The sequence below is a fragment of the Oncorhynchus masou genome, chromosome 18 (genome assembly GCF_036934945.1).
Source record: "Oncorhynchus masou masou isolate Uvic2021 chromosome 18, UVic_Omas_1.1, whole genome shotgun sequence".
In the NCBI taxonomy this organism is placed as follows: domain Eukaryota; kingdom Metazoa; phylum Chordata; class Actinopteri; order Salmoniformes; family Salmonidae; genus Oncorhynchus; species Oncorhynchus masou.
This window is the reverse complement of record NC_088229.1, coordinates 50944789-51075307: the sequence shown is the minus strand read 5'-3', so window position 1 is coordinate 51075307 and position 130519 is coordinate 50944789. Positions and strand designations below refer to the sequence as shown.

Below are 130519 nucleotides of genomic sequence, written 5' to 3'. Positions count from 1 at the left end.
AACAATTAATGAACATGCACCTGGGGAATGGTCGTTAATTTCCTACCGTCTGCAAGCTGTTAGTGTCTTAAGGTCACAGTATTGAAAAGAGGCCTTTCTACTGATTCTGGAAAAACACCAACAGAAAGATGCCCAGGGTCCCAGCTCATCTGCATGAACGTGCCTTAGGTATGCTGCAAGGAGGCATGAGGACTGCACATGTGGCCAGGGCAATAAATTGCAATGTCCGTACTGTGAGACACCTAAGACAGGGCGACAGGACGGACAGCTGATCGTCCTAGCAGTGCAGACCACGTGTAACAACACCTGCACAGGATCGGTACATCCCAACATCGCACCTGCGGGACAGGTACAGGATGGCAACAACTGCTTGAGTTACAACAGGAATACACAATCCCTCCATCAGTGCTCAGACTGTCCGCAATAGGCTGAGAGAGGCTGGAAGGCCTGTTGTAAGGCAGGTCCTCACCAGACATCACCGGCAACAACGTCGTCTATCGTCTATTCTCATTTTGTCTGTCATAGTTGAAGTGTACCTATGATGAAAATTACAGGCCTCTCTCATATTTTTATTTTTTATTTCACCTTTATTTAACCAGGTAGGCTAGTTGAGAACAAGTTCTCATTTGTAACTGCGACCTGGCCAAGATAAAGCATAGCAGTGTGAACAGACAACAACACAGAGTTACACATGAGAGTTACACAGAGTTACACATTAACAAGTCAATAACACAGTAGAAAAAAAAGAGTCTATATACATTGTGTGCAAAAGGCATGAGGTAGGCGAATAATTACAATTTTGCAGATTAACACTGGAGTGTTAAATGATCAGATGGTCATGTACAGGTAGAGATATTGGTGTGCAAAAGAGCAGAAAAGTAAATAAATATAAACAGTATGGGGAAGAGGTAGGTAAAATTGGGTGGGCTATTTACCGATAGACTATGTACAGCTGCAGCGATCGGTTAGCTGCTCAGATAGCAGATGTTTGAAGTTGGTGAGGGAGATAAAAGTCTCCAACTTCAGCGATTTTTGCAATTCGTTCCAGTCACAGGCAGCAGAGAACTGGAACGAAAGGCGGCCAAATGAGGTGTTGGCTTTAGGGATGATCAGTGAGATACACCTGCTGGAGCGCGTGCTACGGGTGGGTGTTGCCATCGTGACCAGTGAACTGAGATAAGGCGGAGCTTTACCTAGCATGGACTTGTAGATGACCTGGAGCCAGTGGGTCTGGCGACGAATATGTAGCGAGGGCCAGCCGACTAGAGCATACAGGTCGCAGTGGTGGGTGGTATAAGGTGCTTTAATAACAAAATGGATGGCACTGTGATAAACTGCATCCAGTTTGCTGAGTAGAGTGTTGGAAGCTATTTTGTAGATGACATCGCCGAAGTCGAGGATCGGTAGGATAGTCAGTTTTACTAGGGTAAGTTTGGCGGCGTGAGTGAAGGAGGCTTTGTTGCGGAATAGAAAGCCGACTCTAGATTGCACGCCCAATTTTTCAGTTTTTGATTTGTTAAAAAAGTTTAAAATATCCAATAAATGTTGTTCCACTTCATGATTGTGTCCCACTTGTTGTTGATTCTTCACAAAAAAATACAGTTTTATATCTTTATGTTTGAAGCCTGAAATGTGGCAAAAGGTTGCAAAGTTCAAGGGGGCCGAATACTTTCGCAAGGCACTGTACTTCCAAAGTTGTGGCAAAATGGCTTAAGGACAACAAAGTCAAGGTATTGGAGTGGCCATCACAAAACCCTGACCTCAATCCTATAGAAAATTTGTGGGCAGAACTGAAAAGGCGTGTGCGAGCAAGGATGCCTACAAACCTGACTCAGTTACACCAGCTCTATCAGGAGGAATGGGCTACAATTCACCCAAGTTATTGTGGGAAGCGTGTGGAAGGCTACCTGAAACATTTGACCCAAGTTAAACAATTGAAAGGCAATGCTACCAAATACTAATTGAGTGTATGTAAACTTCTGAAAACTTTACATTTTTACTAGGATTAAATGTTAGGAATTGTGAGAAACTGATTTTAAATGTATTTGACTAAGGTGTTTCACAATTCCTGACATTTAATCCCAGTAAAAATTCCCTGTTTTAGGTCTGTTAGGATCACCACTTTATTTTAAGATTGTGAAATGTCAGAATAATAGTTGAGAGAATGATTTATTTCAGCTTTTATTTCTTTCATGACATTCCCAGTTGGACAGATGCTTACATACACTCAATGAGTATTTGGTAGCATTGCCTTTAAATTGTTTAACTTGGGTCAAACCCACAGTTTGAGCTTCCCTGAGGCGGTTTATGACAGTTTGTGCAGAAATTCTTCAGTTGTGCAAACTAACAGTTTCAATTAACATTTTAGTGGCCTTTTATTGTCCCCAGCACAAGATCAACCTGTTTAATGATCATGCTGTTTAATCAGCTTCTTGATATGTCACACCTGTCAGGTGGATGGAATATCTTGCCAAAGGAGGAATGCTCACTAACAGAAATGTAAACACATTTGTGCCATTAGCTTTTTGTGGGTATGGAACATTTCTGGGATTTCAGATCCTGAAAATGGGACCAACACTATAAAAGTTGCATTTATATTTTTGTTCAGTGTGTGGGTACATATATATACACAGTGCAAATGAGAGTTTTGTACATCCGACCATTTGGACCGCTGCTGGTCAGGGCTTGACTTCCCTGACCCTAATTGTTTGTTTTTGTGGGGAAGCGAGAGAGGAGTTAAAGGCTATGTATGGCGCTAGGTGAAACATCCCCTCTATGCTGATGTACAAACTATAATATTCAGTTTGTTTTGGCATGATGTGCTAGTCCTCTATCACCACTGTAACACATTGACGTGGTTAGGTCATGTGTAACGCGATGTCAGTCATGAACCTTTTTTCCCATCTTTACAACGAAAGCTCAACTTGCACCCCTCTTTAACTTGGTCCATAAACAGTTTTTATGTAAACCATTAGTGACTGAATAATCTCATGCTTGGAGCGAATCTCATTGACTTAATGCTGTCTTTTGCCCCACAAGTCCTCAGTCACTCTTTCTCTTGCTTTTGGCAGAGAGGGTCACTGGGGGGGGGGGTCTAACCAAAGTGATCAGCCTGCACTGTGCAGAAACGCCACTGTGTGAAATTACTACTGGGGGATCCGGTGATTGGCAGGACATGATGTTGCCCTAGGATGTGATATGAAAGGGCCAGGGTAATCCATGGGAAAGATGCGTAGACTGAAGTAGGTACAAGGCAACTTTTTACTGGCCACATGGTTGAGCCATGTCTGATCAGTGAAGTAGGCTCCTGTGTTAACACACTCCTAGCTTTTCTTGTATGAAATACCCATTGAGATTGCTCAGGACATAAGAATGTACATAATGTCTCTCCCATTTTGGTGTGTGTGTGTGTGTTACACCTACAGACGGTCTAGATCAATTCCAAAGTTGGCAGACAGAGACAATATTGTCCCATTGTCTGGAAATGAGTTGGAATGTGGGACCAGGGGACAAACTGTGTGGGTATCTGTGTGGAATGTTTAAATTGAACAGATGGGAGAAACTGGAATGGTGGGGGATAGGCAGGTACAGCAGAGAGGCAATGAACATTTCAAGGTATCACATTTTTGATATTCTCTTAATCCCTGCTGTGCCATGATTGAAAGGTATTGTGTGTTTGCTGTTGTCCCGATTTCTCTTGTAGATGCACAAAGTCTCCTCTGACAGTTATCATGGGAACAAATTGTGTTAATACCAACTGTTTGACAGATGTATAGCGTGAGGGTTGAGGTGCTAGTGTTTGACACGTTCACAAACACAAGTTGCTCTGGTTTAGAGAATTTGCCATTTACATTTTTGTCATTTAGCATTTGACACTTATCTAAAGTTACTCAGTGACTTCATCATAAGGTAGCAAGATGAGACAACCACATTTAGCATCTGAATGGTTCAAATGGTTCAAATGTCATATGTACAGTATGCTTGGCCTTCATGGCATTACGGTCACTGGTCTTTGATGTGAGAATTTCCCTATCAATCTATCGTATTTATTGACCAGAGCTGTCAATCATGGCTGCTCTCACCCCTGGATCTCTGTGTTTAGCTAGCTATCCCAGCATCTCACACCACCCTGTCTGGACGATCCTATAGGATTGTTTGTTCATGGAGGCCCTCTGGCCCCAAATATGACCCTTCACTGAAGAGGGCACTCTGGGTGAGTGACAATGGCTGGCGGTTTTGTGGCCATCCAGACAAATAGTTGTGCCTATATCACCAACTTGAAATGACTATAATGTGACATGACTGTACTGTAATGGATGGATCGAGATACCCAAGCTCTGGTCTTTTTTTAAGCAAGGTTTAGACAAAATTAACAAATGTCTTTTAAAATATGATATGCGAATCTGCATAAGGGACGATGAAATGTAAAGTTTGTACAAGAAAAAGGATTCCATTACATGATTTGTTGAGCAAGTAAGTACAGGGATAACATGATCTGGACTTCTTTTGTACTTCTCAAAGCACGTCCGCAGACCATCTTCCGTGCAACTGAACTTAAAGGTACAGTGCCTTGCGAAAGTATTCGGCCCCCTTAAGTTAATACTTTGTAGCGCTACCTTTTGCTGCGATTACAGCTGTAAGTCGCTTGGGGTATGTCTCTATCAGTTTTGCACATCGAGAAACTGAAAATCTTTCCCATTCCTCCTTGCAAAACAGCTCGAGCTCAGTGAGGTTGGATGGAGAGCATTTGTGAACAGCAGTTTTCAGTTCTTTCCACAGATTCTCGATTGGATTCAGGTCTGGACTTTGACTTGGCCATTCTAACACCTGGATATGTTTATTTTTGAACCATTCCATTGTAGATTTTGCTTTATGTTTTGGATCATTGTCTTGTTGGAAGACAAATCTCCGTCCCAGTCTCAGGTCTTTTGCAGACTCCATCAGGTTTTCTTCCAGAATGGTCCTGTATTTGGCTCCATCCATCTTCCCATCAATTTTAACCATCTTCCCTGTCCCTGCTGAAGAAAAGCAGGCCCAAACCATGATGCTGCCACCACCATGTTTGACAGTGGGTATGGTGTGTTCAGGGTGATGAGCTGTGTTGCTTTTACGCCAAACATAACGTTTTGCATTGTTGCCAAAAAGTTCAATTTTGGTTTCATCTGACCAGAGCACCTTCTTCCACATGTTTGGTGTGTCTCCCAGGTGGCTTGTGGCAAACTTTAAACAACACTTTTTATGGATATCTTTAAGAAATGGCTTTCTTCTTGCTACTCTTCCATAAAGGCCAGATTTGTGCAATATACGACTGATTGTTGTCCTATGGACAGAATCTCCCACCTCAGCTGTAGATCTCTGCAGTTCATCCAGAGTGATCATGGGCCTCTTGGCTGCATCTCTGATCAGTCTTCTCCTTGTGTGAGCTGAAAGTTTAGAGGGACGGCCAGGTCTTGGTAGATTTGCAGTGGTCTGATACTCCTTCCATTTCAATATTATCGCTTGCACAGTGCTCCCCTTGGATGTTTAAAGCTTGGGAAATCTTTTTGTATCCAAATCCGGCTTTAAACTTCTTCACAACAGTATCTCGGACCTGCCTGGTGTGTTCCTTGTTCTTCATGATGCTCTCTGCGCTTTTAACGGACCTCTGAGACTATCACAGTGCAGGTGCATTTATACGGAGACTTGATTACACACAGGTGGATTGTATTTATCATCATTAGTCATTTAGGTCAACATTGGATCATTCAGAGATCCTCACTGAACTTCTGGAGAGAGTTTGCTGCACTGAAAGTAAAGGGGCTGAATAATTTTGCACGCCCAAATTTTCAGTTTTTGATTTGTTAAAAAAGTTTGAAATATCCAATAAATGTCGTTGCACTTCATGATTGTGTTCCACTTGTTGTTTATTCTTCACAAAAAAATACAGTTTTATATCTTTATGTTTGAAGCCTGAAATGTGGCAAAAGGTCGCAAAGTTCAAGGGGGCCGAATACTTTCGCAAGGCACTGTATAGTCAGTGATGCATAAACAACAATATTGGGCTGACTTCTGCAACAACTAAAAATGAATCGCTAGGCTAAACCTGTCTGCTGTTTTTGGGCCTGCAGCTATCATATTGTGGCTGCATGCACATGCAGTGATATTTGTTTGCGATTGCAACGTCTTGCATTGTGCTCATCTGCAATATCTGCTGTTCATCCTGCTGCTTTGGCCAATGTCATAACGCTGAGTCGTTTGTCTATTGACGCACCCATTCTACAATTGAAGTAACGTAATGAAATAATCCCCATCAAAATCTGTCAGTTAAATATGTAAACTAGAAATGTTTTTTTTTTGCATGGGCCTGCGTCTCCATCCACTGCATCCCTCTATGTCAGCCTCCCTACATCTGCGGTGGAAAGGTGGCCGAGCTACAGCAGTGTTTGTTAGGCCATGACACATCCCGAAAATCGGTCATCTCACGAAAATGTCTGTACGGTTTGGCCAAAAAACTAATACCACGCTATGGAATGATGAGATTCTTGCGAACATGATGGTGTTCTCCGATTTGCTCTATGACCTTTACAAGCCCCATGGACTCGTCTGAAGTCGGTAACACAGATGTGCCAACTTCTGTCTGTAGCTTCCAAACCGTTTGAGCTATAAACTAATATGACCTCATTGTGGAAAGGGGAGACTCTCACGAACACGATAGTATTCTCCATTGCTCTAGGACCCCCACAAGTATTACGGAACATGTCTGAAGGTAACCCATAAAAATTAATGGACACATGGAGGTAGTTTTGTGCTAACAAAAATACGGGGTTAAATGTGTCAAAATATTTATAATCCTGAGCTTTCTTATACAGCATCTCCTGGCTATAGGACAGACACTTCAAAACATTATTCCTTATAATTAACTTGTTTGACTTTTTTTTGCCATTTATGAATGTGTTGTTTCTATGGACTAAGTATTAAAGGCCAAATTCAATATTTTATCCCCTATTTTTTTAATTAAAAATAAAATAATGTATACCTAAGTAAACCCTTTGGTTCTGGACTGGCCCAGAACAAAAGGGTTCTGGGATCAGGGCTTTATTGGCAGCCCCACCACCAGTGCCATACAAGCCCTACACCTGGCTATATATACAGAGCGAAGAGACCGGAGTGGAGAGTTGGAGAATCCCTTTCCAAACTATGGTAACATTGTGTTCTCTGGAACAATTTTTTTGTACGATACACAGAGCGGTACATTAACATCCCACAGCCTAAACCCACCACACACTGTACTTCAGTGCAGAGAGGGTATGTCAGGGAGAAGGAATTTGGCTATGATTATTTGTCTTTACTGTGCCTGAAAAGTTTCCATACTGACAACACGTGTCTGTCTGTGTCTGAGGTCTGCATAAATGTTCATGATATGTTTATGTATATGCATACCTTATTGGAGATGTATGTATGCAACCTGTATTCAGTGGTAGACGTAACATAGTAACGGTAAATCCGGGATACTCCAATTAGTATGATATGCTACGTTTCGTTATGGTGTGTTCATTTTTTTGTATGATATGTTACGAATTGCAATTGTCAAAAGGAGATAATTCAGGTAGGATTTCACGCCGTCAATGGAAGAATGAAGTTCAGACAATTTCTTGTCAATTTTCAATGAAAGACCTTTTTACATCTTGAATTTCTAGGAGGAGAGTAACAAGCATGCCGGAAGACTCAAAAGGGGCTGCTAAGAGGAACTGTTATCTGAGTTATCAGGGCTAATGCTAATCTTGCTAGCTGTGGTGTAATCCTTATCTTGGGATTCAACAAAGTTTTGGTCATCCTTCTTGCCTCTCGGCCGGAGGTCCATGGCTCTTTGGGAAGGTAAGTACTTAACAGTTTATCATCCGATGTTAGAATATTGTTTCAATGTTGTTATTTAGGATAATATATATATACTGTACCAGTCAAATGTTTGGACACACCTACTCATGCAATAGTTTTTCTTTATTTTTTACACTGTAGAATAATAGTGAAGACATTGAAACTATGAAATAACACATGGAATCATGTAGTAAGCTGAAAAGTGTTAAACAAATAAAAATATATTTTATATTTGAGATTCTTAAAAGTAGCCACCCTTTGCCTTGATGACAGCTTTGCACACTCTTGGCATTCTCTCAACCAGCTTCATGAGGTAGACACCTGGAATGCATTTCAATGAACAGGTGTGCCTTATTGAAAGTTAACTTGTGGAATTTCTTTCCTTCTTAAAGTGTTTGAGCCAATCAGTTGTGTTGTGATAAAGTAGGGGTGGTATACAGAAGATAGCCTTATTTGGTAAAATACCAAGTCCATATTATGGCAAGAACAGCTCAAATAAGCAAAGAGAAATGACAGTCCATCATTACTTTAAGACATGAAGGTCAGTCAATCCAGAAAATTTCAATAACTTTGAAAGTTTCTTCAAGTGCAGTCGCAAAAACCATCAAGAGCTATGATGAAACTGGCTCTCTTGAGGACCAACACAGGAAAGGAAGACCCAGAGTTACCTCTGCTGCAGTGGATAAGTTCATTAGAGTTAACTGCACTTCAGATTGCAGCCCAAATACTTCACAGAGTTCAAGTAACAGACACATCTCAACATCAACTGTTCAGAGGGTTTTGCGTGAATCAGGTCTTCATGGTGGAATTGCTGCAAAGAAACCACTACTAAAGGACACCAATAATAAGAAGACTTGATGGGACAAGAAACACGAGCAATGGACATTAGACCAGTGGAAATCTGTCCTTTGGTCTGATGAGTACAAATTTGAGAGTTTTGGTTCCAACCGCCGTGTCTGTGAGACGCAGAATACGTGAACGGATGATCTCAGCATGTGTGGTTCCCACCATGAAGCATGAAGGAGGAGGTGTGATGGTGTGGGGGTGCTTTGCTGGTGACACTGTCTGTGATTCATTTAGAATTCAAGGCACACTTTTAAACAGCATGGCTACCACAGCATTCTGCAGCGATACGCCATCCCATCTGGTTTGCGCTTAGTGGGACTATCACACCTCCAGGCTGTGTAAGGGCTATTTGACCAAGAAGGAGAGTGATGGAGTGCTGCATCAGATGACCTGGCCTCCACAATCACCCGACCTCAACCCAATTCCAAATCAAATTTTATTTGTCACATGCGCCGAATACAACAACAAATAACAAATAATTAAAGATCAGCAGTAAAATAACAATAGAGAGGCTATATACAGGGGGTACCTGTACAGAGTTGAGGTAATTGTTATGAAAGTGACTATGCATAGATAATAACAGAGTAGTAGCAGCGTAAAAGGGGTAGCCCTTTGATTAGATGTTCAGGAGTGGGGGTAGAAGCCTTTAGAAGCCTCTTGGACCTAGACTTAGACTTGGCACTCCGGTACTGCCTGCCATGAGGTAAAAGAGAGAACAGTCTATGGCTAGTGTGGCTGGAGTCTTTGGCAATATTTAGGGCCTTCCTCTGACACCGCCTGGTATAGAGGTCCTGGATCGCAGGAAGCGTGTGTTGGGAATTCCAATGTGACTAACATTAGCTAGGTGGCTAAAGCTAAAATTTGCTTGGTGGCTAACATTAGCTGGGCTAGGGTTAGGGAATTAAGTTAAAGGGTTAAAGTAGTTGCAAAGTTGTTCATTAGCTGAAATGCTAAAGTTGTCCATGATGAGATTCAACTCATGTAACCATACCAAACGTAACAGACTAATTTAAGTGTCCCGGATTAACATTTACTATGAGGGGCACCCGAGTGGAGCAGTGGTCTAAGAAACTGCATCTCAGAGCAAGAGGCATCACTACAGTCTGTGGTTCGAATCCAGGCTGAATCACATCCGGCTGTGATTGTGAGTCCCATTGGAGGGTGCACAATTGGCCCAGCGTCGTCCAGGTTTGGCTGGGGTAGGCCGTCATTGTAAATAAGAATTTGTTCTTAACTGACTTGCCTAGTTAAATAATGGTTAAATATAATAATAATGTTACGTCTAGTCTATGAGACCAGGCTGATATATGAACATGTGAATGGCTCTTAGTTTGAAGGACAATGTTTTTTCAAACCCTCAACATTTTGGAATATATTGACTTGACCAAACTGTCATTGTAGGATTACTTTGTCTAAAAATCCTATTTGTTATGTGATTCTTTAATTGAACTGTACATAGGATTAACGTTAATGTCTTCAAGGTGAAAATGGTATTAGATACACAGTACAGTAGTCTTAAGAGTGGGGCTGTGAAAGACAAGATTGTCAGATACAGAGCCAGGGAAAGCCAGACAGGCCTTTTCCAGGACACCAATAAAAAGGACCGACACTCCCAGCAGCAGGTATGTGACACCCAGCAGCAGGTATGTGACAGACTTGGTTTTGTCGGACATACAGTATTTCGAGAGTCGAGTGGAGACCAACTGATTCAGTTCAGTCAGTCGTCCTGATGAGCACTTCCCAGCTAACTTGTTTATGCTTGTGGCTAGAAACGTTATTGAGAATTTTAAACTTGTCTGCCGAAGCTGGGACATGGGAGATACATTTGTACCACTGTGTCTTGAATAACAACAGTGTGAGCAACAATAGTTGAATCGGCAGTTCACCTTCAAAATAAAAGTCCCCCATTTGAAACCGATTCAAAAGGATAGAAATGGTCTAATCATACCACAATTGGACTATATAATGCTAAACAAGTTTGGAATGTTCAACAGAAGACACTTTAGTTAATTTGACAAAAACAAAGCTGAAATCACACTGTGGATGTATTAGACTTCAGAATTGCATTGGGGGCATACCTGTATTCACTGTACCGCCTTACCTATGGATCTTGGGTCCACAAAATGGGCTATAAGCCTACTTTGTGACACCCCCTGATTACAATTCTGAAGAGTTTACACAAATATTAGCGTCGTAGCTCTTATTGAATGACTTCAACTGTGGGAAATCGCCTAACTATTCAGATAAAATTGAAAATGAATTTGGCAGTCAGCCTTACCCCATTTCATGGACCCAAGATCCATAGGTATCAGCCTACTAAGTGACACCCACATTTCATGGACCCAATATCCATTGGTATGGCTGTTCAGTATGTCCCCAATGCAATTCTGAAGTCTAGTACATCCACAGTGCGATTTCAGCTGATTTGTCCCCTTTTGTGTCAAATTAACTAATTATTGTATTTCGTTGAATTTATATCGCATTCTAAACTTGTTTAGCATTATATATTCCAATTGTAACATGATTGCACAATTTCTTTTATCCGTTTGCATGTTTCAATTTGAGACTTTTATTTTGAAGGCATACCGCCGTTTCCACATACATCAAATTGGCCACGTTGGCTACAGCCCGCGACGTGATAGCCTCCAGCCGCGCAGTGGGAAGCGAGACACAACATCAGCAAGCACCTCGCACCGGCTTGTTATGTTAGCTAAAATTGGCATGTCACGGTGACATCCAGATGGTGACCAATACTAAGTTATTTCTCCCACGCCCGTCAAAATATGAACATTACTTTCTTTTAAAAGTTTTAACTAGCGCTATGCTGTTGTTGTTGATGCGTTTCCCAAACTAGCTAGCTTGGAAGGGCTCATCAGTATGGGATCAGCGTCATGCCAAATGTATTCGCAAATGTAAATCACCAATCCACAAATGTAAATCACTTTCCACAAATGTAAATCACTTTTCACAAATGTAAATCGCTATCCACAAATGCAATTCCCTATCCACAAACAAACACCCTTTGATTTGTATTTGTAAATCGATATATTGCATTACATATTTTTTTATAAGTGCAGATATGCAGGTAATTTCCAAGAGCCTTAAGTAAAATGACTGCCATAAAGATTTGCACATAGGAGAGATATGGCAAACCTGCAACTCCATATTTGGAAGCGCTTAGGTCACCTGACTTTTGGCAGTGATTTGATGACAAGAAAAATACAAGACCTGTGTTCGAATACCCACACTAACATACTGTATACTGCATACTTAATGAGTACATACTACATACTATATACTATTAGTTAATTTTAGTATACAGGCATGGACAAAAGTTTTGAGAATGACACAAATATTAATTTTCACAAAGTCTGCTGCCTCAGTTTGTATGATGGTAATTTTCATATACTCCAGAATGTTATGAAGAGTGATCAGATGAATTGCAATTAATTGCAAAGTCCTTCTTTGCCATGCAAATGAACTGAATCCCCCAACAACATTTCTACTGCATTTCAGTCCTGCCACAAAAGAACCAGCTGACATCATGTCAGTGATTCTCTCATTAACACAGGTGTGAGTGTTGATGAGGACAAGGCTGGAGATCACTCTGTCATGCTGATTGAGTTTGAATAACAGACTGGAAGCTTCAAAAGGAGGGTGATGCTTGGAATCATTGTTCTTCCTCTGTCAACCATGGTTACCTGCAAGGAAACACGTGCCATCATTGTTGCTTTGCACAAAAAAAGGCTTCAAAGGCAAGGATATTGCTGCCAGTAAGATTGCATCTAAATGAACCATTTATCGGATCACCAAGGACTTCAAGGAGAGTGATTTAATTGTTGTGAAGAAGGCTTCAGGGCGCCCAAAAAAGCGCCAGGACCGTCTCCTAAAGTTGATTCAGCTGCGTGATCGGGGCACCACCAGTACAGAGCTTGCTCAGGAATGGCAGCAGGCAGGTGTGAGTGCATCTGCACGCACAGTGAGGTGAAGACTTTTGGAGGATGGCCTGGTGTCAAGAACGGCAGCAAAGAAGCGACTTCTCTCCAGGAAAAACATCAGGGACAGACTGATATTCTGCAAAAGGTACAGGGATTGGACTGCTGATGACTGGGGTAAAGTCATTTTCTCTGATGAATCCCCTTTCCGATTTGTTTGGGGCATCCAGAAAAAAGCTTGTCTGGAGAAGACAAGATGAGCGCTACCATCAGTCCTGTGTCATGCCAACAGTAAAGCATCCTGAGACCATTCATGTGTGGGGTTGCTTCTCAGCCAAGGGAGTGAGCTCACTCACAATTTGGCCTAACACCACAGCCATGAATAAAGAATGGTACCAACACATCCTCTGAGATCAACTTCTCCCAACCATCCAGGAACAGTTTGGTGATGAACAATGCCTTTTCCAGCATGATGGAGCACCTTGCCATAAGGCAAAAGTGATAACTAAGTGGCTCGGGGAACAAAACATCGATATTTTGGGTCCATGGCTAGGAAACTCTCTAGACCTTAATCCCATTGAGAACTTGTGGTCAATTCTCAAGAGGCGGATGGACAAACAAAACCCCACAAATTCTGACACTCCAAGCATTGATTATGCAAGAATGGGCTGCCATCAGTCAGGATGTGGCCCAGAAGTTAATTGGCAGCATGCCAGGGCGGATTGCAGAGGTCTTGAAAAAGAAGGGTCAACACTGGAAATATTGACTCTTTGCATCAACTTCATGTAATTGTCAATAAAAGCCTTTGACACTTATGAAATGCTTGTAATTATACTTCAGTATTCCATAGTAACATCTGACAAAAATATCTAAAGACACTGAGGCAGCAAACTTTGTGGATATTCAAATTTGTGTCATTCTCAAAACTGTTGGCCACGACTGTACTGTAAATGGAACAGTATCCTTTCAGTTGAGCATGCTAGCTCTTCGCCGGTCTACCGGAAGTTAATGCTGTTGCTATTTTTTATTTTTTTATTTCACCTTTATTTAACCAGGTAGACCAGTTGAGAACAAGTTCTCATTTACAACTGCGACCTGGCCAAGATAAAGCAAAGCAGTGCGACAAAAACAACAATACAGAGTTACACATGGATAATGTGAATAATGAATAATTTTGATTTTGCACGCCCAATTTTTCAGTTTTTGATTTGTTAAAAAAGTTTGAAATATCCAATAAATGTCATTCCACTTCATGATTGTGTCCCACTTGTTGTTGATTCTTCACAAAAAATACAGTTTTATATCTTTATGTTTGAAGCCTGAAATGTGGCAAAAGGTCGCAAAGTTCAAGGGGGCCGAATACTTTCGCAAGGACAGTGTAGCTAACAAATTGTCAGCCAACAACGTGTAAGGTAACTTATTTGAAAAGTATTTACTTTATTACATTGCTCAACATTTTGTTAACATTTGTCATAATTAGTTAAAGCAATTAATTTGTATCCACTATCATTGCACTTGGGCTGCATATTTTCCAGCATTTTCTTTAAATCTGAAAATGATGTGAAGCCACACACGTTTCCTGAAGAATTTCATTATGGGCCCTAAAGTACGGAAATAGTGTCCTCTGCGTGTATACTTAATATTTTGGAGAATTTAGTAAGACATCCGGGAACTTTTGGCATACTAACTATATCCATAATATGACCAAAAAGCATACTATATACTCAATTCATGTCACAAATAGTACGGTGCGTGTGGGTAGTATGATAAGAAGTTAAGAAGTTCTCAAGCATAGAAAAAAAGTTCTCACAAACAGAAAAAAAGTTCTCACTGGTAGAAAGTGATATCTCTACTATGTGCAAATCTTTATGGCAGTCATTTTACTTAAGGCCCTTGGAAATGACCTGCATATCTGCAGTTATATATTTTTTTACAATGCAATATATCAATTTACAAATACAAATCAAAAGATGTTTGTTTGTGGATAGTGAATTGCCTTTGTGGAATACCGATTTACATTTGTGGAAAGTGATTTACATTTGTGGAAAGTGATTTACATTTGTAGATTGGGGATTTACATTTGTGGAAAGTGATTTACATGTGTGGATTGATGATTTACATTTGTGGAAAGTTATTTACATGTGTGTATTCGTGATTTACATTTGTGGATTGGTGATTTACATTTGTGAATACATTTGACATGATATTTATCCCGTACGTCAGGATGACTGACTGAAGTCAACCAAATCCATTCATCTCCACACTCGACTCTCAGCTGCGCCACATACATCATCAATTTAGGCACTAAGCGTGTCCATATAGCCTCTCCTGTCTCAGTAACCAGGTCTCCATCCAATCGTAATTCATGCGGCTGAATTACCTGATGCAGTGGCGGATTTAGGTATAGGCGATATAGGCAGCCGCCCAGGGCTGCATCTGGTTGGGGGCGGCACGGGCCGCCTCAAAAAAAAAAAAAGTTTTTCTATCGCTCATTTGCACGTCACATCAATGATATCATGTTACCGTGTTGGACTGTGGGTCAATTAACCTTGTCGGAGTGGGCGCACTGATTCTAGTCTGTGAGCTAGGCAGGCTACTGCCTGGGAAGGTCTCCCACTCAGAAGTACGAGATGGGGCGGGGGTAGGTTGACCTCAGGTCTCCCCACTGGAAGCCCGAGGAAGGGGAGCAGGGGAATCTATCAAATAGCGCACCTCTTACTATGTACAGTACTAATGCTTACTATGTACAGTAAAATCAGTCACACTATGAAATGCTACCAAATAAACAATTAATTACATTCATAATACTGTGAATATATAGTTTCACAGACATATTGTTGCATTTTTTCTGGTTTGTGCGAAATCCATCCATCAGTACTCAGACTGACCGCAATAGCCTGAGAGAGGCTGGACTGAGGGCTTGTAGGCCTGTTGTAAGGCAGGGCCTCACCAGACATCACCGGCAACAACGTCGCCTATGGGCACAAACCCACCGTCGCTGGACCAGACAGGACTGGCAAAAAGTGCTCTTCACTGATGAATCGCGGTTTTGTCTCACCAGGGTGATGGTCGGATTTGCGCTTAACGTCGAAGGAATGAGCGTTACACAAGGCCTGTACTCTAGAGCGGGATCGATTTGGAGGTGGAGGGTCCGTCATGGTCTGGGGCGGTGTGTCACAGCATCATCGGACTGAGCTTGTTGCCATTGCTGGCAATCTCAATGGTGCGCATTACAGGGAAGACATCCTCCTCCCTCATGTGGTACCCTTCCTGCAGGCTCATCCTGACATGACCCTCCAGCATGACAATGCCAGCAGCCATACTGCTCGTTCTGTGCGTGATTTCCTGCAAGACAGGAATGTCAGTGTTCTGCCATGGCCAGCTAAGAGCCCGGATCTCAATCCCATTGAGCACATCTGGGACCTGTTGGATTGGAGGGTGAGAGCTCAGCCATTCCCCCCAGAAATGTCCGGGAACTTGCAGGTACCTTGGTGGAAGAGTGGGGTAACATCTCACAGCAAGAATGGGCAAATCTGGTGCAGTCCACGAGGAGGAGATGCACTGCAGTACTTAATGCAACTGGTGGCCACACCAGATACTGACTGTTATATTTGATTTTGAATCCCCCTTTGTTCAGAAACACAATATTCCATTTATTATTCCATTTATGTTAGTCACATGTCTTTGAAACTTGTTCAGTTTGTTGAATCTTGTTATGTTCATAAAAAATATTTACACATGTTAAGTTTTCTGAAAATAAATGCAGTTGACAGTGAGAGGATGTTTTTTTTGGTGAGTTTAAAACCAGTCTGCACACCACCAAGGTGAATTGGTTTAGTCTTGACTCTTGGTTGACAGTGTTGGGGGATGGGTAATGTATTGATGCTGGAGTGCCAAATCAACACAAATTTGTTTCTATTTGTCTTTGTTATTTCTTTTTTATATTTATTAGTCTTATTTTTGTATATATTTTTTTACATTTAGATAGTTTTAAATGTTATGATTTTTTTTGTGTTGCTCCAAATGCCTGAATAAAAATTACAGTTAGGGCAGACTGGCGCTGAAGGGGGGGTTTGCCCAGGGAACCATACTAGAACCGCCACTGACCTGATGCATGAACAAAGTCACAGCCCGGGCTCACGGAAACAGGGAATGTATGTACAATTTCCTACATTCCGACAAGCAATTTGTTCCTTCGACTTGGTGGGATCTTTTTGTGTCAGTAAAATTAATATTATGCGAGAAATGGTGGTGGAAATAGCTTTATGTGCAAATATTGATATAATAACCATTAAATCAAAGTAAACTTGGAGCCACTCTGATACTGTATGTTGTGTTGTCCTCCCGGAGAGCATGCAGTTTATTAGGCTACAGATTAAATAAATTCTGATGAACTTCACAGCGTCATTAAAGTGCACGTTGATGAGCTTGATGCTCCTTTACAATAAATATCAGGGTTCTTATTCTGGTGACATGGCGATCAATGCCTGGCTGCCCTTTGATAGATAGAAATAATCCTGCTCTTATCCATAATAATCTCATCATGTAGGCTAGCCTAGCTGCATTGTATTTGCAAGCTTTGGCTAGAGTGCACGTGCCCAGACCAGAGTGGGCACATTTGCTATATAATGCAACAGTTTTTGTGACAAAACCGTTAGTAGAGTTGAAATGGCTTTTTATTTAGTATATGGCAATTTAACCACAAATTCGTTCTATGTACTATGTCTTCAACCACAGCGTTTTATCCGCAACAAGTCAGTTTGATGGAAACGAAAATGCACATTGTTTTTATGCAGATTTTATAATAGTCACATGAAAATCTGTCGCCAATTGGATGGAAATCTAGCTTCTGCAACCAACACATCTCGTCTTTGACGACTTTGTTTTACTTTGGCTGTGTAAGTGTCACTTTTCTTCCTTCTTAACGAGCATACTAAAATTGGGCACAAACAAACCAAATGCCCACCTTAAACACAACACCTCTGACTTTAAATTCAGCCGTAAATATTTGTTGTCGTCATTCTAGTGCTCGGCCAAACACCACTTCACAGCTCACACTCTGTGCTGCTGCATCCTCGACAGACAGGCCGTTTCTGCAATATTCAATAAAACTATAATTTATGATTTTTGGAAATAGCATAAGACACTGCTTTTAGTTTGTGCTATTTTAAGCAATAAGGCCTGAGGAGGTGTGGTACATGACCAATATACCACGGCTAAGGGCTGTTCTTAGGCACAATGCAATGCCTTAGCCGCGGCTTATTGGCCATATATCACAAACCCCCGAAGAGCCTTATTGATATTAGAAACTGGTTACCAATGTAATTAGAGCAGTAAAATGAAATGTTTTGTCATGCCCGTGGTATACGTTCTGATATATCATGTCTTTCAGCCAATCAGAATTCAGGGCTCAAACCACCCAGTTTATAATGGACCATATGTACTTGACTGACATGTTTTTAAATTGCTGGATGTATTTATGATGGTTGATTAACTTCTGGCAATAGATATAGTAAAAATGTTTACACGATTACAAAAATATAAAAAATCTTTAAAATCATGACCATGTCCTGGCATTCTCATATGTGCCCTGTAATAAAAATGAACATGAAATAATTTCTCATATTGTTACCAGTTGAAACCACAGAGCCCAGATGACATCAATCCAGAGCCAAGAGCAACCACTGACTGTTTGCAGTTATTCCATTGGTTTGGAGGAATGAGACTGTGGGAAGGCAAAGAAGCAGGGTGGAATCCACAAATCCAACCTTAACTGGTCCTTACCAAGATATTGTTGAGTTTTTGTACCATCTTGGGGTGTGTAGAGGTGAGCACTGGGCTTGGTGGGAAGCCAAGCGGGTGAGAGGTCTGGGTTGGGGGTTAAGAAGTCAAACATTAACTTTCCCTTGACCCCATAAGATGCGGATCTGGGCAGGCAGTGTGGAATGTAAGTTGAAGGTGAGATATCTTTCTTTTTGCGCCCCTTTTTTTGGAAGCATACAAAGAGTCACTCATCCTCTGTCTGTGTATGTGTATATAAACTGAGATCATGGAAATTCTTTCACATGTGAAATGAGCTAAGAAAGCAGAGGACAGAGGAGTTAATCTAATTTTATATTGCTGTCATGTTGTATGATCTACCAATTTGTCACAAGTTGTCATTTCCTCCCTAGTAATCAATGAGATGCACAGCTCAGAAAAGTATTAATGGAGTATCTCAAAGAATAGTCTGGACTGGATTATATAGTACTTGATGTGTACGACTTGGTATGCAACTCCAGTTCTATGAGTGGAGCGGAGCCCCATAGGGGGTTTCACTCCTATTGGTTTATCCCGCTGCCTAAGCAGCACAGCCTGAAAATATAATTATGCACGCGCTTCAGCCAATGGGAGCCCAGCTGGCCCAACACATCAGCCTCCCAAAAGTCTTCAGCGAGACGCTGGGGGTCGGTCAGGGCCTGAAGCCCAATGGGGCTCCGCTCCACTCATCGAACTGGAGTTACTTACCCAGTAACCCAGTAGGGCTTTGCTCCTATTGGTTTAGGGCAGAGCAAGCACACTTCCCTGCCGGTCCCAACACTTCCCACATAATGAAAAGTTAGGCCCATGTTCAACAGAAATGTAACACAAAGTGCTACAGCTTACTGTGTCCTCATTCAGTCCGCCACACAAAAAAGTTAATGAACTGGAACTGAACCTTGCAGACAGTAATCATGAACCCCCCCACATGTCCCTCACAAAAAGGGGGGTGACCGGAAAAACACTTGACAGCCCACCACATAGACCCAGCAGCAACGCCAAGTGCAGACTGTGTAAGAGAGCTCGAGGACATATCCAAAAGGGAAAGTGGCCGTCGAAGCGCCGCAGCGCCATAGCACACAAACAGCCGAGGCGATGACCTAATCGTTGCCCTGCATTCCACATAATGGGCCTCTCTCTCCTCCCCATGTGAAGGAGGGGAGAAAGCCCATAGCTCAATGATCTGCGATCTGTACGAACTCTTGATAATGTTAGGCATAAAGGCCGGATTAGGACGCAACACCGCCCTGTTCAGATCGCCATTGAGGCGAGACAGTCGGGTCGCGTGGACAGAGTGCATAAGTCACTGACAAACTTAACAGAGATCAGGGAAAGTAACAATGCCATCTTCAAGGACTGCATGTTTAGAGGAATCTCTGTACAGCCACCTGGTTTCTTTACGCATCGCGCGACAGAAACAAACATCTCTCTTGTAAGAAGAAGTTTGTATGCCTTATGATTAATGAGTCGTGGTGTGATCATAACAATATACAGGAACTCAAGTCCTTTTGTTCACCTGACCTAGAATTCCTTACAATCAAATGCCAACCGCATTATCTTCCAAGAGAATTATCTTCGATTGTAATCACAGTCGTGTACATCCCTCCCCAAGCAGACACCTCAACGGCCCTGAAAGAACTTCACTGGACTCTATGTAAACTGGAAACCACATATCCTGAGCCTGCATTTATTGTAGCTGGGGATTTTAACAAGGATCCCTAAATTTTATCAGCATATTGAATGCGCGACCCGGACTGGAAAAATTCTGGATCATTGTTACCCTAACTTCCGCGACACATACAAAGCCTTCCCTCACGCTCCTTTCGGCAAATCTGACCACGACTCCATTTTGTTGTTCCAAGTGTAATGCGTCTGTGTGTAGCTGGTGTAGAAGAATCAGGCAGAGTACAGCAGATATGAGTAATATCGCAATTTTACTCAATTATAAATACAATACACGTCAATAATACCAAGGCCACAAATACGGACCGCAATAAAATAAACAATCACTCACAAACAAACATGGGGGAACAGAGGGTTAAATAATGAACAAGTAATTGGGGGATTGAAACCAGGTGTGTAAGACAAAGACAAAACAAATGAAAAGTGGATTGGCGATGGCTAGAAGGCGGGTGACATTGACCGCCGAATGCCGTCCGAACAAGGAGAGGGACCGACTTCGGCGGAATTCGTGACACCCAGCCTATAGACAGAAACTAAAATGGGAAACGCCCGTGCTCAGGTCTGTTCAACTCTGGTCCGACCAATCTGATTCCATGCTTCAAGATTGCTTCGATCACATGGACTGGGATATGTTCCGGATAGTGTCGAACAACAACATTGGTGTTTACGCTGATTCAGTGAGCGAGTTTATTAGCAAGTGCATCGGTGATGTTGTACCCACAGCAACAATAAAAACCTTCCCCAACCAGAAAACGAGGATTGATGGCAGCATTCGCGCAAAACTGAAAGTGCGAACCACTGCTTTTATTCAGGGTGATGCGACCAGAAACATGACCGAATACAAACAGTGTAGCTATTCCCTCCGCAAGGCAATCAAACAAGCTAAGCATCAGTATAAAGACAAAGTAAAGTCGCAATTCAACGGCTCAACCACGAGAAGTATGTGGCAGGGTCTACAGTCAATCACGGACTACAAAAAGAATACCATCCCTGTCGCGGACGATGATGTCTTGCTCCCAGACAAACTAAACAACTTCTTTGCTTGCTTTGAGGACAATACAGTGCCACTAACACAGCCCGCTACCAAAACCTGCAGACTCTCCTTCAACGCAGCCAACGTGAGTAAAACATTTAAATGTGTTAACCCTTGCAAGGCTGCTGGCCCAGATGGCATCCCTAGCCGCGTCCTCAGAGCATGCTCAGACCAGCTGGCCGGTGTGTTTATGGACATATTCAATCAATCCCTATCCCAGTCTGCTGTTCCCACATGCTTCAAGAGGGCCACCATTGTTCCCATTCCCAAGAAAGCTAAGGTAACTGAGCTAAACGACTACTGCCCCTTAGTACTCACTTCCGTCATCATGAAGTGCTTTGAGAGAATAGTCAAGGATCATATAACCACCACCCTACCTCACTCAATGTTAGTGATGGCTGTTTAACAGTCTGATGGCCTTGAGATAGAAGCTGTTTTTCAGTCTCTCAGTCCCAGCTTTGATGCACCTGTACTGACCTCACCGTCTGGATGATAGAGGGGTGAACAGGCAGTGGTGGTTGTTGTTCTTGATGATCTTTTTGGCCTTACTGTGACATCAGGTGGTGTAGGTGTCCTGGAGGGCAGGTAGTTTGCGGTTGCGGGCAGTGCAGTTGCCATACAAGGAGTTGATACAGCCCAACAGGATGCTCTCAATTGTGCATCTGTAAATGTTTGTGAGGGTTTTTTGGTGCCAAGTCAAATGTCTGTTGTTCCTTCTTCTCCACACTGTCTGTGTGGGTGGACCATTTCAGTTTGTCAGTGATGTGTACACCAAGGTACTTGAAGCTTTCCACCTTCTCCACTGCGGTCCTGTCGATGTGGATAGGGGGTGCTTACTCTGCTGTTTCCTGAAATCCACGATCAGCTCCTTTGTTTTGTTGAGTGAGAGGTTGTTTTTCTGTCACCACACTCCCAAGGCCCTCACCTCCTCCCTGTAGGCTGTCTCGTCATTGTTGGTAATCAGGCCTACTACTGTTGTGTCGTATGCAAACTTGATGATTGAATTGGAGGTTATACTCCAGGTTGAGTTGTACTCCACTACCTGAAAGGCAAAGCGAAGAAACCTTGTGTGACGTGGCAGCACCTGCACATGGAAGTACGCATCCTTCAGGTCAGCCTCCAGTATCCAGAGATGTCGACTCGAGTCACATGACTTGGACTCAAGTCAGACTCAAGTCACAAATATTATGACTTGCAACTCGACTTTGACTTTAGCACCAATGACTCGTGACTTAACTTGGACTTGAGCCTTTTGACTCGACCTGCCTTGATACCCTCCCCAAGCCCACATATTAAAAATTATGCTATTAAAAAAGGTGTGCAAGAGCATCAACTCTTCATTTTATGGATTACAGTTTGAATCGGAAAGCAACCAATTAAATTGTGCCAGGTCAGAAAAAGTTGTGCGTGGCAGTGCAGAGGAACGTCAGCGGGTGAATTCAGATGGAGCCCTTGGAAAGATGATAGCGAAAATTATTATTTTAGGATATAAAGATGACGTTGTATCATCAAAAAATGGATTGCAACTTGCAAAACATGCGGGAAGAACTTTGTTCAACATTTTAAGCTGCACAAAGAACAGTAAGTCGTGGCTAATATACTCGACAGCTATATCATTTATACCTTTGCTAGTGTAGCATGTAGGCTAACGTAACGCTAAATCAATGAGCCTCCACACAGTCAGTCAGTGCGGGAACGTGATCATTGCACCCATCTGTTTTTCCATTTATATTTTGAGGTTGCACATTAGCACGCGGGGTGCACCAATTGGTGTCAGTATGTCAGTATGTGTTACACCTGTGCAGACTTGTCATCTCGTTAGTCAGAAGGTGTTTCACCTGTGCTAGCCCAGGTGATATTTAAGAGCGGCTGGCCCAGTGCTCCAGTTGTCTTGAGAGATTTGGAGGGTTAACACCTTTAGTTGGCGATCCCTATTTGATTTTTAGAAAAACAATCCATTATCTGATCTTCCCTGTTTTAGTTTTGCTCCACTTTTTGGTTTTCTTCCTGTCTTTATGTTTGGTGTGGGTTTTTCTTTTGTTTGCCTGTTTTTGGGCAAATTTAGTGGGTACTCATGGTGGGTGTCTTTTAGGTCCCAGTTGTTGTTGCTAGTTAACTTTCAGTGGACACCACCTAAAACTCCACCTGTTTTGTTTTGGTTGTTGCCAGTGAGTCTTTATTAGTCACCCCCCCCCCCCCCTTCTGCTTGAGTGACAGTTTTTGGTTCTCTTGCTGGGGAATGTTACATTTGGCACAAAGAAACAAGCCGAGTAAATACCCTTGTTTCTCTCCTCTACTGTGACCGACTCTTTCGCCAGGAGTTCTGCAATATCTGTGTTTAAAGCAGCGACCTTCTCTGGTGATGTCATCTCCACGACCCCCAAAAAAGTGGTCCAGTGAAATTGTGTAGTTTAACCCTTCCTAAGCGTCTGGTCTAGCCAGGCGGAAAGAGTACAGCTTCCCATGAAAGGGAGAGGCAAGTGTGTCAGGCCTTTACAGTTCTTCGGTAATTTGATAGTTGTCTTTCCATGTTTTTCTTTCTCCCGCCATGCGTCTTATATAAAATGTATCATCATGCTATCAGATGCTGTCTTTTTCAAGTCCTCAATGGGCGATTCTGCCTGTGTACTGTGAAATAACACCTGTTTCATATTTGTGTTTTCCTAAAATGTGGGTGCAGTTTTCTGAGTCATTGATGTGTGTTATTTGCTTATATTTACCTTGTCTGTGACTTATGTCTTCATAGTTGATTGATTTACCTGACTGTGTTTATACTATATTTTAAGATGTATATTTTATTTACTTGAGTGTAAGTTTTGTCTTGTCTGAACGTTTTGTTTCAGTCGATTTGAAATTATTTAAAGTGTAAACTGTTTGGAAGTTTGTCTTTCACTGGGTTACGTTAAGAGGTGAAAATAATGTCTTCACCTTAAGGTTCCTACCTGTAGACGAGAGTCTTGAAAATGTTGAAAATATTTTTTTAAAAGTGGTGTATAGTCAACCCTTTGTCTGTGATATATGAATTACTAAACTTTGTTGTAGAGTGTGTAGTTGGGAGATATTGCTCCTTATTGTAAAAAAGTTATATTCCCTGTAGTTGTACTGAAGGGATGCAAGTCTTTCATTGGTGCAAGACTGCATATCATTTTTTAGAAAGGTACAGTTGACCAATTTAGCTTGCATGTCTTGTCCAATTGCAAACATTGTTAAGACAAGCTTACTAAGGCTGATTGCCCACAAGTCAGTGCTAAGCAACTGCTTTGGTTTAAGTGCACTCTGTTGGCTTCTTTTTCCCATGTATCCAACCTTGGTGATGCACCATGTGGAGCCCATCAGTCACTGTCCTATTTGGTGAACCCCCTTCTCTTAGTCTAAGTGTTAATGTACTTTAACTGTCCAAGTGTGTGTACACCATGGCCAATGATTTGGGTTGTGGGGCTGTCGTGTTTCCTAGAAAAGGGAGGAGCATCTCCAAAATGGGAACGTCCAAAGCCAGAGAGCTGGTGAGAGGAGGGGCACCTGAAACAAGAGTGTATATGAAGCCCTCACATGCACAGAAAATGCCAACAGTAGAGCAGCTGCATTCCCTTTTCTGCTGGTGTCTCTCTCTCTTTTGGCTTTTTTATTCTGTTGTGTCTCCACCATGTTGGGATGGCTACTTCTCCGGACTTTGCTGGTCCTTTGGCTGGCACATAGTGCGCACCTGAAGAACAATGGTAAGTGGAAGAGTTGTGGAAAGAGAGAAAGGCTCTGTCACATATTTCTCAAAAGTATCAGTGGTTTTGATGGCTAAGTAGATTGGAGTATAGTGCTGGTAACACCAGGGTTGTGGGCTCAATTCCTGGAGGGGCCACATACAGTATGTGACACTGATAATGTTGCCAGTTCTGTAAGTTGCTTTGGATAAAAGTATCTACATGATGCCAACCTACTGGCGGCAGTGTAGCCGAGTGGTTAGAGCGTTGGACTAGTAACTAGAATGTTGCAAGTTCAAACCCCCGAGCTGACAAGGTGCAAATCTGTCGTTCTGCCCCTGAACAGGCAGTTAACCCACTGTTCCTAGGCCGTCATTGAAAATAAGAATTTGTTCTTAACTGACTTGCCTAGTTAAATTAAGGTAAAATAAAAAAACTGACAATCCTCGGAGAGATACTCACAGATGGCAATCTGACCTTAAGGAAATGTAATTGGTTACAAATCCTTCTACAGAATTTTTATTTATTTATTGAACATTCTTGCACAGAGGCTTTTCTTTGAGTCTTGAATTGCACCTTCATTTGCAAATATTGTATTGGGCTTAATAATTTATTTATTACCTTGGATGTCAGTATGCAAGGAAAATGGTGTAGTTAGTCTACACTAGTCTTACATTTTTATGGTGGCATTTTGATCATTTAGATTAGTATACAATTGCTGATAGATTTTATTACAGTAAATGTGTACAATTTAACTTTCTTTGAAAAATTTCATGAAGTCAGTAGTTTGTCACGGGCATGTCTGTTATGAGAAGGTGCAACGCTCCATGACTCCATGAGTTATGAGCGTCGAGACATGTGGCCAGCAGGTTATGATGCTGTGGCTCAGTAGCAGTTGGCGCTGAGGTGATTGTCTCTGTTTTATGTTTGTGTAAGTCCCACATAACTACCTTTTGGCTATTTGCAGTGTGGGTATACTTGTGTCACTCAATTAAAATTCTTAAGATGTGGACATGTTCGTTTCTGTGGTTCAGTTCAAGTAAACAGCTGTAAAGTAAATGACCTGTTGCTACACATGGCTCATTCAAAAGGCATTATACTGTGCATATTTATGCAACATTACACTTGGTATACAGTACCACTTGTATAAAACCTCACACATCAACTTTTAAAAAGCACATAAAAAAAAAACATCTTTCTATGAGGCAGTTTTCCAGCAGACTAAATGGTTGATAATAAAACTCAGGCTCATTAGAGGATCAAGATGATGATAACACAAGGAGTTTATAGATGCTTGACAAGTCTTATTATGTGTTGTGACCATGTTATAAGGCATTACACGTGTTATCTAGGTCGAAATACGATCTTCAACCGAGCCTGTTGTAAAGGACTTTTTCATTTGTTTGAAGGCAAACATGTCAGTTTCACTTGGAGCAGTTAATTATATTTGTACCATAAAAAAAAACAACAACCCTGGATTGGTTTTTAGGAGCCAGACACCTACAGTACATGTATAAACAAATTCTGGATGTGTGCCCTCTGAGACCTGATGTGAGATGCACCGCTATTTAGATTATCATACAAAAGGGGTGTGGTAACATGGGTATGAAACACTTGGAGATGGGTGGTAAATGCTGCATGACGATTCAAATACGGCTTGAGTCTGCAAACAATGTCAAATCAAATCACATGCGCCGAATACAACAGATGTAGACCTTACAGTGAAATGCTTAGTTACGAGCCCCTATTCAAAAATGCAGTTTTAAAAAATACGGATAAGAATAAGAAATAAAAGTAACAAGTAATTAAAGAGCAGCCGTAAAATAACAATAGCGAGACTATATATAGGGAGGTACCGGTACAGAGTCAATGTACGGGGGCACCGGTTAGTTGAGAGAATATGTACATGTAGGTAGAGTTATTAAAGTGACTATGCATAGATGATAACAGAGTAGCAGTGGTGTAAAAGAGGGGGGGGGGGTCTGGGTAGCCATTAGTCTGGGTAGCCATTTGAGTAGGTGTTCAGGAGACTTATGGCTTGGGGTTAGAAGCTGTTTAGAAGCCTCTTGGACCTAGACTTGGTGCTCCGGTACCACTTGCTGGGCGGTAGCAGAGAGAATGACTAGGGTGGCTAGAGTCTTTGACAATTTTAAAGGCCTTCCTCTGACACCGCCTGGTATAGAGATCCTGGATGGCAGGAAGCTTGGCTCCAGTGATGTACTGGGCCGTTCGGACTACCCTCTGTAGTGTCTTGCGGTCGGAGGCCGAGCAGTTGCCATACCAGGCAGTGATGCAACAGTCAGGATGCTCTCGATGGTGCAGCTGGGGGAATAGGTTTTATCGTGCCGTCTTCACGACTTGGTGTGCTTGGACCATGTTAGTTTGTTGGTGATGTGCACACCAAGGAACTTGAAGCTCTCAACCTGCTCCACTGCAGCCCCGTCGATGAGAATGGGGGCGTGCTCGGTCCTCTTTTTCCTGTAGTCCACAATCATCTCCTTTGTCTTGATCAAGTTGAGGGAGAGGTTGTTGTCCTGGCACCACACGGCCAGGTCTCTAACCTCCTCCCTATAGGCTGTCTCGTCATTGTCGGTGATCAGGCCAACCATTGTTGAGGCATTGGCAAAGTTAATGATGGTGTTGGAGTCGTACCTAGCCGTGCAGTCGTGAGTGAACAGGGAGTGCAGGAGGGGACTGAGCACGTACCCCTGAGTGGCCCCTGTGTTGAGGATCAGCGTGGCGGATGTGTTGTTACCTACCCTTACCATCTGGGGGCGGATGTTTAGTCCCAGGGTCCTTAGCTTATTGATGAGCTTTGAGGGCACTATGGTGTTTAACGCTGAGCTCTAGTCAATGAATAGCATTCTCACATAGGTGTTCTTTTGGTGCTGGAGATTCATTTAAAAAATATTATGCTGGGCACATGCAGTGTATGTTTCTATGCAATATATTATTCTGAAAGTCAAGACAACATTCAATGTAAGTTTTTTTTTAATGATGCCAGATACTGTAGATCTGTTCAAAAGTATGAATTAAGTTTAAGATGGTGGCGTTTGCATAGGCCTTATTACTTTTGTTCATTATTTCCTATGATTGCAAGAAGGGTGTTAAATGGGCAAAGTCTGTCTTCTTTTAAATCTATTTTCAAACTTTTAATAGATGGCTTTTAATTGATTGGCATGTACACAGTGAATATAGTATACAGTATTGATTACTTGGTGTGGGTTTTATCTAACCTTTTATCTTTATATTTTACTCGTTGATAGTTTCACTGTATGTTGTCTTCACCTGTTTGTTTATATAATGGGTATATATATATATATATATATATATATATATATATATATATATATATATATATATATATATATATATATATACCCATTGATTCTTGAAGAATATAACTTATAATTGCCTCATGAGCTTAGTTCAACTGTCATTCCCCATCAGAACTCAAAATATGAGCTTGTTTTACTCCTTTGTTTGTGAACATTGTGAACGTAAACAAACACTGTAAAGCCTTAAAACATGGTTAAAACTATATGGATGGTTAGACCCTATATCCAAAGCTCTGGCCATGAGTTTGAGAGTGGTTCAATTTCTCCAGCCCAATCCCTCAGCTATTTACCAAATCAGTGGCAGGGTGACGCTATTTTAATTTTATTTTACCTTTATTTAACTAAGCTAGTCAGTTAAGAACAAATTCTTATTTTCAATGACGGCCTAGGAACAGTGTTCAGGGGCAGAACAACAGATTTGTACCTTGTCAGCTCGGGGATTTGAATTTGCAACCTTTCGGTTACTAGTCCAACGCTCTAGCCACTAGGCTACCCTGCCGCCCCAATCTCTAGTTATTGTTTGACAGATTGCCCATTTAAGTGTTTATTGTAGGTTTACAAATTGTAATATTTTATTTTTGTGTGTGTGTGCAAAGCACTTTGAACTGCTGTGTGCAAAGTGGTATCGAAATAGTAATTACAATTAGTATTACTAAAAATATTTTCTACACAATTACGTGTCATTTTGTTGAAAGATGGAGCTAGTACTACTTCATGAAACGGTCCAGTCCACATGCCTGAATGAAGAAGACAGAGAAGGCAAAGAAGAGAGAAATCTCTAGCAAATGCTGGTGTTTACCTGTCACATTTCAAACGATCATGTCAAACTGTAGAAAGACAAACATCTGAGTGATGCTTGCTATGAAACTCTTAAGTGCATTGCTGTGTCCCTCAAGTCCTCTTGTGATTGTGCGGAAAAAAACACGTATTCCTTTTCCACTGGTTCTCTTTCTTGAAATCAAAGGCAGCTAAGCTTTGGTGACAGCGACAGTCTAAATTTGACATCTCACTGTGAAAAAATAGATTTGACTACTTGTACACAGTCCCTGTATTGAGGGATTTTCCCCTAGTGTCAATGGATCTCATTTCCCTTAAATGATCTGCAAAATCCAGACTCACACAGGAATGTCACAGTTTTTATATTTGACATTAGAAAGTAGCCAATCAGTTTCTCCAAATGTCATGTTGATTAGTTGATGTGAGATTACATCACTGTCAAAATGTGACACCTTTTACATTTTTGCTGATGTCATTTGTGATTCCCAATTGTAGGATATAGACTGGCACCGGCAGCTGTTGTGCCCAATGGACGTAGCCCTCGACCCAACTCAATTCAACTTAGGCTATTTGAGATCGTTACGCTTTATCTTAAAACCTTTTCTTTTCCCATTTCAGGAAATGGTGGGGGTGTTGGAAGGATGTTGATGCCATCCAATGGATATGGATACAAGGGAAATGGTAAGTTGTGTGAAGAGGTTGCTGTGGGCTGCTTGGTCTGTACATTATGTGCATTAGGGTAAATGTGTGATAACTGGTATGGTAGTCTGACCTAGGTCAAATCATTTCAAATACTTTTAAAATTTTCTTGAGTCTGCCTGGAGTGCAGGGTGTGCAATTTTTTGACATTTCTATTGTTGCATTAATAATATAATAATATATCCCATTTAGCAGACGCTTTTGTCCAAAGCGACTTACAAGTCGGCTGGGGCCACTACTTTTACATATGGGTGGCCCTAGCGGGAAGCGAACCCACGACGCTTGGCGTTGCAAGCGCCATGCTCTACCGACTGAGCCACACAGGACCTAAGCCAGACAAGCTCAAACCAAGTGTTAGAAACAATTTTCAAGTATTTGAAACCGAGGTCTAATGGTAATAACAGTTGTAGGATATTTAACTAGGCAAGTCAGTTAAGAACAAATTCTTATTTACAACAATGGCCTACCCCGGCCAATCCCTAACCCGGACGACGCTGGGCCAATTGTGTGCCACCCTATGAGACTTTCAATCACGGCCGGTTGTGATACAGCCTGGAATCGAACCTGTAGTGACACTTCTAGCACTGAGATGCAGTGCCTTCGACCACTGCCTCACTCGGGAGCCCAGTGGTGCAACAAATGATCAGGGGGCTAAACCTAATGGTATATGCTTTTTTTTCATTGTGAATCTGCTTTATTTTATCGGAGAGGGTCGAGTTTGTGAAACGACGTTGTATAATCATGTTTGGTATAACACTGTATGATCCCAATGGTGCTTGAGGTGGACTGCCCAATGGACAGGGAGCTAAACCCAATGGTAAATCCACCCTATTTTGTGTGTGTTTTTAAGGCACACATTTATGATATTTCTTTGCTACTAATTGCTCTTTTGACCAATCAGATCAGCGTTTTGCCAATAATTGGGCAAAATATCAGAATGGGCTGCTTGTGTAAACGCAGCCTAAGAGTTTACATCCTATTGTATATCAACAACTTGAATGCTTGACTAATGACCAGTAGGTGTCATGTCCTAATCATTGTCTTGTAAACGTTGTCAAATCAGCATAAGGGTCATTCCAACAAATGAATACCTTTTGAGTCCCTTTGAAATTTTAAGTATTGAATATATTGAATATTAAATATTAAAGGAAGTGCCCTTTAATATACTGTATACCACATGGAAACTTTAAATAAATCAGATTTTGCATATGAATGAAGACTAGCTAAAGTGTCAAAATTCTGCATTTTGACATGTTCCACTGTGTACACTGTTATTTCTCTGAAGATTTGAACCCACAACCCCAAAATTTCTCCCAATTCTCATCATTGTAAAGCCCTCGTTATTTTGTTGCTTTGACAGTCCTTTCTGAAGATAATTATTTATTTAATGTGATTAGTGATTCATCTAATCACATGAAATGTCTGTCCCTCATTTTAAGTGCCTAAAAACACCAACGTAACCTATCTGAATGACTACCGTCCCGCAGCACTCACAATTGTAGCCATGAAGTGCTTTGAAAGGCTGCCCATGGCTCACATTAACACCATCATCCTAGACAACCTGGACCCCCTCCAATTCACATACCTCCCCAACAGATCCATAGATAACTCACTCCACACTGGAGTGAGTCACCTGTGCACTCCACACTGCTCTTTCCCACCTGGACAAAAGTAACACCTATGTGAGAATATTGTTCATTGACTACAGCTCCACGTTCAACACCATAGTGCCCATTCAAGGTCATCACTAAGCTAAGGACTCTGGGACCGAACACCTCCCGCTGCAACTGTATCCTGGACATCCTGACGAGCCGCCCTCAGGTGGTGAGAGTAGGCAATAACACATCTGTCATGCTGATCCTCAACACGTGGGGCGTCTCAGGGGTGCGTGCTCAGTCCCCTCTTGTACTTCCTGTTCACCCACGAATGCGTGGCCGCACACGACTACAACACCATCATTAAGTTTGCCGACAACTCGGCGGTGGTTGGGCTGATCACCGACGACGACGAGACAGCCTATAGGGAGGAGGTCAGAGATCTGGCAGTGGTGCCAGGACAACAACCTCTCCCTCAATATGGGCGATACAAAGGAGCTTATCTTGGACTACAGGAAACGGAGTGCTGAACAACCCATATTGACATCTACGGGGCTGTAGTGTAGCGGGTCAAGAGCGTCAAGTTCCTCAGTGTCTACATCAGTAAGGATCTATCATGGTCCAATCACACCAACACAGTTGTGAAGAGGGCACGACAATGCCCTCAGGATACGGTGACACGATTCCTTTAAAAAAAAAAATATATCAAATAAACATTGAATCATAGTGTAAAAGCAGATCAGCTGGTTCTACTCTTTTGGGCCATTTTTTTCATGTTTTGTGGTGGAAAACTGAGCGGGTCGAGCATAAGATGTTAACCATATACATTATAGGCTAGAAATGTTTTATAATGATTTCTTTTTTGTGAAGCTTGCATTCAATTGCCCCTCCTTGTTGCACCCAACAAGCTTTCATTCCCCCTGTCACAAGGGGATTTATGGCTGATTTTAAGATGAAATCGTCAACCCTGTTACGGTCAACCCTGTTACTTTATTTGGCACTTAATAGACACTTACAATAGTCATGTTTTCATTTAACCTCTTGAAATGGGACAACGTATTTTTTATTAAGTTGTACATGTGCTCTTTATGATCATGTTAAAATTAGGTGAAATAAAACCTTTTTTAGGGTACTCTACGCCAATAATACTCATTTGGTGGAACGAACCATAACGCGATGTATAACCTTTTATACCTGCAATGCCAATGCTAACCTTTTATGTGTTCATAATTTTCATATGTCATACAGTATATGTTGGTAACACCTGGGTGTTTAGGTTACAGTGCTGGAGCCGGAGTGCCCAATGGAAACGGTGCCAAACCCAATGGTAAATACTCACTTTGCACTGTGTTTTGCTGTTTACATTATGTTTCTTGCACAATACTACAGTCGGAAAACATGTTTTGGTTGGTGTTGAATTGATGACACCTCATCAGTGTCTGTCCAGCAGGGTTGGTGGGGTGTTACACGTTGTTCCATGAGAGTTGAGTTTATTCAATAGCTAAATGACATATGGAGGGTTTACACCTGTGGAGTGCAGCGATTTAATTTACATGCAATGTTTGTTTGATTTCTATAGGTTATGGTGCTCCTGCAGCTATGTCCAATGGAAATGGTGCTAAACTCAATGGTTAATCTCCCTTTTTTCTTTCATGCTGATTTTTGTTGTTGTGCTTAAGCAAGTAGTCTGCATTAGTACTTTTTCAGAGATTCAGTAAGTGATACAACTTTGACTATTTGGTTTTAACCTGTCTGATCTCTAGGTTATTATGGTGCTCCTGCAGCTGTGCCTAATGGAAATGGTGCTAAACCCAATGGTAAATTACCCACTTATCTGCACTGTCATATCAGATTTATTTGTTGAGATCTGGTACAATCATGCATTTTCTGTAACACTTTGGCATCCCTGTTGAAGGATATGGTGCTCCAGCTGCTGTACCCTATGGTCAAAGGTCAAAAGGTAAATCACATATTTTTTTCCTTTGAGTGTCAATTGTGTGTTTTAGTAATTATATAGGTATTAGGTTTTCAGAGGTTCAGTAAGTGACACAACTACCATGTGGTTCGAGTTAACAGCTGTTGTTAACTGCTGTTAACAGTTTGCGTTAACAGCTGTCTGATCTCTAGGTTATGCTAAACATAATGGTAAAATGATCCCCTTATCTGTACTACTACCATATCAGATGTATTTGTTTATCTGGTACAATCATGCTTTCTCTGTAACACTGACGTCCCTGTTGCAGGCTATAGTGCTCCAGCTGCTGTACCCAATGGAAATGGTCAAAAATCAAAAGGTAAATCATTTTTTCCCCTTGAGTATCACTTTAGTGTTTTAGTAATTATATTGGTATTCAGAGGTTCAGTAAGTGGCACAAGTACCATTTGGTTTATTTGAATTAACATTTGCCTTATCTCTAGGTTATGGTGCTCCTGCAGCTGTGCCTAATGGAAATGGTGCTAAGGCCAATGGTAAACCTCCTTGGCTTTGTTTCTGTCCATATATAGATCATTCATGGTGAATTTGCAGTATATAATCATTGTTTTGTTGTGACAACTGTGTTATTTCCAGGTTATGGTGCCGCTGTGCCTAATGGCAATGGACAAGGAGCTAAACACAATGGTATAGTAAACTCTTATATTGATGCCGCAATCAAAGCTCATAATGATGCCTTTGCCAAGTAAATTTTCATTGAGACTGAAAATGATTACTTGTTCCCAAACCGTCTGTGAACGATTGTTTCGGGTTCCGTTACTTTTAATAATTTATTTATAGGTTACGGTGCTACTCCAGCTGCTGTGACCAACGGACAAGGAGCTAAGCACAATGGTACGCCTAAATTAATTTTCTAAAGTGTGTTTAAATATCAATAGAATTTTATAATATTGTTTAAATATCAATTTATAAGAATAAGTTGTGTGGTGTCATTTACCTGAAACCTCTAGGTCAAGGAGCTGGAGCTGGTGCACCTAATGGACATGGAGCTCCGAATCCAAATGGTGTGTGTGTTGTACTTCAGAGTCTGTACAACTAAAATTGGCATATAGACAGACGGGTTGGTTGTTTAGCATCAAAAACCGATACTTGCGCAACTATGTGGCAAAACAGACTGGGTTGGCTTAGATTGTTGACAGCAGGTCAGCTATATTTTGTCCCCAATGTTTAATGGAAAGCATAAATACATTTGCACAATGTTTCTCAAATACATTGTTAGTTGTCGGTTAGCTAGCGAATTTAAGTAATATTAGCATGGACATGAAATGAGTCAAAACACCTCAAAACAAGACATGGTATCACGCACAATGTTAAACTATCTGAAACGAGCCACTTACGATTCCCCACATGGCAGTTTCTTGTCATTGTTGCTAACTATCTGGCCATCAGAATCACAACACACGGCCTTTTTCCCCATTGAAGCGAGTGTTATCGTTTTCGTGACGTTGTCAACCCGCCTATATATTGCCAATATTCATTCAGCATGACTAAATTAATGAGTTTACACTAGCACTGGATGCTAGTCTTGTTAGCTTGTAGCTTGTAGCTTTCCTCATCTTTTCCGAGGTGACTTCTGCATGTCCGTGTGCGTTCAATGGTGGAGGAGTTTGAGATAAGTCACAGCATGTGTTTTTTTTGTGTTCACATTGTGTGTATTGCGTTTTCATATTCTTCATATTTTACAAGCTTACTGTTGTAACACCATGTATATGTGTGCTAAATGGTGGAGGAGTTTGAGTTGGGTCACATCATGTTGTTTTGTGTATTGTATGTGTTTCACAGCTGGCATGAAAGGACCCATGAAAGGATACGGCAGACCACCTTTTGGTGCAGGTAAAGTACTGTGTTCTCTAACCACCCACCATTTCTTTATAGCATAATAATCTATAATTTATCACAATGATCACATATTTGCTACTTTGTTCTTGTTTTGATACCAGGTGCTTCTCTTGGAGTGGGGACTCGAAAGGGTCTGGGGGTACCTCAACTAGCTACAAACAGGAGGGGAGGTAAGTGAGAAACTGAAAATTGTGTATGGGTATATGAAGTCACTTTTTATAGATGCTTGTTTTAACTAACTATTAATGTTCTCATTTGTGTTTCCAGTGTATGGCAGTAATGGATATGGCTCACAGCCAATGAATGGTGAGTCAATACAAAACTATCTGAGCTATTTACTTTATTTATTTTAAACTAATCATTTGGAATATTATAGTATATCCTTGTATACTTTTGACCCTTGTCCATTGTCTAACCAGGCTACAGGCCAAATGGTGCCTATGCCAGGGCTGGTCTTGGCCTGGGTGGTGGCCTCTCGGCTGGATACTCTAATGGAGGAGGCCAAAAAAGACCCACGCAGGGTAAGCTTAGCATTGTATTTGAATAAGTCTTTCTCAGCTGTTGATATGAAAAGTGTTTTGTTTATTTACACCATTTGTGATTCTCTCTGTAGGTTACGGCGGTCCCAATGGACAAGGTGTTAAACCCAATGGTAAATCTCCCTTTTTCTTTGTGTACATTTAGTGTTTTACCAAGTTAGTATGTTTTAAGATATTCAGTAAGGCTATACACATAATTTTTGACTATTTGAAGGATCACATTTCTCACTTTGCCACAGTATGGAAGTTTGGGTTTGGATCAATCACGATACATCGTATCATGGGAATCAAAATTATAATTTGTCAATCTGTCAATGATTAGCTGTTGCCTTTCATTTGAATTATGTCTCTGCAACACATGTATTGTACATACTTAAACTTGATCTGGACATTACATTCATGGGACATTGCAACTCAATAGATGCTAGTCAGCCTGCAAAGTAAACACTTCTAAGGTGAGTTAAATACATTACATGACCAAAAGTATATGGACACCTGCTCGTCAAACATCTTATTCCAGAATCGTGGGCATTAATATGAAGTTGGTCCCCTTTTGCTGCTATAACAGCCTCTACTCTTCTGTGAAGGTTTTCTACTAGATGTTGGAACAGTACTCTGGGGACTTGCTTCCATTCAGCCAAAAGAGCATTAGTGAGGTCAGGCACTGATGTTGGGCTATAAGGCCTGGCTCGTAGTCGGTGGTCCAATTAATCCCAAAGGTGTTTGATGGGGTTGAGGTCAGGGCTCTGTGCAGGCCATTCACGTTCTTCCATGTCGATCTCAACCAACCATTTCTGTATGGACCTCGATTTGTGCACGGCGGCATTGTCTTGCTGAAACAGGAAAGTGTCTTTCCCAAACTGTTGCCACAAAAGTTGGAAGATCAGAATAGTCTAGAATGTCATTGTATGCTGTAGCGTTTATATTTCCCTTCACTGGAACTAAGGGGCCTAGCTCGAACCATGAAAAACAGCCCCAAACCATTGTTCTTCCTCCACCAAACTTTATAGTTTGCACTAGGTAGCATTCTCCTGGAATCCACCAAACCCAGATTTGTCCGATGGATCGAGTTTTGACTGCTCCAAAGTCCAATGGTGGTGAGCTTTACACCACTCCAGCCGACCCTTGGCATTGCACATGGTGATCTTAGGCTTGTTTGCGGCTGCTTGGCCATGGAAACCCATTTCACGAAGCTCCCGACAGGTTGAGAGAATGCCAAGAGTGTGCAAAGCTGAAAAGAGTGGCTACTTTTTTTTGATTTGTTTAACACTTTTTTGGTTACTACATTATTTCATAGTTTTGATGTCTTCACTATTAGAAAATAGTAAAAAAACAACAACAAAAAAACCCTTGAATGAGTAGGTGTGTCCAAACTTTTGACTGTTACTATATACACTGCTCAAAAAAATAAAGGGGACACTAAAATAACAAAATTAAAGTGGAAAACCACACTACAGGCTGATCCAACTTTGATGTAATTTCTTTAAAACAAGTCAAAATGAGGCTCAGTAGTGTGTGTGGCCTCCACGTGCCTGTATGACCTCCCTACAACGCCTGGGCATGCTCCTGATGAGGTGGCGGATGGTCTCCTGAGGGATCTCCTCCCAGACCTGGACTAAAGCATCCGGCAACTCCTGGACAGTCTGTGGTGCAATGTGGCGTTGGTGGATGGAGCGAGACATGATGTCCCAGATGTGCTCAATTGGATTCAGGTCTGGCGGGCCAGTCCATAGCATCAATGCCTTCCTCTTGCAGGAACTGCTGACACACTCCAACCACATGAGGTCGAGCATTGTCTTGCATTAGGAGGAACCCAGGGCAAACCACACCAGCATATGGTCTCACAAGGGGCCTGAGGATCTCATCTTGGTACCTAATGGCAGTCAGGCTACCTCTGGCGAGCACATGGAGGGCTGTGCGGCCCCCCAAAGAAATGCCACCCCACACCATGACTGACCCAACGCCAAACCGGTCATGCTGGAGGATGTTGCAGGCAGCAGAACATTCTCCACGGGGTCTCCAGACTCTGTCACGTCTGTCACATGCTCAGTGTGAACCTGCTTTCATCTCTGAAGAGCACAGGGCGCCAGTAGCTGTATGCACAGCCCCCACCTGTGGACGTCGGGCCCTCATACCACCCTCATGGAGTCTGTTTCTGACCGTTTGAGCAGACACATGCACATTTGTGGCCTGCTGGAGGTCATTTTGCAGGGCTCTGGCAGTGGTCCTCCTGCTTCTCCTTGCGCAAAGATGGAGGTAGTGGTCCTGCTGCTGGGTTGTTGCTCTCCTACGGCCTCCTCCACATCTCCTGATGTACTGGCCTGTCTCCTGGTAGCGCCTCCATGCTCTGGACACTACGCTGACAGACACAGCAAACCTTCTTGCCACAGCTCGCATTGATGTGCCATCCTGGATGAGCTGCACTACCTGAGCCACTTGTGTGGGTTGTAGACTCCGTCTCATGCTACCACTAGAGTGAAAGCACCGCCAGCATTCAAATGTGACCAAAGCATCAGCCAGGAAGCATAGGAACTGAGAAGTGGTCTGTGGTCACCACCTGCAGAACCACTCCGTTATTGGGGGTGTCTTGCTAATTGCCTATAATTTCCACCTGTTGTCTATTCCATTTGCACAACAGCATGTGAAATTAATTGTCAATCAGTGTTGCTTCCGAAGTGGACAGTTTGATTTCACAGAAGTGTGATTGACTTGGAGTTACATTGTGTTGTTTAATTGTTCCCTTTATTTTTTTGAGCAGTGTATATATAGTGCATTTGGAAAGTATTCAGACCGCATAACTTTTTCCACATTACAGCCTTATTCGAAAATTGTTGAAATAGTTTTTCCCCCTCATCAATCTACACACAATACCCCATATAGACAAAGCAAAAACATGTTTTCAGACTTTTTTTGTAAAATGTGTGTAAAAAAAACATTTCACATTTACATAAGTATTCAGACTTATGTACTTTGTACTCAGTACTTTGTTGAAGCAACTTTGGCAGCGTTTACTGCCTCGAGTCTTCTTGGGTATGACGCTACAAGCTTGGCACACCTGCATTTGTGGAGTTTCTCCCATTCTTCTCTGCAGATCCTCTCAAGCTCTGTCAGGTTGGATGGGCTTCACCCCAGTCTGAGGTGCTGAGCGTTCTGGAGCAGGTTTTCATCAAGGATCTCTGTACTTTGCGAAGTTCATCTTTCCCTTGACCCTGACTAGCCTCCACCATGCTGCCACCACCATGCTTCACCATAGGGATGGTACCACGTGAAATGTTACTGATTTCTTCAGTAAGGCCATTCTACTGCCAATGTTTGTCTATGGAGATTGCATGGTGGTGTGCTCGATTTTATACATCTGTTAGCATCGGGTATTGCTGAAGTAGCCGAATCCACTAATTTAAAGGGGTGTTCCCATACTTTTGTATATATGTGATGGGATGTATAGACATTAGGACAGAATGTGGATAGAATATGTACTATATATGTAGTATATGTGGATAGAATAGTATATGTGCAGCAATATTTTAATAGGATGGCCTTGACTAAAATACAGTAGATACATACAGTTCCAGTTAAGTTTGGACACACCTACTCATTCCAGGGTTTTTCTTTATTTGTACTATTTTCTATCTTTTAGAATAATAGTGGAGACATCAAAACTATGCATCATACAGGGATCATTTCTGTAGAGAGAGAACTTTGCCTTTTTAAAGCTTAAATTACAGTGCATTTATGTATGTTTTTGGTGAGTACAAGAAGTGTTGTTAAAGTTACAATTGGTGGAGTACTGTGGATGCCAATATCCCTGTGATTCTCCCAGACCCATGTTGCCCCAGGTTAAGAACATAAATTGTAGATTAATAATATGACATTGTATTACACCTTCTAAACGTATTCCAAGGACCCCTGTGACAAAATTAGTTTAATATGTTCTTAGTAATATTCATAAAAAAATTAAATGTAAAAATTATACACTGAGTGTACAAAACATTAAGGACACCTGCTCTTTCCATTCCATGACATAGACTGACCAGGTGAAAGCTATGATCCCTTATTGATGTCCCTTGTTAAATCCACTTCAATCAATGTAGATGAAGGGGTGGAGACAGGATTAAAGACATGTTTTTAAGCCTTGAGACAATTGAGACATGGATTATATGCGTCTGCCATTCACAGGGTGGATGGGCAAAACCAAAGATTTAAGTGCCTTTGAACGTGGTATGGTAGTAGGTGCCATGTGTCAAGAACTGCAACGCTGCTGGGTTTTCACGCTCAACAGTTTCCCGTGTGTATACAAAATGGTCCACCACCCAAAGGACATCCAGCCAACTTGACACAACTGTGGGACGCATTGGAGTCAACATGGGCCAGCATCCCTGTGGGCTGTTCTGAGGGCACTTTGAGATCCCCTGGCCTAAGTAGTACAACCATGAACATTGGGTTTGAATCTGTCTGAACTCTAGGTTATGGTGCACCTGCAGCTGTGCCAAATGGAAATGGTGCGAAAAAAAACAAAGGTAAATCTCCCTTTTTTTCTTGGTATGCTAATTTTGGGTTAAACCAAGTATTTTGGGATTATTTTATGCTTGGAGGTTCAGTCAGGGAAACATGGTGCTGCTGTGCTCAATGGAAATGGTGCTAAGCCAATGGTAAACCGCCTTGGCTCTGTTTCTGTTCATTCTAGATTATTCATGTTGAATTAGCAGTATATTATAATTAGGTGTGCTTGCTGAAAGCAAGAACAGCTGTAATCTGACATTTATTATTCACCTTCCGCTGCTACCTGTAGCACCAAAACCATCAAAGCTACTAATACCAAAACAACTATAAAATGTACAAGCTGATTGTCTTCAGGTTGCTAGAAATAAACTTCTTCATACTAATTATACTTTTCACACTACAACCACATTTGCAGAAATCCCAATGCATTTCAATGGCCATAGACCTGAATGGTAAACAATTTTTTTACAAAAATGGAGACACATCTACTATTGAACTGTTTAAGCTATCAACATCAAACCAATGTTGAAATGTGCAGACTGACTAAACATAGATTGCTTATATACAGCTTTTTGTTACTATTTATAATTTCAACTATAACAATTTTACATTTGCATAAAAGGTCTATAGGCTTTAATGGGAAGTATTTGGATTCGCCACTGCTCAACCGTTTATTCTACAAACACCAAACTAATGTTGAAATGTGTAGAGTAACTCAGCTAACATTGGTTTTAAAAAAGCTTTTTGAATATGTTTATACTAAACATTCTACATTTACATAAAAGCTCCATAGGCTATGATTGGCACATTTTGCTTTTCCTCACTGCTCTTGAACCGTTAAAGTTACAAACACCGAACGTTGACATGTACAGATTGACTGAAATTAGATTGCTTGTAAAAAAAATATTGTTGATACTATTTGTACTTTTAACCTGAACCATTTTATATTTTCAATAAATGCTCCATAGACTTCAATGGTCAAATTGGATCCAAACACCTTTCTTGAACCATTTATGTTACAAACACCAAACCAATGCTGACGTGCTGACTGACTCAACTACTTGTCAAAAGATTGTTGATACTATTTGTACTTTTTGTACTAGAACTATTTTAAATTTCCACTGTTTTAAATGTGCATCCATAGTCTACAAAAAGGCACATTTTGGATTTGCCACTGCTCTTGATCCGTTTAAGCTACAAACACCAAACCAGCGTTGAAATATGCAGACTGACCCAACTTAGATTGCTTTAACACATCTTTTTGCTACCATTCATAATTTATCATCTATAAAGCTTGTTGTATTCCCACTTCAATGGCAGAATGCAGGCTTCAACGTTCTAAACTGAGATCACTGCTACAGATCAAAATGTTGAAAAATCAACAGTCCTACTCCTTGGCCAGATTGTCCCTCTGTGCTCTATAAATGCTCTGAGAGCGGAACGCTCTGAATTTACGGACAATCTGACAAGGCTCTGAATTTATGAATGCCCAGAGCGCACTCTGAGCACACTCTGGCACTCCAGAGTGAATTTACGAACACACCCATAGTACTCCCTCTAACCTACTATACTAACTCACTATAGTAACTCCACATTACAGCTCACCACACAACTAACCCATAAGCCTATAACAGCCCTATTACTACCATTGCTAATACTAACATTACTACTGCAGTAACTACTACTATTTCACAACAATGCAAGCACACAATTTTTTTTTTTTTTTTAGGAAATGTCATTTTCTAGTTGTTTTTGTTGTGACAACTGTGTTATTTATAGGCTATGGTGCTGGAGCTGATTTGCCAAATGGACAAGGTGCCAAACCCAATGGTAAGTCCAACCAAAACAACTCTGTGTTTGTCAATTTATCGTTAGTGTTTTAGCATATTATATCAGTATTATGTTTTCAGAGGTCACGTGACACAACTACCGTTTGGTTTGAGTTAACATTTGTCTGGTTTCTAGGTTATAGTGCTGGAGCTGGTGTACCCAATGGACAAGGAGCTAAACCCAATGGTAATGTAAACCCCTACATTGGTGCTACAATCACAGCTATTAAGTGACATTTCTATTGAGACTGTTCACTATGAGAACTGGTTTTATAAAACTGCATGTAGTCCAGGGATTCTTGAAAGATGGGACAATCACAATAAATAAATACAAATCTTAATATTAACAACATTGCAAATATACTCCATCAGACACCATAAAAGCATTTACAAAAAAAGTGTTTAAAGACCTTGATTGTTTCATTCTAACATTAGATTATTCAAATATGTAATACAAGTCTCCAAACCCAATAGTATGTCCCCCCTAGAATTTTGTTTGCGGAGTTTCCTAAATCTTATGATTTGTTGTTGTTGAACCATGTCATTCAAGGACCCAATTTTGTTTGAAATCTGTCACAATCATCTTTAAGTAAAAAGTTTTGAATTTATTCTTCCTGTGGGGATAACTTCAGGTTATGGTGGTGTACCCAATGGATATGGTCTCAGACCCAGTGGTAAGACTGCAAAGTTACTCAGTTGTATTAATTCCTTTTTTGTTCTATAGTTATGGTCATTTGATATCAAACCAGTTGTAATGACCGTCTAAAAACATAAGCATTTGCCTGTTTCTGATGCCTAGGGTATGGATATCCCAATGGTGGGGCAAAGGCACCCAAACCAGGTAAATATCAACAACACGTCCCAACCAGTGTACGACCTGACTGATTTCAGATAGAAATGCGAGTTATAGACCTGTCATGCTCATTTAATGCAAGTCTGATAAGTGGTAGATCCTTTTTATGAGCGATACTTCTATGCTTCCCTTTCCGGTAAGTTTTTTAAATTTATTTTTACTTTCTGTTTTGTACATCAGCTTCAAACTGCTGAAAATATGATATTTTTGGTTATTGAAAAGATATTTCACAGAGTTTTAGATGGAACAATCTTGAGCCAACCATAAGAAAATATATGCACACATTACTGTAAATCACTTTGGATAAAAGTGTCTGCTTAGTGGCATATAATATAAAATTGTATTATATATTATTATATACACTACTGTTCAAAAGTTTGGGGTTACTTATGCTAACAGAGGCCATTATCAGCCACCATCACTCCTGTGTTAGCTAATCCAAGTTTATCATTTTAAAAGGCTAATTTATCATTAGAAAAGCCTTTTGCAATTATGTTAGCACAGCTGAAAACTGTTGTCCTGATTAAAGAAGCAATAAAACTGGCCACCTTCAGACTAGTTGAGTATCTGGAGCATCAGCATTTGTTGGTTTGATTATAGGCTTAAAATGAACAGAACCAAAGAACTTTCTTCTTAAACTCGTCAGTTTATTCTTGTTCTGAGAAATGAAGGCTATTCCATGCGATAAATTGCCAAGAAACTGAAGATCTTGTACAACGCTGTGTACTACTCCCTTCACAGAACAGCGCAAGCTGGCCCTAAACAGAATAGAAAGAGTGGGAGGCCCCGGTGCACAACTGAGCAAGAGGACACATACATTAGAGTGTCTAGTTTGAGAAACAGACGCCTTACAAGTCCTCAACTGGCAGCTTCATTAAATAGTACCCACAAAACACCAGTCTCAATGTCAATAGTGAAGATGCGACTCAGGGATGCTGGCCTTGAGCCATATCTCAGACTGGCCAATAAAGAAAAGATTAAGATGGGCAAAATAACACAGACATTGGATAGAGGAACTCTGCCTAGAAAGCCAGCATCCCGGAGTCGCCTCTAAACTGTTGACATATTAATGCTATATTAATGCTATATTTGATCTCAAGGTTATGGTGCAGGAGCTGGTGTACCCAAGAGATATGGAGCTAAACCTAATGGTAAATTCCTGCTAAAGTGTTTGAAAGTCCTGAAAAGTGTATCCAATATTTATTTTTTCTACACATAAATACCAAAAAAAAAATATATATTAAAATAATACAGATATATCTAATTTACCTAAGTATTCACACCCCTGAATCAATACTTTGTAGAAGCACCTTTGGCAGCGATTACAGCTGTGAGTCTTTCTGGTTCAGTCTCAGAGCTTTCCACACCCAGATTGTGCAACAATTTAAAAAATTCTTCCAGCTTTGTGAAATTGGTTGTTGATCATTGCTAGATAACCATTTAAGTCTTGCCATAGATTTTCAAGCAGATTTAAGTCAGACTGTAACTCGGCCACTCAGGAACATTCACTGTTTTCTTGATAAGCATTTCCAGTGTCGATTTGTGTTTTAGGTTATTGTCCTGCTGAAAGGTGAATTCATCTCCCAGTGTCTGGTGGAAAGCAGACTGAACCTGGTTTTCCTCTAGGATTTTGCCTGTGCTTAGCTTCATTTTGCTTATTTTTTTATCCTGAAACTGCCCGGTCCTTAACGATTACAAGCATAGCCATAACATGATGCAGCCACCACTATGCTTGAAAATGTAGGGAGTGGTACTCCATAATGTGTTGTAATTAGATTTGCCCCGAATTACAACACATTAGGACAAAAAGTTAATTTTTGTGCAACATTTTTTAATCTGTTTAAAAATCCGGTTGTGTAAAAATGTGTAATAAAGTAAACGGGTGTGAATACTTTCTGAAGGCACTATCTGATCTGTTGAATAGGAAGTGTCGACACTAAAACTACTATGGTGATTTTGCAGTAGGTCGATTAGGAATTTTCAGTAGGTCTCAATCGTAATTGTTTGTTGTTGTTATTTCCAGGTTATGGTGCTGGTGCTGGTGTGTCCAATGGACAAGGAGCTAATGGTGAGTCTACCCTGGAAGTAGATTCCATCCCAGGTAATACATGTCTCTTCTTGATTGTGCTGTGGCAAATTGATATGTTACTGGGATATGTTGTAGGTTATGGAAATGGATCACCTAAAAATACTAAAGGTGTCGGAGCAGGTGCACCCATTGGAGGAACTGAAGCGTCAAATGGAGGAGCTAAAGCACCAAATGGTGGTAAGCATTCACTGTCAAAAGCTGAGATTGTGTACATCTGCGCCCCTATGCACTATGTTTGAACATTTGTATTATTTAAAATAAAACATTTGCTCCCTCTATCCGATGTCTGTCATTTTCCAATGTCTATCAATTGCCACTTTGATCTTAACTTGTAAGCAATGAATATTGTAAATGCGCACTTGATTTGTGAGCCAGTATTTTTAACTCTTGTGGTTCTTAGGGTATGGTGTTCCTTCTGGTGTACCCAATGGACATTTGGCTAAAGTAGTCAATACTGGTAAATGCTCCATGTTGTCTGATTGTGGCCTCAGCTTTTCTGTCTTAACCAGTTTGATGAGTCCATTTTTGTTCTGTATGGTTGAGTTTATCTTGTATGTGGTTTGTCTCAGCATGTCCTACAATATGTGTCTTCTGATCTAATATGGGGGAAACTAGTAGTATGGTGTTTAAAGCATGTTTTCATGTTCTTCTTGCATGTTGTAATTTGTGTCAATCGGTCTGTACTGTACAGCTTGTCTCAGAGTAACTGTACTAAGGTATTATGGTGCATGTGTTTTATTTTATAAGCAATAATTGAGCTGTATTGCATTTCAGACTTCAAGCATGTCTTCCTGTTCTACTTATGCATGTGCTGTATGTCTGTCGTGGTTTGTGTTAATCGGTAAGGCATCCCTTGTTTGTTTTTATCTCCTAAATGATCATGTCAAGATACTGTCATACTGCATGTTTCACTGTTGCACTTTTTCACTGATTAGTTATCTTTTAGTTGGTACAAAGTTACTGTGTTTTGGTTCCCAGGTTACGGCATGCCAAATGGATACAGCATGTCAAATGGTCAGGGTACTAAAGGTGTTGGTGCACCGAATGGAAAGGGCCCCAAAGGTGAAGTTCTTACTCCTGAAGCACTAAGCCTTGCACCAGCACCTGAGCCAGGTCTTGTAGTACCTGAGCCAACAAAGGGTGTAGCTCTAATCTTTCCACAAGGGAAGACATACCCTAAGCCAGCACTTGTTCCACAAGGGAAGCTTTTCACTAAGCCAGTACCTATAGTACCACAGGCAAAGAGTCCAAAGACAGCGCCAGAGCCAGCACCGGTTCCACATGGAAAGACATACTCTAAGCCCGCACTAGAGCCAGCAATGGTTCCACAAGGAAAGACATACGCTAAGCCAGCACCAAAGCTAGCACCTGTCGTTCCACAAGGAAAGCCGTGCCCTAACAAAGCACCAGAGGCAGCACCAGTTCCACAAGGGAAGACATACCCGAAGCCAGCCCCAAAGCCAGCAGCTGTAGTACCACAGGCAAAGAGTCTGAAGCCAGCGCCAGTTCCACAAGGGATGCCGTACCCTGAGCCTGCACCTGTCGTTTCACAAGGGAAGCCGTACCCTGAGCCAGCACCTGTCGTTTCACAATGGAAGCCGTACCCTGAGCCAGCACCTGTCATTTCACAAGGGAAGCCTTACCCTGAGCCAGCACCTGTCGTTTCACAATGGAAGCCGTACCCTGAGCCAGCACCTGTCGTTTCACAATGGAAGCCGTACCCTATGCCAGCACCTGTGGTTCCACAAGGAAAGATGTACCCTAAACTAGCACCAGAACCAGCCTCACAGGCAAAAAGTCCAAAGCCAGTGGCACCAGCCGTGCCTCAAGGAAAGAGTCTCAAAGTACCAGACATGGGTAAAACTCTACTATTCTCTGCATGTCCATGAAGTGGCGTGCCATGTTAATGGCATGCTTCGTATCTAGTTAGAATTTGTATCACACTGGGAAAGGGGTGTAAGAGCATCAGATTTTCTTATAGCATGTGAGTAGCTAGCTATGGAAATAACCTGTATTGAAATGGAATATCCTCACATAAACAGGATAATGGTTTGGGATGTTCAATCCATGGGGGAATATTTTTAAACCAACCTTTACATGGCAATTCTTCCTTCTCGACTTGGAAGGAACCGTTGTCTTCTGAATTCCTATGGCTAGTTGCAGGTGCATTTGGAATTTAGGAAATGCTCTGTTAAATAAAATACATGTTTGTGCCATGAAGTAATTCAACAATGGACAGTGGGGTTCGCAATTAATGACACCCTTGATAAAGATTATCAAAACTTACTATAAAATAAATAATTCAAATACTGAGCGATATTGTATGCAAAAAAATAGGGAAACTATATTATTGTATACTCATACAATTGCTCATTGTGTACTCATACAAAATATAGGGGCACCCCCTGACACCCCTGTTTTCAATAACTTTCAATACCACACCTTGCAAGGATAACGACACTGAGACTTTTTCTAAAATGTTTTATGGTTTAGAGAACACATTGGGAGGGATCTTAGACCATTCCTCCATACAGAGTCCTTCCAGATCCTTGATATCCTTCGCCTGCGCTTATGAACTACACTCTTCAATTCAAACCACAGGATTTCAATGGATTTCAAGTCTGGAGACTGAGATGGCCATTGCAAAATGTAGATTTTGTGGCCAATTAACCATTTCTTTGTTGATTTTGATGTGTGCTTGGGGATGTTGTCTTGCTGGAAGACCCACTTGCAGCCACGTTTCAGTCTCCTGGCAGAGGCAACCAGGTTTTTGGTTGAAATATCCTGGTACTGGGTAAAGTTCATAATGCCATTGACCTTAACAAGGACCCCAGGATCAGTGGAAGCAAAATAGCCCCATAACATCAAAGATCCACCACCATATTTTACAGTAGGTACAGTGGTTCTTCCTTTAAAAGTTTTGAGCTTATGCCGTTACCATTTGTGGTAGATGGTGACAGATTGTGGTAAATTTTGTCATTCTGGCACCAATGGCTGACACTTAAATAACATGCCATAGAATTCTGCGGCACCCCGCAAGCTGTGCTGCAGTATGCCGCAACTTTTAAAGGAAGAACCACAATGTACTTATTTTCTGCTCATGTATTCTAATTTAGACGCCAAACCCACCACTGGTGTGCGTGGCCAAAGAGCTCTATTTTCATGTCATCTGACCAAAGCCCCAGTTCCAATCCATGTATGGTGGTGGATCTTTGATGTTGTTGGGCTATTTTGCTTCCAAGTGGCTCTTGCAGCAAGACAACCCCAAGCACACATCAAAATCCACAAATAAATGGTTAATTGGCCATAAAAATCAACATTTGGCAATGGCCATCTCGGTCTCCAGACTTAAAACCCATTGAATTGAAGAGGGCAGTCCATAAGCGCAGATGAAATATATCAAGGATATGGAAGGATTCTGTATGGTGAAATGGCCTAAGAACCTCCCTAATGTGTTGTCCAAGTCATGAAACGTTCTAGAAAAAGGCTCCATGCCATCATCCTCGCAGTTGAGCTATTGAGAACAGCGGTGTCAATCATTTTTACCTCTCCCTTTTCTCTGAGCAATTGTATTAGTATACAATATAGGTTAGTATTTTAATGTGTTATTTTATTCAGTCATTTTTTTGCTAATCTTTAATCAAGAGTTTCAATCATTTCAGACCCCACTGTGAATGTATGCCACCGTCTTTTCGGAAGCACAAATGTGCCTTCCAAGTCGAGAATTAAGGAAGTATCGCCAAGTTCAGGTTGGTTGAAAAATGATCTCCCTTGGAATAAACATCCCAAACCATAACGGCTGGTCATGGGAGGATAATCCATTGCGTTACTGGTCATTTCCATAGCTAGTGAGTAGCTTCACCACTCAAATCTGGTATACTGTAAGTAGCATCATATATGGGTGAAAAAAAGCTGACACATTGTAGATTCCCAAATATAATCTTCTATCAGGAAAGGTCTAGCCAGTGATAATTCTCTGTACTAGGGACTAGATATCTATGGTCCTTCTCCTTTTAGAAAGCACTGACTGGTCAGCAATATCCTGTGGACAGGTACCCCGGCAACAGTCAAGCCCTCTGGTCTGAAGTTTTTTTTACACCCCTTTCCCGTGATCGGATAATAGTCTACTACTATGGTACTCATGTTTTAATGCGCTCTTAACGTGCTGTGTCATACTACATGTATGGTCAATCTGCATCACTTGTTTCTAATTTGCTATAGTCTAGAAATTGGCACTGTTTGAACATGTCAGTCTATATTGAGTTATTTAAGTAACATTCAACGGATTACTGTATTCACCTTTCTTATTCTAGGATCTGCTGTTTTTCTTATGAAATGTCATTTCAAATGTCCCCCCCCCCCCCTGTTTACAGTGGCTTCAGAAGGTATTCTTAACCCTGGACTTATTTCACATTTTGTTATGTTACAGTCTGAATTAACTACACCATCATGAAAACATGGCTTGAGAAATGTTTGCACATTTATTGAAAATCAATACAGAATTATCTCATTTACTTAAGTATTCACACCCCTGAGTTAAAAGTTGCGGCATACTGCAGCACAGCTTGTGGGGAGCCGCATGTTAGAAACCACGTTGGCAGCGATTAGAACTGAGTTTTTATGAGTATGTCTTTATTAAGAGCTTTGCACAATATTTGCACCTTATTATTTTTATTCTTCAAGCTCTGTCAAGTTGGTTGTTGATCATTGCTACACAGCCATTTAACTTGCCATAGATTTTCAAGCAGATGTAAGTCAGACTGTAATTCGGCCATTCAGGAACATTCACTGTCTTCTTGATTAGCAATTCCAGTGTAGATTTGGCCTTGTGTTTTACGTTATTGTCCTGCTGAAAGGTGAATTAATCTCCCAGCGTCTGGTGGAAAGCAGACTGAACCTGGTTTTCCTCTAGGATTTTGCCTGTGCTTAGCTTCATTCGGCTTCTTTTTTTTATCCTGAAACTGCCCAGTCCTGCCCAGAACTGCCCAGAACAGTTAAAACTGGAGCAGCAGCACGGCCAGGTGGACTGGGGACAACAAGGAGTCATCATGCCAGGTAGTCCTGAGGCATGGTCCTAGGGCTTAGGTCCTGAAAGAAAGTGATAGAGAATTAGAGGGAGCATACTTAAATTCACACAGAACACCGGATAAGACACAAGAAATACTCCAGATATAACAGACTGACCCTAGCCCCCCGACACAAACTATTGCAGCATAAATACTGGAGGCTGAGACAGGAGAGGTCGGGAGACACAGTGGCCCCGTCCAACAATACCCCCGGGCAGGGCCAAACAGGCAGGATATAACCCCACCCACTTTGCCAAAGCACAGCCCCCACACCACTAGATATCTTCAACCACCAACTTACCATCCTGACTCAAGGCCGAGTATAGGCCACGAAGATCTCCCCCACGGCACAAACCCAAGGGGGGGCGCCAACCTGGACAGGAAGATCATGTCAGTGACTCAACCCACTCAAGTGACGCACCCCTCCTAGGGCCGGCATGGAAGAGCACCAGCAAGCCAGTGACTCATCCCCTGTAATAGGGTTAGAGGCAGAGAATCCCAGTTGAGAGAGGGGAACTGGCCAGGCAGAGACATCAAGGGCGGTTCGTTGCTCCAGTGCCTTTCCGTTCACCTTCACACTCCTGGGCCAGACTACATTCAATCATAGGACCTACTGAAGAGATGAATCTTCAATAAAGACTTAAAGGTCGAGACCGAGTCTGCATCTCTCACATGGATAGGCAAACCATTCCATAAAAATGGAGCTCTATAGGAAAAAGCCCTGCCTCCAGCTGTTTGCTTAGAAATTCTAGGGACAGTAAGGAGGCCTGCGTCTTGTGACTGCAGCATACGGTCACAAGGTATGTACGGCAGGACCAAACCGGAAAGATAGGTAGGAGCAAGCCCATATAATGCTTTATAGGTTGGCATTAAAAGCTTGAAATCAACCCTAGCCTTAACATGATGCCAGTGTAGAGAGACTAGCACTGGATTAATGTGATCAAATGTTCTGGTTCCAGTCAAGAATCTAGCAGCTTTGTTTTGCACTAACTGAAGTGTATTTAGTGCTTTATCCAGGTAGCCGGAAAGTAGAGCATTGTAGTAGTCTAATCTAGAAGTGACAAAAGCATGGATCAATTTTTCTGCCACATTTTTGGACAAAGTACCTGATTTTTGCAATGTTACATAGATGGAAACAAGCTAACAATAATTATATGTATGGGGTACAGAGATGAGGTAGTCATTCAAAAATGATGTTAAACAGTATTATAGTGCACAGTGTGAATCCATGCAACTTATTATGGGTCTTATTAAGCACATGTTTACTCCTGAATTAATTTAGGCTTGCCATAACAAAGGGGTTGAATACTTACTGACTCAAGACATTTCAGTTTCACATTTTTTATAATTTAATATTTTGAAAAATGTCCCACTTTGAGATTATTGGGTATTGTGTGTAGGCCATTGACAAACAAATATCAATTTAATATATTTTAAATTCAGGCTGTAACAAAACAAAATGTATGTCTAAATCTGTTTACATGTTTTTTTTTTTACAGTGTTTAACAGTCTGCTTTAGTTTGTGGTGTTTGCTGTAGTTTAGACAATGAAGGCTTTGACAGTGCCTGTATTTACACATTTTGGGCTGAATCCTAACTTGAGATCCATGCAACCAAGTCAGATCTTCGCATAGATCATGCATTGAAATTATATCAATGAGAAATGTATAAAAAGTTTCAAGATAGGGGTATGGATTTCATGTTGGGTTTCCACCCTGTGTGTTTTCAGTGTTTACAATGCACAATTTGTTTGCACACCATGGTTGTTGTTCGCTATGGGACTATCTGTCATAGTTTGTGTCCACCAAAATGAAAAATCAGCCGTGGAACATGGGGTGCTGGAATCTAAAGTTGGGAGTCCACCTGGTAAACTAACACTTGATATTGTTTGTGTCTTTGGATGTGTAAGTGCTGTCATATAAACACAGTGTATGTTTGTCACACTGGCCCTTGCATATGTCTACACCTGTCCCGCACCTGTGCGATGTGTAGTGCATGTGTATGTACATGTCAAGTCCTCTGTTTTGTCTTGTCAACAAGTTCATCACATGTTGCTGGCATCCATATGGTATCATTTATGGCACTGTCAGGTCTGTTTGAGTGTGCCACATTATTTATTTTGAATTGTTTTAGTGTGTTGGTTGTCATATTAATTTTATGTTTTTGTTGCATGCTTTCTTGTGGTGTTGGCCTGTTGCCAAATAATTTAAGAAAATGTAGGTTTATTGATGTCATGATGTTTTTTTCTTATTGCACTTCTCATGTGTTGGTCTGTTGGAACTTCCACTGGCGCACTGCTCCATCCAATGTTATTGGACATGAATAACCTGAATGATACCATATAGATTGTAGGTTCAAGTATTTGTTTGATGTTGAGTGTGAAGCCTGTGGTCTGTCTATGAAGTCATTGGTTGTTACAAGACATCTTTTTGTGTTGCCCTAGTTTGAGATCAGTTTCAATCAACGTTTTAAGTATGATGACTGGATTACTGGCAGTTATTTGTCTTGATAAGTCTGTGGTGTAGCCTGACATTTCTCTGCGAGTAAGTTGAGGGATGTACGTTGAGGTCGGCCTTGCCAGTCTTCTTTTATTGATACCGTTGTGACCCCTAGTAGATGGTGAAGGAGCTGGGAACCCCAATGGCAATGGGCAGGGAGCTAAACCAGCCAAACCTGGTAAACATCAGTTACTAGTAAAATATACAGAATAAATACACCCATAGATAAATAAAAAGTATAACTAATGTAGAAATATTTTGCTACCCCAGCACCACATTTGTATTGTGCTATTAGTATAATTCTTGTTAGGTTTTGTCATTTTATTCATTTGTTTACTTGAATACATGGCATTCTATTTATATTGCATTTTTCTGACATGGGTATTCTAGACTGTGGACCATTAGGAGTGCCAAATGGACAATGCGTGAAAATACCCAGTAATGGTAAACCAAGAGTACTATGTGATATTCACATGTGATCTGAATGGCATTTATTTAACAATGTGCCATAATCACCTCAACCTAAATGGTTTAAAGTGCATGCTGTTTTTGCCTATTTGTGCAGTTAATGTTTTTGCATGGATATTGTTTGTCCTGGCATGGTAACAACTGCTGGAATGTCTTTGCTATTGTACGGTGAATGTTGAGTCTCACTCTGAGTGCATGACCTTTGACTCATGCTGCTTGTGACCCCTCTTCCCTAGATTGTTCACGTTGAGCACCTGCGATATGTCCCACTTGGTTGACCTGTGCTGGTGGAGGAATTGTTCATTTATAGTGCTGAACCTAACTTGAACACAATAATAACATATGACATGTATAGGAGTTACACAGTTGTAGAACAGCTAACTCGTACCTGATTTCACTTCACACCATGTTATTTAAGGTTATGGTCCAGGAGCTGGTGTCCCCATTGGCTTGGGTGCTAAACCCAATGGTAAATCTGCCCTAATATCATACATTCTTGCCTAATATCATACATTCTTGTGCATGCCATCAATGAGGTCTTCCACACACTCAGCTTTCTGTGTATGATGATTAGGTTACGGAGGAGGAACTGGTGTAAACGGAGGTGGTGCCCCCAATGGCTATGGTGCGAAACCCAATGGTAAATTGTTACTGGCTAATTGAAGCAGTCATAGTAGCTATTTATTATAGATGATTTAAAGATGAATGTTACCACATAGGCCCACAGCATAACAGTCACTCTATTCAACTCCTTCCCTTTTTCCAAATGTTGTTACATTACAGCCTTATTCTAAAACGGATTAAATAGTTTTCCTCATCAAGCTACACACAATATGTCCAAGTGTGTGTGTGTGTAATGTATTTATTTCTAACCCACTTATCGACTGTGTGCAATGCACTCAGTGGCTCTGTTTTGGAAATGCCTTTACGGATTGTCTTTTTAGAGGCTTCATTTCAAGTAAATCTGTGTGCCCTGACCGAAAAAATGCATTTTACTAGTGTCATTGGCCACAATTAATCTCCATATGCATCTCCGATTTTGCTCAATTTCATGTAAATGCTTGTCCAGGGTTCAAGCACCATTTTCTATTGCACTCAGTAACTAAGTTCTGCTGTTTCAGATATTAAGTAAAATATATTCAGACTTTGTGATATATTTGTTATAGGATATGGTGTTGGGGTATGTCCAAATGGAGGGGGAGCTAAAGCACCCAAACCAGATAAACGCCTTGTTTTTAAATAAGTTATGAGCCTTGCAACCTTTCTAACACCTGGCAGTGTTTTCTCTCTATAGTGTGTCGTAAATGTTGTCTTGTGATCCATAGGTGATGGTGCTGTTGCAGGAGGCTATAATCCTGTTGCTGCTGGCTATGGATATGGACCTGGAGCAGGTAATGCCAATACTAACTACAATGAGTGTGAACCATTTCCATTTTTGTACTGAAGAAAACATGTTCAATATAGGCTATTAAAATTTCCTAATATAAATTCCTTGATGGATTGTCTTTGTGCAGGTGAAAATCCTTTCGCAGGGAAACCCAAACAACATAGTGGTGAGTACCCAGCTAGCACACAACATTCTAAGAGAGCATGCCCAAGCGAAAAACAATTAATTGTATTATATTACAAGTATACTTAAATATACAAAACATTAAAATAATATACTTCAAATATGAGATGTACTTCTAGTATATCTTATGTATACTATACATATAATATAATTACACATCAACACACTTTAAAGTTTACTTTAAATTCATTGTCTTTTCTGTTTTTGTATACTATAAATATACAATTATCCACCTTCAAAACACTTATTGAAAGTGTACTTCAAATTCATTGTTTTTCAGTCTTAAAGTATACTATATGTTCCCTATCATTAAACGTACACTCATTAAAACTGTACTAAAATTTCAAACGCTTTAAATTGTAATTTAGTACATCGATTCTAAATACACTTGGAGTTGAAGCATAGATTTATTTTTAAAGGAAACTCTGCTTGTGAGTGATCAAGTACACAGTGCCTTGCAAAAGTGTTCATAATCCTTGTATTTCTTCACATTTTTTGTGTGTTACAAAGTGGGATTAAAATTGATTTGTCATTTGTTGTCAACAATGAACTCAAAATACTCATGTCAAAGTGGAAGGGAAAAAAAGTTTGATTAATAAAAATGTGATAAGTAGAGTCGTTGCATAAGTATTCAGACCCTTTGTTTAAGCAAGCCTAAATTATGCTGAACAAAAATATAACATGCAACCATTTCAAAGATTTTGCTGAGTTACAGTTCATATAAAGAAATCAGTCAACTGAAATCAATTCATTAGGCCCTAATCTCTGGATTTCACATGACTGGGAACAAAGATATGCATCTGTTGGTCACAGATAAATTGCAACAAAAAGGTAGGGGTGTGGATCAGAAAACCAGTCAGTATCTGGTGTGACCACCATTTGCTTCATGCAGCGCAACACTTCTCCTTCACAGAGTTGATCAGGATGATGGTTGTGGCCTGTGGAATGTTGTCCCACTCCTCGCTGCCAAAGGTGTTTCTAGCATGTATTGTCTCAAGGAGCTGAATACTTTCATTTTACCAAATTGTTCAGAGAACTTTAAGAAACATAATTTCATACAAGTTCTCATATTGTTCTATTTAAAAAAAATGGTTTTACTATTGTAGGTTATGGTCAAGGTGTCTACCATGGAGCTGGTTATGGATATGGCGCAGCTGCAAATGGAAATGGCTACGGTGCACCTGTAATTGGTAAGTTTAGCATCACACATTGTGTGACCAAACAAAGATATACACACATGCAAGAGGCATATCTCATCGGATACAAATCAAAGATTTAATATATTTCAGAATTTTCTATGATTTTTTGGAACGCCACCAGGCTACCTTTTTCACATAATCGAGAACTAAGAAAGTATTGCCAAGAAGAGGTTCGTTGAAAAATCTATAGTGGCGGTTTATATGGGGCTTTCCTGTAATGGACACCAAAAATCTTTGCTTATATCACATTATCTGGCCTACAATCTGTAGCTACATAAATGCTACCTCGTTAGAGCACAAGATGTTGAACAGACGTCTTGTGCTCAGTCAGATTGTTCAAAATCACGCTATTTGGTCTATCTTGTATCTGTACCAATTCAAGTTATTTGAGTAGTCTATGCTGATGGAGAGTTGCCTGTTTTAGACTCACTGGCTAGGACTGCTGCACCTACATGTGAGAAGCCTGGTTTCTAAAATGGTCTTTCTTAACATATGGACCTTTCAGGCAAACCAGGACACTGTTTTAGCCATGTCTTTTTTATAATAACAGTTTCAGACTCTGTAACTTGAGGAATACAACATTTACAGATCTGATTGAAAAAGGAAGAGGTGAAGGTATTCATTTCCACCTCTGTCCCTAGTCAGTTTGAATGCCAAGCCCTAAACGTATGCTCAGGAAATGGCACCCGATTTACGGTGGAAGGGGTATGCCCTCATTTGCTTTATTACTCCAGTGCTTTTAAAGGGCTAGTTCACCCAAATTACAAATATGTTGGTTTCCTTACCCTGTAAGTAGTCTATGAACAAGGTATGGCAGCAGTTCTTGCCTTGATCTTGTGTATCTGGCCACTATTTCTAGAATTTGTGGCACAAATGCAAGTCAATGGTACCGATATTATAATTTTTCATTATTACAGCTGTCATAGCTTGACCTCCTGGGTGAGGATCAAAGAGACCCCCCTCTCTCCCACCGGAAAGTCGTAAACTTCCTCTCTTGTGCACTGCAATATGGAGAAGTCAAAAATCCCACAGAGAGACTCTGCCCCAAAACTTTATGGAGATTTCACAATGTATATGTCAGAGTTACATCTAAATGTTGTAAAACTTATATAATTAAATATGAAACTATTTGTAAAAACATATCAATGTGATTTTAACTTTCTAAATGAGATTGTATTTGATATAAAGTTTTATCAAGTCATGAACCATGCCCAGATGAGAACAGACATTGTGCCAGCGTGATGGAACGCCCCCTTTGACCAGAGCGCTTTTTAAAGTACTCGTAACAACATTTTACATTAGACCAAGCAGACGGACAGTGTAAGCCTAATGTCACGAATGGTTAAACTCTACTAGACCAGACAGTGTGGAGCGGTGGCTATACGGCTGACAAATAGTTTAAAACTACTAGACCAGTATACAGTACGTGCAGCGTGAGCTGAATACGTGACAAATGGTCTAAAAATCAAGACCCTCTGAAACTACATAGAGAAGACTAGACATACACCGCCTGCAGCTTTGCATGTAAAGTAGTCTAGAACTTTGACCATAGGCACGAGGAAGATCTTATCAAACGATCATTGGAACGTCTGATGTATCCATTCTAACGGACACTTCCAGAACAAAGAGAGTTACTACTACAACTACTAAGGACATTGTGATCTCTGGTGGACCACCAGAGACTTACACAACCAGAGACTTTCTGTTGAACTATTCATCACAGATGAAATCGGGCAATTTCAACAGAGAGAGACAAAGACATACAAGCGAAATATTTACATTGCATTGCATTTCTAAATCCAAATGAGAGGTTGTTAGGGTGCTAAATATCCATATTTACAATGAGCGTATTATTCAACTGTATGTACGATAGTTGAATAACTTTGTCTCTCCTTCTCCTGCTATTTCTTTCCCCACCCCTTTCATTGTGTAACCAGCTGTCATATCGAGTTAGTCCACTAGGGACTTTTGATTGTTAGTAATCAATGTGTAATCTATCCGGTGTGTGTTTGTAATTGTGTGATTATTTGGTAGTTAGTAAATAAATGATTTAGCCAATTTGTGCATCACTGAGTCATGTTGACTAGGGTTTATGCAGATTTATAGAATATTAGGACGTTCAGAATGAGACTGATATGAGGTAATAATAATTCATGCATGACTAATATGATAACGATATATTCTGATATTCTTGAGTTAATTCGGTAAAGGGTAATTTATTACATTTTTTTTGTGGTGCCCATGATTGCTTTGAGTTAATTGTTATGTGATTAATTTAATTGATTTGATAAGATGACAGTCATTGCATTAATGATAGTCACGACACAGCACATTCGCAAAGTATTCAGACCCCTTCCCTTTTTCCACATTTTGTTACGTTACAACCGTATTCTAAAATTGATTAAATAAATAAAAAATCCTCAATCTACACAAAATACCCCATAATGACAAAGTGAAAACAGTTTTTTGGGGGGGCCAAATGTATTAAAAACAAAAAAACAGTTCATTTATTTACATAAGTATTCAGACCCTGCTATGAGACTTGAAATTGAGCTCAGGTGCATCCGTTGATCATCCTTGAGATGTTTCTACAACTTGATTGTAGTCCACCTGTGGTAAATTAAATTGATTGGACATGCTTTTGAAAGGTCTATGTAAGGTCCAACAGTTGACAGTGCATGTAGAGCAAATACCAAGCCATGAGATTGGCGGAATTGTCCGTAGAGCTCCGAAACAGGATTGTGTTGAAGCACAGATCTGAGGAAGGGTACCAAAAATGTCTGGAGCATTGAAGGTCCCCAAGAACACAGTGGTTTCATCATTCTTAAAATGGAAGAAGTTTGGAACCACCAAGACTCTTCCTAGAGCTGTCCGCCTGGCCAAACTGAAGCTTGGCCCTGGTGATGCACTGGGCTGTACGCACTACCCCCTGTGTGTCTTGCGGTCAGAGGCCGAGCAGTTGCCATACCAGGCAGTGATGCAACCTGTCAGGATGCTCTCGATGGTGCAGCTGTACAGCCTTTTGAGGTTCTGAGGACCCATGCCAAATTTCTTCAGTCTGAGCTTGTTGTCACTGCAGGCAATCTCAACGCTGTGCATTACAGGGAAGACATCCTCCTCATGCGGTACCCTTCCTGCAGGCTCATCCTGGGAGAATAGGTTTTGTCGTGCCCTCTTCATGACTGTCTTGGTGTGCTTGGACCATGTTTGTTTGTTGGTGATGTGTACGCCAATGGACTTGAAGCTCTCAACCTGCTCCACTACAGCCCTGTCGATGAGAATGGGGGTGTGCTCGGTCCTCCTTTACTTGTAGTCCACAATCATCTCCTTTGTCTTGATCACGTTGAGGGAGAGGTTGTTGTCCTTGCACCACACTGTCAGGTCTCTCTTCTGACCTTCTCCCTATTGGTTGTCTCGTCGTTGATCAGGCCTACCACTGTTGTGTTTTCGGAAAACTTATTGATGGTGTTGGAGTCTTGCCTGGCCGTGCAGTCATGAGTGAATAGGGAGTACAGTTGGGGACTGAGCACGCACCCGAGGGGCCCCTGTGTTGAGGATCAGCATGGCGGATGTGTTGTTACCTACCATTATCACCTAGGCTCGTGTCACTGGGAAGCTCATCTGTGCTTCCCTCTGTAGTCTGTAATAGTTTGCAAGCCCTGCCACATCCGACGAGCATCGGAGCCGGTGTCGTACGATTCGATCTTAGTCCTGTATTGACACTTTGCCTGTTTTATGGTTTGTCGGAGTGCATAGCAGGATTTCTTCGAGTCCCACTCCTTGAAAGCGTAAGCCGTACTGTTTAGCTCAGTGCAGATGTTGCCTGTAATCCATGGCTTCTGGTTGGGGTATGTACGTACAGTCACTGTGGGGACGATGTCATCGACGCAATTATTGATGAAGCCAGTGACTTATTTGGTGTACTCCTCAATGCCATCAGAATAATCCTTGAACATATTCTAGTCTGTGCTAGCAAAACAGTCCTGTAGTTTAGCATCTGCTTCATCTGATCACTTTTTTATTGACCGAGTCGCTGGTGCTTCCTGTTTAATTTTTTGCTATACCCCATAATGACAAAGCAAAAACGGGTGTTAACTTTTGTCCTCGGAAAGTATTCCATCTTCTAAACATTTTTTTTATACACCATCAATCTACACACAATACCCCATAATGACAAAGCAAAGGTTAAATCTGTTTTTGCTTTGTCATTATGGGGTATTGTGTTTAGGATTGATGAGGTGTATTTAAAAAAAAAAGTTTTATCATAAGGCTGTAACGTAACAAAATGTGTAGACAAGTCAAGGGGTCTGAATACTTTCTGAAGGCACTGTATGTGCTAGAATTAACTATAATGTGTAATGACCTGTGATCCTTTAGATATTCAGAGAAAAATTTGGATGTATTATAGTACTGGATTTGACAATTCATTCATTTTTTTTTTACAGTAGAACATTTTGATTTGACTAAAAACCAGTATATTGAGTCCAAGAGTGAGTGCACTAGTTTTCACAATAACAGTGAATGTCAAACGTTTCATCTTTTTATCAAGGTGTGCCTGCTGGTATGGAGGGAAAATCAGGTATGTAGGCTACTATATGTCATAGATAAATACAACATCAGTCCTAGCCTCCCACCATGTCGAGCAATCAATCCATGCCAACGAATGAATCCATACATCCTAATGCAGGTGGGGTTGGTGCAGGACTTGGAGAGCCTGCAAATGGTGGCAAATATGGTGAGAATGGCCCCCTCAAATTTTAACAAATTAGTGCATGACAACACTGAATGGATCAGAATAATATTTTAAAACAAAATCAGAACTGCCTGCATTCTCCTCATTTTCTTTAACAGGTGTTTCCGGACCTTATGGCGGAGCTCCAATCATTCCTGCTGGACTGGATGGTAAGATTACACCCATATCTACACACAGTGCTTATCTCATGTAGTGTGGGTGTACACTCGTATACACAGTAGCTGAAATGCGTCTCTCCTCCTTGACAGGAACAAGTCAGTTTGAACCTCAACCCGCTGGCCTACGCCTGATGGGAAATCAGGTGTAATATATGGTGGTGAGTTGGTTGTACACAAACACCTTTTCTAAATAATATGTCAACTCAGCAAAAAAAGAAACGTCCCTTTTTCAGGACCCTGTCTTTCATAGCTAATTCGTGTAAAAATCCAAATAACTTCACAGATCTTCATTGTAAAGGGTTTAAACACTGTTTCCCATGCTTGTTCAATGAACCATAAACAATTAATGAACATGCTCCTGTGGAACGGTCTTTAAGACCCGCAGCTAACAGACGGTAGGCAATTAAGGTCAGTTATGAAAACTTAAGACACTAAAGAGGCCTTTCTACTGACTCTGAAAAACACCAAAAGAAAGATGTCCAGGTCCCTGCTCATCTGCGTGAATGTCCCTTAGGCATGCTGCAAGGAGGCATGAGGACTGCAGATGTGGCCAGGGCAATAAATTGCAATGTCCGTGCTGTGAGACACCTAAGACAGCGCTACAGGGAGACCGGACGGACAGCTGATTGTCCTCTCAGTGGCAGACCACGTGTAATAACACCTGCACAGGATCGGTACATCCGAAGATCACACCTGAGGGACAGGTACAGGTTGGCAACAACAACTGTCATCACTGGCCACAACGTCGCCTATGGGCACAAACCCACCGTTGGTGGACCAGACAGGACTGGCAAAAAGTGCTCTTCACTGACGAGTTGCGGTTTTGTCTCACCGGGGGTGATGGTCGGATTTGTGTTTATCTTCGAAGGAATGACCGTTACACCGAGGCCTGTACTCTGGAGCGGGACAGAGTTGGAGGGTCCGTCATGGTCTGGGGCGGTGTGTCACAGCATCACCGGACTGAGCTTGTTGACATTGAAGGCAATCTAAATGCTGTGCATTACAGGGAAGACATCCTCCTCCCTCATATGGTACCCTTCCTGCAGGCTCATCCTGACATGACCCTCCAGCATGACAATGCCACCAGCCCTACTGCTCGTTCTGTGCGTGATTTCCTGCAAGACAGGAATTTCAGTGTTCTGCCATGGCCAGCAAAGTGCCCGGATCTCCATTCCATTGAGCACGCCTGGGACCTGTTGGATTGGAGGGTGAGGGCTAGGGCCATTAACACCAGAAATGTCCGGAAACTTGCAGGTGCCTTGGTGGAAGAGTGGGGTAACATCTCACAGCAAGAACTGGCAAATATGGTGCAATCCATGAGGAGGAGATGCACTGCAGTACTTAATGCAGCTGGTGGTCAGTTACTGTCTGTTACTTTTGATTTTGACCCCCCCCCCTTCCTCCCTTCCTCAGGAACATGTTATTCCATTTCTGTTAGACACGTCTGTGGAATTTGTTCAGTTTATGTCTCAGTTGTTGAATCTTGTTCATAGAAATATTTACACATGTTAGGTTTGCTGAAAATAAACGCAGTTGACAGTGCGAGGATGTCTCTTTTTTTATTGAGTTTGTGTAAAATTTAAATGGAGTTTACCCTTTTTCTCTGTCGGTCACAGGATTGGGTGGGCCATATGGTGGTCAGCCCCTCGGAATGGGCCCAGAGGCAACATCTCAGACCAAATATGGTGAGTGAGTTGCTTGTGGTGGGGCTCAGGGTTGCATTTCTCCAACGATACATATTTACAGGAAAATAACGAGAAACGGGAAGATCAGGGTATAACTGATGCTGCCTTGCTTTGTGGACCTTTTTCTCATCAAGCTTTAGAAATTCGCAATTGTCCACATAATGTGGAAATTTGTCTTTGGCTTCGCATTAACATCACAGCAGAGTGACTCATAATGAACAGTAGTCCACTCCCGCTCTTGCTTCTTGCCCTAATACGTTATCTTGCTCTGACTCAGGCATTGGGGGGTTGCCATTTGGTGGTCAACCCCTCGGGTTGGGGACTGATGGTGCAGGCAAGTATGGTATGTGTATGGTATATGTACGCCTGCTGCATCTACGGGTAACAGCCAAAATAATGTAAACACTTGAGGATTTGTATTTATTAAGGATCCCCATTAGCTGCTTCCAAGGCATCAGCTACTCTTCCTGGGCTTCATCACCATTAAGGCAGTTATATAACATTTTAAATATTACATTACATTTCATAACTTTTCACAACACATTGTGTTCACTCAGGCCCCTACTCGACTATCACATACAGGTATCTACAATACAAATTCCATGTGTATGAGTGAGTGTCTTGTGTGCGTGTGTGTCTCTTCACAGTCCCCACTGTTCCATAAGGTGTATTTTTATCTTTAAAAAAACATCTGATTCTACTGCTTGCATAATTTACCTGATGTGGAATTCATATTCAGTTCCAACTGACGTATTCAGTTCCATGTGGCCATGGCTCTATGTACTACTGGGCACCTCCCATAGTCTGTTCTTGACTTGGGTATTGTGAAGAGACCTTTGGTGACATGTCTCGTGGGGTACACATGGGTGTCTGAGCTGTGTGCTAGTAGTTTAAACAGACACCTCAGTGCATTCAGCTTGTCAACACTTCTTACAAAAACAAGTAGTGATCAAGTCAATCTCTCCTCCACTTTGAGCCAGGAGAGATTGACATGCATATTATTGTTAGCTCTCTGTGTACATCCAAGGGCCAGCCGTGCTGCCCTTTTCTGAGACAATTGCAATTTTCTGAGGTCCCTCTTTGGGGCACCTGACCACACGACTGTACAGTAGTTCAGGTGCGACAAAACTAGGCCTGTAGGACCTGCCTTGTTGATAGTGTTGTTATTAAGAAGGTAGAGCAGCGCTTTATTATGGACTGACTTCTCCCCATTTTAGCTGCTGTTGTATCAACATGTTTTAACCATGACAGTTTACAATCCAGGGTTACTCCAAGCAGTTTAGTCACGTCCACTCAATTTTTCACATGATTTCTTACAAGATTTAGTTGAGGTTTAGGATTTAGTGAATGATTTCCCAAATAGAATGCTTTTAGTTTTTGAAATATTTAGGACTAACTTATTCCTTGCCACCAATTCTGAAACTGACTGCAGCTCTTTGTTAAGTGTTGCAGTAATTTCACTCGCTGTAGTCACTGACATGTATAGTGTTGAGTCATTTGCATACATACACACTGGCTTTACTCAAAGCCAATGGCATGTCATTAGTAACGATTGAAAAAAATAAGGGGCCTAGACAGCTGCCCCGGGGAATTCCTGATTCTACCTGGATTATGTTGGAGGGGCTTCCATTTTAGTGATAATGCCTGAGAAGCCAGTGTTCAGAGGATATATTGGCATGGGTGTTGTTAGCAGCAAACCATGCCAAGATATACTCAAAACACCGGCTTCGAGGGTATTATCACTTTCATACAACGGGTTACCAACACATTCAAATAATGATTGACATTTTCATTAACGTTATTTTGATACATTCATTCATACTATTTCATCCTTCCACAAGATATAGTCCCAACACAAATCTAGGGTTGCTACCCAAACCGGCTGGTCGTTTGTTCTTTTGGTTTGGTTGCTAGAGACTCGACCCAGTCATTGTCTTTTTGTTCTGTATCTATGAACGCAACCCAGTCATTCGTTCTAAATGTTCCATTGCCATACTGGCTGGCAACGTTCTTATCCCTTTCTTGCTAGCTAGCCAACTACGGCTAACTTACAGTCACGTCAAAAAGTGCATTCAGAATCACACCAAAGTAGCTGCATTTGCTTAAGCTGTTTTCTAGAGACATTTATTTGGATAAGTCCATAACAATGAGCTAATAAGACATGATTTCACCTGGCATAGAAAATGTGCACTCGTCGGGACACTGCTGCTCAGAAGAGCTAGCCAACAAACAGCTAGCACAATCACTTCAAACTCAAGCTGGAAAGACTACAAACTAGCTGCACTTCATTTCATTTTTACTTTATTTCAATTGGGAAAAAATAAGAAACCCACACACTGCTCTTGATAGTATCACTGCTCTTTAATAAGCTTTACGTATACTTTACGTATCGGCCTCAAGGACTTCGTCAGAGCTTTTGTGCTCACTATTTGAGAGACCGGGATACTAACAAATAACCACCAACAAACTTTCTAGAGCTATTCTAGAGCTGGCTGAATATGTTTTGACGTACAACTATTTCAGGTTTGATGATGATGAATACAAACGAATGGAACATCGATGGGCTCCACAATCGAACCGAGCTATGCTAACCTTTATGTGGGTCTTTTTGAAGAACGTTTGGTTAACAATGAAAACGAAAATCCACTTTTGAATAAAGTCCTGAAGTGGTATCGATATATATTGACAACATTTTTTTTCCATATGGGGAGGAATGGAAGAAGAGTTGTCAGACTTTATGGCATTACTGAATGACATTGACCCCAATCTAAAATTCACTGTTGAATGTGATACTCATTACTTCGACGTGGATTGAGAAATCAAATGGAACCTTGTTTACAACTCTGTATAGAAAAGAAACAGACAGAAATAGTATATTACAGGGGGACAGCTTCCACCCTGAGAAATTAAAAAAGAGGACTTCCAAGAAGCCAGTTTTTTAGATAGTCGTCTGTGAGTGGTATATATGGCACAATCTAGAAATAGCAACGGAGATGCGCAAAAGCTTTCTAAGAACAAGCTACTCTCCACAATGTGTGGATGAAGCTCTTGATTTGGCATTGGGGAAAACACGAGATGAAATGCTACAAAAAAATAAGCACTAAAGCTAAAAAATACTAATGTTCACCACCACATATATGTTGATTTTGCGCAAAGTGGGAGATGCTGACAAGAGGCACTGGCATGTTTTACCATCAGACCCAGCTTTGCCAGCTAAATTTAAGAATCCACCACTTATTGTATATAGAACAGGTCACAATTTCCGCGATAAATTGGTCCATGCCAACTGCCAGCCACAAAATAAACATTTACACCCTCTTCGGAATGGCAGCTATAAATGCAGAGGGTGCGCACAGTGAAACAATATCATGAAGTGTGAATATTTCTGCCACCCACATACAGAAAAAAGGTTCCAAATAAATTACATTATTATGTGCTCCACCACCCATTACATCTACATGATTAAATGTCCATGTGGGCTGTGTTATGTAGGTAAAACCTCTCGTTCTCTCAAGCAGAGATTTAGTGAACATAAATTCAATCAGGAGAAACGACAGTCACAGTACAATTTAATGGCCAAAGACATTTCTACCTCTAGATTTTGTGACATAGAGAACTTAAGATATCAGACATGGGAGATGATATAAATAATACTCTGAGCAAAAGATAATGTTTTGGGATTTTCACCCTCCAGACATTATTTCCTAACGGTTTTAATGATGAAATGCCGATGTATGTTATAAATGTGAACATTAATTAATGCCCCATTTCAGATTACGCGGACTTTTTTCTTGCGCTGTACCCAATGATTTATGAAAACATGCTTGGTGGGTCGATGCCCTCATCGTGGTTTTACAGACGTGTTTAATACCTTTTGTGTACACACTTTATTTGAATATTTCTGAAATGCACATTGTTATATTCGGTAACACTTTATTTTTCCTCGACTCCAACCCCATTCGATGCATGGAACGGATGTGGGTGGAGCTATGTCTTCATGCGAGGGCGAACACATATTTCTCAAATGGTGAGCACAAAAGCTCTGACGAAGGCCCTGAGGCCGATACGTAAAGTTGATCAAAAGCAGTGTGCGAGTTTCTTATTTTTTTCTCATCTTATTTAACTGTTACTATGCACCTGCAATAAAGATTGCTCAGATGTGCGAGTGCCTTTTGAAGACCTTTTTTTCAGTTGACATTCCTTTGTATATATATCCATAAAAATATGGAACACAGAGGGTTTTAACCAATCAGCATTCAGGATTAGACCCACATAATAAAGAGAACCATCTGTGTTCTGTTAGACAGGTAAATCTTTATCCACAATATAGTAGGGGGTGTAAAGCCATAACACATACGTATTTCCATTAGCAGCTATGATCAGGGATGTCAAAAGCCACACTGAAGTCTAACAAAACAGCTCCAACAATCTTTTTATCATCAATTTCTCTCGGCCAATTGCCGTGCTTGTTGAATGTCCTTCCCTACATAAGTGTGCTGAAAGTCTATCAATTTGTTTACAGTGAAATAGCATTGCATCTGAACAAACATATTTTTTCCCAAAAGTTTACTAAGGGTTGGTAACAGGCTGATTGGTCTGCTATTTGAGCCAGTAAAGGAGGCTTTACTATTCTTAGTGGAATTACTTTCCAGGCCTGAGAGCACACTTTCTAATAGGCTTAGATTGAAGATATGGCAAATAGGAGTGGCACTGTCGTCCTCTATTATCCTCAGTAATTTTCCATCCAAGTTGTCAGACCCCGGTGGTTTGTCATTGTTGATAGACAAAAAAAAATCATTAAAATAATAAACTTAGGTTTTCCTAGATATGGCTACTATATTGTGATCACTACATCCTGGATTTGGATACTGCTTTAAAACAAATTTCTGCAGCATTAGTAAAGATGTAATCAATAAATGTTGACGATTTCATTCCTGTGCTGTTTGTAACTACCCTGGTAGGGTGACTGATAACCTGAACCAGGTTGCAGGCACTGGTTCAAGTTTGAAGCATTTTCTAAATGTATTTTTTAGTGGGTAGATCAGCTTTAATACTGAAGATAAATTGTAGCTTCCATTGTAGCCGTCTGCAGCATTTCCAATCCCCCATGTATATACGTACACACAATATATATATATATATATATATATATATATATGTATGTATGTATGTATGTATGTATGTATGTATGTATGTATGTGTGTGTGTGTGTGTGTGTGTGTGTGTGTGTGTGTGTGTGTGTGTGTGTGTGTGTGTGTGTGTGTGTGTGTGTGTGTGTGTGTGTGTACGTATGCACACAGTACCAGTCAAAAGTTTGGACACACCTTCTCATTCAAGCATTTTTCTTTATTTTTACTATTTTATACATTCTAGAATAATAGTGAAGACATCAAAACTATGAAAAAGCACATTAAATCATGTAGTAACCAAAAAAAAGTGTTAAACAAGTCAAAATATATTTTAGATTCTTCAAAGTAGTCACCCTTGCCTTGATAACAGCTTTACACACACTTGGCATTCTCTCAACCAGCTTCATGAGGTCCCACATATGCTGAGCACTTGTTGGCTACTTTTCCTTCACTCTGCAGTCCAATTTATGCCAAACCATCTCAATTGGGTTGATGCCGGGTGATTGTGGAGACCAGGTCATCTGATGCAACACTCCATCACTCTCCTTCTTGGTCAAATTGCCCTTACACAGCCTGGAGGTGTGTTTTGGGCCATTGTCCTGTTGGAAAAACAAATGATAGTCGCACTAAGTGCAAACCAGATGGGATTGGTTATTGTTGCAGAATGCTGTGGTAGCCATGCTGGTTGTGTGCCTTGAATTCTAAATAAATCAGTGTCACCAGCAAAGCAGCATCACACCACCTCCTCCATGCTTAATGGTGGGAACCACACATGCAGAGATCATCCGTTCACCTACTCTGCGTCTCAAAGACAAGGCAGTTGGAACCAAATATCTCAAATTTGGACTCATCAGACCAAAGGACAGATTTCCACCAGTCTAATGTCCATTGCTTGTGTTTTTTGGTCCAAACAAGTCTCTTATTATTGTTGTTGTTTAGTAGTGGTTTCTTTGCAGCAATTTGACCATGAAGGCCTGATTCACACGGTCTCCTCTGAACAGTCGATGTTGAGATGTCTGTTATTTGAACTCTGAAGCATTTATTTGGGCTGCAATCTGAGGTGCAGTTAATTGACCATTTCTGAGGCTGGTAACTCTAATGAACTGCAGCAGAGTTCATTAGAATTACACAAGAGCCAGTTTCATCATAGCGCTTGATGGTTTTGCGACTGCACTTGAAGAAACTTTCAAAGTTCTTAATGTTCCGTATTGACTGAACTTCATGTCTTAAAGTAATGATTGACTGTCGTTTATCTTGTTGAGGATAGGGGGCAGTATTTTCACTTTGGATGAATTGCGTGCCCATAGTGAACTGCATCCTACTCTGTCCTAGATTGCTAATATATGTATATTATTATTACTATTGGATAGAAAACACTCTGAAGTTTCTAAAACTGTTAGAATTATGTCTGTGAGTATAACAGAACTCATAGAGCAGGCAATCTTCCAAACAAGAAGTGAAATTCTGAATGTGGGTCAACTTTGACGTCATCGCCCCTTCCTTTCCCAACAAGATATGGATCTGGTAGCACTTCTATCGCCTTCCACTAGATGTCCTCATTCAGTAGAACGTAGAATGGAGCTTCTGGTGTGAACTTTGACCGAATGGGAGGGGAAATAGTCACTGTCCCGACAGAATGCAATTTCCCCGTGGCACATTTCTCTGTGGGTGCCACCATCGTTCCATCAGCTGCAGCTGAAAACGTATGATCCGGTTGGAACGTTATTGGATATATATGATAATAACATCCTGAAGATTGATTCTCTACTTAGACTCTACTTAGTTTGACCAGTTTATTCGACCTGGAATATATCTTTTTGAAGTTTTCGTGCGAGTTGTCCTGAACCAGCGATAGCAAATGCAGCTAATTGGACACTAGTATTGGACATTATGGACATTATGGAACAAAACAACAATTTATTGTGGAACTAGGACTCCTTGCACTGCATTCTGATGAAAGATCATCAAAGGTAAGGGAATATTTCTAATGTAATTTCGTATTTCTGTTGACTCCAACATGGCGGAGAAATACTTTTACGTCTGAGCGCTGTCTCAGATTATTGCATGGTAGGCTTTTTCCTTAACGTTTAAAAAAATCTGACACAGCGGTTGCATTAAGAACCAGTGTATCTTTAATTATACGTAGAACATATATCTTTAGTCAAAGATTATGATGAATATTTCTGTTATCTGGCGTAGCTTTCTATATTTCCTCCGGATATATAGGCATTTCTGAACATGGCGTCAATGTAAACCGAGATTTGTGGATATAAATATGCATATTATCGAACAAAACAAATGTATTGTGTAACATGTCATATGAGTGTCATCTGATGAAGATTTTTAAAAGGTTAGTGATTCATTTTATCACTAATCCTGCTTTTGTGACTATCTTTGCCTGGAAAAAATGGCTGCGTTTTTCCTTTGATTTGGTGGTGGTCTAACATAAATATATGTTGTGTTTTCGCTGTAAAACATTTTAAAAATCAGACATGATGGGTAGATAAACATCTTGTTCATCTTTCATTTGAGGTGTTGGACTTGTTAATGTGTGAAAGTTAAATATTTCTAAAGAATATTTTTGAGTTCCCTGCGCCACCTTTTCAGCTGAATGGGGGTGGGGGGGGGGGGTGGAGTTCCCCTCGGGGATCGCCTTGCCATAACAGGATTTATCTTTGCTTATTTGAGCTTTTCTTTCCATAATATGGACTTGGTCTATCTTCTGTATACCACCTCTACCTTGTCACGACACAACTGATTGGCTCAATCGCATTAAGAAGGAAATAATTTCCACAAAAACATTTTTAACAAGGCACACCTTTTAATTGAAATGCATTCCAGGTAACTACCTTATGAAGCTGGTTGAGAGAACGCCAGGAGTGTGCAAAGCTGTCATCAAGGCAAAGGGTGGCTACTTTGAGGAATCTGAAATAGAAAATATATTTTGATTTGTTTAACACTTTCCTGCTTACTACATGATTCTGTATGTGTTATTTCATAGTTTGCTGTTTTCACTACTATTCTACAATGTAGAAAATAGTACAAATAAATAAAAACATTTGACTGGTACTGTATACATATATACATGCATAGACAGAGTGCATTCAGAAAGTATTCAGACCCCTTGACATTTTATTACGTTAGTCTTATTCTAACATTGATAACATTTATTTTTTTCTTCATCAATCTACACACATTACCGCATAATGATGATCCAAAAACAGGTTTATAGAAATGTTTGCAAATGTATTAAAAACAGAAATATCACATTTACATAAATTTTCAGACCCTTTACTCAGTACTTTGTTGATGCAGCTTTTGCAGCAATTACAGCCTCAAGTCTTTTTAGGTATGACGCTACAATCTTGGTACACCTGTATTTGGTGAGTTTCTCACATTCTTCTCTGCAGATTCTCTCAAGCTCTGTCAGGTTGGATGGGGAGCGTCGCTACACAGCTATTTTCAGGTCTCTCCAGAGATGTTTGATCGGGTTCAAGTCCGCCTCTGGCTGGGCCTCTAAAGGACATTCAGAGACATGTCCCGAAGCCACTCCTGCATTGTCTTGGCTGTGTGCTTAGGGTTGTTGTCTTGTTAGAAGGTGAACCTTCAAACTCAGTCTGAAGTCATGAGCGCGCTGGAGCAGGTTTTCATCAAGGATCTCTCTGTATTTTGCTCCGTTCATCTTTTCCTCAATCCTGACTAGTCTCCCAGTCCCTGATGCTCAAGTACAACCCCACAGCATGATGCTGCCACCACCATGCTTCACATTAGGGATAGTGCCAGGTTTCCTCCAGATGCCACCCGTGGCATTTATCAGATCAGAGAATTGTTTCTCATCGTCTGAGAGTCTTTAGGTTCCTTTTGGCAAACTCCAAGCGGGCTGCCGTGGCTTTTACTGAGTGGCTTCCATCTGGACACTCTACCATAAAAGCCTGATTGGTGGAGTGCCGCAGAGATGGTTGTCCTTCTGGAAGGTTCTACCATCTCCACAGAGGAACTCTGAAGCTCTGTCAGAGTGACCATCGGGTTCTTGGTCACCTCCCTGACGAAGGACCTTCTCCCCCGATTGCTCAGTTTGGCCGGGCGGCCAGCTCTAGGAAGAGTCTTGGTGGCTCCAAACTTTGAGCATGGAAATTATGTAAACCATATGCCATGGCCGTCTCCGTCACCACATCCCAACCCAATTGAACACTTATGGGAGATTCTAGAGCGGCGCCTGAGAGCGTTTTCCATCAACAAAACACAAAATTATGGATTTCACTTGGAAGAATTGTGACGAATTCCTCCAAAAAAAGATGTCATTCTGCACCCTGAACAAGGCAGTTAACCCACGGTTCCCCGGTAGGCCGTCATTGTAAATAAGAATTTGTTCTTCACTGTTAAATCAAGGTTAAATATTTGTTGAAAAATAGAATCTGTACCAAGGCGCATTGAAGCTGTTCTGGCACGTGGTGGCCCAGCGCCCTATTAAGACACTTTGTGTTTCCTTCATTTTGGCAGTTACCTGTATGTTAGTGTACCTTTTTTAATGTTAACATTCTAAATGCATGTGTTTATATAATGTGTTGTATGCATGTCTGTTGATTACTGGTATGTATTTATCTCAATGTATTTATGTAATCATGCACGTATGCATTTAGTGTATGTGCCAGTATGTACAGTTGAAGTTGGAAGTTTACATACACCTTAGCCAAATATATTAACTAATTTTTCACAATTCCTGACATTTAATATCTTTGTAAAAAATCCCTGTCTTAGGTCAGTTAGAATCACCACTTTATTTTAAGAATGTGAAATGTCAGAATAATAGTAGTGATTTATTTAAGCTTTTATTTCTTTCATCACATTCCCAGTGGGTCAGAAGTTCACATACACTCAATTAATATTTGGTAGAATTGCCTTTGAAATGTATCTTGGGTCAAATGTTTTGGGTAGCCTTCCACAAGCTTCCCACTAAGGTGGGTGAATTTTGGCCCATTCCTCCTGACAGAGCTGATGTAACTGAGTCAGGTTTATAGGCCTCCTTGCTTACACACGCTTTTTCAGTTTTGCCCACAAATGTTCTATAGGATTGAGGTCAGGCCTTTGTGATGGCCACTCCAATACCATAACTTTGTTGTCCTTAAGCCATTTTGCCACAACTTTGGAAGTATGCTTGGGGTCATTGTCTATTTGGAAGACCCATTTGCGACAAAGCTTTAACTTCCTGACTGATGTCTTGAGATGTTTGCTTTAATATATCCACATTATTTCCCTGCCTCATGATGCCACCTATTTTGTGAAGTGCTCCAGTCCCTCCTGCAGCAAAGCACCCCCACAACATGATGCTGCCACCCCTGTGCTTCAAAGGTTGGGATGGTGATCTTTGGCTTGCAAGCCTCCCCCTTTTCCTCCAAACATAACGATGTTCATCATGGCTAAACAGTTCTATTTTTGTTTCATCAGACAGAGGACATTTCTACAAAAAGTACAATCTTTGTCCCCATGTCTGGCTTTTTTATGGCGGTTTTGGAGCAATGGCTTCTTCCTTGCTGAGCGGCCTCTCAGGTTATGTCGATATAGGACTCGTTTTACTGTGGATGTAGATATGTGTACCTGTTTCCTCCAGCATCTTCACAAGGTCTTTTGCTGTTGTTCTGGGATTGATGTGCACATTTTGCACCAAAATATGTTCATCTCTTAGGAGACGGAATGCGTCTCCTTCCTGAGAGGTATGGCGGCTCCGTGTTCCCATGGTGTTTATACTTGCATACTATTGTTTGTACAGATGAACGTGGTACCTTCAGTCATTTGGAAATTGTTCCCAAGGATGAACCAGACTTGTGGAGGTCTACAATTGTTTTTTCTGAGGTCTTGGCTGATTTATCTTTTGATTCTCCCATGATGTCAAGCAAAGAGGCACTGAGTTTGAAGGTAGGCCTTGAAATACATCCACAGGTACACCTCCAATTTACTCAAATGATGTCAATTAGCCTATCAGAAGCTTCTAAAGCCATGACATCATTTTCTGGAATTTTCCAAGCTGTTTAAAGGCACAGTCAACTTGGTGTATGTAAACTTCTGACCCACTGGAATTGTTATACAGTGAATTATAAGTGAAATGATCGGTCTGTAAACAATTGTTGGAAAAATGACTTGTGTCTTGCACAAAGTAGATGTCCTAACCGACTTGCCAGAACTATACTTTGTTCACATGAAATTTGTGGAGTGGTTAAAAAACAAGTTTTATTGACTCCAACCTAAGTATATGTAAAATTCTGACTTCAACTGTATGTTAATTATTAGATATTTCCTTTGTCTGTTTCTTCCAGATATTTTCTTCACGTACAAGAAAATGCACTGTGACTATGCTTTATTCTGCATCGATACACTTAGTATACAAAACATTAAGAACACCTGCGCTTTCAATTACATATATTGACCAGGTGAAACCTATGGTCTTTTATTTATGTCACTTGTTAAATCCACTTCAGTCAGTGTAGATGAAGGAGAGGAGACAGGTTAAAGAAGGATTTCTAAGCCTTGAGACAATTGCGACATGGATTGTGTACTTATGCCATTCAGAAGGTGAATGGGCAAGACAAAATATTCAAGTGCATTTGAACGGGGTATGGCAGCAGGTGCCAGGCGCACCGGTTTGTGTCAAAACACTGCTGGGTTTTTCACACTCAAGTTTCCCATGTGTATCAAGAATGGTCTACCACCCAAAGGACATCCAGCCACCTTGATACAACTGTTGGAAGCATTGGAGTCAACATGGACCAGCATCTCTGTGGAGAGCTTTCAACACCTTGTGGAGTCCATGCCCCGATCAACTTGAGTCTGTTCTGCAACTTAATATTAGGAAAGTGTTCCTAATGTTTGGTATACTCAGTGTATGTACAGTGTTTTTTTTCTCTATCTACTGTATGTATTTATGCATGTACTGTAAGTGCCAGTATGTCAATTCTATGGGTTTGCATTTTGTTCTCTCTGAACTTTGTCTCAATCGCGCTCAGGAAATGGTGGAATCGCCAACGCACCTGGACCTGATGTTGGCAAGTCAGTTGGTAAATACGGTGAGTGCCATACATTTCTCTAAATCACTGAGAATCTGTCAATCTGAATTATATCACTATTATTTTCTAATATATTCATTGCACTGTTTACACAAACAGGAAATGGTGGTCTACCCTATGGATCTCAGACTCTTGGATTGGGTGCCGAATCCAAATCCTCTGGAAAATACGGTAAATTTATCAATCAAATGTATTTAATGAAGCCCTTTTTACATCAGGAGTTGTTACAAATTGCTTTAAAGATAACCAGCCTAAAACCCCAAACATCAAGCAATGCAGAGGTTCTAGCCTCCCTAGAAGGCTGGAACCTAGGTAGAAACCTAGAGAGGAACCAGGCTCCAAGAGGTGTCCAGTGCTCTTTGGTCTGTAAGGGCAGGGGGTCAATCTGTTGAACCAATAGGGCTAGTTTTTCTTAAAGGTTTTTAATCCAGGACTAGGCTTAATCTGTGTTAAGGAAACCGGACCCTAAACAAATGATTTAATTATGTTTCAGGAGGGCTAGGCACTGGAATGGGAGGGGATCCTGCACCTGGAAAATATGGTGAGCTACCTCATTTTTATCTAAAAAGGACCTCTATAATCCAGACAGACCTATGCAATAGCTGATGAAATATAATAATAACAATGGATGTTTTCATGCATGGTTATAGGCCTAGTAAATAAAAAAGGTAATTTCTTAAAGTTCCAATGCAGCAGTTTATATCTCAATATCAAATAATTTATGTGTAACAATTAAGCACCTTACTGTGATTGTTTTCTATTAAAGTGGTCAAGAAGAAACAAAAATAGCTTCTTAGCAAAGAGCAATTTCTAGAAGAATTTTGCTAAGGGATGGATGATCGAAATTTACAGAATTGATACCTGATGGAAAATAGGGGAGGGTCATGCTTTTTTAATTTCAGTCAAGGGGAGGGTTTAGAGTTTTTTTCCCCAAATCTAGTCCAGGTTAGGGTCCTGTTATTTGTAATTGATGACATTTCAATATTTCTCTGTTTTAGAATTAGTTGCTTACTTGGATATATATCGAAGTGTGCCCAATGCTGCCCTTCATCTCTGATTCTCTGCTGGGCGCGCAATATGAAGTGCGCCTATAGCCTATTTAATGTGATCTCAATCAAATGGTCCATAGCCTATAGGCTAGGAAGTGCAAGCTCGTAGAAGCACAGAGCAAAGTTATATTTCTAAGATAGCTGCTGGGATGGTGTAAATAAAACCAGGCAGCATTACACACGGCAATGGATATTCCAACCCTGAGCCCCGGCCTGCTCTTGCTGATCAAATACTTTTTTGTGTGCTGCCTAACCAATGGTGTGACGTGTAGGCCTACGGTGGCAGTTCAGGAAGATAGTCAAAGGCTTCTTCCAATTTTTATTTATTTGGCCTAGTCCAAAAAAATGCACTATCATGCGCGCAGACTAACCTATAGCCTTTGTTCTGTTCAGTTTGAGAAGGAGGTCGCAAAGATTTTTTTATTTAACCTTTATTTAACTAGGCAAGTCAGTTAAGAATAAATTCTGATTTACAATGACTGCCTACCCTGGCCAAATGCTGGGCCAATTGTGCATCGCCCTATGGGACCCCCAATCATGGCCGGAAGTGATACAGCCTGGATTCGAACCAGGGACTGTAGTGACGCCTCTTGCACTGAGATGCAGTGCCTTAGACCGCTGCATGGCGCAGGAGGACCAGAGATCAACTTTGATAGCTTGCTACTACTGTAGATTTAAAAATAGATTTTTATTAAAAACTGAGTGTACAAAACATTAGGAACTCTTTCCATGACATAGACTGACCATGTGAATCCAGGTGAAAGTCATTATCCCTTATTGATTACACCTTTTAAATCCACTTCAATCAGTGTAGATGAAGGGAGGAGACAAGTTAAAGAAGGATTTTTAAGGCTTGAGACAATTGAGACATGGATTGTGTATGTGTGCCACTTAGAGGGTGATTGGGCAAGACAACATTTTAAGTGCCTTTGAACGGGCTATGGTAGCAAGTGCCAGGCGCACCGGTTTGTGTCAAGAACTGCAACGCTGCTGGGTTTTTCACACTCAACAGTTTCCTGTGCGTATGAAGAATGGTCCACCACCCAACGAACATCCAGCCAACTTGATACAACTGTGGGAAGCATTGGAGTCAACATGCACCCGCATCCCTGTGGAGCGCTTTCAACACATTGTTAGAGTCCATGCCCCGAATAATTGAGGCTGTTCTGAGGGCAAAAGGGGTGCAACTCAATATTAGGAAGGTGTTCCGAATATTTTGTACACTAGTGTTTTATCAGAGTTATTGACCTCACAATAAGCCAGATTCAAGAAACTAACATTCTGGTGCTGACACTGACACACAATCAATCGGAAATGGACAGCTCATGGTGCTGAAAGTATGCAAATTCGAGTAGGCATAATTAATTTAAACCGTCTTAAATTAAAATTAACTTCACTAACAACAATGGGGCCTACCTCTGTGTGCTGTTAAGTTAAAACCAAGACTCGAATTGAGGGGGTATGAGAGAGTGTCATAGACCTACCTTTTATTAAAGAAAATGGCAATGACAACAAAAGCAAAGGCCTGCCCTTTTGTTAGCTTAAGATTTTGAAGAAAATAAAACAGATCCGATTATATAACGTGTTCTATAATGCTTTGGTCCGCGATGCTTTATACTATAAACAAGCTGAAAATACTCGGGAAAGATGTGACTCCGATACGTAAGGGGATATTAATCTTCTATAGCCGAGGAGACAAACAATTGACTTTCCTTGGGAAGTAATCAAATTCTTTCACTATCAATTGATTAAGCTATTCACTTTCTGTACAATAGATGGTTAAGGCAAACACTTGTGACCTTCTCTTGTTGGGTTAAAAATCACAGAAGAGTTGCCAGCAGTTAAAGCTGAAATATTTCACCTTCGTAGACCTACTCTGTCTGGGGTGGAACGGTGGGCCAACTTTTGAAAGTACCATGCTCAGATTCCTAATGATGTCTCACACAAGACACTGATTTGGCATTGGAGAAATATAATAGATAGATGAATGCATAGGCCTATCTGTCCATTCTTAGCCTATAATTTCAGTAATTTGTGTGCTATTAAAAAAGGTTCTGCTAATATGTAAAATGACATAGAATTGCATGCCATTTTTTATAAAAGGCAACTTTTTCTCAGACCTGGAAATACGATGATAGATTCATGCAATGCTTTAATTACAAAGATGTTTCCACCCCTACTCTTGTCCACCGTGGTCTGCGTACCCACAACCTTCTGGCCCGCAAACCTGTGCGCTATCAAAATTCACACGTTGCCATGTAATGCTTACAGGACGAAAAACAGTTTCTAAAACGGCATATCTAAGGCTCTGGTCTGTTCAAAAAGTGAGGGTAAACAGTAGACATGGTGTCTGCTATTCACTTAGTTTGTATTATTATTTTAGGTATAGGGAAGGTTCACTCCGTTTCTCTTTCAAGCGATCAGGGAGGGTTTAGGTCAAAAATATTTTGCTGAAGGGAGGGCCATCCATTTTCATTTCAGAGAGGTCTGATTTTCTCCATATAACCCTTATTATACAATTAGTTCACTCCCTGAGTGTGGGACGGGGAAAACTGAACATTTGCTGTTATTGGCATAGGTTTGGAACTCGTATTGGTCTACTAACCTCCTGATGATGTCACCAGGCAGGCCAAAACTCCATCCCACCAAAAGAGGCTGAAATTTCAGCCGGTCTTCTCAAACAGCTCTTACACTAAAAGAGCTGTATTATTCCAACTTCATAGTGTTTTTGACTGCACTGGGCCTTTAATAATGTGAAATGGATGCAACAAATAATTAATTTCAGGCAACTTGGATCTACAAAATGCCATTGATTGATGCTAGTTACAGGTCATTTCCTCCAATGGTGTAATGCAATGAAATCTCTGTCTCACCCTAGGATATGGTGCACCCTATGATGGGCAACGTCTTGGCCTAGGGGGTGATCCTGGGAAATCAGCTGGCAAGTATGGTAAATGCCTCTTTCACTTCTCCTTTGTCAGTCAGGTTGCGTCCCTAAATTGACTTCCGTGCTCCCCCAAAACATTTTTTTTTTTTAACAGTTGAATAAAATTACCTTTACTCAAAATGCATTATATTACCATTAATATATTGCTACAAGAACACATCACCCACACCAGTATCTACAGCAGGTATTTTGTGAATGCTTCTCTGTCTGTAATGCATCAGTGCAGCAATTTATCACCACCATCCAACCACATCAAACCAGACCAGACCTACACGCTCTCACCATTCAAACGCTCTTACCAGTTCATTGCCAATGCTGTGGCCTATTTTATGCTCAGCAAGAAAGAGCAAGCTGCTTATCACCTTGAATATATATATATTTTTTTAAAGCTCAAAATAAGTGACCAAAACTACATTGCTATTCCTGGGACTCGCATTGAGCTAGGCTACTCGTAGGCCTACAAGAGCTGTTATAAATAGAAAGAGGAGAGGTGAAGAGAGAGGCCAGTGGATCTGATGTCATCTGGAGATTCATGAGTTATTCAAGATGGGAACAGTGAAGACGGCGAGATGTGTAAATTAGAAATTAGGATCTGTCATTCGTAAGCCTACGCTGCCATACTCTTCTGTTTTTGTTGCCTACAGTGCATTCGGAAGGTATTCAGGCCCCTTGACTTTTTCCACATTCCTCCCCCCCCCACCCTCTCTCTCCCTTCCTCCCTCCTATTCGCGCAGGCTATGGAGAGGTGCCATACGAGCCTCAGCCTCTTGGACTTGGCCCCGATTCTGGTAAATCGAATGGAAAATATGGTATGGCTGTCTTTGGCTTGTACTTCATGTTCTTTCTCTGCTTTCTTTACAATATACATTTCTTTCCGTATGTATGCATTGCACTGGTGTTTATGTACCATGCTGTCTGCTGTTACTGTCGTGCGTCAAGTTTAAAGATCAAATATAGAAGTTTGTTTTTCTAAGCATACTGCACTGCACGTATTGTATTGTGCTGTTCTTTATTTTGTGCTATTCTTTATGCCGCCATTGTCTAAGCAAGAGGTGTGCTAATAGTGTATGCCCAATCAAACATACTTTGCTGGGTTTTTTTTACAGGACAGGGTGGGTTGCCATACGAGCCTCACCCTCTTGGGCTCGGTCCAGATGCTGGAAAATCTGCAGGCAAATATGGTGAGACTCAGCAAACCTAGTTTTTAAAAAATGTAGCAAAACATTTTGCACATTTTGCAACGAAAACAAGTTTCTACTTGACAAATTCATGTAGGTCCCTCTTCGTTTCGTTTGCCTCCATTTGATTCCATTTTGTTCCTAGTGAATACACCCCTTGCACCCTTCATCTTTCTGCCGTCTGACATGTCTAGTTTCTCTGTGGTTGCCCTGTTAGGGGGCGGTGCACCAGAATCCTATGCACCAGAACCTCTTGGCCTTGGTGGTGAAGGACAGAAATCTGCTGGGAAATATGGTGAGACTTTTGTCGTATTTCACGTTGCTATTGTTTTTTCATTACTGTTCATTCTGTCATCACTTCCTACCCATCTTAAAGCTACTCTGTTAAAGAGCTGCAATTTCTTTGTGAATACTTGACCAGTACTCTAGTCCTCACCTGTCCTGGCTTTTCTCCACAGGTAACCTTGGACCATATGAGCCACAGACCCTTGGATCAGTCACTGATGGCAAATCCACCGGACAATACGGTAGATTACATCTCTTCTTTAAAGCCACACTTTTCAAATTGTGTATAGGCTCAATGAAAGGGTGACCATTTGCCTCTTGCTCTATGAAATTAATTAATAAGTGCTACATTGTCCGAACCCCCTTTTAAACTCATCTGCTCTCTTTTCTCTGTCATTAGAAAATCCTATGCCTTATGAGCCTTTGCCCCTCGAATCAGACGCTGTCGGAATGTCATACGGTAACGGTATGAGTGCAGTGGTGAATGGTAGACATTTGTTTTTGCTCAAAGTTACAGTAGCCTGTTCCCAGATCTGTTTGTGCTGTCTTGTCAACTCTGTCACTCATTGACATGTTTGGCAATGATAACAACCATAGGAGTTTGCTATAGGCGTACAGCACAAAATAATGTTGGACCAGCCTAACATACCTTGTGCATCTCCCAGTAGATCTGCCGCTTTCAAGGAGCGGGACACTAATCCGGGCGCTTTTAAGAAATCGCGCTATGCCCTCAGATGAACCATCAAACAAGCAAAGCGTCAATACAGGATTAAGATTGAATCCCTACTACACCGGCTCTGACACTCGTCGGATGTGGCAGGGCTTGAAATCTATTACGGACTACAAAGGGAAACCCAGACGCGAGCTGCCCAGTGACACAAGCCTACCAGACGAGCTAAATGCCTTTTATACTCGCTTCGAGGCAAGCAACACTGAAGCATGCACGAGAGCACCAGCTGTTCTGGATGACTGTGTGATGACGCTCTCGGTAACCGATGTGAGCAAGACCTTTAAACAGGTCAACATTCACAAAGCTGCAGGGCCATATGGATTATCAGGACGTGTACTCAAAGCATGCCTGGACCAACTGGCAAGTGTCTTCACCGACATTTTCAACCTCTCCCTGACTGAGTCTGTAATACCTACATGTTTTAAGCAGACCACCATAGTCCCTGTGCCCAAGGAAGCGAAGGTAACCTGCCTAAATGATTATCACGTCGGGAGCCATGAAGTGCTTTGAGAGGGTGGTCATGGAACACAACAACAGCATCCTCCCGGATACCCTAGACCCACTCCAATTCACATACCGCCCCAACAGATCCACAGATGACGCAATCCCACTCCACATTGCCCTTTCCCACCTGGACAAAAGGAACACCTATGTGAGAATGCTGTTCATTGACTACAGCTCAGCGCTCAACACCATAGTGCCCACGAAGCTCATCACTAAGCTAAGGACCCTGGAACAGTGGTAGGCCTGATCACCGACAACGATGAGACAGCCTTTAGGGAAGAGGTCAGAGAACTGGCAGTGTGGTGCCAGGACAACATCCTCTCCCTAAACGTGATCAAGACAAAGGAGCTGATCGTGGACTCCAGGAAAAGATGGGCCGAACAGGCCCCCCATTAACATCAACGGGGCTATAGTGGAGTGGGTCGAGAGTTTCAAGTTCCTTGGTGTTCACATCACCAACGAACTATCATGGTCCAAACACATCAAGAACAGTCGTGAAGAGGGCACGACAAAACCTTTTACCCCTCAGGAGACTGAAAAGATTTGGGATGGGTCCCCAGATCCTCAAAGTTCTACAGCTGGACCAGTGAGAGCATCCTGACCGGTTGCATCACTGCCTGTTATGGCAACTGCTTGGCCTCCGACCGAAGGCACTACAGAGCCACCCTAGTCATAGGCTGTTCTCAATGCTACCACACGTCAAGCGGTACCGGAGCGCCAAATCTAGGACGAAAAGGCTCCTTATTAACAGCTTCTACCCCCAAGCCTGCTGAACAATTAACTATTACATTGACACCCCCCACCCCTCCATTTGTTTTGTACACTGCTGCTACTCACCATTTATTATCTATACAGTCACTTCACCCCTACCTACATGTACAAATTACCTCAACTAACCTGTACCCCTGCACACTGACTCGGTACCAGTACCCCCTGTATATAGCCTCATTATTGTTATGTTATTGTGTTACGTTTCAAAAATTATATTTTTCTTAACTCTTGTTAAACTGCGCTATTGGTTAAGGGCTTGTAAGTAAGCATTTCACGGTAAGGTCTACACTTGTTGAATTCGGCGCATGTGACAAAGTTTGATTTGATTTCATCTTTCCTTCTCAGAGAGAATAGGAGAAATAGCACCAGCACAACCTACTAGACTTGAAGAAGAGGGAAAATCTACTGACAAATATGGTATGAATTGTCTGGACATACATTGACTTAATTTATATTGTTTGTTTTCTGTGTCTGTCTGGACATGCACCGAAATTAATTTATATTGTTGTTGTTTTTCTGTGTTTGTCTGGACATGCATCAAAGTGAATTTATATGATTTGTTTTCTGTCTCCCAATGTATTTATTTAATCCCAATGTACTCTTTAAATTTCAGGCAATGGGGGTTATATAAATGGACAAGTTCAGCCAGAAGGTAACAAAAGCCCCCAGTTGTCTAGTTACTACACTTGCAAATCATGTAAAATAGTAATACAACTTCAATGATCTCAACTTTCATTTGTCTATGCTCATACATTACAGAAACATAATTCTATTTACATCAGTAGTTCCAAACCCAGTATTAGGTGTCTGCTATAGCAACAACGTTCTTGTACACGACATGACCAAAAGTATGTGGACACCTGCTCGTCAAACATCTCATTCCAAAATCATGGCCATTAATATGGAGTTGGTCCCCCCTTTGCTGCTATAACAGCTTCCACTCTTCTGGGAAGGCTTTCCACTAGATCAGGTATTCCTAAACTGGGGTACACACAATGCCATTGGGGGTGTGCCAACTAAAAATGTGATTCATTTTAAAAATACATACAAACATAGTTTTTTCTTCACATTTTCAAACAGTCCATTTAGTAAGGCCAGCGTCCATAGAGACACATACCAGCTCTACTCGTAGTACTGCTACTACCAGCAGTACTACACCTGCACCTGTCGACAACACAAGTTGTTATGCTTCCACGAGCACATCCAATGCTAGCATCAGTAATTCTACATTTGTTGTTAGCCCAGCTAACATGGACACTGACAGTTGTGAATCTGATGCAGCCGAAGAGCTACTGCCCCCTTACCTGGAAAATCACCGAACAACAGACAGGGACGTTGGACCATCGAAGAGGTGCAAGTGTGATGAGAACTACATTGATTTGGGGTTCACTTATATTGGGAGTAGTACCTTTCCTCAGCCAATGTGTTATTAGTACTATCTCACAACTCGATGTAACCTTCACTCATACCAGACATTTATAGAAACAAAAAATGCCAATTTGAAAGATATGCCATATTTAGTTTTTTTTTGCGAGAATTAAGGTGACTTTCAAGTAGTAAGGCATGTATAAAATCAACAGATACATTAATAAGAAGGGCCTAGAAGCATTTACATTTACATTTAAGTCATTTAGCAGACGCTCTTATCCAGAGCGACTTACAAATTGGTGAATTCACCTTCTGACATCCAGTGGAACAGCCACTTTACAATAGTGCATCTAAATCATTAAGGGGGGGGGGGTGGTGAGAAGGATTACTTATCCTATCCTAGGTATTCCTTGAAGAGGTGGGGTTTCAGGTGTCTCCGGAAGGTGGTGATTGACTCCGCTGTCCTGGCGTCGTGAGGGAGTTTGTTCCACCATTGGGGGCCAGAGCAGCGAACAGTTTTGACTGGGCTGAGCGGGAACTGTACTTCCTCAATGGTAGGGAGCGAGCAGGCCAGAGGTGGATGAACGCAGTGCCCTTGCTTGGGTGTAGGGCCTGATCAGAGCCTGGAGGTACTGCGGTGCCGTTCCCCTCACAGCTCCGTAGGCAAGCACCATGGTCTTGTAGCGGATGCGAGCTTCAACTGGAAGCCAGTGGAGAGAGCGGAGGAGCGGGGTGACGTGAGAGAACTTGGGAAGGTTGAACACCAGACGGGCTGCGGCGTTCTGGATGAGTTGTAGGGGTTTAATGGCACAGGCAGGGAGCCCAGCCAACAGCGAGTTGCAGTAATCCAGACGGGAGATGACAAGTGCCTGGATTAGGACCTGCGCCGCTTCCTGTGTGAGGCAGGGTCGTACTCTGCGGATGTTGTAGAGCATGAACCTACAGGAACGGGCCACCGCCATGATGTTGGTTGAGAACGACAGGGTGTTGTCCAGGATCACGCCAAGGTTCTTAGCGCTCTGGGAGGAGGACACAATGGAGTTGTCAACCGTGATGGCGAGATCATGGAACGGGCAGTCCTTCCCCGGGAGGAAGAGCAGCTCCGTCTTGCCGAGGTTCAGCTTGAGGTGGTGATCCGTCATCCACACTGATATGTCTGCCAGACATGCAGAGATGCGATTCGCCACCTGGTCATCAGAAGGGGAAAGGAGAAGATTAATTGTGTGTCGTCTGCATAGCAATGATAGGAGAGACCATGTGAGGTTATGACAGAGCCAAGTGACTTGGTGTATAGCGAGAATAGGAGAGGGCCTAGAACAGAGCCCTGGGGGACACCAGTGGTGAGAGCGCGTGGCGAGGAGACAGATTCTCGCCACGCCACCTGGTAGGAGCGACCTGTCAGGTAGGACGCAATCCAAGCGTGGGCCGCGCCGGAGATGCCCAACTCGGAGAGGGTGGAGAGGAGGATCTGATGGTTCACAGTATCGAAGGCAGCCGATAGGTCTAGAAGGATGAGAGCAGAGGAGAGAGAGTTAGCTTTAGCAGTGCGGAGTGCCTCCGTGATGCAGAGAAGAGCAGTCTCAGTTGAATGACTAGTCTTGAAACCTGACTGATTTGGATCAAGAAGGTCATTCTGAGAGAGATAGCGGGAGAGCTGGCCAAGGACGGCACGTTCAAGAGTTTTGGAGAGAAAAGAAAGAAGGGATACTGGTCTGTAGTTGTTGACATCGGAGGGATCGAGTGTAGGTTTTTTCAGAAGGGGTGCAACTCTCGCTCTCTTGAAGACGGAAGGGACGTAGCCAGCGGTCAGGGATGAGTTGATGAGCGAGGTGAGGTAAGGGAGAAGGTCCCCGGAAATGGTCTGGAGAAGAGAGGAGGGGATAGGGTCGAGCGGGCAGGTTGTTGGGCGGCCGGCCGTCACAAGAAGCGAGATTTCATCTGGAGAGAGAGGGAGAAAGAGGTCAGAGCACAGGGTAGGGCAGTGTGAGCAGAACCAGCGGTGTCGTTTGACTTAGCAAACGAGGATCGGATGTCGTCGACCTTCTTTTCAAAATGGTTGACGAAGTCATCTGCAGAGAGGGAGGAGGGGGGAGGGGGAGGAGGATTCAGGAGGGAGGAGAAGGTGGCAAAGAGCTTCCTAGGGTTAGAGGCAGATGCTTGGAATTTAGAGTGGTAGAAAGTGGCTTTAGCAGCAGAGACAGAGGAGGAAAATGTAGAGAGGAGGGAGTGAAAGGATGCCAGGTCCGCAGGGAGGCGAGTTTTCCTCCATTTCCGCTCGGCTGCCCGGAGCTCTGTTCTGTGAGCTCGCAATGAGTCATCGAGCCACGGAGCGGGAGGGGAGGACCGAGCCGGCCTGGAGGATAGGGGACATAGAGAGTCAAAGGATGCAGAAAGGGAAGTGAGGAGGGTTGAGGAGGCAGAATCAGGAGAAAGGTTGGAGAAGGTATGAGCAGAGGGAAGAGATGATAGGATGGAAGAGGAAAGAGTAGCGGGGAGAGAGAGCGAAGGTTGGGACGGCGCGATACCATCCGAGTAGGGGCAGTGTGGGAAGTGTTGGATGAGAGCGAGAGGGAAAAGGATACAAGGTAGTGGTCGGAGACTTGGAGGGGAGTTGCAGTGAGGTTAGTGGAAGAACAGCATCTAGTAAAGATGAGGTCGAGCGTATTGCCTGCCTTGTGAGTAGGGGGGAAGGTGAGAGGGTGAGGTCAAAGAGGAGAGGAGTGGAAAGAAGGAGGCAGAGAGGAATGAGTCAAAGGTAGACGTGGGGAGGTTAAAGTCGCCCAGGACTGTGAGAGGTGAGCCGTCCTCAGGAAAGGAGCTTATCAAGGCATCAAGCTCATTGATGAACTCTCCGAGGGAACCTGGAGGGCGATAAATGATAAGGATGTTAAGCTTGAAAGGGCTGGTAACTGTGACAGCATGGAATTCAAAGGAGGCGATAGATAGATGGGTAAGGGGAGAGAGAGAATGACCACTTGGGAGAGATGAGGATCCCGGTGCCACCACCCCGCTGACCAGAAGCTCTCGGGTGTGCGAGAACACGTGGGCGGACGAAGAGAGAGCAGTAGGAGTAGCAGTGTTATCTGTGGTGATCCATGTTTCCGTCAGTGCCAGGAAGTCGAGGGACTGAAGGGAGGCATAGGCTGAGATGAACTCTGCCTTGTTGGCCGCAGATCGGCAGTTCCAGAGGCTACCGGAGACCAGGAACTCCACGTGGGTCGTGCGCGCTGGGACCACCAGATTAGGGTGGCCGCGGCCACGCGGTGTGGAGCGTTTGTATGGTCTGTGCAGAGAGGAGAGAACAGGGATAGATAGACACATAGTTAACAGGGTACAGAAGAGGCTACGCTAATGCAAAGGAGATTGGAATGACAAGTGGACTACACGTCTCGAATGTTCAGAAAGTTAAGCTTACGTAGCAAGAATCTTATTGACTAAAATGATTGAAATGATACAGTACTGCTGGAGTAGGCTAGCTGGTAGTGGCTGCGATGTTGACACTACACTAATCAAGTCGTTCCGTCGAGTGTAATAGTTTCTACAGTGCTGCTATTCGGGGGCTAGCTGGCTAGCTAGCAGGTTAATTGCGTTACGTTACTTTAAAAGAACGACAATAGCTGGCTAGCTAACCTAGAAAATCGCTCTAGGCTACACAATTGTCTTAGATACAAAGACGGCTATGTAGCTAGCTAGCTACGATCAAAGAAACAAACCGTTGTACTGTAATAGTTACTACAGTGCTGCTATTCGGGGGCTAGCTGGCTAGCTACGTTACAAGAATGACAATAGCTGGCCAGCTAACCTAGAAAATCGCTCTAGGCTACACAATTGTCTTAGATACAAAGACGGCTATGTAGCTGGCTAGCTACGATCAAACAAATCAAACCGTTGTACTGTAATGAAGTGAAATGAAAATGTGATACTACCTGTGGAGCGACGCGGAATGTTGACCGGGTAGTTGGAGTTCAATTCGGTAGAGGTTGGCTAGCTGTTGGCTAGCTAGCTAGCAGCATTTCCTGCGGACCGAAGAAGCGTCTTATATGGTGAGCTACCGAGTGACTAGGACAGGCAAGCCCCATACTATTGTGGTGGACTTAATTCTTCCTGCTGCCACGGATATGGATGGGACAATGCTGGTGGAAAAGGCCAAAGAAACTATACAGACAATGTCTCCATCAAACAACACTGTTTCACGACGCATCAGTGACATGGCAGGAGATGTTTTGAAACAATTACTGCTTCGTATACACGCCAGTGAATTCTATGCGTTACAGCTGGATGAGTCAACAGACGTGGCTGGCCTGGCACAGCTTCTGGTATATGTTCATTATGTTTATGGGGCGTCAATTAAGGAAGGCATCCTCTTCTGCAAACCACTGGAAACCAGAATAACAGGAGAGGATATTTGTAAAGTACTGAACAGCTTTGTGACATCAAATGGACATTGGTGGTCAAGATGTGTTGGTATCTGTACTGATGGCACAAAAGCAGCGAGACATAGTGGAGTGGTAACGCACGTGCAAGCAGTTGCTTCCAACGCCACTTGGGTACACTGCAACATCCACAAGAGGCTCTTACTGCCAAGGGAATGCCTGACAGCTTGCAAGACGTTTTGGACACTCTTGTGAAAATGGTTCACTTTGTTAAAGCAAGGCCCCTGAACTCAATGTGTATTTTCTGTACTATGCAATGTGATGGGCTGCGACCATGTAACACTTTTACAACATATAGAAGTGCGCTGGTTATCAAGGGGCAAAGTATTGATTTTTTTTTTAATTGAGAGACTAGCTTAAAGTTCTCTTTGCTGACCAAAATGTTCACTTGTCCGACCGCTTCCATGATGACGAGTTTCTCACACGGCTGTCCTACAGTGGCTTGCGAAAGTATTCACCCCCATTGGCATTTTTCCTATTTTGTTGCCTTACAACCTGGAATTAATATAGATTTTTTTTTTTTTTGGGGGGGGGGGTGTGTTGTATCATTTCATTTGCACAACATGCCTACCACTTTGAAGATGCAAATATGTTTTCTTGTGAAACAAACAAGAAATAAGACTAATAAAATGGAAAACTTTGAGTGCACAACTATTCACCTCCACCCAAAGTCAATACTTTGTAGAGCCACCAATTACAATTACAGCAATTGTAAAAAAAAAAGTAGCAATTACAGCTGCAAGTCTCTTGGGGTATGTCTCTATAAGCTTGACACATCTAGTCACTGGGATTTTTGCCCATTATTCAAGGCAAAACTGCTCCTGCTCCTTCAAGTTGGATTGGTTCTGCTGGTGTACAGCAAACTTGAAGTCATACCACAGATTCTCAATTGGATTGAGGTCTGGGCTTTGACTAGGCCATTCCAAGACATTTAAATGTTTCCCCTTAAACCACTCGAGTGATGCTTTAGCAGTATGCTTAGAGTCATTGTCCTGCTGGAAGGTGAACCTCTGTCCCAGTCTCAAATCTCTGGAAGACTGAAACAGGTTTCCCTCAATAATTTTCCTGTATTTTGCGCCATCCATCATTCCTTCAATTCTGACCAGTTTCCCAGTCCCTGCCGAGGAAAAACATCCCCACCGCACGATGCTGCCACCACCATGCTTCACTGTGGGGATGGTGTTCTCAGAGTGATGTGAGAGGTGTTGGATTTGCGCTAGGAATAGCATTTTTCTTGATGGCCAAGAATTTTTTTTTTTCTTTAAGCAATGCCTTTTTTCTGGCCACTCTTCCATAAAGCCCAGCTCTGTGGAGTGTACGGCTTAAAGTGGTTCTATGGACAGATACTCCAATATCTGCTGTGGCGCTTTGCAGCTCCTTCAGGGTTATCTTTGGTCTCTGTGCTGCCTCTCTGATTAATGCCATCCTGGCCTGATCTGTGAGTTTTGGTGGGCGGCCCTTTCTTGGCAGGTTTGTTGTCATATTCTTTCCATTTTTTAATAATGGATTTAACGGTGCTCTGTGGGATGTTCAAAGTTAAGGATATTTTTTTATAACGCAACCCTGATCTGTACTTCTCCACAACTTTGTCTCTGACCTGTTTGGCGAGTTCCTTGGTCTTCATGGTGCCGCTTGCTTGTTGGTACCTCTTGCTTAGTGGTGTTGCAGACTCTGGGGCCTTACAGAACAGGTGTATATATACTGAGATCATGTGACAGATCATGTGACACTTAGATTGCACACAGGTGGACTTTATTGAACTAATTATGTGACTTCTGAAGGTGATTGTTGCACCAGATCTTATTTAGGGGCTTCATAACAAAGGGGGTCAATACATATGCAAGCACCACTTTTCAATTTTTTTTATTTTTAGAATAATTTTAATAAAGGACTTCACCAATTTGGATTATTTTGTGTATGTCCATGACATGAAATCCAAATAAAAATCCATTTAAATTACAGGTTGTAATGCAACAAAATAGGAAAAACACCAAGTGGGATGAATTATTTTGCAAGGCACTGTATCTGGGTGATGTATTTTCTCGCCTGAATGATCTGAATCTAGAATTACAGGGACTCTCCACAACGATCTTCAATGTGCAGGACAAAATTGAGGCTTTGAATAAGAAGTTGGAGCTCTTCTCTGTCTACATTAACAAGGACAACACGCAGGTCTTTCCATCATTGTATGATTTTTTGTGTGCAAATGAACTTGCGCTTACGGACAATTTCAAATATGATATAGCGAAGCACCTGAATGAGTTCGGTGCGCAATTATGCAGGTACTTTCCTGAAACGGATGACACAAGCTGGATTCGTTATCCCTTTCATGCCCTGCCTCCAGTCCACTTACCGATATCTGAACAAGAGAGCCTCATTGAAATTGCAACAAGCAGTTCTGTGAAAATGTAATTTAATCAGAAGCCACTGCCAGATTTCTGGATTGGGCTGCGCTCAGAATATCCTGCCTTGGCAAATCGAGCTGTTAAGACACTGATGCCCTTTGCAACCACGTACCTATGTGAGAGTGGATTCTCGGCCCTCACTAGCATGAAAACTAAATTCAGGCACAGACTGTGTGTGGAAAATGATTTGAGACCGAGACTCTCCAATACAACCCACATTGCAGAGTTATGATCATCCTTTCAAGCACACATTTTTCATTAACCTGTGGTGAGTTATTCACAATTTTTGATTAACAAATAAGGTTTCATATGTAAGATGGTTAAATAAAGAGCAAAATGATTGATAATTATTATATTATTATTTGTGCCCTGGTCCTATAAGAGCTCTTTGTCAGTGTGCTAACCCTGGAGCTGGAGGGGGTACGCAGCTCGAGGTTTGAATGTTTGAAGGGGTACAGGACTATAAAAAGTTTGGGAACCACTGCACTAGATGATGGAATATTGTTGCAGGGACTTGCTTCCATTCAGCCACAAGAGCATTAGTGAGGTCAGGCACTGATGTTGGGCGATTAGGCCTGGCTCACAGTCAGCATTTAAATTCATCCCAAAGGTGTTCGATCGGGTTGAGGTCAGGGCTCTGTGCATGCCAGTCAAGTTCTTCCACACCTATCTCGACAAACCATTACTGTATGGACCTCGCTTTGTGCATTGGGGCATTGTCTTGCTGAAACAGGAAAGGGCCTTCGCTAAACTCTTTCCACAAAGTTGGAAGTACAGAATCGTCTAGAATGAAATTGTATGCTGTAGTGTTAAAATTTCCCTTTACTGGAACAAAGGGGCCTAGCCCAAGCTATGAAAAACAGCCCCAGACCATTTTTGCTCCTCCACCAAACTTTACAGTTTGTGTGCTGACATTGCTTCCAGAGGCAGTTTGGAACTCGGTAATGAGTGTTGAAATCGAGGACTATTTGTACGCGCTACACACTTCGGCATCCGGCAGTCCCATTCTGTGAGCTTGTGTGGCCTACCACTTCGGGCTGAGACATTGTTGCTCCTAAACGTTTCCACTTTACAATAACAGCATTTACATTTGACCGGGGCAGCTCTAGCAGGGCAGAAATTTGACAAATTGACTTGTTGGAAAGGTGGCATCCTGTGACGGTGCCATGTTGAAAGTCACTGAACTCTAAAGTAAGATCATTCTGCTGCCAATGTTTATCTATGGGGTTTGAATGGCTGTGTGCTCGATTTTATACACCAGTCAGCAACGGGTGTGGCTGAAATAGCCAAATCCACTAATTTGAAGGGGTGTCCACATACTCTAGTATATATAGCATATCTCCGTGTGTTTCATATTTTGTTCAGTGTCAGTCTGGCTTTGGTTTGTTCTGTCTTGTTGTCTTTGTGTTCATCCTGATTGTGCATCTCCTTTTGCATCTCCGTGTGCTATACAAACCCTCCCCTTCTTTCTCCCCTTCTTTCATCCCTCTTTCATCCTGCCATGCCATCCACACCTCCTCTCTTCTATAAAATCCCTTAATTCTCTTTCCTCAGTTGTCTCCTTCCCCCCAGCTCCCACTCCTTGGCCCTCCATCTCCTATCCCCCCATCCCCTCATTTGTGCCCGTAGTGTCCTTCTTCCCCCCCGAGGCCCCTGCCGCAGCTGTTTCAGAGGCCCCACCCAAGCCTGTGGGCACTGCCAGCCTCTCCCTTGCATCTGCGCCCAGCACCCAAATGAAAGCCCCGCCACACGGGCCTGACACTGCGTTGCTTCAGCCACCGCACCAGATACACATTCAGCAGCACCTCAAGCTGCACATTCACCCGCAGGGCAAATCATGGCGAGGTAAAAAGTACAGTCCAAGCAGACCCAGCTTATGTTCATTAGGGCACGCAATGCAAAAACGCTTTAAAACGGTTGGCAATTGATAATGGAAAGGAGAGTTTCTTATTGGACAAGTCCCGGTAGAGTTCCTCCCTGTTTCAGTCCATTTTTCCCCGTTAAATGCCTATTGAACATGACCTAGTGGCAATGGAGTAAGAAGAGTGGAGCAAAGTTGAGTTCACATCACCACTTTGAGCAAGACACCATGAGCTTGATTGTATTTTGACTAAGGGATTATGGTAAGCAGTCAGAAGTCAAATAGACCATAGACTGTATTGATAGGAGATTGGATCCTGGAAAGTAGAGTAGCAGTTAAGATAGAACAGCTTTGTACACCTGCTAGCTTCACATAGCTATTGCTTTGTGCTTTGCTTTGCTACCCCTAAACTCACTTGTTTTTACCTTTTTTTTATATAATATATCCTGATTTAAGTAGCCAGCCAACCTTTAGAAATAACAAATACAACCTTATGGAACATTCCTTGGATAGCTTTTCAGAATTCATTGATAAATTGGCCCACATGAAAAACTAAAAGCATAGAAACCATAAATGACTTGGTAATAGGAAATACATTTATTTTCATGGCAGCTTTAAAAAGCAATTTTGGGTCGATCAATGTCACAAAATGTATATTTGAGATCTGGACATCAGAGCAATCTTGAGGGAATCTTATTTGTGTCAGAAAAGGATATTCATATTATAGGTAATCTATACAAAACCTTACAACTAACAATCTTTTACAAAAAAATATAAACTATTGGAACCAAGATGGATGGAATGTTGGAACATAACTAACCGGGTAACAGTTAATGAAAATGTATGCTTAATCCAGTATAAATTAATGTATAGAATGTATTATACAAGAGACAATTCACAAATTCTACAGCACAATGGCATAGTCATGTCTGAAGTGTAAACTACTAATGATTCAATAATTTATGCCTTCTTGGAATGTTGCAAAATTCAAACGTTATGGGCGGAGTTACAAAGATTGATGTTTCAGAGGTATTGAAATGTAAATGTATTTTTTTAATTCATTAGTGTATATTTCAAGACATGACAAATGAGGGTGCAGTGAGATACCCAATGAGTTGGACAATAACCTTTTCATTAATTATAATTTTTAAAATTCTACTCAAACTGGACATCAGCCCATCCTCCGGTGTTCACTCAATGGAAAGGTCAAATGTTTAATCATCTCAAAATTGAAAGAACGTGGGCGACGGAGAGAAACAAAATAAATTGTGCAGTTTGAGGCCATGTGGCAGAAAGTGATAAGGGCACTGGAGATAGGGGTGGGGGCTAGTGGGTCTGGGCAGGTGTGATGTTTGTATGATGATAGTCATTTGTATGTGTATGTTGTCTATTGTTTATAAAATATCAAATCACATCTTTGAAAAATATATACACTACCGTTCAAAAGTTTTAGAACACCTACTCATTCAAGGGTTTTTCTTTATTTTTTACTATTTTCTACATTGTAGAATAATCGTGAAGACATCAAACTATGAAATAACACATAGGGAGTCATGAAGTAACCAAAAAAGTGTTAAACAAATCAAAATATATTTTATATTTGAGATTCTTCAAATAGCCACCCCTTGCTTTGATGACAGCTTTGCACTCTTGGCATTCTCTCAACCAGCTTCATCTGGAATGCTTTTCTAACAGTCTTGAAGGAGTTCCCACATATGCTGAGCACTTGTTGGCTGCTTTTCCTTCACTCTGTGGTCCAACTCATCCCAAACCATCTCAATTTCAAATCAAATCGTATTAGTCACATGCGCCGAATACAACAGGTGTAGACCTTACAGTGAAAAGCTTACTTACAAGCCCCTACAAGCCCCTAAAAAATATGGATAAGAATAAGAGAAAAGTAAGTAATTAAAGAGCAGCAGTAAAAAAAATAACGATAGGTGGGTGCTGGTACAGATTCAATGTGCAGGGGCACTGGTTGGTTGAGGTAGTATGTACATGTAGGTAGAGTTAATTAAAGTGACAATGCATAGATGACAACAGAGAGTGGCAGGGGGGGCAATGTGAATAGTCTGGGTATTCATTTGACCAGATGTTTAGGAGTCTTATGGTTTGGGGTAGAAGCTGTTTAGAAGCCTCTTCAACCTAGACTTGGTGCTCCAGTAGCAGAGAGAACAGTCTATGGACGAGGGTGGCTGGAGTCTTTGACAATGTTTTGGTCCTTCCTCTGATACCGCCTGACATAGAGGTCCTGGGTGGCAGGAAGCTTGGCCCTGGTGATGTACTGGGCTGTACACACTATTACCTGCAGTGTCTTGCGGTCAGAGGCCGAGCAATTGCCATACCCATCAGTGATGCAACCAGTCAGAATGCTCTCAATGGTGCAGCTGTAGAACCCTTTGAGAATCTGAGGACCCATGCCAAATGGGAATAGGTTTTGTCGTGCCGCTTCACGACTGTCTTGGTGTGCTTGGACCATGTTAGTGTGTTGGTGATGTGGACACCAAGGAACTTGAAGCTCTCAACTTGCTCCACTGCAGCTCCGTCGATGAGAATGGGGGCGTCTTGATCACGTTGTTCTCGGTTATCAGGCCTACCACTGATGTGTCATCTGCAAATTTAATGATGGTGTTGGAGTCGTGCTTGACCATACAGTTATTGGTGAACAAGGAGTACAGGAGGGGGCTGAGCACACACCCCTGAAGGGTCCCTGTGTTGAGGATCAGTGTGGCGGATGTGTTGTTACCTACCATTACCATCTGGGGGGCAGCCCGTCAGGAAGTTCAGGATCCAGTTGCAGAGGGAGGAATTTAGTCCCAGGGTCCTTAGCGTATTAATGAGCTTTGAGGGCACTATGGTGTTGAACGCTTAGCTGTAGTCAATGAATAGCATTCTCACATAGGTCCAGGTGGGTCCATAGGTCCTTTTGTCTAGGTGGGAAAGGGCAGTGTGGAGTGCAATAGAGACTGCATCATCTGTGGATCTGTTGGGGTGGTATGCAAATTGGAGTGGGTCTAGGGTTTCTGGGATGATGGTGTTGATGTGAGCCATGACCAGCCATTCAAAGCACTTCATGGCTACAGACGTGAGTGCTACGGGTCGGTAGTCATTTAGGCAGGTTACCTTAGTGTTCTTGGGCACAGGGACTATGGTGGTCTGCTTAAAACATGTTGGTATTACAGACTTGGACAGGGAGAGGTTGAAAATGTCAGTGAAGACATTTGCTAGTTGGTCAACGCATGCTCGCAGTACACGTCCTGGTAATCTGTCTGGCCCTGCGACCTTGTGAATGTTGACCTGTCTGAAGGTCTTACTCACATCGGCTGCTGAGAGTGTGATCACAGTCTTCCGGGTACAGCTGGTGCTCTCACGTCTTTTTCAGTGTTATTTGCCTCGAAGAGAGCATAGAAGCAGTTTAGCTCGTCTGGTAGGCTTGTGTCACTGGGCAGCTCTCGGCTGTGCTTCTCTTTGTAGTCTGTAATGGTTTGCTGGCCCTGCCATATCCGACAAGCGTCAGAGCCGGTGTAGTACAACTCGATCTTAGTCCTGTTTTGATGCTTTGCTTGTTTGATGGTTCGTCGGCGGGCATAGCAGGATTTCTTATAAGCTTCCGGGTTAGAGTCCGGCTCCTTGAAAGCGGCAGCTCTAGCCTTTAGCTCAGTGCGGATGCTGCCTGTAATCCATGGCTTCTGGTTGGGGTATGTACGTACGGTCACTGTGGGGACGACGTCATCGATGCACTTATTGATGAGGCCAATGACATGTGGTGTACTCCTCAATGCCATTGGAGGAATCCCGGAACTTATTCCAGCCTGTGCTAGCAAAACAGTCTTGTAGCTTAGCATCTGCTTCATCTGACCACTTTTTTAATTAATCTAGTCACTGGTGCTTCCTGCTTTAATTTTTCCTCATAAGCAGGAATCAGGAGGATGGAATTATGGTCAGATTTGCCAAATGGAGGGTGAGGGAGAGCTTTGTATGCATCTCTGTGTGTGGAGTATAAGTGGTCCAAAGTTATTTTCTGTCTGGTTGCACATTTAACATGCTGATAGAAATGTGGTAAAACTGATTTAAGTTTCCCTGCATTAAAGTCCCCGGCTACTAGGAGTACCGCCTCTGGGTGACCGTTTGCTTATGGTGGAATACAGGTCATTCAATGCTGTCTTAGTGCCAGCCTCTGATTGTGGTGGTATGTAAACAGCTACAAAGAATACAGATGAAAACTCTCTCGGTAGGTAATGTGGTCTGCAGCTTATCATGAGAAACTCTACCTCAGACGAGCAATAGCTCAAGACTTCCTTAGACATCGTGCACCAGCTGTTGTTTACAAACATACATAGACCGCCGCCCCTTGTCTTACCAGATGCCACTGTTCTATCCTGCCGGTACATCGTATAACCAGTATGTTGATATTGTCGTCGTTCAGCCACGACTCCGTGAAGCGTAAGATGTTACAGTTTTTAATGTCCCATTGGTAGTTTAATCTTCCCAAATAACACGTCCATTTTATTGTCCAATGATTGCATGTTTGCTAGCAGAATTGAGTGGAGTGGGGATTTATTCGATCACCTCTGACTCCTCAGAAGGCAGCCCGCCCTCCGGCCTCTCTTTCTCCGGCTCCTCTTTAAGCAGATCACTGGGGTCGGGGCCTGTTCCCGAGGGAGCCGTATATCCTCGGGCTCGTCAGAGTCGTGAAATAAGAAAAAGGGTTCTGCTAGTCCGTGGTAAGTAATCGCAGTCCTGATGGTTGAGGTCGCGGGATTGTGGAGGCCAGGTCATCTGATGCAGCACTACATCACACTCCTTCTTAGTAGCATCTCAGTGCAAATGATGCCCAAACCAGATGGGATGGTGTATCACTGCAGAATGCCTTGAATTCTAAATTAATCACAGACAATGTCACCAGCAAAGCACCCCCACACCATAACACCTCCTCCTCCATACTTTACGTTGGGAAATACACATGCAGAGATAATCTGTTCACCCACACCGCATCTCGCCAAGACACGGCCTCTGGAACCAAAAATCTCAAATTAGGATTTATCAGACCAAAGGACAAATTCCCACTGGTTTAATGTTCATTGCTCATGTTTCTTGGCCCAACCAAGTCTTCCTCTTATTTATGTCCTTTCAGTAGTGGTTTCTTTGCAGCAATTTGACCATGAAAGCCTGCTTCACGCAGTCTCCTCTGAACAGTTGCTGTTGAGATGTGTCTGTTACTTGAACTCTGTGAAGCATTTATTTGGGCTGTAATTTCTGACACTGCTAAATCTAATGAACTTATCCTCTGCAGCAGAGGTAACTCTGGGTCTTCCATTCCTGTGGCGGTCCTCATGAGAGCCAGTTTCATCGTAGAGCTTGATTGTTTTTGCGACTGCAAGAAACTTTCAAAGTTCTTAATGTTCCGTATTGACTGACCTTCATGTCTTAAAGTAATGATGGACTGTCATTTATCTTTGCTTATTTGAGCTGTTCTTGCCATAATATGGACTTAGCCCTATTTGGTAAAAGACCATCTTCTGTATACCAACCCTATCTTGTCACAACACAACTGATTGGCTGAAAAGTATATATGAACTTTTAACAAGGCACACCTGTTAATTGAAATGCATTCCAAGTGACTACCTCATGAAGCTAGTTGAGCGAATGCCAAGAGTGTGCAAAGATGTCATCAAGGAAAGGGGTGGCTATTTGAAGAATCTCAAATATATTTTATATTTCATAGTTTTGATGTCTTGACTATTGTTCTACAATGTAGATAATAGTAAAAATAAAGAAAACCCTTGAATGAGTAGGCGTTGTAAAACTTTTGACAGGTAGTGTACGTGAAATGACAAATATAAAGCAAACTTATGCCTCTTTTTTGGACAAGTTATAGAGGGCCCTAATATTGTAACCATTGAGTGGATTCTGTCAAATTGTGAAGGATAAACTCAGAGTGCCTGCCTTTTATAGGACATAAGCTTGCTTCCTACAGTATAATGAAATGCATAGTATCATACAGGATTCCAATATATAACTGTTGTCATCATTGTAAGTAAACTCAGCAAAAAAAAGAAACATCCCTTTTTCAGGTCCCTGTCTTTCAAAGATAATTTGTAAAAATCCAAATAACTTCACAGATCTTCATTGTAAAGGGTTTAAACACTGTTTCCCATGCTTGTTCAATGAACCATAAACAATTAATGAACATGCTCCTGTGGAACGGTCGTTAAGACACTAACTGCTTACAGACGGTAGGCAATTAAAGTCACAGTTATGAACACTTAGGACACTAAAGAGGCGTTTCTACTGACTCTGAAAAACACCAAAAGAAAGATGCCCAGGGTCCCTGCTCATCTGTGTGAATGTGCCTTAGGCATGCTGCAAGGAGGCATGAGGATTGCAGATGTGGCCAGGGCAATAAATTGCAATGTCCGTACTGTGAGATGCCTAAGACAGCGCGACAGGTTGACAGGATGAACAGCTGATCGTCCTTGCAGTGGCAGACCACGTGTAACAACACCTGCACAGGATCGGTACATCCCAACATCTCACCTGCGGGACAGGTACAGGATGGCAACAACAACTGCCCGAGTTACACCAGGAACGCACAATCTCTCCGTCAGTGCTCAGACTATCCACAATAGGCTGGGAGAGGCTGGACTGAGGGCTTGTAGGCCTGTTGTAAGGCATGTTCTCACCAGACATCACCTGCAACAACATTGCCTATGGTCACAAACCCACCGTTGCTGGACCAGACAGGACTGGCGAAAAGTGCTCTTCTTTGATGATGGTTGGATTCACATTTATCGTTGAAGGAATGACCGTTACATCAAGGCCTGTACTCTGGAGTGGGATTGATTTAGAGGTGGAGGGTCCGTTATGGTCTGGGGCGGTATATCACAGCATCATCGGACTGAGCTTGTTGTCATTGCAGGCAATCTCAACACTGTGCGTTACAGGGAAGACATCCTCCTCCCTCATGTGGTACCCTTCCTGCAGACTCAGCCTGACATGACCATCCAGCATGACAATGACACCAGCCACACTGCTCGATCTGTGAGTGATTTCATGCAAGACAGGAATGTCAGTGTTCTGCATTGGCCAGCGAAAAGCCCGGATCGCAATCCTGTTGAGCACGTCTGGGACCTGTTGATCGGAGGGTGAGGGCTAGGGCCATTCCCCCCCTAGAAATGTCTGGGAACTTGCAAGTGCCTTGGTGGAAGAGTGGGGTAACATCTCACAGCAAGAACGGGCAAATCTGGTGCAGTCCATGAGGAGGAGATGCACTGCAGTACTTAATGCAGCTGGTAGCCACACCAGATATTGACTGTTACTTTTGATTTTGATCCCCCCTTTGTTCAGGGACACAATATTCCATTTCTGTTAGTCACATGTCTGTGGAACTTGTTCAGTTTGTCTCAGTTGTTGAATCTTGTTATGTTCATACAAATATTTACACATGTTAAGTTTGCTGAAAATAGACACAGTTGACAGTGAGAGGATGTTTATTTTTTTGCTGAGGTCATAAGTAATTTTACCCTGTTTGTCTGACATGCATGTCTCAGTTCCTATTGGTATTTTTAGTAGAAGAACTTAAAATGCATGATCACGCATGCATAGCCGCGGGAAGTAGGTGTGCTGACTGCAGCACGCACCCCCCGATAAATACATATATTTTTCATTATTATTAAAAATAAGTGTCCACAAAATTTGTGAACTGGCCTTCATTACTCCTTACTTTATTACTCCGTACATGACTTTATTACCCCATCGACAGGACCCCTAACCCAAAACATCTTCCCGCAGCCATGCACACGTTCAACCAAGGAATTTAAGTTATTGAAAGATTCTGTTGAAGTGTTGGCATTGCCGTGCCAGCTTTTGTGAGGGACACTGTCTTCATTTCCCCTCTGGATATATTTAAAGAGACGTGTTATTATGTAATCAAGCATACAAACGTCTGTGTCTTTGAGTGGTTATCTTGGGCAGATAATTTTGTATCAATTTCTCTCTTGTCTTCTTTTTTCTATACTTTTTCGTTTTATTTTCAGGAGGTGCAAAGGAGAAGAAATATGAATTAACAGGATTCTTTGGGAATAGTGGATACTAAGGTAAAACATTAAAGGTAGACTAAACGTGTCCTATAGATGATCCTATAGATTTGAAATATTAGGCAGTATGAATATGAATTGTGTTGACCACTTTCTCTCCCTCTTGTCTTTCTCCTCGTAGGTTGACCAGGGTGACAGTGGCCATTTACAGCATTTAACTTCACTAGATTTTTTTACATTGCTGTTGTTGTTGTATATTTGTTTTAATTCCCTTTTTAATTGATCTCTAGTTTTTGTATAATTATTCATATCTCCCTGTCCATGCCAAATCAGTCCTGCCTGACATATTTTTTATAGTTTTCATGCCATGTCTGTAATATCACTAGAACTAAGAAAACACACATTTAAGTCTTGTTAGGGCATACCTTCTTTGTAGTTTATATTTTCTACAAATGTATCTTGATTATGTGTCTATCTTATTTCATTTCGTAACCACCTGTCTTACTCCACTTACTGGATAAGGTGAATCATGTTTTGAGAGTTTGTGTGCTACAAATATGTAATGTGTTGATTGAATCAGTCCAGTTTTTGTCTGCATAGTTTTATAAACTCAAACTCAAACAAATAAATGTATTTTGTATGGGATTTTTTTTTTTTTTTTTTTACTACCTGTGGCAAACACCTGTACATTTTTGGACAGTTTTGATGGAATAAAAACAGACTGGAAATACCATCAGTGTGGCAAAAGTTTATTTTATGCATGTATTTATTTTTCATCTTTCAAGATGTGATGTCATTGCTTTCAAACAATATCTTGTTGGTGTAATAGGTGGTAGTGCGTTTGAGCAGTGCTGCAGGTTGCCCGTCTTGAAATGGCCTGTGCCACATTTACCATAGCTTCTTTATTAAAGCATCTTTATCCCAACTATTCCTCATACTCATTAAGGTGGTGCAATCCCTAGATTAGCCACTGAAATGACAGTACTGTAGAGCAAGAGCATTAGAATAGAATATACTGTGCATGCAGCCTACAAACTCCACAACAAACAGACAAATTGAGGAGAATGTTGAGTAGAGGCTTGGTGGCAACAGGTATATGACATTGAAATAGTGAGCAGAGCACACCACACACAGCTTTCCAGTGAGGATTACACCAGATTTAACCCTATGAATAACAGTGATTGCTGATTGGTCACACAGAAAGCATGCCACTCTGTGAGCTCAACAGGTCGCTTGCTAAGAAGTTCAGTACCTGTTCCAAGGATGAGACTCGTGCCGACATTATCCTGCTTGACTTGACAATGTATGTGCCTAAAGTTCTTACTGGAGACTCTTTCAGGATATATGTATATTGCACAATCAACTGATGTCCTGTAAACTCAGGGGGACATTGGCTGGAGAAAGCCACCATGGCTTGCTTACATGGACCACGACTACTGAATTTGGAGAAAACCCCTCCTCATCTTCAGTTCAATGACTTGATCCTGACAGGCTACCGGCCAATTTCAACCTTTCAGGGGTGCATCAGAAGCTTGTTCTACTTGCACAATGAATTTGGTAACATTTATACCCATGGTAAGTATACGGCCCCTTCAGTTGATATATGAACTGGCATAGTTTATTGATAATTTACACTTCAGAATAACTCATGAATGTCTCCTTATAAATGTGTTTTTATATATCTAAATGATTATACATATATAACTGATAATTGTAACGCTTATACATTTTCATGTTTACAAAAATTTATGAAATACTATTTACAAAGTGTATTCACAATTAATAATTCAATATAAAGTGTTATCTATGGTTATCCTGTTTTTTTAAACTAAATTTTCTCATCTCATGTGTATTATGTATTTAATGTATAGTCTAAGTGAGTATGTAGTCTTTGTAGGCTAGTAGATGTATTATTACACCAGTATTGAAATTGTTAACAGTTGCAAGTTTGAAATATAGGCCACTTTGGGCTACTCTCACTGATGGGCCATTTACAAGCATACCGGTACTTTACAAGTATGTGTAAAGAGACAAGGATATGGGGGATTACTGGTAATCTGTCTTTGTCCTGGATATATTGCATTAGTAATTGGCCTTGGAGTTGTATGATTGACCCATTAAAGTGGTAAAAATAGTCAAAACACTTTTCTATCTTTGGCAGCAACTCTCAATAGGCTATGCATGAAACTTGAAAGATGCACCAAAAAAAAGAAGGAATTATTATCATACATTTCGGATACATTTTGTTTGTATGATTATTTTCCACTCTCTCAGAAACCCTACAACTGAGATGTGCATAATGCTATGCAATGCATAACATTGCAGAACATTCAAGTTTAAGCACGTGCAGCTCTGCACCCTTGAACTAAGTGTGGCAGCCTCTATGATGTGACTCCTCCTTGGATATCCTCTGTAGCTAAGCACATTAACACTAACTCTAACTCAGGAGGGGATTAGTATAGGAGAGTTGCTCAGCAGGCTGCAATACACCTGTGAGAGAGACTTCAGAGAAATGCAATGGTGTTGGACAAAACAAACTGCAGGGCTATCATACTATGAGGGCCATTTCAAGGACACAGAGTAAGCCTTTATCTGGTGTACTCCCCTGCATATACTGGTACCAATATACCTGACCTAGACTTTGTTGAATCCACTGTGCCTCCATCTTGGTGGTACTCCGAAAAAATATTTTGGAAGGTATATAAATGCATTTATTAATGTCAACATTAGTTTTTGCCACAATGACTCCATTACAGACACCTTAATGTATACTTTTAAATTATATTATGTGAGCTAAACATACAAATAAAATGAAAACAAAATCACACTTTTTTTAGATTAATGTCCCCACTACAACAAAACATTATTAAATACATGTCATCTTTACCTTGAAAGATTGAATTGAAATACCATAGAATTCAGATACTGTAGAATGTGCCAGACCATGCCCATGTGGATGTTCAATGGTTAGTAGTGGCCATGTTGTTTGAGGTGCTAGCGTGGAAAACATTGCATTGAGAGAACTGAGAGGCCATGTTTTAGGTTTTGTGCAAATCGGTCATTCGGTGAGAGAGGAGTAGCGTTTTAAGTGTTTTTCACAAATTCAAAATGGCTGGAAAATCCATCACCTTATGGGTCCTAGAGGCAAATTGTTTCTTGTGAGGAGAGGGACATATGTACAACATTTTATGACTCCAGGGGAGAATCCCAGTTGCATACTCCTCACGTCCTCTCTCCTCACCTCCTCAAAACAATGACTTCTGGCTTTCTCATTCAGTGGGTTGTGAGAAGGAGAGAGGACACAATGAGTATTGAGATTCTCCCTAGGTCTCATGGGGTGAAGGGCGTGACCTTTCAAAGTTTTCATCTTCAATTGCTTGTTATAGCACCACCATGTGGCCAATTTACATGGCACTGCTTGACAAGATGTTGCCCTTTACCTTTTTTGCAAAGTCTCAACCTTGTAGGCCTTACCATCTCACAGGAATTTGAATTTGTGTGAATTTGCCCTTATGGAATAATAATAATAATAATGAACCCCAACAAATACAATAAGGTTTCTGGCAGATTTGCTGCTTGAACCTCTAATTAGCAAAGCATGGCAAAATAAGAGTCTAGACTTCAAAAGTCGATCAATAATGAGATCTCCCTCCATCCATCCAGGAATCCCATTCTTCTGTTTCCTTGTGCTGCTGCCACTTAACATCCCCTGGTCTGAGGTGGAGCAAACGTGGATGTGTGTGTTCCACTACCTTGCCTGCCTGTCCCCCACCGTGGGCTCAGTGCTTTACCACACCTTCATGAACCATGAGGGCGGGGAGCCCATCTACGACACACTCCTTTCCCTTGACATGGTCGGAGTCTGCCTGGTCAACACCTTGGGTAGGTAAAGTCAGATTCCAGATCAGTTGTTTGAAATATGTTTGAAAACGTATCCTTCCTTCCTATTCTCATCACACATCCATCTTCATTGACTCTCCTGTTTCTGTGTCAACCAGGATGCCTGCCCATCATCTACATCACCCTGATGTGCTACCCTGTCACTTGCATCCTGGCCCTCCTGACCTACAGCCTAATCTCAGCCTGGGGCATCCTCTGTGCCACCACAGCGCGTAGCAACTATGGGCGCCTTCGCGCTTTCATCTGGCAGGCCCTCTTCCGTGTGCTCCTCTTCCTATTCCGTTGGCTGGGCGACGGTGTAGGCAGCCCAGCTTCGCTGCGCCTCTTCTTCACCATGGACATGCTGGCTATCATGGGTGGCCTGGTGAACCTTAGCCGGGTGCCCGAGCGTTTTAGCCCAGGCCTCTTCGACTACTGGTGCAACAGCCACCAGATAATGCACGTGCTGGTGATCTGCTCCATTATCTACATGCACTGGGGGATGCTGGAGGATTTAGCCTGGATTAAGACGTTCCAGTGTCCGGTGTTGGAGTGAGGGACAGAGAACAAATAGGCCTGGGGCGTAGGATTTGAGGGGTTGGTAGGAGTGACCATAAAAATAGAATGACCAGAATGGACAGCCCCATTCAAGTCTATGTTCGGTGATGGGTGGACTGGCAGCCATATTGAATGTACTTACCGATAAGTACACATTAACATTTCTGTGGTCTGAGGGGCTTTGAAACTTCTCGTAAATTATATTTCTATGGGTGACGAGAGTGAAATTAATGTTTTAACATGCACTTTAGGACTAGCTGCTGAAATTACTGTAAGGATTACGATTGATTCACTGTCCATTTTGAAAGTCACCCCCATACAGCAGAAGAATGTAGGGATAAGAATCGATTGGTGCTATTAATGATGGATGTCAGGGAATTGTTGTTTTGCTTTTGAACCCAAATGTCAGTGTTATTACTTTGCAATGAGATGGACACACATCTACACGATTCTGTATCAGTTAAAATGCAGTAGGCCTTTGCCTCCAGTGACCAACTTAAATTTTTTCAATGAAAAGGATTGCAATAAAATTAAATAAATATATATTTATATCTCCTGTTTCCAGTAATACTCCCTTTCAGTGTTTGACCATTATAATTTTCTTGTCAGAAACAACTGTTACTGTGGCACCAAAAAAGTTACTACGAAAAGAACATGGCAGGACAAGAAAACGTAAGCTTTGCCGGTTTAATTGCAAGAGATATATATATATATATACACACTCTAAAGGAAAAATGTAGATGCAAAACTCTCATTAGAAATTAATTATACATGTTTATCAATATTAATACCCTGTACTAGCATTTTATATCCAGATCAATCAGGTGTGCTTTTTCTGTGTATTTATTATTATTTGTGTTTTATTCAGACTTGGCACCAAACAAATTACAGGCTTAACCATAGCATTAATGTAAACCAGAGTTTATCTTTCAGGCTTAACATTGGTACCACTTCTACTTGTACTGCACCTTAAACCCAAAAGCACAAGCATGTCAAATTCTGTGAGTATGATGATAAAGCAATAATGGTCAGGTTATGCACTCTATTTCTTCTTGCAACTTTGCGCTGTGTTCCTCACAGTTCTGCAGACTAAGAGTACCCCCAGGTCTAATTTCTCTGTTGCAGTGTGTCCTTTATTCTTCATCAGAGCTGCTGTCATCCTCAGGCTCCGATAGATCAGCGATGGGGAAACGCAAGATGGCCGCCACTCCACTGAGCTGGGTCAACTCTGTACAAGGGAGAGACAGATGAGGCTGCTCAACTGTTTAAGCAAATTATACAATATTTGGTTGACAAATAATAAATATCACACACTCAATGATGCAATGCTACTCAGTAACCCTATCAGTGAAATCCACTATGGTGAGAAGAAACATTGGGTGTTTCTCAATATGCATACAACCGTATCTCCACACTCATGCGCCGAGTGCATTCTCCGACCACATTCTTGTGAGTACGTTCTTGTGAGGAATGCATAAAAACACATTTGAGAAGCACTCGCACTCCCCCTACTGTGTTACCTTACGCTTCACCTCCCCATTCACCGAACCTTCTTCTAGCCAAGTCAATGGCAACAATAGACAAAACAAGATATATACAAAGCAAACTTCCTAATTGTCAGCTAGATATGTAAATCATAATAATCTAGCTAGCCAGCTAGTTAAACAAGAAAAAAATGACCTAAAACTAAAGTTATGCAAGGTAGATGTATATTTTTCATAGGTAGCTACCAATTCTTTGTGGCTAGCTAGCTAGCCCTATTGACTTACAATAAACTTATCCATTCACTGAACCATCTTCCAGCCAGGACAACAATGGCAATAGAGACGAAACAAGATATACACAAAGCAACCGTTTTACTTCATAACTAACAGCTAGCTATATGTGAATCGTAATAATGTAGCTTAACAGGCAAAAATGACCTTCAACTAATATTATGCAAGATAGATGTCAATTGTTTGTGGGTAGCTCGCAAACAATTATTCGTGGCTACCTGGCTAGTTAACAGTACTAGTAGCTAGCCCTATTGACTTATTATGGGCTTGCGATCTACGGTACGTAGGCAGGTAAACATGCCAAAACTAACACAGCATGTATTTATTAACATATCAAGTTAAAATATCGTAGTCAGGCAACATATGAAAAGTGAATAGGCAACATTTCATTCTGAAGTCGGAGTGTTTTTTCTTACGCTTCAGCTCAAATAATGGCCGACATTTATTTCAATAAATGTTGCATCCTTTTGTACGTAGTTGCGTACAAAATACTTTCCGTTGACATTTACGTCGATGCATGTACAAACGGAGTACGTATTTGAGAAGTGCCCTCTGTGCTCCGTTTCACATACTTTGATTTGCACTCGAACTCCGACCCTACCGTGCTCCAATTTGCATGCTCGGAGCACGGCAGTATGCATTGAGAAACACCCATGGTATACTACCAACAACACCTGTGAAATTGGCATTGACATGTCACTGAATATGGAAGGAACAAAACTTACGTTCTCCAGATACATGAAGGCTTGAAAATATTCTGTGGAAGAAAATAAAGAGGATCAGAATGAGAGTCGAGGACATGATCACTATAAGAAACAATCATCATAATTACAGTATAACTTGTCTACAGTAGCCTATCATATTTTTTTTTACTCATCATATTTTCAGCATTATCATCGTTTCTCTTTCCTGCCTATCCCTACCTCACGGTTCCACCATTGTCTCTCACGTTATCTACCAGCCGTACGTATCTACTCCGTGTGGCCACATCCTGGTGCCTGGGGACAGAGACATCCAAATGAAATTAAGAACATGCACAGATAAGCGACGACACCCTCTCACAGCTCATCTTCTCGCTGCCTGCTCTTTCTATGACAGACTGACCAGGTGAAAGCTATGATCCCTTATTGATGTCACTTGTTAAATCCACTTCAATTTGTGTAGATGAAGGGGAGGAGACAGGTTACAAGAAGCATTTTATTAAAGCTTTGAGACAATTGAGATGTGTTGTGTATGTGTGCCATTCAGAGGGTGAATGGACAAGACAAAATATTTAAGTGCCTTTGAAAGGTTTATGGCAGTAGGTGCAGGCCCCCTGGATTGAGTGTGTCAAGAACTGAAATGCTGCTGGGGTTTTCACGCTCAACAGTTTCCCGTGTCTATCTAGAATGGTCCACCACCCAAAGGACATCCAGTCAACTTGATACAACCGTTGGAGTCAACTTGAAGAGGTCATTCCCCAACAAATTGAGGCTGTTCTGGGGACAATTCAATATTAAGAAGATGTTCCTAATGTTTTGTACACTCTGTGTAAGTCTACTTATCTTGAGAATAGAATAACTTTCTTTTTTTCTGGAGGGAACTTTGGTTGTGGCATTCGAGTTAGGTTATAAACACATATGAGCATAATTCACACATGACAGATACGCATGCATTGTATGTATAGGTCTCTATCCTCACTTTCTCAAATATTTATATAAAACACACACAAAATACAACGTTTTCCCCCACAGAAATCCAGATATAATTCCATAAAACTACATACCTGAAGAGCTTATCGCTAATCAATAAGATGTCAATAGCCAGTGCTTCGGAAGCTTTCTCCACGTGAGCCAACCTGCGTCATCAAGTGAATAGAAAGGTGTTTAGTAGTGGTGGAACACGAGGACTCTCAATGTCATAGTCAGTCATTGGCATCGTGTTCAGTAGGGCACACTGTAGCAAAACGTTTTGCAACGGAAAACTTGTTCTTATTAGCCTAATTCAGATTTTAGAGCTCAAAGAAAGAAGACAAACCAAAACAGGGAGGGACCATCTAGACGTGTCCAACAACGTACATTTTCGTTTTCTGTTGCTAAACGGTAAAAAAGTGTAAAAACTGTTTTTGCTGTATGCCCTAATGAACACGACCACGGTCTCTCTCTCACCCATAGAAGGCTCTGTCGGGCTCATGTTGTAGCATCTTGTAGAAGTCCTCCAGGGCTTTCACCTCCCCTGCTGCCTGTGAGTCACAGAGAAGACAAAGCATGAATAAACTGCAGTGTTCCTATTGAAAGGACCACGCAGCTGGATTAATAGACTATTAGTAGGATTAATAGACTAAACGGGACACTCGCCTTGGTATCAGACAATCTAGCCGTGACAGCTGGATCGCATAGAATCTCTGCAGGAAAAAAAACAACCCAGTAAGCAATGCCCCACAGAAAAGGAAGAAATATCAAAACAACATTCTGAAATAAAATAAACATAAATAACACATTACTTAAAGTTGACAAGTATATGTATTATTACATCTTATAAGCATGATAATAAGATATAAGGGGTTACAGATGCTTATAGCAATTCTTACAATGCATTACAACCACATTAATAATGCATTGTAATAATACATTGTAACATTATCAAAACATGTCCCCTACCTTTTAGGGAGTATTTGTGTCCCGAGGAGGAATGGACTAACATGAACTTGGGCCTATTCTCCAGCAGAATCTTGGAGTCTTGTCGGACTGCTTCTCTGAAGAGGTAGGCCATGAACTGGTCCTTCACAAACCCTGGACTGGCCACCAGTATACACTTCACCACTGACACAAAAAAAGACAGAGGACCAGAGTGAGAAAGAGGTGTTATTAGGTAAAAGGTGAGTAGGTGTGTAGGCGGAGAGACCGTCACGTAATCTAAATCTGCCCCATTTCACAGGCCAGATGATGCCTGCTTAATCAGCCCTGAGTTGTGTTCAGTATGGAGTTTCACCATGAAGGGGGATATACTAGAGGACCCACCGTCAAAGTTGATATGTCTGAGGATCCCCTGCATCACTGCCTCATAGAACCTATCCAGGGCCTGAGAGAGGGAAAGAACCCATTAGGAAACCAAACCCTTGCACATACTGATTGTTAAAGACGCTTACACACAGGAAAATAAAATACAGCCGCCTCCATTGGTTTCTATGTAAAGCTGGCAGCAGGTTTGCCTGCCACCCAGGCGAGAGCGGAACAGGGAGGGACGGCAGCTGCCGCCAAGGGCACGCGAGGTACATGCTTCTCTTCCACTCCAGTTAAACACTTTCATCTTCTCGTGCTGGGTGCAGCTGCCTCTCCTCTTGCGAGGGATGGTTGCCCCCACCTCGGGCCCTTAGTAGGGTCATAGCAGGGGTCACCAGCACCAGGTTGGCCAGACTCTCATGCATCACCAAGGCTAATTACTTTTGTATTACCATAGAATAGTCACACGGATTTCAAATACTTCCAGGAACACTCAAATGGCAATTACTCACTGATAGTAGAACTGTAGTATAGCGTATGATCATTGTTCTGTGTTTGTTCCAAATATGACAACAACCATAGTTGGCTACACAGCACAAATAGATCTGGGACCAGACTAGGATTCTGTAGCATAGTTATAGTGTAACAGAGTTAGATTTGCAGCATGCCGCTAGTGCCAACTTTGGCAGCTCCCTGTCTGTAAGCCCCTTTAATGATGGGGTCATGAAGCCAATACTGACCTTCTCGTGCTGGGTGCAGCTGCCTCTCCTCTTGCGAGGAATGGTCACCTCCACCTTGGCCCTTAGTAGGGTCATAGCAGGGGTCACCAGCACCAGGTTGGCCAGACCCTCCTGCATCACCACGGCCGCTACGTCTGCCTTTTGGGTGGGGTCACACGCCTGCTCTGTGAGAGCCACAGGACATAGAATAACAGTTCAGGTTGCATACAGGCCTAGGTACTCAAAACAGGGCTCGCACTCTGTGGTAAATCTATTTACTTATCCACGACTTTCCATGTCTACAGATAAGAATTTCCATGTGACAACTTTCACACACATTAGGCAATGCAATGTACTGTAATGTTTCTGATCATTTAATGTATAAACTGTGATCCATATGAAACATTCCCTGATTTTCCATAATTGCATCAATGTATTTACTAAATTCCCTGACTTTTCCTGTCTGGGATGCGTATTTGAAAATTCCATGATATTCCTGACATTTCTCGACCAGTGGGAACCATGTCAAAACAGGTCTCAATACAGAGAACCATATGAAAGACTTAGTGAGTGGAATACCTTGAAATTCAATGATTTTGATTGACAGATTAGGCACAAAACAACAAAACAGGGATTTAAGCCTTTGAGGAGCACCATCACCTCACAGGTTACAAGTACACACTAGAGGTCGACCGATTAATCAGAATGGCCGATTAATTAGGGCCTAATTAGGGCCGATTTCATGTTTTCATAACAATCGGAAATCAGTGTTTTTGGGCGCCGATTTACGATTTTTATACCTTTATTTAACTAGGCAAGTCAGTTCTTATTTCAATGATGGCCTAGGAACGGTGGGTTAACTGCCTTGTTCAGGGGCAGAACGACAGATTTTCACCTTGTCAGCTCAGGGGATCCAATCTTGCAACCGTACAGTTAACTAGTCCAACGCTCTAACCATTGCACTCCACGAGGAGCCTGCCTGTTATGCGAATGCAGTGGAAGCCAAGGTAAATTGCTAATTAGCATTAAACGTATCTTATAAAAAACAATCAATCATAATCACTAGTTATGACTACTAATCCAGTTTAGCAGGCAATATTAATCAGGTGAAATTGTGTAATTTCTCTTGCGTTTATTGCATGCAGTCAAGGTATATGCAACAGTTTGGGCTGCCTGGCTCATTGCGAACTAATTTGCCAGAATATTACGTAATTATGACATAACATTGAAGGTTGTGCAATGTAACAAGAATATTTAGATTTAGGGATGCCACCCGTTAGATAAAATACAGAACCGTTCCGTATTTCACTGAAATAATAAACGTTTTGTTTTCGAAATGATAGTTTCCGGATTCGATCATATTAATGACCAAAGGCTTGTAATTTCTGTATGTTATTATGTTAATTAAGTCTGATTTGATAGAGCAGTCTGACTGAGCAGCAGCAGGCCCGTAATCATTCATTCAAACAGCACTTTCGTGCTTTCTGCCAGCAGCTCTTCGCAAGCACAGCGCTGTTTATGACTTCAAGCCTATCAGCCTAATGGCTGGTGTAACCAATGTGAAATGGCTAGCTAGTTAGCTGGGTGTGCGATAATACCGTTTCAAACGTCACTCGCTTTTAGATTTGGAGTAGTTATCCCCCTTGCACTGCAAGGGCCGCGGCTTTTGTGGAGCGATGGGTAACGCTGCTTCGAGTGTGGCTGTTGTCGATGTGTTCCTGGTTCGAGCCCAGGTAGGGGCGAGGAGAGGGACGGAAGCTATACTGTTACACTGGCAATACTATAGTGCCTTTAAGAACATCCAATAGTCAAAGGTATATGAAATACAAATGGTATAGAGAGAAATAGTCGTATAAATACTATATTAACTACAACCTAAAACCTCTTAACTTGGAATATTGAAGTCTCATGTTAAAAGGAACCACCAACTTTCATATGCTCATGTTCTGAGCAAGGAACTTAAACGTTAGCTTTTTTTACATGGCACATATTTTACATGGCACATACTGCATATTGGCACAAAATGGAACGTTTCATTATTTATTTGAGGCTAAATTGATTTTATTGCTGTATTATATTAAGTTAAAATAAGTGTTCATTCAGTATTGTTGCAATTGTCATTATTACAAAAAAAACACACACCAAAAAAAAATGGGCCGATTAATCGGCAGCGGCTTTTTTGGTCCTCCAATAATCGGTATCAGCGTTGACAAATCATAATCGGTTGACCTCTAGTACACACTCACCGATCCTATCGAGGACGACACTATCCCAGATCTTTTTGGCAAGTGTAAACTTCCTGTTTAGCTCCAACTCAATGGTGTGGTAAGCCCCCATCTAGGGACAGAGGAAAAAGCACTTCCTTCACTTGCTACCACAAAACAACAACAAAAATAAAATTGGAAACTCCACGTAACTTAGACCATTAGCATTAGCTTTCCTAGCATCATGATTTGTCTACTGGTAATGTGACAACGCCAAACTAACATAATAACAGTTACAGGCTAAAGTGGAAGTGCGGTGGAAGTGCGTTGTTTTTGTCCTCAACGTTGTTAATCTCGGACCTTCACATATTGATTCTCTTGGATGTTGGTTCCCTTCACCCTCAGCTGGCAGGCCTGTGAGTCAAAGTCAATAGTATCCACACACAAACACAGGGTGGTGCGCACTCTCGAGCTCCCCACGCTGCCCGTGGATGACTCAGTCTGCACCTTTCTGAGGAATCAGGGAGAAAGGTATCATGGGTCACTAAGGCTGCGCTTTGTAGTAAAGGTGTGTGTGTGAGAGAGCGTGAGTGAATGAGTGAGTGAGTGACAAAGTGAGGTAGAGAGCTTTTCTCACTTGAACTGTAATGCTCTAATTATTTTTGAATTACCATAAAATAGTCAATATGGCATTATACACTGCTCAAAACAATAAAGGGAACACTTAAACAACACAATGCAACTCCAAGTCAATCACACTTCTGTGAAATCAAACTGTCCACTTAGGAAGCAACACTGATTGACAATAAATTTCACATGCTGTTGTGCAAATGGAATAGACAACAGGTGGAAATTATAGACAATTAGCAAGACACCCCCAATAAAGGAGTGGTTCTGCAGGTGGTGACCACAGACCACTTCTCAGTTCCTATGCTTCCTGGCTGATGTTTTTGTCACTTTTGAATGCTGGCGGTGCTTTCACTCTAGTGGTAGCATGAGACGGAGTCTACAACCGGTTTGGCGGTGGGTCAGTCATGGTGTGGGGTGGCATTTCTTTGGGGGGCCGCACAGCCCTCCATGTGCTCGCCAGATGTAGCCTGACTGCCATTAGGTACCGAGATGAGATCCTAAGACCCCTTATGCTGGTGCAGTTGGCCCTGGGTTCCTCCTAATGCAAGACAATGCTAAACCTCATGTGGCTGGAGTGTGTCAGCAGTTCCTGCAAGAGAAAGGCATTGATGCTATGGACTGGCCCGCACGTTCCCCAGAACTGAATCCAATTGAGCACATCTGGGACATCATGTCTCGCTCCATCCACCAACGCCACGTTGCACCAGAGACTGTCCAGGAGTTGGTGGATGCTTTAGTCCAGGTCTGGGAGGAGATCCCTCAGGAGACCATCTGTCACCTCATCAGGAGCATGCCCAGACGTTGTAGGGAGGTCATACAGGCACGTGGAGGCCACACACACTACTGAGCCTCATTTTGACTTGTTTGAAGGACATTACATCAAAGTTGGATCAGCCTGTAGTGTGGTTTTCCACTTTAATTTTGAGTGTGACTCCAAATCCAGACCTCCATTGGTTGATAAATTTGATTTCCATTGATAATTTGTGTGTGATTTTGTTGTCAGCACATTCAACTATGTAAAGAAAAAAGTATTTAATAAGAATATTTCATTCATTCAGATCTTGGATGTGTTATTTTAGTGTTCCCTTTATTTTTTTGAGCAGTGTACTATGTCACACAGATTTCAAAGACTTCCTGAAACACTCAAATGGTAACCATCCACTGATGGCAGAACTGTAGTATGATCATGGTTTGGAGCAGGATTATATTAACCTGTTACCAGATCTGTTTTGTGCCAAACATGACAACAAACATATTTAGCTACAAAGAACAAATAGATCTGGGACCAGACTAGGATTATGTACCATAGTGAAAGTGTAACAGAGTTAGATTTGTAACCTCACTCCATAACTTGAAATGTTTCCACCCACACGATCAAATCGCTAACTTTTCTATAGCGCAGTTGGCTAAGATGTTGTCAAGTGGGCAGTCCAGTGAGTTTGCAAGACAGAGAATCCGAGATTGAGTACCAGTGCAGGCTCGAGTGGAAGGAAGTTATGCTGTTAAGCAAGCACAATGAAATCCGTCACAATAGCAAGTTACCTAATAGTGGAGGCCATAAGACTGTCACCGATCTGCAGTAAGTTGTAAGTGTGCCACATGTCCTCTGCCTCTTCCGGCATCAGTGTCACCTGACTGGGACACACACACACACACACACACACGCACACACACACACACACAACCTTGATAATGGAACTCAGTTCAGGTTGTGTGAGATTGAAAGTAATCAAAATCAGCAGTAATGGGAATTGCTATTAGTGGTTCAAGTCAATGTTGGAAGGTTAGTCATTCAATTTGATCAAGACAATAACAACTGTTTCTGTGTAGCAATGAGGATGGAAATGTATTGAGCAGGGGTTTTCAAACTGGGTTCCACTTCCCCCAAGGTACTGCAGGGGGTCTACCAGTCAAAAGTTTGGACACACCAACTCATTCAGGGGTTTTTCTTTATTTTTATTATTTTCTACATTGTAGAATAATAGTGAAGACATCAAAACTATGAAATAACACATACGGAATCATGTAGTAACCCCAAAAAGTGTTAAACAAACCAAAATATATGTTATACTTGAGATTCTTCAAAGTAGCCACCCTTTTTGCCTTGACAGCTTTGCAGCTTTGCACAGTCTTGGTATTCTCTCAACCAGTTTCATAAGGTAGTCACCTGGAATGCAATTTTAATTAACAGGTATGCCTTGTTAGAAGTTTATTTCTGGAATTTCTTTCCTTCTTAATGTGTTTGAGCCAATAAGTTATCTTGTGAGAAGGTAGAAGTGGTACCCTATTATAGCAAGAACAGCTCAAATAAGCAAAGAGAAATGACAGTCCATCATTATTTTAAGACACGAAAGTCAGTCAAACCAGAAAATGTCAAGAACAAAAACCATCAAGCGCTATGATGAAACTGGGTCTCATAAGGACCGCCACAGGAAAGGAAGACCCAGAGTTACCTCTGCTGCAGAGGATAAGTTCATTAGAGTTAAATGCAACTCAGATTGGACACCATTAAGAAGAAGAGACTTAATTGTGCCAAGAAACATGAGCAATGAACATTAGACCGGTGGAAATCTGTCCTTTAGTCTGATAAGGCCAAATTTGAGATTTTTGGTTCCAATCGCCGTGTCTTTGTGAGACGCTGAGTAGGTGAACGGATGATCTCTGTGTGTGTGGTTCCCACCGTGAAGCATGGAGGAGGTGTGATGGTGCTTTGCTGGTGACATGATCTGTGATTTATTTAGAATTGAAGGCACACTTAACCAGCATGGCTACCATAGCATTCTGCAGCTATACGCTATCCCATCTGGTTTGCGCTCAGTGGGACTATAATTTATTTTTTAACAGGACAATGACCCAAAACACACCTCGGGGCTGTGCAAGGGCAACTTGACCAAGGAGTGATGGAGTACTGCATCAGATGATCTGGCCTCTACAATTACCCAACCTCAACCCAATTGAGATGGTTTGGGATGAGTTGGACCGCAGAGTGAAGGAAAAGCAGCCAGATCTGTGCTTAGCATATGTCGGAACTCCTTGAAGACTGTTGGAAAAACATTCCTCATGAAGCTGTTTGAGAGAATGCCAAGCGTGTGCAAAGCTTTCATCAAGGCAAAGGGTGGCTAATTTGATTAATTTGTTTCACACTTTTTTGGTTACTTCATGATTCCATATGTGTCATTTCTTAGTTTAATGCTTAATAAAGATCTTGTACCATTGGAATAGTATTTCATTCCAATGGTAACTACCTCTAATTTCCTTCATACTGAACGCAGAGACAAAAAAATGGTATCCACGGTGGTATTCTGTTGCAGCTAGTGATTCAGTAAATAATTATTTTTCACATAAAAAAAACTATATGTATTTATACAGTGCCAGTCAAGATTTGGACAAACCTACTCATTCCAGGGTTTTTCTTTATTTGCACTATTTTCTACATTGTAGAATAATAGTGAAGACATCAAGTTTTTAAAGAAATAATTATGTGAAAAATAATTATTTAATGAATCACTAGCTGCAACAGAATACCACCGTGGATACCATTTTTATGTCTCTGCGTCCAGTATGAAGGAAATTTGAGGTAATTTCATGAGACAATGCCAACTAGCATTAGAACAATGTTGAAGTCTACAGGAACAGTTAACATGCTACCTGTTCCTGTTCACCTGACTGAGGAAGTAGATAAATAAATTACAGTCATTGGAGCTTATTACAGGGTTTTCTATGTTGACAATTCTTAAGTGGGCCGTCTAAGTGGTTATTTTCAGGATGGAAAAACTGTTTGTGTCAACTTAAACAACTAAAACCAGATAGAAAGCATGCAGAAAAGATATTGAACTATATATATTTTTTTCTCAATAATACCATCGTTGAGAACTAACAATCAAATACAAGCAAAAAATATATATAAAACTTGTATTTTCCTACTAGCACTGACTTTGTTGATAAAATCATAACTTTGACGGAAAATGTACACTACATGTCCAAAAGTATATGGACACCTGTTCATCGAACATCTCATTCCAAAATCATGGGCATTAATATGGAGTTGACCCCCCATTGCTGCTATAACAGCCTCCATTCTTTTGGGAAGGCTTTTCACGAGATGTTGGAACATTGCTGCAGGGACTTGCTTCCATTCAGCCACAAGAGCATTAGTGAGGTTGGGCACTGATGTTGAGTGATTAGGCCTGGCCCGCAGTCGGCGTTCCAATTCATCCCAAAGGTGTTCGATGGGGTTGACGTCAGGGCTCTGTGCATGCCAGTCAAGCTCTCCAACACCGATCTCAACAAACCATTTCTGTATGGACCTTGCATTGTGCACGGGGGCATTGTCATGCTGAAACAGGAAAGGGCATTCCCCAAACTGTTGCCACAAAGTTGGAAGCACGGAATCGTCTAGAATGTCATTGTATGCTGTAGTGTTAAGATCTCTCTTCACTGGAACTAAGGGACCAAGCACAAACAATAAAAAACAACCCCAGATCATTATTTCTCCACCACCCAACTTTACAGTTGGCACCACGCTGTCGGGCAGGTAGCGTTCTCCTGGCATCCACCAAACCCAAATTTGTCTGTCGGACTGCCAGATGGTGAAGCGTGATTCATCATTCCAGAGAACGCGTTTCCACTGCCCCCAGAGTCCAATGGCGGTGAGCTCTACACCATTCCAGCCGACGCTTGGCATTGCACATGGTGATCTTAGGCTTGTGTGTGGCTGCTCAGCCATGGGAACGCATTTCATGAAACGCCCAGTTCCTGTGCTGAAGTTGCTTACAGAGGCAGTTTGGAACTCAGTAGTAAGTGTTGCAACAAGAGGACAGAGGATTTTTAGGTGTTACGTGCTTCAGCACTCGGCGGTCCCGTTCTGCGAGCTTGAGTGGCCTACCACTTCGCAGCTGAGCCGTTGTTGCTCCTAGACATTTCCACTTCACAAAAACAGCACTTACAGTTGACCAGGGCAGCTCTACCAGTGCAGAAATGTGACAAAATTACTTTTTGGAAAGGTGGCATCCTATGGCGGTGCCACGTTGAAAGCCACTGAGCTCTTCATTTTGGCCATTCTACTGCCAATGTTTGTCTATGGAGATCGCATGGCTGTGTGCTCAATTTGATACCTGTCAGCAAAGGGTGTGACCGAAATAACAAAATCCAATAATTGAAGGGGTGTCCACATACTTCTGCATACAGTGCATTCGGAAAGTATTCAGAACCCTTTCAGTTTTTCCACATTTTGTTACGTTACGGCCTTATTCTAAAATTGATTACATTGTTTTTTCCCCTCATCAATCTACACACAATACCCCATAATGACAAAGCAAAAACTGTTTATTTTTCTTCACATTTAATACAAAAACTGAAACATCACATTTACGTAAGTATTCGGACTCTTCACTTAGTACTTTGTTGAAGCACCTTCGGCAGTGATTACAGCCTCGAGTCTTCTTGGGTATGATGCTACAAGAGTTGCACACCTGTATTTGGGGGGTTTCTCTCATTCTTCTCTGCAGGTCCTCTCAAGCTGTCAGGTTGGATGGGGAGAGTCAGTACACAGCTATTGTAGGTCTCTCCAGAGATGTTTGATAAGGGTTCAGGTCCGGGCTCTGACTGGGCCACTCAAGGACATTTAGAGACTTGTCCCAAAGCCACTCCTTCGCTGGAGCAGGTTTTCATCAAGGATCTCTCTGTACTTTGCTCTGTTCATCTTTCCCTCTATCCTGACGAGTCTCCCAGTCCCTGCTTCACCGTAGGGATGGTATTGGCCAAGTGATGAGCGATGCATGGTTTCTTCCAGACGTGAAGCTTGGCAATCAAGCCAAAGAGTTCAAACGTGGTTTCATCAGACCAGAGAATATTTTTTTCTCATGGTCAGAGTCCTTTAGGTGTGTTTTGGCAAACTCCAAGAAGGCTGTCATGTGCCTTTCACTGAAGGGTGTTTTCCGTCTGGCCACTCTACCATAAAGGCCTGATTGGTGAACTGCTGCAGGAAGGTTCTCCCATCTCCGCAGAGAAACTCTGGAGCTCTGTCAGAGTGACCATCGTGTTCTTGGCCACCTCCTTGAGCAAGACTCTTCTCCCTCAAGTGCTCAGCTTGGCCAGGCGGCCAGCTCTAGGAAGTGTCTTGGTGGTTCCAAACACCTTCAATTTATGAAAGATGGAGGCCACTATGTTCTTGTGGACCTTCAATGCTACAGACATTTTTTTGTACCCTTCCCCAGATCTGTGCCTTGACACAATCCTCTTGGAGCTCTACGGACAATTCCTTCAACCTCATGGCTTGGTTTTTGCTCTGAAATGCACTATTACCTGTGGGACCTTATATAGACAGGTGTGTGCCTTTCCAAATCATGTCGAATCAATTGAATTTACCACAGAAACAAATCGGAAAGTAGAAACAACCAAGTTGTAGAAACATCTCAAGGATGATCAAAGGAAACAGGATGCACCTGAGCTCAATTTCGAGTCTCATAGCAATCAGTCTGAATACTTACATAAGTAAGGTATTTCCATTTTTTATTTCATACATTTGCAAAATAAAAATAAAAACTGTTTTCACTTCATCCTTATGGGGTATTGTGTGTAGGTTGATGAGGTTGGAGCGGCAGGATAGCCTAGTGGTTAGAGCGTTGGACTAGTAACCGGAGGGTTGCAAGTTCAAATCCCCAAGCTGACAAGGTCGTTCTGCCCCTGAACAGGCAGTTAACCCACTGTTCCTAGGCCGTCATTGTAAATAAGAATTTGTTCTTATCTGACTTGCCTAGCTAAAAAAAAGAGAAAAGAGTGAAGGGGTCTGAATACTTCTGGAATGCATTTTATATAATAGCGTACTTACACCAACGGTGATAAGTGATTGTCTCACCTAGCTATTTTAAGAACACAAGAAAAATTAACTGTAATTAACTGCTCTGGATAAGAGCATCTGCTAAAAGGCCTTAAATATAAATGTCAAGGATAATTGAAAATTCCAAAAACCAGGCACATGCTCATTGATTTTGTAATGTTTGCGCAGAGGAACACAGCATTAGCCATGGCAATATGCACAGAATTAAAGTAATTTAGCTTCAAATCTTCAAAATGTGTACTGCAGAAAATGTGATTTCCGACAGTAACATTTTCTGTATGCCAAGAAACCTTTACATTTCTAGTTAAAAGACTGTTAGAGTTTACACTTCCTCATAGAATGAACTGTGGCCCGTGAGGTCTAAAATAAAAATTAACTCCTTACCAAATCTATTTATTTTAAAATGTTGATTACTTCTACTTGACATTCACCTTATGATAAAACATGACGGGATTATACACTACGCAAAAATAAAGGGAACACTTAAACAACACAATGTAACTCCAAGTCAATCACACTTCTGTGAAATCAAACTGTCCACTTAGGAAGCAACACTGATTGACAATAAATTTCACATGCTGTTGTGCAAATGGAATAGATGAAAGCAGGTTCACACTGAGCACGTGACAGACGTGACAGTCTGGAGACGCCATGGAGAATGTGCTGCTGCCTGCAACATCCTCCAGCATGACCGGTTTGGCGGTGGGTCAGTCATGGTGTGGGGTGGCATTTCTTTGGGGGGCCGCACAGCCCTCCATGTGCTCGCCAGAGGTAGCCTGACTGCCATTAGGTTCCGGGATGAGATCCTCAGACCCCTTGTGAGACCATATGCTGGTGCGGTTGGCCCTGGGTTCCTCCTAATGCAAGACAATGCTAGACCTCATGTGGCTAGATTGTGTCAGCAGTTCCTGCAAGAGGAATGCATTGATGCTATGGACTGGCCCGCCCGTTCCCCAGACCTGAATCCAATTGAGCACATCTGGGACATCATGTCTCGCTCCATCCACCAACGCCACGTTGCACCACAGACTGTCCAGGAGTTGGCGGATGCTTTAGTCCAGGTCTGGGAGGAGATGCCTCAGAAGACCATCTGTCACCTCATCAGGAGCATGCCCAGGCATTATAGGGAGGTCATACAGGCACGTGGAGGCCACACACACTACTGAGCCTCATTTTGACTTGTTTTAAGGACATTACATCAAAGTTGGCTCAGCCTGTCGTGTGGATTTCCACTTTAATTTTGAGTGTCACTCCAAATCCAGACCTCCATGGGTTGATAAATTTGATTTCCATTGATAATTTTTGTGTGATGTTGTTGTCAGCACATTCAACTATGTAAAGAAAAAGTATTTAAGACTATTTCATTCATTCCGATCTAGGATGTGTTATTTTAGTGTTCCCTTTATTTTTTTGAGCAGTGTATATATTTTTGCTAACATACAGTGGGGCAAAAAAGTATTTAGTCAGCCACCAATTGTGCAAGTTCTCCCACTTAAAAAGATGAGAGGCCTGTAATTTTCATCATAGGTACACTTCAACTATGACAGACAAAATCCAGAAAATCACATTGTAGGATTTTTAATGAATTTTTTGCAAATTATGGTGGAAAATAAGTATTTGGTCAATAACAAAAGTTTATCTCAATACTTTGTTATATACCCTTTGTTGGCAGTGTCAGAAGTCAAACTTTTTCTGTAAGTCTTCACAAGGTTTTCACACACTGTTGCTGGTATTTTGGCCCATTCCTCCATGCAGATCTCCTCTAGAGCAGTGATGTCTTGGGGCTGTTGCTGGGCAACACGGACTTTCAACTCCCTCAAAAGATTTTCTATGGGGTTGAGATCTGGAGACTGGCTAGGCAACTCCAGGACCTTGAAATGCTTCTTACGAAGCCACTCCTTCGTTGCCCGGGGGTGTGTTTGGGATCATTGTCATGCTGAAAGACCCAGCCATGTTTCATCTTCAATACCCTTGCTGATGGTAGGCTTTATTACTTTGGTCCCAGCTCTCTGCAGGTCATTCACTCGGTCCCCCGATCATTTTGACCCCACGGGGTGAGATCTTGCGTGGAGCCCCAGATCGAGGGAGATTATCAGTGGTCTTGTATGTCTTCCATTTCCTAATAATTGCTCCCACAGTTGATTTCTTCAAACCAAGCTGCTTACCTATTGCAGATTCAGTCTTCCCAGCCTGATAAGGTCTACAATTTTGCTTCTGGTGTCCTTTGACAGCTCTTTGGTCTTGGCCATAGTGGAGTTTGGAGTGTGACTGTTTGAGGTTGTGGATAGTTGTCTTTTATACTGATAACAAGTTCAAACAGGTGCCATTAATACATGTAACGAGTGGAGGACAGAGGAGCCTCTTAAAGAAGGTCTGTGAGAGCCAGAAATCTTGCTTGTTTGTAGGTGACCAAAAACGTATTTTCCACCATAATTTGCAAATAAATTCATTAAAAATCCTACAATGTGATTTTCTGGATTATTTTTTCTCATTTTGCCTGTCATAGTTGAAGTGTACTTATGATGAAAATTACAGACCTCTCATGTTTTTAAGTGGGAGAAAAGGCACAATTGGTGGCTGACTAAATACTTTTTTTGCCCCACTGTATGGGTAGTCTGGACAATAGAACGAGTCAAAATTCACCCAGGGCTGAAAAATAGCAAACGACGTTGGCTAAGCAGGAACACTAGCGCAAGCCCATAAGCTAATGAATGGAATCGAACGTTCACAGAACCTGACTGGTGACGCTTAGAATTCCATTTCGCCTAAATGGCACCAAAAAAAATGTATCCTTTTTTTATTTTAACACTACAATATGTTCTGAAGACGAAACGTAAAAAATAACAACTCGTGTAAGAGGTAAATATCCGCACATCGATGGTGCCAAGTGTGCTGAATAAAATGAAGTAGGGGAAAAAATGGCAACTTTTGACTATTTCTGGTCTAGCGACCGATGACAGGAGAGTACCCTGCCCAACCTTGTGTAATTAGAAAGAGGAGATTATCTTGATTAAAATGGTGTCCGCCTTGAAATAAAATCTAAATATACACATTCCGAGATATTTGGCGAAATATAACAGCATGCCTCTCCATAGGAAAACAATGGGGGTGAACTCAGCGTTCCAAGGGCAAAAGGTATTTCGGGGATAGCGTTTGATGACAAGGAGTACGCTGTCCAGCCTTACACAATTAGAAAGAGGAGATTATACTGTTTAAAAATAGTGTCAACTTTGGAGAGAAAAAACTAAATATAAACATTGCGAGATATTTGGCAAAATAGACAGACATATCTATATTTCCCCGTAGTAAACAATGGGACGACCTCAGAGTTCCATGAGTATTTTTTGTTGTTGTTGTTTACATTCTAACTAACCAGCAACGTGGACAGGTCTCTTGCCATCAATAGCAAGGCAGGCATTGTGACGTAGAACAATAAACTGGGAATAGAACGTTCACAAGGCGAGTTGGTGCCACGTTGCTCAATGGAACTAATAAGCCTGTTTTTTCGTGATTACTTCAAAACTACGGCAAGCAGCTGGGACAGACGGTCATATTATGAAACGTGGCTCCACGACGGATGCAATGAACTAGTTCAACGGATGCAATGAACTAGTTATCAGAAAAAAAGCATTGTTAAAAATGTAATGTGTCCAGGGTCGCCGGTTTACCTGCGCGGGGGTCCCTGGACAACAAAAGTTGGAAAACCCCTGGTATAAAGCACTCAGCACAACAATATTATAATGCAATTGTATTCCTATGATGATATTCTAGCTAAACTAGCTAGTATGTATGACTATGGACAACTGCCCATAGTCATACATGCTAAAAATAAAGGTGCTCAGCAGCTGATAAACCAGGACGGCCATTTCCATGTCAAATTAAACAACACATGGATACAACATTGTTCTTGTTTAATGATGTATAGAAATGCATACAATACACTGGTGGTGACTGAATAGTTGCACTGTACCAGAAGTATTTACTGCTACGTCGGACACATGTGCTAACTAGCGACAGACTTGCGCGAGCGTTAACGTTCGTTAGCTTACCAGCTAGCTAACGTTAGCTTGTTGACGTTACTTACCCGGCATTGTCTTTTTCGATATCTTTATGAAGCAACTTCATGGTGTAATAGGTTTGTTATAAACTACAGTATTATTTGCTAGCATTTGAAGGAGTTATTATTACATTTAGCTAGTGTCATATTTACTTCCTCTCAAGAGTCTAGTTATCTATTTCTTTAGAATGAACCGCTCAAGAGATTTGGGTTGGCGGCCTGGCCTCCGTTCCGCCAGCAAGAATAAGTAATACCAAGCAGGAACAAGGTGGCAATTTCCGTTCAAAATAAAAGTCTCACAGTGAAGATGGTAGATTTTTTGGTTCTTTCGAAATTCGTGCAGTAATACATGACAATACAAAACGATACACATAAATTTAAAAAACAAAGAAATATCAGAAAGAGCAGAGTCCGGAATATAAATATATATATATGTATGTATAATGGTGTGTATAGACAGTATGGACAGTATATTAATAGAAAATGTGCATACAGAAGTAGTTATATAGCACGAGTCTTGACAAGAATACGGTCTATACATATGAAGTGGGTAAAACAATATGTCAACATTGTGACCAGTGTTCAATCACTATTTACCGTGCCTTCTGAAAGTATTCACACCCCTTGACTTTTTCCACATTTTGTTATATTACAGCCTGAATTTAAAATGGATTCAATTGAGGTTTTGTGTCACTGATCTAATCACAATACCCCATAATGTCAAAGTGGAATTATGATTTTTGACATTTTTGCAAATTAATTAAAAATGAAAAGCTGAAATGTCTTGAGTCAATAAGTATTCCACCCTTTTGTTATAGCAAGACTAAATATGTTCAGGAGTAATAATGTGCTTAACAAGTCACATAATAAGTTGCCTGGACTCACTCTTTGTGCAATAATAGTGTTTAACATGATTTTTGAACGACTACACACATACAATTATCTGTAAGGTCCCCCAGTTGAGCAGAGAATATCAAGCGCAGATTCAATCACAAAGACCATTGGTAGATGAGTAGAAAACAACAGACATTGAATAATCCCTTTGAGCATGGTGCAGTTATTCATTACACTTTGGATGATGTATCAATACACCCAGTCACTACAAAGAGGTCCTTCCTAACTCAGTTGCCAGAGAGGAAGGAAACCACTCAGGGATATCACCATGAGGCTAATGGTAATTTTAAAACAGTTATAGGGTTTAATAGCTGTTATAGGAGATAACTGCAGATGGATCAACAACATTGTAGTTACTCCACAACACTAACATAAACACCATAGTACCTTCCAAGCTCATCATCAAGCTTGGGGCCCTGGGTCTGAACCCCGCACTGTGCAACTGGATCCTGGACATTCTGACGGGTTGCCTACGGGTGGTGAAGGTAGGCATCAACACCTCCACTACGCTGATCCTCAAACAGGGGCCCCACAAAGGTGCATGCTCAGCTCCCTCCTGCACTCCTTGTTTACCCACACACGCCTCCAACTCAATCATCAAGTTTGCAGAAGACACAACAGTGGTAGGCCTGATTACCAACAACGGCGAGACAGCGTACAGGTGAGGGCCCTGGCATAGTTGTGCCAGGAAAATAACCTCTCCTTCAACGTGAACAAACCGAAGGAGCTGATTGTGGACTTCATGAGACAGCAGAGGGAGCACGCCCACATCTAAGTTCCTTGGAGTACACATCACTGACAATCTGAAATGGTCCATCCACACAGACAGTATGGTGAAGAAGGAGCAACAGCTCCTCTTCAAACTCAGGAGGCTGAAGAAATTCGGCCTGGCCCCTAAGACCTTCACAAACTTTTACAGGCCTGTCGGGCTGTATCACCGTCTGATACGGCAACTGCTGTTGAGAGTGAAAAACCCAGCATCATTGCAGTTCTGCCTAAAAAATTAATTGACTTTGTCTCGCCAAAACGTTTGACCTGATGCATGTTTTGGCACGTAAGTTTCCCTCGGGCCAGTGGCGTGTATTCATGGATGCCAAATGAAGTTGCCAGGCTTCATGGATGCCAAAGGAAATTGCTAGGCTACCCCAAAACATTTACCAAAAAATAATATATATATATTTAAATACATACAGTATATCACAAAAGTGAGTACACCCCTCACATTTTTGTAAATATTTGAGTATATATTTTCATGTATGAGTGCTGTCAGCATTGCTGCAGAGTTTGAAGGGGTGGGGGGTCAGCCTGTCAGTGCTCAGACCATACGCCGTACACTGCATCAAATTGGTCTGAATTGGTTGTCGTCCCAGAAGGAAGCCTCTTCTAAAGATGATGCACAAGAAAGCCCGCAAACAGTTTGCTGAAGACAAGCAGACTAAGGACATGGATTACTGGAACCATGTACTGTGGTCTGATGAGACCAAGATGAGTGCTGCCGGCACTGGGGAGCTACAGTTAATTGAGGGAACCATGAATGCCAATATGTACTGTGACATACTGAAGGAGAGCATGATCCCCCTCCCTTCGGAGACTGGGCCGCAGGGCAGTATACCAACATGATAACGACCCCAAACACACCTCCAAGACGACCACTGCCTTGCTAAAGAAGCTGAGGGTAAAGGTGATGGACTGGCCAAACATGTCTCCAGACCTAAACCCCATTGAGCATCTGTGGGGCATCCTCAAACGGAAGGTGGAGGAGTGCAAGGTCTCTAACATCCACCAGCTCCGTGATGTTGTCATGGAGGATTGGAAGTGGACTCCAGTGGCAACCTGTGAAGCTCTGGTGAACTCCATGCCCAAGAGGGTTAATGCAGTGCTGGAAAATGATGGTGGCCACACAAAATATTGACACTTTGGGCCCAATTTGGACATTTTCACTTAGGGGTGTACTCACTTTTGTTGCCAGCGGTTTAGACATTAATGGCTGTGTGTTGAGTTATTTTGAAGGGACAGCAAATTTACACTGTTATACAAGCTGTACACTCACTACTTTACATTGTAGCAAAGTGTAATTTCTTCAGTGTTGTCACATGATTAGATATACTCAAATATTTACAAAAATGTGAGGGGTGTACTCACTTTTGTGATATACTGTATATAACATTTTTTTGTTGTTGCCTATTTGTGTTTCATAATTTTCCTTCAATTCACAAGAGGCTGAATGTATGTAACAGGAGAAAGCATCTGATCAAGCAAAACAGTGCCCCACTGTCTCTCTGTGTATTGGCCATCTACCTGATGCTGTCTGGTCCAAACGAGTATGACATTGTTGGCGCCCGTAGCATTGAAGGCAAGGGAAGCCAGCGAGCTTTTGGCCTACCTTTACAAAAAAAATCTTACAAATGTGCCAGTTTTGAGCTAAACTGAGCGAGCTCAACTGTGAATGGTCCTGACGCACCAAAACAAGGTGTCAAGGGCAGACAGAAAAACTGGAATTGTTGCATCTCATTATGTTGTTGTCCTCAAGTGGCTTGGCTTCCCCAGTGATTTTACCCACACACCGCTACTGCCTTGGGCTGATTTACATGTGTAAAGTCTGCAGCCTGCTCATCATCATTAGGATAATGTAGGTCATTTATAGGTATGCAAATCAGTTAACACTCCATTTACTGATCACATTGTCTCCATTGTTTTGCTTTAGCAGTTAGCTTCTCACCTAATCACCCACAAATAGTCGGATTTTGGCACCTCCAATTTAAGGGCAAGCCAAGAGTCTGGTGTGGAATGGCATTTTTAATTCACATGGGAAGCAAACAGAGAGTAAGTTAAAATAATCAATGTATTCCTTTATAATTAAGATATATCCCTGCATTAGTCAGTCAGCAGAGTTAAAGTGTCAGTACAAAGTCCAGAATGGACCTTGGTTTTATGAACATAATCTATAGTTTTTCCTGCATAGCGCTGTACAGTATTTTTTTTCTCAAATCAAATCCAATTTTATTTGTCACATACACATGGTTAGCAGATGTTAATGCGAGTGTAACGAAATGCTTGTGCTACTAGTTCCGTGTTTGTACCATATAGTGTTTAGGGGGCCCACGCAAACTTTTTGTTCAAACTAATCTGTTTGGTTTGCTCGGGACACTAGTGAGTAGGCTGGACCCTGGTTTTATGGACACACAATCAATTATGTTTGGTGTAAAATGTATGTCCAATAAGATTTTTTTACTGCATTTAAGCTGATTGGCCACTCTTTAAGGGCCGCAAGATGACGCTCCTCGGTGTGTAAACTATGTGGATTTGGAAAATAAAAGTGTTCCTGAGTAGAATGGACATCCTTATTACTGCAACACAATGTACAGGCAATAATGTACAGTCCAATAAATGATAGGAGTGCACAAACAGCATTGTTGACCATTTAAGCTTAAAATAAATACAAATACATTTATAGAAATACTTTAAATTATTATTTGTATAATATCTAATATAAAATATATTGCTAATTGTGCAAATGTATCATAATTTCCGCCTACTTATTAATTTAACAAATATACAGGACGGGACTCTTATTCTGAAGGATTACGCTGGGCTCAAACACAAACTCCCGTGCGAGTGCGCATTCATAACCCGGAAGTGCTTAGTTATTCTTGCCTATTTCACATCGTTGATAGCCTGTATATTACATCATAAAGAAGCAACGGTTCCGGTATAGAAACATGGTTTCAACTGTTCGGTTTCGACTTCTCTTACAGTTTTGTTTCGGTACTGCAGTTTAACCAGAGCTATTATGTACCCAAAGACAGCACAGTATAAAGCTAGGCAAAATGCTTCTCCAATATAAATCCCGGCAATGTCATGTTGACGCCTAGATGAAACCAGTTTCAGGTTGGATATTCACGCTTTCAAACCACTTGAGCCACAGACTCCAAATAAGTGTCATGATGTTGGAAATATTGTGAAATACGTTGCAAAGCTAATAAACATGTGGAAATGTAAGCAGTATTTTGTATTCCTAGTTTAATTAGTTAGTACAAAGTACAAACTTTTTTTAACATTTGAATTTCAATAGCTCTTTGGTCATGTGACCTACTAACTTCAAACAAGGTTCAGAATGTACACTCAGTGGGCACACGCTCAGTGGGCACACCCTTTAGTTTGTCAATTTTCATCTCACACGTTTTTACATACATTTTCAAACATTCTAATTTCAAAAGCTCCTTGGTTATGTGACCTGCTGACTTCAAACAAGATTCAGAATGTACATTCATTGGGCCTACATATTGCACACCCTTTAGTTTGTCAATTTTCATCTCACATGATTTTACATGAATTTCTCCAACTTTAGAATTTCAATAGCTCCTTGGTCATGTTACCTACGGACCTCAAACAAGGTTCAGAATGTACGTTCAGTGGGCCTACACATTGCACACCCTTTTTTGGTCCATTTCCATCTCACACGATTTTACATGAATATGCCTGCTCTGCCCCCTGAAGGACAGTGACCCCATTGACCTGGTGACCTCTGACTCCTAGCCTCTAGGCCTACAATCCCTGCCCACCTGCCTGCCCTCTCACTGGGCCTGAGAGTGTATAGCTTACTCCCTGGAACTGCAGACCTCCAGTCCTTATTATAATCATAATACTGAATATAATGTGTGTAGTTTTAGTCAAGAATTAGAACAAGGACTTCCTGTTCCTTGTTAGAAACGAATGGAGCTATCGTCAGACCGGCTGGAATACTGTGTTCCTTACAGGACATTCTGTCCCTACCCAGGGAGTGGAGAGAACTTGGGCTTGTAGTAATTGTTTAACAGGTGGCAGACAATGTGAGAAGGCTTGTGAACTATATTTCCATTGTATTTGAGAAGAGGGGGGATATTTATGACAAAATGTGAGGTATATAAACCAATGTACATGGTATTATGACCAGAGCTCTTGGGAATAAACGCTATTGATTAATTTTGAGACTGATCTTTGTCTATTTTATTGCAAATAAGAACCTTACAAATTCTTAGAAACGGACAAAGTGTTTTGCTTTGTTATAATTGAATTGGTTAACACCACATAGGAATTAAATTCCTCTAACATAGAGACAGTGGGAATCTCGTTCATCCATTCATGCGCGTCACTAATTAGATGACGAGGCATTTGGCAACCTCAAGGGACTCTTACTTATGTCCCGCCGTTTACCCCCGCTTCATAGAATTTCCTCACTTTGACATGAGGGGATCACAGCCACCCGTGGTATCATCAGAGGCTTTTCTGTCTTACAAACTGGACATCAGTTGCCGCTATTCTGAACCTCACTTGAGTCCAGTAGGTCACATGACCAAAAAGCTATTGAAATTAGAATGATTACAAAATTCCTGTGAACTCGTGTGAGATGAAAATGGACAAACTAAAGCGTGAGCAATATTGAAGGGTAGTCATTCGTTGCTCTAGAGGAGATCTGCATGGAGGAATGGGCCAAAAAACCAGCAACAGTGTGTGAAAACCTTGTGAAGACTTACAGAAAACGTTTGACCTCTGTCATTGCCAACAAAGGGTATATAACAAAGTATTGAGATAAACTTTTGTTATTGACCAGAAAGTATACGCACCCCTTGACTTTTTCCACATTTTGTTATATTACAGCCTGAATTTAAAATGGATTAAATTGAGGTTTTGTGTCACTGATCTAATCACAATACCCCATAATGTCAAAGTGGAATTATGATTTTTGACATTTTTGCAAATTAATTAAAAATGAAAAGCTGAAATGTCTTGAGTCAATAAGTATTCCACCCTTTTGTTATAGCAAGACTAAATATGTTCAGGAGTAATAATGTGCTTAACAAGTCACATAATAAGTTGCCTGGACTCACTCTTTGTGCAATAATAGTGTTTAACATGATTTTTGAACGACTACACACATACAATTATCTGTAAGGTCCCC

At 41.7% G+C, this 130519-nt stretch overlaps 4 protein-coding genes across 5 annotated transcripts; 3 read left to right on the top strand and 1 right to left on the bottom strand.

Moving 5' to 3' along the window:
• Positions 1–24731: 24731 nt before the first annotated feature.
• On the top strand, positions 24732–62293 carry LOC135504757 (fibroin heavy chain-like). The gene is made up of 34 exons (XM_064923603.1): positions 24732–24866; positions 29579–29641; positions 32531–32581; positions 32834–32884; positions 33018–33071; positions 33170–33214; positions 33498–33548; positions 33673–33723; positions 33824–33874; positions 34028–34081; positions 34198–34251; positions 35030–35080; positions 35188–35256; positions 35354–35392; positions 35506–35607; positions 35700–35738; positions 40089–40142; positions 41905–41955; positions 42091–42141; positions 42587–42628; positions 42754–42795; positions 44831–44875; positions 44972–45073; positions 45297–45353; positions 53346–53396; positions 53502–53567; positions 54253–54318; positions 54442–54480; positions 55604–55687; positions 60246–60275; positions 60384–60431; positions 60548–60598; positions 60698–60765; positions 62224–62293. The coding sequence occupies exons 1-33, from the start codon at positions 24794–24796 to the stop codon at positions 60754–60756; spliced, it is 1836 nt and encodes a 611-aa protein (XP_064779675.1). The 5' UTR covers positions 24732–24793; the 3' UTR covers positions 60757–60765; positions 62224–62293.
• Positions 62294–62606: 313 nt separating this feature from the next.
• Positions 62607–100779, top strand: LOC135504758 (basic salivary proline-rich protein 1-like). Its single transcript, XM_064923604.1, has 15 exons — positions 62607–62635; positions 74420–74479; positions 74579–74650; positions 74973–75020; positions 78407–78478; positions 79210–79284; positions 79582–79656; positions 79871–79948; positions 80112–80180; positions 80339–80404; positions 82289–82360; positions 82557–82595; positions 91704–91994; positions 100047–100106; positions 100228–100779. Exons 4-14 carry the CDS (start codon positions 74990–74992, stop codon positions 100103–100105), a joined length of 927 nt encoding a protein of 308 aa, XP_064779676.1. The 5' UTR covers positions 62607–62635; positions 74420–74479; positions 74579–74650; positions 74973–74989; the 3' UTR covers position 100106; positions 100228–100779.
• A 676-nt stretch (positions 100780–101455) lies between these two features.
• On the top strand, positions 101456–104481 carry paqr4b (progestin and adipoQ receptor family member IVb). The gene is made up of 3 exons (XM_064921861.1): positions 101456–101621; positions 103710–103928; positions 104045–104481. Exons 1-3 carry the CDS (start codon positions 101456–101458, stop codon positions 104479–104481), a joined length of 822 nt encoding a protein of 273 aa, XP_064777933.1.
• Positions 104482–105156: 675 nt separating this feature from the next.
• pelo (pelota mRNA surveillance and ribosome rescue factor) lies at positions 105157–123930 on the bottom strand. 2 transcript variants are annotated; one of them, XM_064923600.1, is made up of 13 exons: positions 123715–123930; positions 114335–114427; positions 112523–112673; positions 112205–112295; positions 109980–110143; positions 109258–109318; positions 108898–109059; positions 108591–108641; positions 108406–108475; positions 108024–108095; positions 107182–107256; positions 106984–107015; positions 105157–105711 (listed from the first exon to the last, which is right to left on the bottom strand). In XM_064923600.1, the coding sequence occupies exons 1-13, from the start codon at positions 123753–123755 to the stop codon at positions 105617–105619; spliced, it is 1158 nt and encodes a 385-aa protein (XP_064779672.1). In that variant the 5' UTR covers positions 123756–123930; the 3' UTR covers positions 105157–105616. The 2 variants fall into 2 exon arrangements, with proteins under 2 accessions (XP_064779672.1, XP_064779674.1); XM_064923602.1 differs by having other exon boundaries at positions 114335–114423.
• Positions 123931–130519: the final 6589 nt, after the last annotated feature.

Bases quoted from the DNA above. Each gene is read 5' to 3' on its own strand.
- pelo (XM_064923600.1), bottom strand. From the start codon at position 123,755: ATGAAGTTGCTTCATAAAGATATCGAAAAAGACAATGCCGG. The intron at 110,144-112,204 runs GTGAGTGTGTAC...TGGCTCTCACAG, and splicing joins TGTCGTCCTCGATAGGATCG to AGCAGGCGTGTGACCCCACC. The intron at 109,319-109,979 runs GTCAGTATTGGC...TCCCTCTCTCAG, and splicing joins GCTGCACCCAGCACGAGAAG to GCCCTGGATAGGTTCTATGA.
- paqr4b (XM_064921861.1), top strand. From the start codon at position 101,456: ATGGCTTGCTTACATGGACCACGACTACTGAATTTGGAGAAAACCCCT. The intron at 101,622-103,709 runs GTAAGTATACGG...CCATCCATCCAG, and splicing joins TGGTAACATTTATACCCATG to GAATCCCATTCTTCTGTTTC. The intron at 103,929-104,044 runs GTAGGTAAAGTC...TGTGTCAACCAG, and splicing joins CTGCCTGGTCAACACCTTGG to GATGCCTGCCCATCATCTAC.
- LOC135504758 (XM_064923604.1), top strand. From the start codon at position 74,990: ATGGGAGGGGATCCTGCACCTGGAAAATATG. The intron at 80,181-80,338 runs GTAGATTACATC...CTCTGTCATTAG, and splicing joins CAAATCCACCGGACAATACG to AAAATCCTATGCCTTATGAG. The intron at 80,405-82,288 runs GTATGAGTGCAG...TTTCCTTCTCAG, and splicing joins CGGAATGTCATACGGTAACG to AGAGAATAGGAGAAATAGCA.
- LOC135504757 (XM_064923603.1), top strand. From the start codon at position 24,794: ATGTTGGGATGGCTACTTCTCCGGACTTTGCTGGTCCTTTGGCTGGCA. The intron at 45,354-53,345 runs GTAAATGCTCCA...ATGTTATTTAAG, and splicing joins GGCTAAAGTAGTCAATACTG to GTTATGGTCCAGGAGCTGGT. The intron at 60,432-60,547 runs GTGAGAATGGCC...TTTCTTTAACAG, and splicing joins TGCAAATGGTGGCAAATATG to GTGTTTCCGGACCTTATGGC.